The sequence below is a fragment of the Vanessa cardui genome, chromosome 13, assembly GCF_905220365.1.
Source record: "Vanessa cardui chromosome 13, ilVanCard2.1, whole genome shotgun sequence".
NCBI classification, from domain to species: domain Eukaryota; kingdom Metazoa; phylum Arthropoda; class Insecta; order Lepidoptera; family Nymphalidae; genus Vanessa; species Vanessa cardui.
In genome coordinates this window covers 11,472,181-11,596,942 of record NC_061135.1, presented here as the reverse complement: position 1 = coordinate 11,596,942, position 124,762 = coordinate 11,472,181, and the positions used below count along the sequence as shown (strand labels likewise).

Here is a 124,762-nt window from a genome sequence, read left to right as displayed (position 1 = left end):
AAAAGTTCTGGGTATGGTGAGTAGCAAGACGGCTGGCAGGAGCTGGATGCGAGTATCCCAAGAACTGGAGATGCCTATGCTCAACACTGAACGAGAATGGGCTGATTGATTTAGTAGTCCAGGGTAATTACAGGCACATGGGACATAATATCTTAGCTTGCGATGTTTCATTGATGAGCTGACTTCCAGGCTTCGCTTTATTTAATATAGTTTATTAAATAAAATTTTTAAAGTCCTTGTAAAAGCCCACTTGAATAAAGCCTACTTTGATTTAGATTTTTAGTAAATTAAGGAATCGTTAATATTTCTTACAGTGCCCATGTCTATATGCGTCAATATATGCGGCGGTGTTGACCACTATCCGTAGGGTAAACTAAACATATACAAACCTTAAACATTTTCCCTGTTAAATTTAGCCGAATTCGCTATACATAGCCTCTATCGAAACTATTTAACTAAAGCGCTTTTTTGTTTTATCGGACAAGGGATGGAGTTGATAATATTTCGTAAAATTGATTCATCAAAACAAAAAATCGGGTAACAATCTCAGGGACGTACATTCTGCGGGATATGGAAGGGCATTTAATGGGTCTACATATATTGTTAAAAGACAAATTTTCTTCGCTAAAATTCAAGCATCATCTGTACCATAGCTTGAAACAGCCCTGATTAGAATATGTTATAAAAGCACGTCACTGCAACAAGGAGTAGTGTTCCCACAGTTCGTTAACTAATTCTTGCGACACCAGGCTACAAGAAACAAAACTAATGACGTCGGCAACCCGAGTACTCGAAGCAAAAACAATGACTTATAAGCGATAGCGGTTATTTGATATTGAGCATAACATCAATTTTTAAGAAGATAATGGTTTGTCAATATTATTGAGAACTCAGCATACTTTAGGTAATTGTTTTACATAAAATAATTTCATTAATTAGTTGTCAATTTTTCGTTATGTACTATTCTACGATAAAAAATCACATGAATGCCGGATTTAATTGCTAAACCATTGATTATTATTATGAATGAAAGAGTAGATTATTGAGTTCACAAAAACATCTAATACACAATATGATTACTTGATCATTCCGTCAAAGATCATGAGTCATAAGTTATCTGGACACGATAGTCCACATAACTAATGTTTAACTAACTTTAATAATATTGCACCACTTTTAACCCTCCGCATATAAGGATGGTAGGATATAGGTACGCCCCATACGAAACGCCCATGCTTAATTTAATATTTTCAGGTTATTTTGATATTTATGCACTCATTTTTCGTAATTGAGGGGGTAGCTACATACAAAAAAAATAGATAAGGCATTCATATTGATCATTTGCTATCGTACAACAAAACGTGCCCTTCTTTGGCAATTATAAAAATAACTTAAAAGTACTCCCCACTTAATTAACCCTATACTACTATACTAAAATACAATACAATCTACAATTGCCGATTTACTACCAGGCGATGTCATTAGCCTTTTTCATTTTTTACACAAAAAATAGATGTATTTAATATATTAAATACAAACAATATAATAATACTTATTATATACAAATACTTATTATATTACCTTACAATACTTATAAGCCAAAAGTATAATGAAAGTAAATAAACTATGGATGAAAAAGAAATCAATTCCCCTAATATAGTAATGGACATTTAAAAACTAAATAAATTAAAAAAAACGCTACAAGTTTAACTCTTACTTTGTTATATAATTTATGGTTTGAAGCTAGAAGGGAGACGCGGCAATTAGCCGTCTTAACGAACGCTTGAAATAAATATCATTCCCTGATTAATATTGAACATTGATAAATATGTTGATATTATTTAAAATGACAGTAATTCATGGTCAGAAGCGGGCTGATTGGTTACATTTTAAGAAAAACTGTTCTCAAAATGTATAAAACAACAAAGTAAATTTTAGAAATTCGTTTAACTTCCTATATAATTTAATATGTGGATCTGTTGTTGTTACAAATTAAAGTTTCCCATTTGAAAAATTTTTTGGGGCTTATTGGTTTTTTCTTCTTAGCCTTCTTAGTTTTCGATCTATCGATTTCATCAGTAACATATTACAAAAAAGTAATACATTACAAAATGTCTATAAAACGTTTCTCGTGGTAGTTTTACTGCTTCGTATCTTACATATTACGCCAACAGTAAATATTTATTTCACTGCAAATGCAGATGTTTAGTAATGATTACAGTAAAACTGCCCCGATGCAAGTATGTCAAAGAGATAATCCTCTTGATTTCTGTTGTATTTTGGCATTTCCCCAACAAAATCTTGGATATGCGGACTTTAAAATGCAGGCCCATTAGGCACTCGGCCCCTCGAGAAATCTTTAGGAGCCAAAATTGACTGCACTACCGCAACCTGCTCTTAACGAATATTTCGCGTGAGGCGAACCGTATACTGACGAGCTAAATTAGCCAAATATGTGACTGAAGAATACTTTTGGCCCCAATTGCAATTATATCAAAAAAATTAAGTATTTGAAATAACAACTAATAAATGGTGTCAATTTAGGAAAAGTTAAAATATCACGGTCACTATATCGCTATTATTATAAATATTATTATCAATAAAGTTTATTAAAAAAAAATCATTAAACTACTTTCGATTTCATTTAATTATTTTTTTTAAAGATATAATATCGCTATTTTTTAACTTTACGTGAATATGTCCTTAAGCAAGAAAAATAAAATACAAAGCAGAGCTTAGACAGCGTGGGACCACCGACTTCGTTCTGAGAATTCTTAAATCCGAATCAACCTCAGGCCAGACGACATTAGTACTCGCCCGAAAATCCGATGACGCTGTAAAGGTCAGTAGGGCCAACAGCAATACTTCACACATAAAAAAAAGCGTGGAAACACTCTCCGTCGGAATCTCGTGCGGAGCGGACGTCTTTGTATTTGTACTTTGTATTAGAATAATTATTGTTTGGTTGAAGTAATTGGAATATTAAATCATTATTTATAGTAAACGTTGATAAATTATATTTCTTTTTATTTTAAAAACTCAACCCGCTTCTGATTGCTAATACTATAGTATATTTACTAGTATATTTTGAACCGAACAAAAACCCTGAAAGAATTTTTCAGAAAGAGCTAAGTCACAAACACTGATTCACCAATCGCACCAAACAACATTTTGATCGCCGTAATTTAGATTCAAACATTTCATCATCAAGTTATGCGAGTGCTAAATTTAATAATGTACAGGAAACCGGACACAAAATAAACACTATACGTTAATTTTCCAAACTATTAATAATATTTATTTTTGATAAATTGTATATTGCTCCATAAAACTATTGTTTACGGTACATTAAAATGTATACTAAAGTTTTATTTAATATTATTTCGTAGAGTCCGACCGAACTAGTTTTCCGGCCGAAACCGAATATTCGGCCGTGACTTCAGTTTCGGCTGAAACCGAAACCGAAGCTCAGGTGGTCAAATATAAAAAATCCATTAAATGCTGAAATTTGGTATTTTAAAATCTTATGTCAAATTTTATCAATAGGCTATTTGACAATGCGAAAAATAAATTGTGAATTATTGTAATCAGTGTATATTATGAGTTTAAAAATGGTTATTTACTAACGAAAGTTGAAAATAACACTTAATTTGTTTAAAATTCCATAAATAAAAATACATTTTTTCAAACGTTTGTAACCTGATATAAACGCTCCTGATTGGCCGGATTTGTGATTAAGTCACTTTCTTGTTAACATTGCTTTTCTACTATATGTACCACAGATAAATACAGGAAAGTGACGTCACCGACCCCATTGCAGCACCATATTGTCCAAGTAGCGTTTTCGCGCGTTATTTAAATATGGAATTTTTAATATGATATTTTTCGGCAAAAATGTACTAGAAATAAAAAAAATCAACTTTTACTGGGTTCCTTAACTTCTACTAAATAATATAAAATGGATTTTAAAAACTAGTCAAATAGCCTATATTTTGATGTGCTTTTGATGTATAGATAACTGATACTTTTGTCGAAGTACTGCCATATTCGATTTTTTTCTCTTTACGACATTTTACTGTAAACAAAATAAAAACCGTAATAATGAACGATTACAACAAAAATGCATCAATAGGTCATCGGAATGAAAAACAAATCTTGAAATAAGTTTACCTATACAACGTGACGTAATAAACGGCGCGCGACAATCACCGACCAGAGCCGCCAGCGGCCGCTAAAGCGTTGCCGCGAGAAACGAAGTTAGGCGAGCGTGCACGACAACTTCCGAAATCAGTTTCGGTTTCGAAAATCTTCTAAGTAACATAAATAAAATTGTATAAACTACATCTATTTAAAAATCTGTCAACTGTAAGACATTTTTAAATGGCGAAACAGTAGACAGCATGACAAAACATAATTTGTCGGATTCACTTTAAATAACTATATTAGTAATAAGTAAGTAGACTCAGTACTGCAGCAATGGCGGTCATAAAATTTAGAGTATTAGCTGATGTGGATAGGTTATGTATTTAAAAGAGAAAGTAACATTTCAATATGTCAACTTAAACGCTTTCTGGCATCCTGTTGTAAAACGGAGCAAAGAGTCTCTCTCATAATTTTAAAAACTAAGGAAGTATCATTAGCAAATAATGATATATTATGGTTGTTCTCTACAAAACAAGGAAATCATATATATATATGTATATATAAGAAATAGAAAGTTAAAGAATTGATCCCTTATCGACTGAAACCCTAGGAGACTTTTTCCTTTAATGTGAACTCTATGAACGGTATTATCAAGCGAAGAAGTCAAAAGGTCGAACGTTTCTGATTCCATTGTTATAAAGTTTCTGATCAGAGTTTCACGTTGAACACGATCAGTTTTTTAGCAAGTCAAAGAAAATGCACCAAAATATTCAACAAATGCCAATTACATTATTATTAACCTGTAATTATATCGAATTTTATTGTTTAGTCTTGTAATATATTCTGTGTCCTATTAGAAAATTGGCTTGTAAATTAGCAGATTATATTTCAGTGGCCACCAAATGGGTAGTCTCTACATTATAAAAAGGCTATATTATGTGTATGTTCCACAAAGTTGTGTATCATCACTTCACACCATCTGCTTCTTATGAATCAAGCAAATCAGAAATATTGAGTTATATGCAGACGAAAGCACCGTAGACGCACACAACAGCGCCATTCTTAAGGCAATTTCTGTCTTTTAAAATCATTGCGTCGAACCAATTTGCGTCGGCGGTTATTCCAGACAAATTTGAATCGAGACAAAATGGAATCCTCCACAAAAAGAGCCAAGAAATTTCTTAGGAGCGGAAACGCACCTGTAAGCCATCGGTAGTGGTCACTTTTGGTCATGTAAGCCTACTGCTGGTTTGCACATAAACTATAAACAAAACCTGACAAAGAATGACCGGATCTATGCTATTCTGCCTGAAACGCGGATTGATTTGCTGAAAATTTAAATTTCAATCAATTTAATCAACTACAATTTATTAGGGTACAACAACAGCCTCTAAATTTCCCACATATGGGCTAAGGCCTTCTATCCATTTGAGGAGGACGTTTGGAACATATTCCACCACGCTATTCCAATGCGTGTAAGTGGAATACACATGTGGCAGAATTTCTATGAAATTAGACACGTGCAGGTTTCCTCACGATGTTTTCCTTCACCGCCGAGCACGAGATGAATTATAAATACTAATTAAGATCATTAATATTCAGAAGTGCTTGCCTGGGATCGAACCCACAATCATCGGTTAAGATGCACACGTGCTAATCACTGGTCCCTATTAGGATAAGATGTTCTAATTTTGTATCAATACTGAAAGATTATGAATAACTAAACCAAAGGGAAATAAAAAGCTGTAAGGGGCACTTTTTTTAAATAAAACAATAATACACATTGCAAAACGTTTCCTTTTATTCTCTCCATAATTTTTCCGTAGGATCTAACGAAGAAAGTAATTTTTAAGTCGTGGCAACTTCTTTAATTTTGCTTACGGAATAACATTTCCATAAGCAAAATTTATCCATTAAAACTCTTATGCACAAATTATTTGATTCGTAGAAAAGAAACTACATATTTAATTTTGTCATATACTAAAAAAACTCATAGTAATTGGCTTATGGCCCGGTTACTCTACATGAAGAATTATCATTGCACATCAGTTACCAATTGCTTTTTTTTTGTTACGAATAAAATGCTTTAAAGTTGCTTTCGTGTAAATGAGATTTTGATATTTACGAAAAGCTTTTATAGGGACAATTCAGAACTATGCCTCGTTGAGAATATGTCATACATAACAAAACTAATCGCTTTTGGAATATAGTAACTGGACATTATAAAACTTCCATACCTATTGTTGCCTTGCTTCTCCTTTATTTTATTACACTTTTGCGTAATTAACAGCCTTAATATAGTTATTCAAACATAAGTTAATTAGACACTGTTTCCTCTCTTTCTGTCACTATTGGTTTGATATTCTAAAGAAAGAGACAATGGTATTGTTTCACTAATCATCTCCACAAAACCATGAGTGGGCAAAACCGTAAATTGTTAAAAAATTTAAACGAAAATGTACATATTTATTGACGTTTGAATTAATCACTACAGTTACTAAATTTTACATTAATTATAAAAGTAAAATTTCTGTTTGAAAAATAACAATCGAACATTACTTTATAGTACATTTATTATATGTACACTAAGTTATAAAAAAAGCTTAGGTTTAATTATAAAGCAATAATAATATAGATAGATAAAGACAATATCATACAATTTTACATTCATTTTATTTTTATTTGAATCTATAAGTTTAAGGAACTTATATATTGAGAAAATCTTAGATATATCATTTGACTTTTTATTACATATGTTTTTTTATTATCTTTTTTTTATAATGGTTAACCGTAGTTTTTTTACCATGACCATTAATTTTAAAGTTATGAAATATATGATTTATTTGCTTGTACAAAAAATTCATTGCTCTTAAAAATTAATACACAATTACAAATCATTTTTCTGTGTCATGAAATACAATATTTTTTCCATTACAATTTTTATAAACATTTTTTTTTTATATTACAAGAAATGTTGCCATATAAGTAAATCAATCTCTATGTTAATCGAAGGTTACAAAATATGCCAACCGCCTAGAATGATTTTGAAGATATTAAAATCAAAATCAAAATGCTTTTAATGTATCCAGTAGACTGATAACCGTTTCCCACAAACAACAATGCGGAAAATATTATTTAAATACAATTTCAATTATAAACTGTCAAACATATGAACGGTTAGTATAAAATATTTTTTTTTTTAATTAGTAATATTTGATGCATGGTGTAATTCCATTAAACTTAAATTTGGCCAATTTTATTAAAAACGCCCTTCTTATTTCGACAGTTTATAAAGATAAATTTGTTATAAAATAACGGTTATTTTTCGATTTTTTAAAAATAATTCTACATTTATTGACAACATTTATAGCGTATACTCTTCGTTAATATTTGGAAACCAAATAAGCAACGTAGTCTTTGATAAATATTTTGACATAAGATTTCTGTACTGATATCAAAGTCTAATAATACAACACCAAGGGAACCTTTGTCTTATTTTGCAATTATTCCTAATATTTATAAAAAAAAAATCACGTCATTTATGCGCTTTATAAATCAGTGCGGAACGAGTAGTTTCGCTAAACAGTCCGGTAGTAAATTTTTGTTTTCTCCAAAACAAATACGCACAGAGACAGCGACAAATATCTTGCACTTAATTTTGTTTACTTATAAAACATCCAAATGACAATAGATGATTAAAACAAAACACTGCTTACAAGACAACATTTCTTAATTTATATACTTTTTCAGGAGTGTTAATTTTAAACGCCTTATAGTTAATCTTCAAATGCTTGCTTATTCTGTCCAAATTGTTCAAATGCTTAATAATGCTATCATTTTCACCCGCAATAATATTTTCTTTTTTATCTAAAGTGACGATTGAAGGATGTAAATTTTTGTATACATTTTAGTTTTTTTTTTTTATAATTTCTTGTGCATATAGCCCTACGCCTAGGTTATTTTGCATATCATATTATTTATATTCCAGATGAAATTACGATCAATTTAGAGTAACAGACATTTTTAACTAATTAGAAATAAAACTCGAATTTTTAATTTAAATTTATGATAAGTTTAATACAAGCACTATTTCTGTCTTATGATTTAAAAGTCATCTTAAAATTTGAACAGTTATTGGGAATACCTATTTAACATGTTTGAAAATATATATAATGCCATGTACAAACGCCTTACATTTAAAGCTGTGTAGGAAAATCGTAAGTATATCACATAATTATGTATTATATTTTATTTATAAGCTGTACCTATAAAACTAAAAACTATAATTATAGTTTATTTTTTTAATAATCGCGATACCAAAGCAATCGGATGGTACAATATGAACGGACTTAAATTAATATATTAAAAAAAAAAATAACTTCTTCACAATAAAACCTCGGGCACATAACCTTACAATTAAAAGGTATGTTTGTTTTAATAATCGAAAGTCTTGAATTGATTTAAAAAAAAAAAAAAAAACATATATTTCCTTGTGCGGAAATTATACAAAACGCATACGAGAAATGGAAAATGAGGTTTTTTTTAGTAATATTTAAAGAGGTATGTATTCTCTGATTTGCTGAAGCGTCTCCTTGTCCGTCGATTGCAGTAACCGTTCGAAAGTTTCGGGTCCCACTTGACTCTTTAGTGTTTCTAGCTGAAATGTTTAAAGTATTTGCCACGATTAGTCCAATACGTATGTAACTATTATAATTTTAATTCGATATTTGATATTTAAAGATTATAAATATGAACAGGACACGACTAAAAGTAGAGTAGTACATCAATAATGAATATACTATACTACTGAAATAATTTTTCGGCTTAATCGTTGAATTACCAAAGGAATTAGGTGGAGTACTGGACATATTATTAGTAGAAAGTATACATAGTATTGCCAGAAAGATGACTTCTGGCTAATCTGACGGGCCACGCGTCGGGTGGTGCCATACTCCACAGTCTATATAGAGACAGAAGGGACTACAAAAACCAGCTGAAACTAATTGTGTACTTCATTTATACTATTGATGAAAATACCTTACTGTGCAGGCCTGCATGGACACCCACTCATTCACTACTGTACTATTTCAAAAAAAAATATTTTATCATTTAGTAGCGAAGAACGAGAGTGAGCTAGTATTTTAATATATATATACGCATAAAATAGTTCAGCAGCCCACAGTCCCCGTCTACAGGCGAAGTTGAACATCTAGCAGTGGGAAGAGCGATCGAAATGAATCCAAGGCCACAGGGGAAGGTGAGCATCTAGCAGTGGGAAGAACGATCGAAATTAATATGAGAAATAGTGACCTGATGGTGAGTGACGGCGCGCAGGTCCAAAGCGCGCGCGGGGTGCGCGGCCGCGAACCGCCGCCGCCGCTGCTCGTGCGCCGAGCGCGCGCCCTCCTCGCCCTCGCCCGCGCCCGCCCCCGCTCCCGCTCCCGCGCCCGCGCCCTCCCAGCGCGCCGCGCCGCCACGCCCCTCCAGCGGCGACGCGGGCCGCGAGCCCGGCGGCGACACCAGCGCACTGCAACCGACGATTATTAAGAATCCGATTTTTATAATAAATATCAAAAATCCAATTTTTTCTATATATCCGATATATATCCAGCCCAATCGAAGCGAATTTCATTTTGTAATCACTTCAAAATGTGAAAAAAATTTGTAAAATAATACAAGTGCCGAAATAACATTTTTTGAGTAAAAAAAAAAGTAACGAATGAGTTAGTGTCTAACTATTTGAGAAAGAAATTTTTAATTAACACCTAAGAAATAAGTACTTATTATTATTATAATGTTCTTTGTTGCCAGGTTTATATATATCAAAATAAAAATCAATTTATATATATCATGGTGTATATCCAGATGTGTAACATTAACTAACTCTTGAGAGCATTTGTACCGGATTAGTCCGGAGTTTATACGAGAATTTTAAAGAGATTGTAAACAAAATATTTGTGTCACTTGAACAAAAATATTGTACAAAAGTTTAGTGTTTTTGATGGAATTATTGAAAAAAAAATTATGAAATCCAATCATTACTGACCCTCAACAAATTATAAGTTAATATATTAACGTTTTCATAAATTTCAATTCAATGTAGATTGTTCAAATGTTTGTTTTTTTTTATATTAACCTGATTTAGTCATTTTATTTTCTATACATATGAAAGTAAAAGCCCTAGGAAAAATAAGGAATAAACAATATTATAGCATCACAATATCAATTGGTTTGGCTATAGTAATGATGCTATTTTGATGAAAAGCTACAATTAAATAGGCGAATAAAAAAAATATGACAACTTTAAGTATCATCAAATTATTTAAATCACATTTATATGTAATAATTATAAAATAAACTTTCAATAAAATTTTAATAAGATTTATAAATAGAGATAGTCTTTAAAATGACCACTCGTTACGGAAGGGTTATTTGCAGAAACCGATATTATTTTCTAAAAGTACTAGGCTCTTAAACAACTTGAGAACGATTTTTCCGTGTACTTGAATATCAGTTATCATTTAAAATGTTGATTTTAAAACCACTTACTCGACATAATTCCCTGATTCTTCCATCTTCATGACGTCATTGAGAACTTCAGTCAGATTCAACAAAATGGCGGGAAAGCGTTCGAGAACTGTCGCATTCTGTGTCGTGAGGAGCGCTGCCAAGCCCAACCCTAGTAACACGACCAATAATAACTTAAACATTGCCTTATAACAACCACCTACAGAGGATTCCGCATCGATTGGTCAAAGTCACAAACCTCAGTAGCTTTTTTCAGTGATAGACGCCTAAGGAAAAACGTATGTATAAGTCACTGTGAGATTACAAAATTCGTTAGATTACAATCTATCTCGTCAGATTGCAACCTGTAGAAATATTGTGAACCGTGAAAATTGCAATCTAACGTACTCTTCTCTCTTCTCTACCATTGTGTAATCTATCCAAGTTAACCTTGAAATATGTCATAGAAACTGTTAGATTGCAATCTGACCCACGTCAAATTGTCAACTGTCGAAAGCTCTTGCTGATTGGTCGGTCAAATTTTGTAATATTACGGCGACATAAATACGTATATATATATATATGTAGATTATTGTCTATATAAATTTTTTAAAAATCCGTTCCATCCATAGTACATACAACAGGTTTATTACTTATTTTAATTTAGCAATACAAAAAATATATATAAATAAATAAATAAATATTGGACAACATCACATACATTACTCTAATCTCAATGTAAGTAGCTAAAGTGGGTAAACACCAGTGGGTGTTATGTACAATCAGAACTAACGATGGTAACACAAACATCCACACCTAAGACAACATAGAACACCATAGAATTAATAATAATATTGAATGCCGACATATTCCTGTATCCATGGTAAATTTAGATTATCTTTACTCCTTCTTTGAATAGAATACGCTGTATGTTATTATAAGAGTCGAGATGGCCCAGTGGTTAGAACGCGTGCATCTTAACCGATGTTTGCGGGTTCAAACCCAGGCAAGCACTGCTGTTTCATGTGCTTAATTTGTCTTTATAATTCATCTCGTGCTCGGCGGAAGGAAAACATCGTAAGGAAACCTGCATGTGACAAATTTCATAGAAATTCTGCCACATGTGTATTCCACCAACCGGCATTGGAACAGCGTGTTTGAATATGTTCCAAAAACCTTCTCCTCAAAGGGAGAGGAGGCCTTTAGCCCAGCAGTGGGAATTTACAGGCTGTTGTTGTTGTTACCAGGAGATCATAGAGGGCGGAGAGCGCGTGCGGCGCGTAGGGCGCGAACTGCTCAAGCTGTTGTTGTATGTTATTATGTGTGGCAGGAACTCACCGACGACCTTCCACCTCTCAACCTGCGTCACAAGATTCATCTTCTCGGTCCACACGTGTAGCACTCTGCTGAGCACCTTCGCGGGATCCGAGTCGTACTCGACGAGGCAGGCGGACGCCTCCTGTATCGCCTTGTAGAACAGCTCCGTGGACAGCAGTATCACGCGCGACAGCAGGCACAGCTTCACCGACAGGACCATTGGCAAGTCGTCGCCCTCCAGGAGACAGCTGGGACAAACAAACGCATCCAAGGTTAAATTTTAATTTTGAATATTTATAATAAGTATATTACAACACAAATTAGATGTAGCATCGGAAAATGCAATGGAATGAAAATAAAACCGATTACTGCCGATTTACACAACCAATAGAAATAGCTCACTAACGCGCTATTCGACGCTATTCGTCGCTATAGATTCACGCGTCAGAGAAAGCGAGTGCATGTAAATCGACGCGTCAAATTGACGAATATATTAGGTCATATGATATTATAAGTTATTACGTTTGTGCAAAGATGATATTCGCGCGATGATACTATACGTATAGTACGACACAACTTAGGTGTCGCATCGGGAAAATTCGTAAAAACGATTACATCCGCATTGAGTACGCTATCCCAAATTATCAATATTTATTTTTCACGCGAATATGATCTTTGCACAAACGTAATAACTTGTAATATCATATGACCTACTATATTCGTCATTTTGACACGTCGATTTACATGGACTGGCTTTCTCTGACACGAGAATCTATAGCGACAAATAGCGTCGAATGGCGCGATAAAGAGCTATTTCTATTGGTCATGTAAATTGGCAGTAATCGGTTTTATTTTCATTTCATTGCTTTTTCCGATGCTACATCTAATTTGTGTCGTACAATATTTTTCTTTTAGATAAACGTAAATGAAAATGTCAATACCATTTTATATAAATAAAAAAACAGGCAAAAGGAACGTTTATGGGCATGATTTGTCAAAACGGTAAGAGCGGCGGAGGTAAATCAGTATTTAAGAGAAGTTTTGGAAAGTCACATGGTATCTTACAAGGACTCATGGGCGAAAATCTTACCCTAACGCATGATAATCAACAAACACACGGCACTGTATAAGTTCGACAGTTATTGAGATGAGTTTAGGTAAGGTAACGCGACACGTTCCTAAAGCCCATTGAGCACGTTTGGGAGAACTTAAGAAAAGCTGTATATGCAAGTAATCCTGTGCTCACAACGGTTACAGCACTAAGAACGCCATAGTGAATTGCAAAGATGAGACCAATACTCCAAAAGACCGTTTGTAACACACGAATAAGGTCTATAACAATTCTATAAGTACAATTAAGTTTTTAGTTATCCGAATTGTAAATGGTAGATTATATTGAGATGGATTTATATACAGGACCAAGCTGCTAAACCTGTACGATGTCATATGGATTCATCAAAACTTTATTATGCACATGGATAACACACCTTATTTACAAAAAAAAATAAAGCGTTTTTTAATTGTTAAACCGATTTTTCAATTAAATGATTTAATTATGCTTAATTTATATTTTTGTACCTCACACGTGCAAAGGAATAACATCCCGCCATCGACTGTCCCTCTAAAGTGAGTAACACAAACCACTCACTGTATGACCCTGAGGAGCGTGGGCCAGACGACCTTGACCCCCAGGAAGGCGTTCCGCTCGGGGAAGCCAACGCTGACGCAGATCTCGGCCATCTTGAGCACGGTGATGACTCCCTCCGTGCGCATGTCGCTGAGCATGTCGTCCAGCAGGCACATGCACTTGGCGCCGGCGTCCGTGAAGAACTCCTCCGGGCACAGCAGCGCGTACGCCTGCATGATGTACACCACTATCCGCAGGTGCTCCGTCGACTGCTCTGTGCGACGGACGACGGACATTCCAAATTCAAATTTTACAACATTGCCAGTTTTACTATTAATTTTGAGAAGTGATTCCTATCGAGACTAGTACAATAAAATTTTACAACTGTCATAATTATTAATATCAAGACTAACTAAAATTTGGAAAAAACATTTTCCTTAGTTGACTTATTTATTTTCAGCAGTTTTTTTGGTAGTTTCGCAAAGTTTTAATTTAAATATTTTAGTTATGTATAGTACGACACAACTTAGATGTCGCATCGGCAAAATTCGTATACCAAATTATCAATATTTATTTCTCATGCGAATATGATCTTTGCACAAACGTAATAACTTGTAATATCATATCACCTAATATATTCGTCAATTTGACACATCGATTTACATGCACTTGCTTTCTCTGACGCGCGAATCTATAGCGACGAATAGCGTCGAATGGCGCGATAGGGAGCTATTTCTATTGGTTGTATAAATCGGCAGTTATCGGTTTTAATTTAATTCCATTGCATTTTCCGATGCTACATTTAATTTGTGTCCTACTATACTCAATGTTCGATCAAACATATTTTAGGAAAAACTTTGTCTCTACTGTGATAATCGTCTTTCATGTTTCCAAAGCATTATCAACCGGCGACCGAGCCTACATCCCGGTGTGGGGTCGTGTGTGCGGCGTGGCTCACCCAGTATGGGGTAGAGGTTGTGCGCCAGCTGCAGCAGTGCAGGGTCTGCGCTGGCCGACGTCTCCAGCACGGCGAGCCACAGCTCCAGCGCGTCTTCGAGCAGGTACACGTGCGCCGGCTCGCTCAGCTTCGTGGACTCGTTGATCACGTTCAGCACCCACGGACGCACGTTGGGCGCGCACTCGCCCAGCGCCTGCGCACGCACAACATACTTGTTACGAGCCAATTGCGAGAGAGAGCTCTGTAGTAATCGAGTGTGCGGAGAGCTTCAAATTTACAGTGCTAATATTAATTGATACTCAATAATTAGAGCAGAGATGGCCCAGTGGTTAGAACGCGTTCATCTTAACCGATGATTGCGGGTTCAAACCCAGGCAAGCACCGCTGTTTCATGTGCTTAATTTGTCTTTATAATTCATCTCGTGCTCAGCGGTGAAGGAAATCATCGTGAGGAAACCTGCATGTGACAAATTTCATAGAAATTCTGCCACATGTGCATTCCACCAACCCGCATTGGAACAGCGTGGTGGAATATGTTCTAAGCCTTCACCTTAAAGGGAGAGGAGGCCTTTAGCCCAGCAGTGGGAATTTACAGGCTGTTGTTGTTGTTATTCCTAGTCAGATATTAATCACATACAAATCAATTATCGGTCGCCGATTCGATTCCGCTCCATCGGATTGCGGATGCTCAATCGGAGCCTAAGTATTTAAGCCATTCGAAGTTAAAAAATAAGAATATAATAAGTGTCGGTTGTCATGTGTCAGGCAAAAAGAGTATCCTATGTCCTCTCCTGGAGCTCCAGCTTCATACCAAATTTCGTCAAATTCGGCTCAGCGGTCGTAAAAGAGTGACAGACAGACAGAGTGGGTTGCGAGTGTCGTCGTGGTCACCTTGACGAGGTGAACGAGCGCGGCGAGCGTGGCGGCTCGCAGCATGTGTCATGTGTCCGGTAAAAAGAGTATCCTATGTACTCTTCTGGAGCTCCAGCTTTAATACCTTAGCTTAATAACTTTCATCAATTTCGGCTGAGCGGTTTGGTCGTAAAAGAGCGACAGAGACAGAGAGTCAGACAGACAGAGTGGGTTGGAAGTGTCGTCGTGGTCACCTTGACGAGGTGCACGAGCGCGGCGAGCGCGGCGGCGCGCAGCATGTGGTGGTGCTGCGCGTGCGTGCAGAGCGCGGGCAGCACGGCGAACAGCGCGCCCGCGCCGCCGCCGCGCGCCACCGCCCAGCCGCAGCGCTCCGTCACGAACGACACCACGTGCAGCACGTGCATCTTCGTCTCGCATTCCTCGCACTCCACCTGCGCACGACCGCACGCTTTGATTATCGCAGTACTAAACCTAAACAAAAATAAACACTTCCCTATCCTCCCAAATATGTAGTGGTGTATGTTTTAAAATTATACATATACTTTTAATTCATTTCAATATTGGACCAATTGTGTTCTTGTTTAGCAAAGTAGCGGGCACGAGTGTCATAGGTACCAGATGCCAAGATTTGATTTGAAGTGACAATATTTCTCTCCTCCAAGTCCTGTCTATGGGTTGTGATGACCACTCAGCATGAAATGGGCCCATTTTTCGTGCATTTATATAATTTATAATTTTTTATAAATTAGATTAAAGGATGTAAAATTCCCGTTAAAATTCTGCTAAAAATTGCAATAGTATTTATTCGCAGCATAATTGGCTTACTTATATAATTCTTCCATGGTGTATCTACAATGCCGTTAAGTACTTAAACTCAATTATGAACTAAGAAACTTATCAATGATAAGACCAAATTTTTTGAGACATCAAAAAACCGCGTTTATATATCGATAGTTTTTTTTGTTAATATACCACCAAAAGTTGAAAATCAATCAGATGTCAGCTAACGGAATTTTTTTATAGCACGGCAGAATTCCTCCAATTTAATAAATGGAAAAAACCTGTACTCGGCATAGAATCGATAAAGAGTCGAGATGGCCCAGTGGTTAGAACGCGTGCATCTTAACCGATGATTGCGGGTTCAAACGCAGGCAAGCACCGCTGATTCATGTGCTTAATTTGTCCATATAATTCACTCGTGCTCAGCGGTGAAGGAAAACATCGTGAGGAAACGTGCATGTGACAAATTTCATAGAAATTCTGCCACATGTGAATTCCTCCAACGCGCATTGGAACAGCGTGGTGGAATATGTTGCAAACCTTCTCCTCAAAGGGAGAGGAGGCCTTTAAATTCCCACTGCTGGGCAGTTGGAATTTACAGGCTGTTGTTGTTGTTGTTGTTACCAGGAGATCATAGAGGGCGGAGAGCGCGTGCGGCGCGTAGGGCGCGATTCTCAAAGGGAGAGGAGGCCTTTAGCCCAGCAGTGGGAATTTACAGGCTGTTGTTGTTGTTGTTGTTACCAGGAGATCATAGAGGGCGGAGAGCGCGTGCGGCGCGTAGGGCGCGAACTGCTCGACGTTGAAGTTGAAGTCGTCGATGGTGCTGCGCAGCGCCTCGGCGGCGGCCAGCTTCACGGCGGGGTCCTCGCCCGCGCGCGCCAGCGGCTCCAGCAGCGCCGCGTACATGGCCGGCCGGAGCGCCTGCGACGCGCGCACGCCGCACCACTGCCCTGCAAGGGGGGCACGACTTTAGTAGTAATCCCTTATAAATTCATTATTTCAATCAAAATCAAAAATCAAATTTCTTGGTGGTTGGGCTTTGTGCAAGCCCGTCTGGGTAGGTACCACCCACTCATCAGTTATTCTACCGCCAAACAACAGTACTCAGTATTGTTGTGTTCCGGTCTGAAGGGTGAGTGAGCCAGTGTAACTACAGGCACAAGGGACATAACATCTTAGTTCCCAAGGTTGGTGGCACGTTGACGATATAAGGAATAGTTAATAATTCTTACAGCGTTAATGTCTATGGGCGATGGTGACCACTTACCATCAGGTGGCCCATATGCTCGTCCGCCAACCTATACCATAAAAAAAAAAAAATCAATATCAAAATAAACTTTATTCAAGTAGGCTTTTATAAGCACTTTTGAATCGTCATTTTACAATTAAGTGAAGCTACCACCGGTTCGGAAAGTAGATTCTACCGAGAAGAACCGGCAAGAAACTCAGTAGTTACTCTTTTTTAACATTTAAAAAATACAACGTCATGTTTTATTAAATACAATTATTTAAATTAATGTATCCTGCTTGGAAGTCAACAGGTATGAAATGAAAAACATTACCAACTATCTTTGCCATAAGAAAATAAATAAAGATCTGTTTAAATTACGATGTTCAGTTTGTGGAGATTCAGGGATATTTTTGTTTTAAAAACAATTTTTGTGAACATATTTCGAGATTCGAGAGCCAAGTGGTTAGAACCCGTGCATCTTAACCGATGATTGTGGGTTCAAATCCAGACAAGCACCGCTAAATATTTTGTGTTTATAATTTATCTCATGCTCGGCGTTGAAGGAAAACATCGTGAGGAAAGCTGCATGTGTCTAATTTCGTAGAAATTCTGCCACATGTGTATTCCACCAAAACGCATTGGAACAGCGTGGCGGAATATGTTATATTTAAGGGGAGAGGAGACCTTAGCCCAGCAGTGGGAAATTTACATCCTGTTGTCGTTGTTTGTCATTTAACTTGTGATTCAATTTAGACGATACTGAAACTTAATTGACATAATTTTAAATTTAATTTAATAATGTCAAATGACTGTTTTGAAACTTTACACTTTGTTAAAAAATAATAAATATGAGACAACATCACATAAATTACCCTGATCCCAATGTAAGTAGCTGTGTTATGGAAAATCAGAAGTAACGACGGTACCACAAACACCTAGACCCAAGACAACGTAGAAAATTACTGATAATCTACATCGACTCGGCCGGGAATCGAACCCGGGACCTCAGGTGCAAAAACCAGTGTACTCACCACTCGACCACGGAGGTCGTCAATGAAATGAAAAACATATGTTAAGTTACCACATGCCAAAAAGATTATAGTACTTACCAATCAGCTGACATACTCTTCTTCTTATTATTCTGTAGTTATTATCTTTAATTTTAAGCTCTTGGCTTAAAACATTCGTGAACCACTCGTCAAAGTCAACCTGGGAAAATAATGCAATATTAATTATTAATACAAACTCATTCTGTACATTATTTATAGCCATAAATTAGTAGTATGTTTCATAGTAGTATTGTGAGGTGGTAGAAGTTTGTGCGAGCCTATTTAGATAGTTATCAACTCTTCAGATACACAACATGCAATTATTACTATGTTATTATAGTTATTATTATAAGTTATTTATAGTTTTGCGTATTGTGTTCCAATTTGACAGTTGAGTAAGTAGTACTACAGGCACAAAGGACTTAACATCTTAGCTCCCTAGGTCGGTGACTCATTGGTGACAATTTACCATCAGGTGGCCCATATGCTCACATGTCTACAAATACTATAAAAAAAAGTACAAGTGTAATGAATCAGTGAGTTTGATAATGGGTATTTATTTTTCATATACAAAACAATAACTTAATATTATTTGCCGAGGCTTAAACCTCCACATTTTTTATAATACAAATCATACCAAGAAATATATTCATTTCATACATGGAAGTTGATAATCTTGAAATGGTTACGGCTACTTCCCTAACCTTCTTCCACCCTAAAACTTTACTCCCAAACCTTCTCCAGCGAGCAAACGATTTTTTTTAAACTATTTTATACTTGTCTTAGATAACATAGACAATTCATAGACAATTATCTGAAAATGATTGTCTATGATAGTGGGACACTAACATCATCATACAGGTCGAAGGCTGCAAGTCCAACAGCATTATAAATGGCATCTTTTTTCAAAATGGCAGGTAAGTCATCCGGCAACACTTGAGTCTCCTGCAGCGAAGCGAGAAGACGAACCAGCTCTGGTGCGAGAATTGTTCGGAACTCGTGGAACAATTCCATAAAGACTGCTTCTGTACATGGCTGCGGAATGAAATAATTTTTTAAGAAATATAACATCAAACGGTAGCCAATTTCGGAGACTAGCTATCACATAAGGTTATAATAATAAACAAGTGAATGCACAAACATAAGTGAGAAGGGAGAAATCAAACTCCAGATTGACAAGCTCCATGAGATTTTAATGTGTTTTGCGAAACTTCGAGCTTTAGGGAACATTAATCTGGCAATGTACATTTTAAAATTGATTATATATACCCTCAAGCTATATTTCCAGGATTCTCCGGCCTCGTCGGTGGCAAAGCTCTCGGGCTCAGCGTCCCACAGCGCGAGGTCGTCTCCACTCAGTAGGAAGTAATGTGTCACGAGATGGCGGCACATGTGGCACACTGTGTTCTGGTCCAAAACCTCCGTCTTCATCTGATGAGCTTGGAGCGTCACTGTAAGAAAACCAGACATTGCGATTTGATTGGTCATTCATGATATATCATTGTCGTCGAGTCGAGATGGCCCAGTGGTTGAAACGCGTGCATCTTAACCGATGATTGCGGGTTCAAAGCCAGGCAAGCACCGCTGTTTCATGTGCTTAATTTGTCTTTATAATTCATCTCGTGCTCAGCGGTGAAGGAAAACATCGTGAGGAAACCTGCATGTGACAAATTTCATAGAAATTCTGCCACATGTGCATTCCACCAACCCGCATTGGAACAGCGTGGTGGAATATGTTCCAAACCTTCTCCTCAAAGGGAGAGGAGGCCTTTAGCCCAGCAGTGGGAATTTACAGGCTGTTGTTGTTGATATATCATTTATTTGAGATATTCAAATACATGAAAAAAGGCTTCACGCTTTAACGGACCGCTCGTTTCACATCCTAAATCCACCTAATTTTTTTCATCTGTCTGATTATGCTAGAGTTTTTAGGTGCTTGATTCATACATATGATTTATAAAAAAATCTCTTTACTTAATATAGTTAGACTTAAATTTTGAAGTCCTATTAAAAGCTTGTGATATGATCTAAAGCTTAATACAGTTTCAATTTTAGATCCTACTTATCTCCAGAGTGAATCTTAGACACAGGTCTTTCTTAAGTTACTCTCATAGGACCCCAAACTTTCTCTACAAAAGTTTAAATAAACATCAGATACTTACAAGGCTCCTTTACTGGTTCAGTTCCTTTAGGAAGCTTATATTCGACGCATTGCAATATCCCTTTAAATATGTTAAGACATTGTATTGTAAATCGTTCATATGTTAGAGACATGCCTTGTTCGGTGAAACAGTAGTATAGAGCAAATTCCAATGAAGGTCGAATGAGAGGAATATAGGAAAAGGGCTGATAAAACAAGACTCCAAGTGCCACCTTTGTCAGGTGTATTATAAACTTTTCGCATAACTCTAAAGGATATATCCCACGGCCTTTTAGCAGTTTTCCTGTAAAAAAAGAAGTTATCATCTTGATATTTTCTCTTTTAAAAGCACCAAAACATTGAAAAAGTTACAACATATGTAGATAACTTAAGTTTACTGAGTAAATTATAGATGTATTTAATAACTTACTGCATTCCAAGCTTGTCTTAGCCCTGTCAAACACAACATTGAGAAAAGCAATGGCGTCCTGACTCTCATGTGGTTTTTTGAAACCAAAAACTGTTAACTTTCGCAAAATTCGCAAACACAATAGTGCCTTTTCCAAATGCTCCGTTATCAACTCTGTAGCCGCTCCTTCTTGTATATGGCGGAGAAACAATTCTGTGTTCTCGTGCCAGAGATTGAGTATGAAGGAGTAAACTGATACAGTCAGTTCCTAAAAAGATGTGTTACTTTAATAATTGTCTTTGAATTTAAATTCATAATTTCTGCTATTTAGCCATCTGGATATTTACTACAGAAATAGCTATTCTTTCACCAAAAACTAAAGAATATTTTGGCTTGCTGTCAATTTGTAGAAAGTCATTTTTATCATCCTTACCTCATTGCATTCATGCATGAAGAGGGATTGGAATGCCAAATATCTCTTACAATGTCAATATTATTTGCCAATATACATTTCTCTATTATTTCAAAAACATAGAAATTATCACATCATTTTGATTCATTTTATATATAGGCGGAAGTTACAATCTTACCTGAAATGTTCTCTTGTCTTCAATAAGTCTCTTTGAGGCCAGAGCTTTTACAACATGATGAAATATAAGCAATGACCTTTGTTGCATCAGTGGCTGTAGTGCTTTCATTGCTCCTATCAAGTCTGGTAGCAGGTTAGGCCAGTTTGTGGGACAATCAAATCTATAAAATTCACATACTCATAGTATTTTGTTTTAAATACAAACAAGAACACACAATATTAAAAGTCTGAAAATTTCCAAACTGTTGGGCCAAGGCCTCCTCTCTCCTTGAAGATTAGGTTTAGTGCATATTTCATCTCGCTGCTCCAATACAGGTTAGTGTATACACATGTGGCAGAATTTTGTTGAAATTAGTCATGCACACATGCAGATTTCCTCACAATATATTTAGTCACCACCGAGCATGAGAAAATTATAAACAATAATTAAGAGATCGAAAATTGAGTTGTGCTAGCCTTGGGTTTGAACCTGCAATCATCGGTTAAGATGCACGCATTTTAGCTATTGGGCCATCTCAACTCTCCGCTTCTGTTTTATATACATAAATATTAAATCAGTTATGGTTTGTATATTTATAAAACTAACCTAGCAATTTTAGCAATTAAAACAGCTTGTTGTGTTGCAATTTGTGAGACAGGCTCATTTAAAATTGGACTAGTGAGCAGTCCTTGCCGAAGTTTGTGTTTCTCTTCATCTGTAATTGCATTTGGAGCATTCCGCCGCCAATAACGATCCACTCCATTCTTGAAACACATTACAGCCAGCCATCTGACGTTTATATCAATTGAATGATTTGATAGAACATTCTAGAAAAATAATACATATAAGATATATATTTTTATGTAAAAAGTATATTCTTAATTTTGTAAGGCTTAAAAATTAATAAATGTGAAAATAACTTGAATATTGAGTAAGCTTCAACCCCTAGATTGTACATAAGCTTCTTCATTATTAATTTGCCCTTAGATGGAATAAAATTTGGGGACAAAGGTTGACAAAGGTTTGAGTGTAAGTTAAATAAATTTAATACAAATACACACAATAAAGCTACAGATTCAGATAATATCCTAAGATTAGATCTAATTAATGCTTTAAATTTCAATATTAATTGTATATTGGTAAGTAGTGGATATATAATATGCTTAAAATAATTGAAAAACCAATAATGTGGATACATAATTGTGTCTAAAAAGGAGGAATAAGAGCATTGCCATGAATTGCATTGGAGGCATTAAAAATTTAAATTTAAATTTAAGGTAAATTAAAATTAAAGCACTTCATAAAAATAAATAAATGTGTTGTGTGTAACAAGCATTATACCTACTTATTGATAGTCAAATTAAAACTACCACAGGTTTGACAACAATATACCACGACCTGAGAAAAACCTCAGCTGCTTTTAATTAATATTACTTTTTGACTCCTACTTTTTAAATTATTTCCACAGAAATTCACAATTATTCTAAATTATATTATATGCAACATACTTTTCTTTAGTTAAAATAACTCTTAATTTATTTTTCCAAGATGAAACTTTACCAATAGCACAGAATAAAATCCTGGTTCTATTTCCCATTCTTGAAGCTTCTTCTCTGCAGGCTTCAGAACTTCCGCTTCTTGGCTGGTGGCTCGGTTAAGTGTATCTAGCACTAATGCATAGATATTTGGATCCATGTTTTAAGTTACCTTTGGAAATATATTTTGTAAAATAAGAAAAAATTTTTGATGTAATCATTAAAAATCTATAATATCTATGGTATTATTTTATAAAAATGTTGGTATGGAGTTAATATTTCTTGATACATAAAATATTGGAACATTAAAATCTTATGATAATGAATTTGAGATTAATGATGTCTTTAAAGATCAATTTAGAATAATGGTCTTAGGCTACAAAGAAAAATTCAAATAATATTTTTTATCTCCTCCTAACCATTTTTTATGAAGGCTTTGTTATTATATATTTCTAATAGATACATTTAGCAAGAGATTTTTAACAAAAAAAATCACATGATTAAAAAATAAATTAATTATAATTCAAAAGCGAAAAACAATTACTCTTTTGTTAAAATATATATTTTTGTAAAATATTAATATTTTTTTTTCGTATAGATTTTGAAAGTCTTACCTTACAATTAATATGGACGATTGCATAAAAAAAAACTTCTGCCACCGGCATTTACGTTTTACTAATTTACCAATAAAAAGGATATATGTATAGATTTTGACCTGGTATTTATTCGGAAAACTATTCTGAGTAACTATATAAAGTAAACTAACATATACTCACTTTTGACGGGCAAAAGACATCAGATAAAACATAACCTTATACTATTTACATATAACAGTCATTATAATAACTTATTATATACAAAGTACAGCCAAATGTATAAGGTTAAAAGAAATTTTAAAATGATTTACATCTGCTAAACATAACCCAAAAGTATTTAATTTTACAATAATATTAATTAGTGTTCTGCAAAAACACCAGATATTCGAAAAATTTTAGACTTCTGACAGTGACAAACTGTCATCTCACATCTGCAAAATCAGCGAAGTATCATAGACAACTTTGCTCGTTTCAATGCAAAATAAAAAGACACGTTGTTTGTAACTTTGTATCAATATTGCGCTAAATAACACATTGTACTAATTTTTAATTATTTATATTTCTTAATTTTTTTAAGTAATATGAATTGTTATAATAAACAATTCATATTACTTAAAAAAAGTACATAATTACACTAAAATCAATCTGTTTAATTTTGCTGTTTTATTTATATATTATATTTAGTTTTATTTATATAATATTTAAGAAAAATTGCGGAAAAATGTTTGTAAAAAATCAAATTATTAATTCTGGAAATATTCAACTGTGTCATATGAGATAAGAAAATTAATAGAATGAATAAATCAAATGTAAACTTTCGAGCAATAAGTTATAATTTTTAGAAGTTATTTAGTAGTCATGATTATATTTAGGTTTAAGTTAATAAATAAAGAATGATTCAAATTATTTCATATTTCATTTTATTTCTTAACTTTACATAAATGACTTTATCGCGTTATAAAAGGTAAAAAAAATACAGCGTTTTTTTTATTTTTGGTTTTATCTTTAATAGCTTATAATAATTATTTTATTCGCGATTTTATCCTTATACCGTTTGGTACACAAGTATATTCATTTATATTATAACAAACTAACTTTAACTAAGTATTATAAGCAACGGGTACTGAAGCTATTGCTACTGGTATGTCTACGACCAGGGGTAAATAAAATAAAAAAGATACTTTTACCTGAAAATGAAAAAAAACTATATATATTTTATTCAATGGATATAAAATATTATTTTAGTGTAAATTTTCAAAATTGCAATAACTTACTCTTAAAGAATATGAAATTGAAACCATAAGGTCGTCCATACGAATAGTAGAAGGCATAACGTCTTGAGGAATTTCCATATCAAAGCAGCAACTTTGTGAAACAACATGTAACACATTGTCGTAACCCGATTTACATAACGTTTTCTCAGCAGTATTATAACCAGAAGAAACGTTGTATTCCATTTTCTGAAAGTTTAATTTATATTAATAGACGCACTCTTTTTTAAATAATTGTGTAGATATTTTAATTAATTATAGAACTTACTTTTATTAGATATACCTTTATTTTTCTTACTTTAATTTGTGGTTCATTTGATAAAATAGCTTCAAATGGTATTAACTGTCTAGCAGCAAATGCCTTGTAAGTTTTAAAAAGCATGGAAAAATTTCCGTATTTACCAACTTTTTTTATCATTTCGTAAGACACAGGTGCCTAAAATAAGCATATTTTAGTATCGATGCGTTTATGACCGTGATAACTTCAATATAAAGCTTGTTCTCTAAAAAACTGCATTACATATTGTAATGTAATTCGTGATAATTTAAGAAATACAATTATAATTAAAAAAGAATAATACTTTAATTTAGTTAAAATTTAACGAAAACTTGTCCTTAGTGAGTATCAACGTATTTGTTTGAATTTTATTATTACGATTTTGAGAGCGGGCAGCTTGTATTTTTTGTAAATGATTATTACCTTGTATTCATCAAAATTATTCAAGTCAACTTTGTTAGTTACTGTTAGTGTACAAACTGTTTTGAAAAAAGATTTACAGCTTATTTTGATTTTATAATATACTTTTGCTATTGAGTCTTCGTAACTGGAAGGCAGATCGGGTGGTAAGAAGAAATTAAATGGACGCGTAAATATTCCTGATTCTATTATTGTTCCTAAAAAAGAAAGTAAAACAACTTAAGTCCCCTTTAAATAAATTTAAGAAGATTACACATTTGATTATTCGTCCTTTTTCTTGTAATATAGTTCACTGTACCATACAACGAATGAACTGAAGTTTAACTGTTTTGTTTAGGTAGTTTATAGAATTTTATTTAAAACACACAAAATATAACATCAAATTTTTTGGATAAACATAAGGTTAGGCAATGATGTTGTAGTAAACAGATATGTTATTAACGCGCAAAAAGTGAAGACTAGAAAACTTCCTAATTGTGTCGTCTGCCTTTAGTCGTTTTACGTAGTAATACGTTATAATACAACATAATTACGTAGTAATACGTTTTGCGTAATTAAAACATCTAGTTATCCCTTATACTTATTGTTTTTATTAAGCTATCCTATTTACTTTTAACGAAATGTAAAAATAAACTAAAGTAAACGGTCCCCGGCGCGGCACACTTTTTTCTGTTGTTTAGTATGGATCACAGAATACTTTTACTCCTACCGGAGGTATGGATATAACATATCTGTTTATTAGAATATCATTGAGGTTAGGTAATAAAATGAAAGTAATAAACATACGAAAACAATCATATAAAACGGCGGGATTTGCTTTTATTATTTACTTTTATTTTAAATTAGCATATAAATTTTCAATACAAATTAACCTACCTACAGATAAAACAACTACATTTAATCAGCTTTTTTAAAACTAAGAAAAAATCAACTGGCTGTAATGGAAAATATAAGCATGAATTTAGTGATTTGCGTTAATAAAGATATAAGATATGTTTTTATTTTTCGCGAGGTTAAAAGTAAAATGCAAAAAAGCCTAAGGTAACTGTACTTGATCGTACTTAGATTTTTATTTAGTTGTATTCATTTAAGTCAAGTCAGAGTCGATTTGACACGATATGTTAACTTCTTGCATGCGTTACTGAAAATACATTTATATAATTACGAACGCATTATTACGCAGAGATGGACGGTAATAAGAGGAAAAGTATCTTTGAAATTGAAAAACAGATAAACTGATTACGATAACGATTTCCTGATTGAAAGCTGCCTACATTTAAAATTCATAATGTCTGTATTATTAGAATAAACTCTTCTAAAACAACTCACCCTTTAGATCCCCGAAAACATCAACAGTAACACTAAAAACTTCCCTCTTTTCAGAATATTTTCTTATAAATGGTGCTGTTGGTGAAGATCTGGTCCAGCTTGCTTTACTGATACCTTTTACTTTAAAATCGATTTCTAAAAAAATGTTTTACTTGAGTTGTCTCATAAATTTAGTATTTTGCCTCTACACTTTAATTAATAAAAAAATCTAAATCTAAAGTCATAGTAGTGACGAGTCCGAGGGACGTCATTGGGGGAATAAAAACACTTGAAGGGTGAAAGTGACGACCATCTCATTAAAGACATGCGATTATTATTAAAAAATAATTTAAGCGAACTTTTAAGCTCTTACAAAATTAACTTGAGGAATACAAAAATATTAAAAAAGAAATGTACCGCGTCAAGATACATATTTATTTTAGAAGGTGATAGCACTCACGTTTTACTTCAAAATCTTCTCTAACATCTAAAATAACGAAACCAGTCACAATATCATTTGTATAAAAAACTCCGCCGGAAGGATTATGGAGCGCAATTTTACAAGTATCCCAAACCATTATTCATTAAAATATTTATTTGCGAGTCTTAGCACTTCTATTAGGTAGTTGTATTAATAACACTATTATTTTTTATTATTAATTAGTATATAGTAGTAATAATATATAGAGCAACTTTCATGTTATCTATATCTACAAAACGGATAGATAATTATACGTCAAAGATAACCGATAAGATTAGTACCTAAATAGTTTATTATGGTTCAAACAAATATTTATAAAGATTTTACAAACGAGAATGTATACAATGGTATACCACCATAATTGTAAAAATATTATATAGATTTTTTAACTGTTATATGTTAATTTTCTATTTCTTGGAATCTATAGTTTATTTTTAAAATGGTTTTTTATATGGTAACATTGTTCCGTTGCCATTTTGTATTAAAAAACGTAAACTGAATATGTTTTAAGAACTTTTAAAACTTTAATATAACTTTTAAAGAAAATAAATATGATGTAAATTTTTAGTAATATTTTATATCATTTTTGAATAAAATACTTTTAACTTTTTCAATACTAGTTATATTTTTTATTACAGATCGTCAGTTGACTATTTCCTTCTTCCATGACTTATTTGAGAAAGCGGATGTGGTTGGTCCGCCATAATCATTCGTGTGGGTCTGTGCTTGTGTGGTTTGGGTGTCTTACCGGTGCCAACCATTATTTTTAATTAGTAATAAGTTATGCGTATGAATCCAGACATGGACGATGATGAGAAGGGGTATGTACATTTTAAATAATTTTGGTAAACACCAAGTCTGTTTTAAGTGTCTTAACTATAATAGGTCAAACTGCATGTTCGCTTGGTGTGTCGCATTTCACGACTTGCCATCAAGACCGTGTTGTAGTTTTTATGAGTTGATTTTCATTTTATTTGAAAACTGTTTTAATGATGATTCTAGGATCACTTGTAAAATTCGCATAGTAGACATGGTAACAGTTCAGTACGCTTAATTAGCCTTTTACCGGCGAGCGGCCACCGACCCCAAGCCTTGCCGTGCGACTTGCGTGTGCCGATCATGGCAGCTTTACTTTCCCATTGTACCTAATGCCATATTTTAGCGATATATACTTATAATCAGTAATTATTTGCATACACTTGTTTATATAATCTTCTCTTAAAAAAATAAAGTATGCGGAAACGTCGCAATATGTAATGTTAACCTTAATGTGACTAATTGTGGCTTTCTCTTATCAGTACTTTGTAGTAATGTAAAATTAATTGCGTACAATTTTACTTAAAATTCGTATAATTTACATTAATGTGGATTTCGGACTTGTTAATGAGGTTAATAGAACGGCGTTGAAAATGCCGCGTAGCTCAATCTTGTGAGCGAATATACTAAAACATGCTGATTCATTTGCATACGGTTAGTTTTGCCGATACGATTTTTCCCAATTTCGCATATGGTTAAGTCTTCTGCATATGTTTATTTCAAGTCACATTCTTTTAGTTGTGAGATGTTTTATCGGTAGTCATTGACGCGTCGGCGCCCTACAATATATGAACTCAATTGACGCAATCGTGGCATTCAACTTTTCGACATTACTTTTTGTTATCAACTATTTTTTTATATAACGCAAAATCAACTGTTGTTAAATATAACCTACAAAATTAGTTCTAACATAACTACTCGGTTTCAAAACTTAGGGGAAGAGTCAGCCAAAAAGTATTATGAGAATTTTATTGACTTAATTTTGTAAGTGAATGGTACTTTCACCACAGCACATGTTGTATTGAAATGATTTTGTGCCCATGATCTTTTTAATCAATGATAAATGACTAGAATTATTGGATATTTTTTTAATTAAAAAATGCTTCACTTTTATAATTATTATACTTGAAGTTACAATAAAATATTACTTTGTCCTGAAAGTGGTCTCTTATCTGAGTTATACCTAGTGTTTGTACATTGAAGAGATAATACCCAATGACCAATTATTTAGGTCAAATAAAAGAAAAATTATATATCTAGTTATTTAATTTATTTCAAATCTACATATTCTAAAGGAAATTAACAGTTTTATTTTTGAGGTTGGAACATGTATGAGGCGCTATTAATATGTTGAGGTTAAATGGTAAAGTTTTCCTTGATGCTTTAACTTTTTTTTCTGCATGAACTACATTAAATGAGAAAATTTTAAATTGTATTTGAACAAAAATCAATTGGTATTATTGTAAAAAAATGCTTATTATATTAAAGTAAGGCATATCACATGTGGATTTACACACTAGTTTAAATATGATTTATGACACTATTTTATGTATATATTAGTCTTGTGGAAACCTATCTCGCTGAACAGAACTTACAAATTACTTACCATCAACACCAATATGAGTAAGTATAATAGAGAAGGGCAAATGAGTTAATGACATGCACAAGAGACATAACATCTTGGATGTTTCATTCACCTGATTAATTTATGCTCCTAATGTCAGTCTGGGTGTACTGTTCACCAACTAGTTACTACACTAACATAATCGATGATACACAGTCGAAGACAAATTTTATAATACACAGTTATAATAATAATCCAATCTAAGAAGTTATTTCATGCTATATGCAATCAGTCCATCTGTAGCTTATGACACTTGCATTTTTATTAAAACTAAATATGACCGGCTACAATATGAGTGGCTTCATAAATAGTTTTGTTAATAAATCATAAAAATATGTTAAATCATAGGCTTGAACTATTATCTAGATGATGAAATAAGTCCTACTGAATTTGATAATGTTATAAAAAAACTGCTCTTCAAAAGTTACTAATAATTCTCAAGGTTTTTAAAGATCCTTAACATCAATTAAACAAGTTAGTTTTTGTTGGACTTTCCTGAGCTTAATAATATAAGAAAATTTAGATTAAATGTACCACACAAATAATAATAATGTTTTCAATGGTTAATTCCATGTAATAAACCTAACGTTTTTATATCTTATCATTTCATATTAGTCAGTTGTATTTTGTTATCAACTTTAATAAAATAAAACTTGAAGGTTTGAAACATTTGTATTCGTAATGATTAAATATTATTTTGATATATCACCAGTGATGATCATTAACATGTGATTATTATTTGTATACAGAAAACTGTTTGTTGGTGGTCTGTCATGGGAAACGTCCCAAGAGAACTTGCAGCGGTATTTCTCCCGTTATGGTGACGTCATCGACTGCGTCGTCATGAAGAACAGCGAGTCGGGTCGCTCGAGGGGTTTCGGCTTCGTTACGTTCGCTGAACCGGCTTTGGTTAACGTCGTTCTGCAGAATGGACCCCATCAATTGGATGGCAGGTTAGTAAACTTTTTTTTTTAATAGGTCTAAGTTTTAAAGTGGTCGTTATATGGTTTTAAACGGTCTTCTGAAACAATGTAATTCCACTTTTAATTTTTATTATTTGATTCCTTACTGATAGGTAAGTATACTTGTAAAAAATCAATGCCGTGAATATGGCGCTATCTAGCATATCATTATTTTAGTTACAAGACGAACTAAATATTATTACTTATACCATTCAAAAATAATCAATGTGATTATAATTAAATTTATTATTTTTGGATGTCATCTTGTCAGGCATCAGACATGGAAAATGATCTTCTGGGTGTTTTATTGGCGACTAACTGCAAAATGGTAATTGATTTGCAATGATGTGTGTACAGATAATTCCGCGAGAAAATATTTTTAAGGATATGTGTAATATGTATCCATAAATTGACGACCTCTGTGGTCGAGTGGTATGTACACCGGTTTTCATGGGTACGCCATTCCGAGGTGTCCTGGGTTCGATTCCTGGCAGAGTCAATGTAGATTATCATTAGTTTTCTATGTTATCTTGGTTCTGGGTGCTAGTGGTACCGTCGTTGCTTCTGATTTTCCATAACACAAGTGCTTCTTACATTGGGATCAGAGCAATGTATGTGATGTTGTCTCATATTTATTTATTTATTATTTATAAATCATAATTCCGCTATTAGGACCGTCACAGTCGGACTTTAATCCATTTCATGTGGTTGGTTAACTTTATTAGAAAGATGCGGGGTGTTTGTAACTCAAACGTCGATAGGCGTGCGCCACACCTTGTGAACATAAAATAACACGCCTATCGGTGTTTACGGCATTTATAAAACACGAATTTATTTAAAATCACATGTAGTGCGTCAAAATCACATGAAAACAAAACAGCGTGCGTAGTGCTGAATGGATTAAAGTGTTTTTAAAGAGTGCATGTGAAAAAGGGCGTGTGGTGCGTGGATGAAACGAATAACAATATTTAAAACATTAGTATGTTTTTTTCTAAATCGTGGAAAATAAAACTTTATAACAATAACGATTAATATACGAATCGTTTAAATTAGCATTATGTATGTCAATTTTTATTTTTTACATAGAGCTGTTTTTATTCGTCTTTGAATTTAAGTAGGCGGATAGGAAAAGACGTCACCTGATGCTTTAGTGATAACCACCGCTCATAGACATTGCCGTTATAAAGTTTAACTATTCCTTAGATGTCACCGTTGTGACATCGACCTTGAGAACTTGATGTTGTATCCGCTTTGCCTGTAGTTACACTGGTTCACTCACCATTCAAACTAGAACACAACAGTAATAAGTAGCTGTTAGGCGATAGGACGAATATCTTCTACAAGGTATAGTTTATCCGAAGTTACAGACCAGCTTATCAGAAAAAAACTATGTCCTTATAAACTATGAACTATACTGGATCGTATGTTGTATTTAAAATGAATAATGCTTTATTTAAATAATTGTACACTTTTAACACGAGGCGTTTTTTTTTATTTTGATACAATATAAATTAATTTAGTTGTTTTGTAAAACGATAATTATTATTTTTAACAGGATATAAACAATGTGTATTTTAATTACTAGGAATTATGTTATTTTCCCTAGAATGATTCGAAATGAACATGTCCACTAAGATTACAAGACAAATAAGTTCACTTACTCTAAAGTAGAGATTTTTAGTTAATTTAATGTATATCTTCATTATATTCCTTTGTTAAAAAATCTTATTTAAATTGTTTAATTATTTTAATCCCTCGTGACATTAGTTATTTTAAACCTGACATATTTTAACCATACATTTCTGTAAAGCTGTTGATTACCAATGAATCACAAAACATATCAAGCTTATTTAAGATCAGGCAAGTACATTTAAATAAAACTAGTTATTACGGATTTTAATCGCGTATATTAATTATTTTGGACATCCCGACGTTTCGAGCACTTTACAGCGTTCGCGGTCATGGGTAGACTGTCTATCCGGCAAGTATATTTGGGATATGAAAGTCTTAACTTTTTTTTTGTCAATTATCAATATTGTAACGTAAAACCAGTTTGATTATTTGTCCTTTAAAGTTGTATTGATAATCATATCTATTCGAATTTAGAATCCATATATAAGTCATTAATATTACGATTCCCGTATCAAATGTAATTAGTTAATATGGTAATTGTATGTAGGCCTAAATGAGCCTAAAACACTGCAATCCTAATTTACCTGGACAAAGTCTACTCGTTGATCTAGTATACACATCCATTAAAATAATTGTATTAAATGTTAACTGATTGATATGGATAGTATGGGTACTTTTTAAGCATGTAAGATATAATTGACCCAATTTAGAGAAAACCTTAGTGCACCCAAGAGACATTCAGCTACACGATATCTTAAGCCTCGCCTCATTATTCCTGTTTGAATCAAATAAATTACTAAAATTTTTCTTTGGATGGTTTTCCTCATTTGCCCACAAATACTGTTAAGTGTTATTTTTTTATTTGTACTATAATTGTTGTATAAATTCCATATAAATATATTACAGCAACGTGCTTAATGGTTATACTAAATTATTTATTGAGTTATGTAAACCAGTTTTGTGACAATTAGCTTGCATTTTATTCAGACAAGGAGAAAATTGAATATGAAATCGGTGGTGGGTAGTGCAATAACATACGCATAATATTATTAGCAACAAATTATCCAAAATAAGATATAGCATGTCCTTTACAGGAAGATTAAAAATGGAGCTGATTATCTTACAATTAATTAGTTGGAAAAAAATATTATTTTTTCCCTTTTTAAATTTTAGGATTTATGATAACACTTCTTATATTGGCACAGACCGATATCACCGTTAAACCGATACTAACTCGACTTATTTAGTTTAACGTTGCATTAAATATAGATTACCTTAATGCAAATATCTAACAATAGCTGTTACTTTGTTACGAGCTAGTAACACTGTCGTGCGTATAATGTGACCCGGTTGTTGGCAAATAACGCTTACATTTATATACTTATTTGAACCACATGAGCAAACGTACGTGTAACATAATAATGTCGATATATATTTTTTGTATGTATTAAAATTAAATATTAACCTTATATCGAATACATACTTCCTGTTTTTCATGTGGTAGGTGAATAGTTCGTTTTAATTATGTTAACAACGAAATGATGGTAGGAAACCTTGCACTGCAAAAACTTGTGTTTTGTATGTGGTTTGAATCCGGCTGTCACATCTACACTCTCTTTTCAATAAATATTTCAAACAACGGAATTTAGCAGTAAATTTTTCAGTATCAATGTCACCCCATTTTTCATGGCTACTTGATAATCAAGAATCCATGGTATAAACGGTATAAAAATATATAATTTACTTCGTCATTTACGGAACTAATTTGATTTTTTATCGTGGCATAACATTTCATAAATACCAGAATCATATCATGGAAATTAAATTTTAATAATTTTCAATTATTTAATCGTGTGTTTAAACAACGTTTTTAGTCAACGAATACTCCATACTTTTAATTATAATATTTTCTTAATAAATGGCGTACAAACTAAATTGTATTTTATCGAAATTGGTTCGCGGAAATTCGATTCTCAACCGGTATAAACGAAATAACACCTTTGTTAAGAATGTGCCACGTATGCACATAATTACACAAGAAATACATTTTAATAATATAAATTGCCACATCCAGGCAGTACCTTCAACTATGCATGTTGTAGGCACGTTCAGATGTTTGTGGAAAATTAAATGCAAACTAAGCATATGCTTGTTGTCATCTTAAGCAATATAGTTTACAAAGTTTGCTACATTAGAATTAATTATAAATTTTATGTCATGGCATTTTGTGACAACAACTAATCGATTATATTTTTAGTCGAATGTTATATATAAGCGAATTATATCAAAAGTAAACAAAATTTTTATTATATTATTGTTTGAGGTTCTTGTTGTTCCAAAACTGTTTTTAAAAATCTTTGTTTGTCGGATCATAGCATGATCATAGATATAACTGTACAGTGTTAAATCTTAAATAAAAATTATCAATGAAATAATAAAAATATTTTCAATTAATCATTTCAATAAAAAAAAAAAACCATAATTTTGCATGTTGTTTCATTTCTGTCCAAGAACACTATTCTTTCCACAACATTTACATATTGTGCTGATATTGCATTTGTAAAAGGATATCGTAAATGTTAGTTGCATGCATTCCAACTTCCAAGCCTTCTCGAAAAGAGATCATGCTAGTGAAAGTAATTTCAGAATGGGAAAGTTGCCTCTCTTAAGACCTTAGAATGTTACAAAAATAAATCGTATGTTTTATTGTTGCTGAACTTGTTGTATATAACACTATCCGTTGGTAATACTATACATCGATTGGAGTATAGTAATATACCTAGATATGGTTATTATCTGATTTGAGAAACTTTTAAAGGAACAGATGTTTCTTTTTAGAATTTCTGAAGCAAGTATTGCGGATTGGGAAATAAATCGCAATATACATACAGTATATAAACTTATAATTGGTTAATGTTTCCTGGAAGTACTTCAAAATAATGTATATTTCTGTACAGTACTTACCTATTAATATTTTTTATAACACAAGGTGAAGTGAATATTAAAAGAAGTGAACCTTTTAAATGTCATCAATTTTTATAAGATTTAAAATTCACAGAATACTACCCAAGCGCGTCGGTTTAAAAACACAATTAACATTCTATTTTTAAACATCTCAAATATATATTTAAAGGAAAAATGTAATGTTAAAAAGTTGTTCCGTCCAACAAAGAAAACTTTACTCCGCCGGTAGCGGATAATAAAATTTGAAATTAAGTTTTAAGCCATAAAATTAATCAAATATTAAAATTATTGAAAAAAAAAGTACCAATGTAAAGTTACGTTATCAGTTATATATTTTCGTGAGGAATGTTTCATACGTTAAAAACCATACAAACATGCATTTTGAAACACCCCTTTCATTGTTCTAGAACAATCGATCCGAAGCCTTGCAATCCCCGAACTTTGCAAAAACCAAAACGGGGCGGTGGCTACCCTAAGGTTTTCCTCGGCGGTCTGCCCTCTAACATCACCGAGACCGACCTGCGTGTGTTTTTCGGCCGCTATGGGAAAGTCATGGAGGTCGTCATTATGTATGACCAGGAGAAAAAGAAGTCTCGAGGTAAGAGTTTTATTAATATTAACATTAAAAATGTAAACAAGAGAAAATATACTAAGTTTCTCTATGTGCTATATTTTTAAATTTACAATTCTTACCAAAAGTGTACAACAGCTATTTAAAGCAATCATTATTATAATTTTTACCTAAATGACAATAAATATTATAAATGCAACTTGACGAGGACAAACAAAGCTACAATGATGACTTTATAAACATAAAATAAATACTATCCACATCTAGGCAGTGCCTTCAACTTAACCTGTTGACGGTATGTTCAGATGTTTGTGGAAAATAGAATGCAAATCAGCATATACTTGTTGCCTCAAATTGGCGAGTGAGTCTACAAAGTTTGCAACAATCATTCATTTTAGTATATGCAATAATATTATAACAGTTGAACAGGAAAGTGTAGGTGTACAATGTATCAACTTTTCAGGCTTCGGATTCCTGTCGTTTGAAGACGAGATCTCTGTGGAAAGGGTGACCCAGGAACACTTTATCAACCTCAACGGGAAACAAGTAATTTACACTTAAATTGTTAGCTTAGAATATATTTTGCTTAATATTATTTTCATTGACCGTGAATATTTCATCTGTTCATGATCCACATTCAGGCAGTTTCTTCTAACTATCTTTTGGTTGAAACATTCCAATGTTTGTGGGACAGAAAATAGCAAATTTGCATGTTAGCCCTGCTTTTATGAGCATGTGTGTATAATAATTTGCTACATTTTTTTTTGCAATTTGTGTTTTGTAATTCCTTAACAGTCTTATTATACAGTTGACTATCTCATTTGACTTGATAACAACTGTCACACTGGAGTATAATAGCACCGATGTATAAGTGGTTCATTAATCTATATCCCATGCTAATTAGATGAGAGCTAAATTAGATGCAATTAGATTTTGAATCTGTTCCCAAAACCACTTGTGTTTTTGTAGCCAATCGCTTATATATTTTAACAATGATTTAATACTTTTGAGAAAATAAATAGAATTGGTTTACAAGAAGATAATACAAATTTTATCCGATAATCAGGTGGAGATCAAGCGCGCGGAACCACGCGACGGGTCTGGTAAGCTGGGCTCGGGTGGTGGCGGCATGGGCGGCGCGGGCATGGGCGGAGCGCCCGGAGACGCGCCCGCCGCCGGCCAGTGGGGACCGCCGCAGGCCGCGCCCATGAACATCATCCAGGGGCACAACGGACAGATGGGAGGACCTCCCATCAACATGCCCATGGCTGGTCCCAATATCATGCAAGGGTAACTAACAATCTGGCATTATCAAATCCACATCCAGGCAGTGCCTTCAGCTCAACCTGTTGTAGGTACGTTCAGATGTTTGTGGAAAATTAAAAGCAAATCAGCATATACTTTTTGCCTCAAATGGGCAAGTGAGTCTACAAAGTTTGCAACAGATAAATTTAATTTAAGTATGTGCTACTCTGACTTAGACCTTTACACTGAAGCAAGTCATTCCTTTAGATTTCTGTTAGTTGAAGATAATATCACTCTAGGAAAACCTTTAAATTTTAATTAAATGAAGATCACTTCTTGATCCTCAGTTACTTTATCTTTTTAACGCACCGCACCCACACCTCGCTCGAGTCACCGCAGTCAGTATGCTAAGACGTGCACGTGTCGTGGACAGGTACCAGGGCTGGGGCACGTCGGCCGGGCAGACGTCGTACGCGGGCTACGGCGCGGCCGGCGGCGCGGGCGGGCCCGGCAACTACCAGGGCTGGGGCGCGCCGCCCGCCCCGCAGGCGCCGCCGCACGCGCCCGCCTGGCCCGCCACCAACAACTACACGCAACACGCGCAGCCGCCCGCGCAGGGCTACGGCAGCTACGGTACGCCCAACTTTATATTTGTATATCGCCTTTCCAAAAGAACAAGTTTGATAATTCTCTGATGACACCTAAGTTACACCTGACACTCTGAGTGACGTCCCACGCGATTGATCGTCGACGTTCGTACGATTCGTTTCCAAGTAAGTTTTAGGAAATTACCACTACCAGTTCGCTAAAGAAATGATCATACGTGCTATACATTTCGATATAATGTTACACGTTTATTTACACGACGAAGCCAGAACAATAGAGAAAAAAAATAAATGATTGTTTGTTTAACAGCAAACTACAGCTCTGCTCCCGCGGGCGCTTCCGCCGGAGGCAGCTGGACCAACTGGAGCATGCCCCAAAACTCCAACTCCACTGGCTCTGGTGAGTAAACGTGACATCATTCACTCGTAGGACAGAACTGTCGTTATTGCGAAATAACTGCGGGCCAAAATTATCAAACTTGTTCTTTAGCATTAATCTTAAGTTGAGCATGTCTAACCCATCCCCCCCCCCCGTGCGCAGGCTCGTACGTGCCGCTGTCGGAGGGCGGCGAGATGTACGGGCGCGGCGGCGGCGGCGCGGCGGGCGGCGCGGCGCCGGCGCTGGCGGGCGCGCTGTCGTCCGCCGCGCTGTCCAAGTCCTCCTCGGCGGACTACTCCACGTACCAGCAGTACCCGCCCGCCTACCAGCAGGACCAGGTACCGCACGCACACGACCCTCGACCCCTGTACTCCAACGAATCTGTCATTATGAACGCTTCCACTGCTATGGATTAGTTCTACAGATACAATATAAGGGGTTGTCCATTAATCACGTGATCTTTTTTTTTAGCATTTTTTAACCCCCCTCCCCCATTGGTGATACGTAGTGAGGTTTAAGACCACCCCCCCTCCCCCTTCTCAACATCACGTGTATTTTTAATACCTACAACGAATCTTAACAAAATCTGTCAAGATCACTACACGCCGCGCCGTGCCGCTTAATATTTGTATAAAAATCGCGCATTAGACGAAAAAATAAATACACGAGATATCTTACTACACCCCCCCTCCCCCTTGTGTTATTTTCGTGGTTTTTTATCAAACCCCCCCCCCCCCCTTTCAAGCCTCACGTGATTAATGGACAACCCCTAATGTGACGTGTTCTGGACTTTCGTAATCGCAGATTCGATGAACCGTGCCGTCGCTTATGTACTCAGTGCCCATGTACGCCGTTACGTAGTCGCACGCGTACACACTCTTTTTGGTGACGTAAGCAGGTTTATTATATCATTAAAACTCCGTCAGGCCGATGTCCTGTAATAATTAGAATAAAAAAAATATTTACACGTATATATTATTTCTGATTACGACACCAATTTCAAATAAATCCATTTTAGGTCATACCACTTTTATTAATGTGCTTTAGTAGTTTGATTTTTAGAATTTCAATTATGTGTTGTATTAAATGAAGGTGGTATCACCTAAACAATAAATATAATCTTGTTTCTTTTGCGATATTTGTATAAAAATTATTAAATTCTAATTTGTTGAGCTTAGGCTTATGAGTTATTAAATATTATTATTCGCAAATGAAATTATTTTAAGGATCAGTCATGAATACATAAATGACAAATTATCATATTTACATATAATTTTAACAATTTTAAATGACTTCAATAGTAACTGATTCTTTAAAAAAGATTTATAAGAAATACACAACATACGATATGATTGTAAGATCATTTATAATTTTATATGCTTTAAATTTTTAGACAAAAATGATATTACAATTTATTTTATATATTTCATAGTTAGCCTGGCATGAACCATTATATCCTTTGTCTTAGTTAGTTTTTTTTTAACCCTTGCTAAAATGGTTTTTGCCTAGGTTGTCTTTGCTTCTTTGAAGCATTTGGGTAATGGTTTTTTTTAGTTTAGATTTACATATTATTAAATACACTTTGTAAAATTTATTACAAATTTATTGATGGTATAAATAAATACAAAATGTATTTAATTATCTTATAATTGCTATCATGCTTTTCATTATCATCTAGTGCATTTCCAATCATACAAATATTTCATGTCATATTGTTTTCATTTTTCTTAACTCACTATAGAGAGCTACATAATAAAGTATTCGATATGAAATTACAAGTACATTTGGAAATCGTTTTGCCTCTCATTAAAAGGTAACGTGTTTGAAACGAGATCAATTGATAATTCATTAATAATTGTTTCAACACGGTACTTGTAAGTGGGTCACGGTGCTCCCAATGCATATACGACGTAACAGCTTGTCAATTTTAAGGCGATCTATATTTATCTCCATTTATGTTCGTATGCAAGTGCAAAAATACTGGATAGAAACTTGATTTACTCAATTTTTTTCACTAGATAAAATTATGTTGACTTGTTTCTTTTCGGTATTTTATTCGCAAACAATTACTTTGAAAAAGCTATATCTCGAATATTTTATTAATTGATTTGTTGTTTAGTATTTCTAAATGTATTCTCGATATAGCAAAATATTTGTTTAAACTGTTTATCATCAGTTTATAAACAAAAAGTACAGCCAAGTTGATTTTATAGATAATTAATAGTGTTATTTGCTCGTACCCTCGGGGCTTGCATCCTACCCACAATCCGACTATCCCCCGCTTTTTCTTTATTTTATCCTGCATCCATCTCCAAACTTGTTTGAAGTGGTTATTCGGTATGTACCGGTGATTGCATGACTGGATTACTCGATTGATTTACCCGACATAAGTTCGATTACAACAAACCCTAATGAATGAAAGAATGGTTTAACGAATGAACGACACGACTGATTCACTAGCAAAGTTCAATTTGGTTGTACTTGCCAGTTTGTTTGCGATTCATGAATGAATGCGCGATGGAGATGTGTCACAACGGTGAACGAGCGAAATTCAGCGAAAACATTGTTCGTCTTTGAATGCAAACAAACCTGAGACTGAGGCAAAATGCAGCATGAATATGATATAGAGCCCCATAGTTTGCCTCTCCTGCATCCGTGTGCTGTGTTCCAATATCTCGGCGCTTTTATCGTAACGCATACATCGGAGACATCGACACCCACTACTGCATGCTTTCAGTGGCAGACGAAATGTGCGATGTCTTTTTGATTTTCCGAGGCTATGCTGCGGTTCGTATTGTCTATATGATGCGGTCCTCTGATGCGAGCCGCTATCGAAGCGCCAGTTCAGAGTCGCACCGCTATCCATAGTGAAAAATCAAGAAGATTAATTGTTGTAATAAGTTTCGCTGAAGGTCTCTCATCACCACGACCCGCCCTCTCCCATTCCCTTTCCGCTCCTAACGTCATCGCCCTCGGGGATAATTCACACGCTTTCGCCCGATCCATCTTCACGCTCTGCTACTTACATAATCCGCTAAAGATCCAGGTTGGAGCATTGTGGCGAGTGGGACTTTATGTCTGTAATTCTTCTTTTCCAGTTGGTCGATCAGGGCCCACAAGAGTGGCTCCTCCACAAAGACAATTAGAGATATGGGTGGGTTCGGATGAGGGTATGTCGCGAAACTCTGGGGATTTCTCACTATGGACGGTTCGGTCATGCGACGATTACGCGGGCTCACCTTAAAGGCATCGCACCGCACTAGATTTTAAGCTTACCTTTAGATCCATTTATTGTTCATAATGCATTTTTTGTAGACGTGCGAGATGATTAAATCGCTTTGTTTCATCTCAATACTTGTAAAATTGGCATTTAAAGTACAAATTAGTAAAATTTGGATTTTTTCATATTGTTACAGGTTCATTAATAGATAATTTTAACGATAAATAATATTAAGAGCTGTACTTTAAGTGTTCAGAGATGAAATTCGAACTTCTGTTAATTGTAATCAGAGAGCATATATCGTCGATGCGCGTGCAATACCGCGAAAGAGCAGTTTGTTAATACCGCGTAACTGCTTTTGTACGATTTTACAGGAGGCGAAAAAAACTGGATATCTTAGTCATTTGCCTATATTTTACTGACTAAACTAAGTAGTAATTTTTTCGTGACTTACTCTGTAAAAAAATGACGTAAATTCAACCATAACTTGTTTAGATTCCGCGAAAAGTCACTTACGCGGTTTTGTAGCACTAAATATCAGAAAAATCTATTTATTATTAGCAAATACGCGGAGTTGAAATAAAAAATTTTATTGAAAGAATTAATTTATTACGACAAAATAACAAAAATAACTTCAAAAATATAAGTTTAGACTTCTTAAAAAAACTTATCTGATAAACAATTATTTTTACTACTTAAGTATATAATATCCATAATCAAATTATAAAGAAACCTTTTTTTATTATTATGTTCCAGAGTGAGATCGGTCCCTTCTCATGAAAATACAATACCCATTTTTACTATAATATATCCAAAAATCACTATCTTTGGAATGTCAAATCAATATTCTTTCTTAAAATTACAGCATAATTTTAAGTCAATACTTATTTTTTGAGATCTACTTAAACATCACTTTTTTGCCATTGCACTTATTCTTATCAACGCTAACTATTATACTTACACACTATAACAAAAATAAAGTAACAAAATAATCTGAAACTCAAATTGAAACTAGTAATGAATCACAACGTTTAGGATATTAGAAACATTATTTAAAAGGCAAGTTATCATAAAAGTTATGACAGTCTCTTGGTATGACACTCTTGAGCTCCTGCAGATGATGGTACTTTGTGGTGGTTATTGGTTGTCTAGATTGATAAAGTGAAGGCACACTATCTATTGAAAGTATTTTCTTTGGTCTTCTAGGCAAAGGCGTAAAGTTATGTGAGAAGTGGAGCTTATAGTCTATTGTACCATTTGGATTATACCTGAGTGCTCTTATGTCAACGACACAGTGATCACCCGCCCCACGACCAGGCCTGATTGATTCGTAAATCAGATAGTCTTTAAGACCGAAGTCTTTAAAAAAAGTAAAATCTGGTGTAATAACTTCATAAGGACTTGGTACTTTCCTTGCCTCTTTCGTAATAGTCGCATATTGAGAGGGTAAAAACACTTCTCTATTTTTCAATTTTCTCTCAATCACAGAGTGAACTGAGTCCACTTCCATCTGCGTGTGGCCTTTCTCCAAGTATTTCTGAGTTATCACTATGTTCTTGGCCATAGCTAAACGCAATAATGCATTCGATACAATATTGTTTCTATTTTGGGCGGTACAGCCATCTGTAAATATTACGACATCCTTGGGATCATCATCTATTAATTTTGTCAAATAGTCCACAAATAATGTAGCATAGGTAGTCGATTTTAAGTCGCATACCGTTTCGTCGAACCAGTAACACGTGACTCTATTATTCCCCAGGTTGTAGACTGTAAAGTTATGCACGGCTAGTTTTGTTTTAAAATATAGGGCACTGGCATTGAGGCAAGGACACAGTTTTACAGCCTGAAGATCTGCTGTTATTGCATGTATATTTCCTTTCTGTGCTGCTTCTTTGTCAGAACTTTTTTCAGCTCTGGCTAAGTCTTTTAGTTCAATATGTTTGGTATACTGCGCATCTGATATATTGCCTGCTTTGTGAGCGCAACACTGGTCGCATGCATCTTTTTTTGGTTGAAATATTGCGATATTCTCTTCAAATAAAGCACCTTCAAATACCTTTCTTGAAGCCACCGGTTCATTTCTTGAAACTGAGTAATCTACATAAAGACGATACAATTGCGACTTTGACTGTATGATGGGCTCCAAATATAATTTCGAGGAAGATTGTCTACAATAATGAGACGGCAGCTTCGGTAGAGCAATCAAATATTTTTTAGCTAAATCTTTTTTGGGTTCTTTGACAATTACTTCTCTTTGTTCAGGTTCAAATTCACTTTTATTCATCTTCTCTCCTAGCCAGTATCTAACGGTCCATTCTTTTATACCTAATGTTTCCAGAAATGTTTTTTGGCAAACTCTTTCCTTTTTATCATTCACCTTTAAAAAATATTTTTTGGTATCGCTTCGCCTTGAATTTGAGCCTTTAGTTTTCCTGGTGGTAGGAATCTGATCCACCATTGAAGATACGTACATTTTCTTTTCTTGCCAACTCATTTTCCAATAGGTTTTAAAAATTTCTGACCTGACTTCTTCTGTTAATTTCGAACAATACATAGCTTTTCCACTGAAACATCGCATTGACATACATATTGGACCCATTATTCGTGCTGGTTTAGGATTATTTTGTATAAATTTAAAGCCATCTTTTTTAAATCCGATGTACTCTTCTCCTAACATTCTCTGTCGCTTATTTTTCATCCTTTTCCAATTTTTTTGATCCCCTTTGCGCTTTTTTTTGTTTGTTTTCGACTTTTCTTCTATTTCCCTTTCAGGGAACCATTCCATATTTTCTGGCGATAAAGGCTTTAAATTTGTTATATCTGAGAGGGCGACATAAGAAGGATCTGCGACAGAATCGTCAGACGAAAAATCAAGTCCGTCATTGTGCTCTACTACATTAACATTCAATTCAAGAGGAGTAATTTTATTTTCTCTTTGTGTTGGTACAGTACTTAAAAGTGTTGTAAATGTATTAAATTCGGATGTTATATCGTGATTTTGTTCTTGCTGTAATATATTATCTGACGAAGGTTTTGAATCTGATTGCAATGGTGGTTGATTGTGGTCATTATGTTTTCTTATTATTTCCTCTTTCTTTTTCAGTAAAATGTTTCGCCTTTCTAACAGATCTTTCAATGAAATCACGTCGTCGGCAACATCAGCATTTTCAAAAGGAAAACTATGATTGTCTTGATTTTCCATTATTATTTGCACCTAAAAATAATTTTAGTATGTTAGTATGTAAGTATTGTAAATTTAGTATTGTAGAATAAAATACCGCGTAGATGAAAAATTTTATCAAATCATGAAGTTTTAAAACCGCGTAATTACAAGATGGAGGTTATGTTTGCTAGAATCATTAAAATAATTAAATAATTACACGAAGCTACATTACCTAAGCTTAAACTATTGATAAACATACACGTTAAACAATAAAAACATACTTACATGGGGGTTTTCCACGGTAAAACAGTCGTAATCGGGAACACGCCCTAACCGCGTTGTAACTTCTTCGCCGGTTCGGTAAATACGCGGACTTGCTGCCAACTTCAGACGCGCTGCTGTTCCGCGGTATTGTTGCGATGTCAAAATCAAGGTTCCTTATTGGCTAATTCAAAATGTGTCTAATCCACTACAAGCCAATACGCGTTATGAATCCATTGGCGAGATATTTCAATTTTGCGCCTTTTGCTGTTACGCGGTATTAACAAACTGCTCTTCAGCGGTATTGCACGCGCATCGACGATATGCAAAACTGTTCTGAATCATCATGGACGACGCTGAATGTGGCCAACGACATGCTCTCAGTTCATTAGTCACTTCCAAGTAGAAAATACAATCTGAATCCACATTGAGCGCCCCATGATCGCGCATGACGTGTCGACGCTAAAGCCATAGTTTTGTTTGTGTTTGATAAATTTCTATTTTTATACTCATTACATTACCCGTAATAGGCGAAGGTCTCAATCAGAATGGTGGCGTGAAGTTTGTAGGCGTTAGCTCGACACGTCAAGCGCACCGTAAACATGATTTTTCGTCTCATTATTAGCTCGTAATTGTTTCTACATATACAAAATATCGAAATATTAAAAATCTATTAAAATCTTTTTTGATTTTTTAAGCGATAATTAGACGAACTATCACTTAATACATACTCGTACATTAGATTGTCAACGCAAGTGGCCTAATTCAATAGAATGTAATCAATATTAAGCTGGTATATTATTGTTTCTGTTTAATACAATTATTTGTAGATAAAGCTTTACAGCTCATAATCATTTTGAGGCCACTGCGTAACGGTTATTTTGAATAGGCCCCTTTGCGCTAACGGTCCAATATTTAATCCGACGACCTTTAACCGGACGTCCTGCCTTGTATACTTCGTCTAGTATCTCGGCAGTGAAATATTACAAATACAATTGTAAAATACAAGGGGGTATCATGTAAATCCGAAGGGGTAGTGTCGCGCGAGTGGGGAGATTTGTAGGATTGTCAACAGTTCGATATTTAATCGAATCGCAACTTCCAATAAAAAAAATGTTTTTTTTTTTTTATATTTTTATTTTAATCTACATAACAATTAAATTTGATCTTTTTCATAATCGAATCATCTTTTACTTCGGACATTACATTTCGATGCGATACGTCCGGGACTAGTCGACAATCCTAGCGATACTAGACGGGGTATAGACGGCGGGGTCCGCTAACGTGTGCGGGACTGGCTAGGGCTCGTCGTACGGCGGCGGCGGGTCGCGCTACGGCGCGGGCGGCGAGTACCACTCGGGCGCCGCGCAGCCGCCAGGTGTGCACCCGCACCCGCACCACGCGCCCAAACACTTCACCGCCAACGAGTTTAACAAGGAGTGGCCCGCCGCCTAGTGCGCGCCTCGCCCGCGCCTCGCCCGCCTCCCCACACGCACGCCCCTCGCCCTCCCGCCGCCCGTCTCGCGCCTCCGCGCCTCCGCGCCTCCACTGACGGCGACACTTAACGATCCGTAACGATTGGTAACGCGAGAGCGCCGAAACGGACGGCCAAACAAACACGACACTAGCGACACTGTACCAGATTGTGGACCGACAAGCTCGACCCACGGTCGTAGATTTTATATGACACGGGATGTTCGTTTTTATAGATACTTTCGATGACTGCTTAGCACTTTTTGACGATAAATATACTTTATTGTAGTTTGAAAAAAAAAAATTAAAATAAAATCATGTTGCCTGTTAGTTACGAAACTCGAATGAAATGAAATATAAGAAGTTAAATTTTATAACAATGCAATATAATATTAAAATAATGATGATTGATAACTTTAGTAACGTGTTAAAACGTACCCAATTTTTAAGAAGTAATTTTAAAAAAAAATCCAACGACTGCATTAACACAAACCCACACGCGTACTTTAATTTTAGTCGTAATCAAATTAATTGTAATTAAACTAAATTTAGATAATGACAATGATCGTTCAGATGTGTTTACAAAGCAAGCGTAAGGTGGCAGGAAGTTGTTCTCGTTTTCCCTCCCTGAGTCTCGCGGCTCCGTGTCCGACGCACGCCGAGGTGTGCGTGTACGTCTCTGTACACAGAAGTTTCTTTATCTTTTTATTATTCTATTTTGGATGTGGGCTCCTTTTAACGTTTTATTTTACTTCGTACTTTGATAGCGTCAAAGAATTATCTTTTCGCGTTTATAAAATGATTTCTTTTAATAACACCACGTAATGTATCGATGGGATCTCGCTATTTCGTGTAGTGGTGATGTTACGAAGTGTAGATGTAAGCGCCACGAACGCTCCGCGCACAATTGACAGACACAATGTTAAAACAAGGCCAATTTAGGGAAAATTACCTAAACAACTTAACTTAAGCTAATGACTTGTATAAATATTTGGTATATATATCGATATGTATGTTTAATATTAGAATTTTGGTTATTTACCACCCACTAGACTTAGGAAAATGGTAGGGATGTAATGAAATAATTATGTGTTAATATTTAACAAAGCAAAGTATGACTGAACGTGATTTTAATATTTTTAATTTCCCGTTGTTAAAAAAAGGGGAGCAATTCTGTATAAATATTATTCGTAATTATAATTATTTTCTTATATGGATTTTAGTTTTTTATCGCAATTTTAAGTTTATATGGAACTTATACTTTAATGAATTTTTACCTGCCAAATTGTTATAACGAGCAAACGATAACGTATTTGTTAAGTGATAAAGCTCAAGCATTTAGGATATAGAGCAGTCGGCCTCGCCGGCGCCCTCCGCACCCTTCGCGCGGACTCTTGTACATACATATATATACTTACTTGTGTGTAAAACATAATTTTAATCGATTCTCTCGTCACATAGTTTTAAAGTTTTTAATTTATGTGATCGCCAAATATATTTAAAAGCTATATAGGGGTTATACGGCGGTGGCGGCCCCTCGCGCTCGCCCGCTCCCTCACAAAGTGAGTTATAATTTAAAGTAACATTTTTAGATTAAATTTAATGTTAGTCCTTTACTGTACTATATCGCTCAATCATTTGACCGATCGACTGATTAAAATTTTAGTGATAAGCTAAGTAATGTAATCGCGAGCGGGGCGGCGAGCGCGCTCGCGGGCCCGACCTGTTCCTTTAAGTTAATGGTAGATACGCGACGGCGCCACGCGCGGTCACATTTGTTATAAATGTTTTAATAGGAAAATTGTTGATAATTACATTGAATGCATAATTTGATAGTATAGGGTTATTTAAGATCGCACCGTAAGTAAAGTATAATTTATCTATGACTATGAGGAGTAATGTGAGACGTAAGCGTTTATAAGTGACGCGGTCCGGCGAAAGGTGCGGAGTCCCAAATTTAATGCTAAATCATAGAGAAAACGCCTTACATTGTGATGTTCATAGTTAAAGCGCATATTGGTACATTTCTTATAGCTCTATTATATTACACACGACTGAAACACATCATTATGTAGGAAGTTGAAACTTGTACCTTAAAACGATATATTGAAATATTATTAATAATTACTAAATGATGTCGGTGCCTATTTGCCCACTACTAGGTTACGTGTAGTTGTGCCCGTTTCTTACCGCTCCTTTACTCTTACCTGATCGTTCCTATGTAAGTTAGGTTTAATTTGTCTCGATTCATTCCTCAGTAACGATACGCGTCCTAATATACTGTCGCTGTAAGTCCTGTTTATAAGTTCGCTTAGACGGCACGTTCGAGTCGCTTTTATTTGGCATTTGTATCGTCGATCGACTAACCAGTAACCCGCTGCCCATCGCGCCGTCGCACCGTCGCGCGCCCGCCCGGCGCCCGCCCGGCGCCGGCGCTCGGCCGCGACTCTGCGACGTGTCGTGTCCGCATTTCGGTTCTAATTTACTTACTGTAGGTTTAATATACAACCACCGATGAAGTGATGACATTGTTCACGTCTGTTTAATGTTAGGAAATGATGCCTTACAAAAAGTTAAGTGAATATAGAGATGATTTATATTATGTTAATTTCAGTGATATTAAATTAGCACTAAGGTGTCTTTTTAGATACGGGCTCGGTACCCGGACTCACAAACCTTCGGAACAATTTGTAAGAAGTTAGTTTGTAATTAACCATCGTGGCAATCTTCTAAGTAACATAAAGAGTATAATTTATTTAAATAAAGTATAATATGTATTAGAAATTTTAGATTTACTCAACATTAAACTTAGTGCAAATTATTGTGAGAAATCAATTGAGACTATTTATATGGGTTTTTAATTATTATTATATAGGAGAAGAGCATAAAATATTGGATGAATTTATTAATTAAAAATAGTTAGCAAAATACAATACGGTAAGACTCGTTAGAGGCTCGTCTGTCAAATGTGTTCCGCGGGCGTGACGCGGCGCGCTCATCTCGGGCACTTGCATCCGTTGCATTTTAATATTACACTGAGTAATATCGACATAAGATATACACTGTATCTTAATAATAATGTTTATGGAATAATATTTTAATCATGGCTTAACTGTAGTACTGTTGTGTAGTTAACCTTTCGACTCTTGTTTGTATTACTTTATATAATATAGTGTACGCGGTTTTTTATATGTGTATGTTTATTCAAGTAGTAACATGTTTGTGTAAAAGTGTATTTTGGTATAATAATTATGATATCTCGCGCGCGCGGTTTTGTCTGTGTAGTGCCGCGCGGGCGCTTGCATAAATAAACTTATGATCGTAATTGACTAATTATATTATATGAGACCCCTAGTGTTAACGTTAGATTAGCAGGACTCTTTTTAAGTTTATTTTCTACTCGTCTAAAAGAATTGCATTTAGTCAAAGGCATCGGCAGCTAACAGTCGATTCTTACTATAGTCGGTTCTAAAGTTATTTTTAAAACAATGCAGGTATTATTAATATAAAATCCTCGTATTTATACTAGATTTATATACTATAAATGTAATTATTGAACACACTATCGTAAAATAAATTGCACGGGCTTTACAGTTAATTATAACATTAATTATTATAAAACTTAGGGCAAGTTGTTATTTATTTCTGTTTTAATTAAAATTTTGATGTTGATTATTTTTTAAAATATTTTTTTTTTCATTATAGTGGATAAAGTACATAATTCTCGATCGATTAGATTACAAAATTATTAGGTGAACTATCGACTGATGTACAATATTTAAAGTAATGGTTACTTACGGCAATATATAAGTTTTACTTTACGCGGCTCCACTACGGGGCGCTGTATTTATACTGTATTAATTTCGTATAAAATGTAATTAATTGGAAGCGTCGACCGCGACCGAGCCACATATTAAGCATGTTACGATTGTAAGACTATTATCTAGATTTGTTGTAACTCGTAATGTTGTAACTCGTATGTACCACTAGCCCTAAGCCCGGCGGGCGCGCGCGCGCCGCGCCGTCGCGCCGCCCCGGCGCCGCCGCGCGCGCGCGCCCGCGACTATTATATAAAAAGGAAAATTATGATAGACTTACACGTGCGTCCTTGTTGTTTCTTTTTTAACGATTACCTAATGATAATTAGTTAATTACGGTTTTAATAATTAATTTTAACCGAAGCACTAAAATATTAAGACGAGAAGCTTGTACGCGATAAAACATTCGATGTAACGATTCGAAGTGCTATCACAGAAAATAACACTTAAGGTTTTTCGAAGTAGAAATTATGCATTATTCATATTAGGTATTTTGGGTATATATTAGTTAGTTTTAACTGGTAACATAAGTATGTAGTTTGTAATGTAATGAAAAAATAAACAGTTTGTCGTAGTTTCCTATTATTAAGCTTCTTCTATCTTAATGGTTTAAGTAATACTACTGGTTGAATAATTTAAAAAATATTAATATTACCACTGCAAATATTTGAGATATCTTATGATGAAATATATATCTACTTTAAGGACATTATAAAACGTAGATAATTAAAAGAAATCAAAAATTTCAAAATATATCTGGCATTTTTAATGGTTGCCCCTCCACCCCATAGATTAGTCACCCTTAGGCTAGGAAAATAAGTTATCATAATTTTTGTTTTTATATCGCATCCAAATTCATCCGGATCCTAGAGTTTCATAATAGTCTTACACTACTAATACAAGACAAGGAACAAAGAAACGATATCGGTCCGTTTCAATTAATTATGTTGAATATATCACACTACTCAACTATTCTGTACATGCACTAACATATAACTCACGCGGTAAAGTATTTGCAATATTACTAATATTCTTCATTTTTTTCATTTCTTACCCTTAACTTTTTTATCTTGAAATAATTGTTCTTAAAAATAAGAATCTTTATGATTGCGATATACATTTGACCAAATCATATCCAATTTCGAACTATTATTAGTGATTAGATGAAAATTATGACCAATTTTATGCATCGCAAATATAAAGTATTCTTGTAGGTTCCAAATTATAATTTGAGAAAGTAATTAAATTCGAAATGGTGGAATTCATGATGATTTTACATGGATTTATTTTAGTTTAAAAAAAGTAGTCTTAACTAACGATTGGCAGAGGGAGATGGAGTAACAGCCGGAAGTTCTAAGTTCGTCAACATGCCCGCTCTGAATGATGCGATCGGAACGCCGGCACAGGTTTTGAGATATTTCTGTCATGAATAGAATGAAACACGTTATCCTTAGTAGCAATCAACATACATAATATACCAACGCTTATTATACTCATAGGTGAATAGTGTGCAGCGAACATTAAGTAGTAAAAAAATCAATTCATCATTATAAGAAGTCATTCAATTTGTAATAATCGAATCATTAAATGGCAAATATATAATAATATCCCGATTTACATAGAAATAGAACATAATTTAAATATTAGTATGATATTATAAAAATCAAAACTCATCAGGTCCCAATGATGTTCTGCCCCGGTATGGTGTCGCCACAGCCCTCTTTCTGTAACATATCGGATATGTCCGCTACGGCATCAGGTCCTTACGAAAAGTCGAAAATTACGTGCATATAATATACTTAGAATATAAACAGTAGAGCTAGTCAGTTGTCAACTTTATTTTTATTGGGTAAATCTATAACGCATTAAAAATAATTAGATTTTTTTGGGTATAACACATCTTTGATATTGGTAACTTATACTTAATGATAGCATCAGCTAATTCGGTTTAGAATTGTTTTCATTATACCAACATTTAATATACACACTAACATTAAATGAAGTCTTTATGTCATTTTAAGTAGTTTAGAAGTACAATAAGCAGAGTCGAGTTAGAAAAATTAAATATTATTCATGATACAATATCCCTAAGTAATAGTAATCATTAATGCGTTATTTAATTATTTTTTTTATCAACAATAAGTATAATATGCCAATGTCAGTCTATAATTCTCTGGTGTTTGGAGAACGGTGCGTGGTGCGGTAAGTGTTTTATTTATTTTTATGGAACAAAATTCAAGTAACGTATCGATAGTAGTGAGCTTTAAAACATTGCTGAGAGTATTCGGAATAAATATTCAGAATGTTAACTCAGATGTACGCGTAGGTGATGATTACGAATACACGGGCGGCTCCGGAGATGGTTACCAGAGATCGTCGAAACGCAGCCACCACGGCACATCGAGCAGTGGCAGCGCATCAGCGTCATCTTACCATCCCTATCGGCGTTAACGAGTGACTGCACCGATCATACTAGCCTGGTACCTGCACTCAATATTCAGTGTGTCTGAATGTCTGTTTAGAAATGCAAAAGTAATATATTGTTTTCGATCCCTCGTTCCTGTCTATATGAATAATTAAATATGAATTATAGTCTTAGAAATATTTTTATCTAGCAAAGTTAAGGTTACATATCTTAACGACATATCTATTTATATCAAACATCTGTTCGATCGCTATCTAAGCAGACAAATAGGACCGAAGTTCGTCAAACCCTTTTAAGAGGGAGTTTTGTTTTAATATACTTGTAAAATATAATACCTCTACTATAAATACAATCAGCAAATAGTTTGTAAATGATATAAACGGAATTTGTCTATAATAAGTATTCATGTCTAGGTTTTGAAAAGTAATTCTACTAAAATTGTAGTCCATAGTTAATGTAAAACCACAGAAGTTTCTGATAAATTCATCGTAATTTTTTAGATAAGTTTTGTTTATTTGTACGATAGTTCGGACTCGAAATGTTAAAATTTAAGAATTTGAATTATATCTCTGATTAGTATAAGTTGCATGAATGAACTATTTTTTGAAACTTTAAAGCAATAGAATTGTTAATCAAATGACTGAATAAGATATTATTTTAGGCCATTATGATTCGTGACATAAGTTCCTCGTGTATGCAAATAATAACTATATTTTAATGTTTTCGTTCGTTTGAAATTGACTACTTGTTTTTTTTTTTTTGTATAATTCTTTATTTTTTTCTCAACCATTCCGATGGTTAAAGATTTATAAATATAAGGCCGTGTATTTTCAAAGTTTGTGTAGATTTTAAGAAAGCATTAAGAATCATGTCCAAGCTAATGTTAATTTAGAAAAAGTAATTTTACAAAATTCTAAAAGCCTATTTATATTCTACAAAATATTCAGTTGGAGTATATTCGATTAGTTTTTTCGAAATATATGATGTATATTAGAGTAGTTAAAATATTTTCCGATAATATAAGATTTAATGAAGGCATTTAATGACACCGAAGTATACATATCAAGATCATTATGTATAATTTCCATTATTGTATTTGGATGAGTGCGTTTGAAAGATTAGTTGGTTGTTTCAATAATACAATATTGAAAGGCAATTTGTTCGACCGAACTGTCTGATAGGCACGCGATGAAATATATTGGTTTGATTTCTTTTATATAAACGGTTTCCTGTTTCTGATTCCAAATCGAAACAAAACATTTAACTGTTTCAGTATGACACCTGTATTTTTGTTCACTTTAATAAAAATACTTATAATTTTAAGTTTTATTTAAATTCACGTACAAGACTGGCTTTAAAAATTCCTGAATAAGACATTTAATTTTTCATTATCGATTATGAATAATTTCTAACCTATGATACAATTAACATAAATGCGATAAATATTACTTTTATAATGATATATTTAGTTTTTGAGAAGTTTTACAATACAGCTTGTGAATATTATGTTAAATAAAATAATGTACTAAAAATAATTGAAAGCGGGGTAAGTACAATGAAAAAGTAGATCAGAGAATAATCAATGTAATAAATTATATTTTAGCTATAGCGTTGTATTGTATAATAGAATAGTTTGTACATTTTAATATTATATTAACATCGGTTAAAATTTTAAACACCTAGACATAAACAAATATACGACAAGAGTTAGAAATTATTCTAGATTAAATCTTATTTTACGTCTTAAATTAAGAGGTCTTAAATATTTACACAGATAAAATATTGTTGCATATCTGGACCAATAGACATTACATTGAGCCATCTATAACTAATAGGTAATTCTCCTACGCCTAAGTTTTTTACTTTTAATGTTTTTTGGGATAATTTTAGAATTTACGGGAAATCATTATGTAGACATTTAATATAATAAATTGTGTAAAGTTAACTTTTAACTTATTTCTTTATGCTTAAGACTTCGCTACATTAATATTTAATTCAATTACCATTAATATCAATGGACAGATAAACAGTGCGAGACAAAATAACTAAAATTTCTATTCTTATACGTTCATGCTGGTCATCGCGATGCATAAATTCTATTTTTTTTTATTGCTCCTAAAAGTATATGACTTGTGAATATCATTAAACTGTATATCTATAAGTTATATAATAGGGAGTACTATTTAATAATTTCTGGTAAGGCACAAGGACATAATAAGCACGTTTTCATGATTGTTTCAGACCAAACATGTAGGACAATTTATAAAGTTTTCGCAAAGTATACTTTATTAAAAAATACAACAAGTTAGTTTGGAATTCATAATTGCTCGTCGAAAGAAATAGCTTATAAATTGGCTTTATTTCTTTTTTTATTTATATATAATCTGAATTGCAGAATGTGCAGAATTCATATTTAAGAATCTTTTTCTTTTTAATCAATTTCATTATAAAACATCAACTGCTGTAATTTAGAGAAAGTTAAGGACTTGAGATGTCAATTGACAGTCGCAAAATTTCATTTTACCGTAGGTAACTAGGTAGGTACGTATTTTTTTATTTAATAAATTTCATATGGAATTTTATTCAAAATTGATTTAAACCAATAGAGAAATATCGACTGCGTCCCGCTTTCAGAGGTTAAAATTGCGAATTTGAAATGTCATTAAAATTGTCAACTTCATTTAACTCGAAACATTACCATATAAAAAAATGACAGTTATTTTAGCTAGTCATAGGAACATACACTCGAAAAACTAACAGATATTGATTAATTATAATATTCAGATTATAAAATCATGGAGATGGTGCTTTTGGCAGAAAGATTGTGCTGCTCAAAAATTGAATTTAGTGGTTTGTGTATGAAAGTCCTACATAATTTTTTATTCTACTTCTATTCATTGATATTGTGAATTCTAATTCATAAGTAGCGGATCACATTTGAAATAATATAAAAATTATAAATAATTTAGATTAATAAGAATAAAATCTTACTTATAACTGTTGTTTAAAAACAACAGTTATAAGTAAGATTTTATTCTTCCATTCTCGTATTCGCTGTGTATGTGTTTGCGTATCAAACTCCATTTGCTCCTACAAAAAATACATTATTCGAACACAAAACCTCGCTTTAACCCAACGGTGTGACCAGAATATATCAACACACGTTCTATTGATTATGTGATTTTATATAGCGTCGTGTTAAGTAAAGGAATGATTTCATAAAAGTGACTGCAAATTTGAAGTGAGGATATAATTAATAGCTATTTTTTAATGATGATATGACACGGTTTGTTGGGCCAGATCCTAGTTATTAGTATTGTGTTGTTATTCAGTTAATATACTTTGTTGCCTGAAGAACAAGATCCATAAAAATGTGCTCCAACCGCCCTGACATACACCACTAATTAGTACACTTATGGAACCCTGAGTAATAAAAAAAATATATACGAGTTATGATAAAATTTTAAACCAATTTACTAAAATATTTCAATTTGAAGTACAGGTACTTATTTCACGACATTTCCTACAACGTGTATATATTGTAAAAGAGATTCGTAAAGAGACTGGGAGAAATTAATAATCCGAAACCAACGGGAATTACGATGAAGATCTGGTACAGAATTTGATCAACCAGAACTCAAATGAGTAGGTATGTTCTATTTGAAAAGCAAGTAATTTTAAATTTTGGCTTTGAATCGTGGTACAATTTAAAATCGCAATATGTTTACAGTTACATAATAGAATAGTAAATTGTAACATGTCGTGAAATCGAGAAGTATATATTCTATATTCTCTGAATAAAAGAAGTAAAATTAATGACATTTATCAGTAATTATTTGAAGCTTTGGATTAAAATTTGTAAGATCTTCGCAAGATGGTGGCGGTGGGTATTGGTCGCTTGGAATCGGAAACGTCTGCTGGTCAGGTGTCTACGGAGCGTCTTCGCGAGCAATTGACGCAGTCGCACGGCTGCGGCGCTCGATCTGGAGTCGCGTGCGCCTGCGACGCACGGTAGCAAAGCTCGCGGTATCTCGCACAGCCTGTTTTGATTTGAATTTATAAAAACAGATTATTTGATTTAATTGCTTGTTTTTTATTGTTATAATAAGGTTTTAGTTTCGTATCTCTCATAACACAACACACTCATACGTATTTACCGCTAGGACATCTGGGACATGAGGTTTACCTTATTAAGTAAAATTAAGTACAGGACTATAATTATGACGAGTAGGTACTGAACATTTAATAGGTAATACCTGTAGGCGGTAGAGCTAGGCGTGTGTCTGCGGCGAAGCCTCGCTGCGCAAGTCTATCAAGGAGAGTGGTCGCTGACCATCACCTCTCGCTGTTGCCTTCTCCTTTATGCCGTAAACACATTATTTTATTTTTCACAAAATAGAATATGTAAGTATATACGTTTAGTAACAGTAATGTGCAAGGCGAAGGAAATCAATTTAGATTAATATCTATAGGTACAATCTAATAGCTAATCATTCAATGAGACACTTACGTTTTAAGGAAAAAAGAACTGAATTTCTTACTAAGTTCGCATTTTAAGATACATTATTATATACATTTTGAAAGGTACCATCTTGGAGGCATATTCTATTTAATATAACCTCCTTCTTGAAGGCGGTTAAAAATAAGAGTCCCCATTTGATGTCGGTTCTCAATCGTCGAAGATATAACTCCATGTACAAAAAAAATCAATATGGAATAATATTGAGATATGAAATAAAATCTTATTTTTATTTGAACTTTGAAGTCACTGTTTTTTAGGTAATAATTGTTTTTAAGGAATTCTAAACAACTCTTCATAATTTCCACTCCAATTAAGGATTTAGTGTACTATGATTGGGGACGAGAATAGCCCCCGGGATCATTTCTATTGATTTTGCGACTTAACACTGCTAGGTAACCCGAGAGTGTGTACTGATGGTCTATTAACGCTTGTGGCATATTGCCAGTCATGAATAGCTATTATCTGGGAAAGAAAACGAAATAAATATAAGTTAATAATAGAAATAAGCAGTGGCGTATTTATCGTAGGGCCTGGTGGTGGAGTGCACCAAGGCCCCGGAGTTCAGGGGGCCCTCTAAGCTAAACCTTAAGTATCTATGGCTAGAAAAACATGATCCTGCGCATTAGGTTTCTTATTTGGTATCTATAATTTTAAAGGCTAATTATTAGTTAAAGAGAGGGTGAGGGCCCGATTCTTCTTCTATGCACCGGGGCCCTTCCTCACCTAGCTACACAACCGGAAACAAGTTGTCATAACGATAAAAGGAATGAAAAAATGCCCAGTACATTTCACTAGGTAGACTTACTCAATCGTGTAGATAGTAAATACGTAAAATTTAGGTATAAAATAATAATACCTTCATTAGCAGCAGGAGAATGGCCGCCGGACTTATCTTCGTGACGAGGGGACGTTGAACCGTCAGAGTGCTCCTGAAAATACATTCCTCCGGTGATTATTTAATTTAAATTACATTACTTACCCTTTGTCTTGTAAGTATGATATGAAATCAAAATTATTTCTCTGCGTAAAGTCAGAATGTCTAATAAATTAAGGTTTCCTTATGGTGTTAAGTAACCTAAAATTAATGAATAAGTACTTTAATAGCAAAGTTGGAGCTTAAAAGTTACTAACGTTCAGATGACGGTTTTATGTCAATCTACTTTGTCAAACGTTCTTCGGGTGCGTAGCGATACGAGGTGCTTGTATCTATATGCCATTTTTAATGGACTGTGATGAGCATCAAGCATAATTATTATTATATAGAAGTGGAGGCTAGTGAGATGTAAATTAATCGTTTGTATGCATGATATTAATGCCAAATAATTGTGTGTGTGTACCCACGCAACATAAGAATATAGAGACGAGCATAATTAAACTATAATATCCGTGGTTTTTCTCTGAAATAAATACAACAAAATAATATTTAGCGTTAATAACGACTCGTGTTATCAATTTTAAATAATATTATAAATGCATTTGTTAATATTATCGTCTTTACTTAGTATCCGTGTATGTAGGTCCATATGTATGCTTATCTTTAAAATTACGCAACCGATTTTGATGCGGTTTTTTTTATTAGACAGATTGATTCGAGATGAAGGATTTTGTAATACATGTACACTATAATACATTTAGGAATACATGGACACTATAATAAAGACTTTAGAATTTTTAAATGTAATAGCGTAAATAAACAATTTCTGTTGTATGTTTAGTATCAGTATTGCACACGAGTGAAGCCGGGGCGGGTCACCACTTAAGTAGGGGAAGGTTGCTTAAGTTGTACCACAGCCTAAGTCGTACCCCGGCAATATCTCGTCTGATCATTATGAATATCGCCATTTTGTATTGTCAATATTAACTTTTCAGTCAAGTGAGCAAACGTAAACACATAGATAGCCGGCTACCTTCGTGAAGCAAAAATTCTTAAAAAAATAAGATTATTATACAATTTTCATTAAATTTTTTGACTCATTAGTAAGCTTTTTGTGACAGAATTATGATATTGACATTTTTTCATTATTTACATTAATTTGTAACACTTATTTGGAAATTGTTTAGGCGTATTGAAACGGTCGAACTTTCTGAGGTTATGTCAGCGTTATAGTTTTAAACTTACAAGTCAACACAGACAGTCTTTAGTCGTACCGGTATGACTTGGGTATTAAGATAATTTTTGTACAACTTAAGTTCTTATTTATCAAGTAAATAATAAATATGGTGAGGCATAAAAAAGAAGAAAACCTAAACTAGATTTAAAAAGAGCCAAAACAGAAAATGGAATAAATGAAATAAGAAAAAAAAGAGTACAGGAGAAATATGTAAGAAAAACAAAAGAATAAAAGAAGAAACAAAAAAAATCGTGGTTATGTTGACTATGTACGGAAGATCTTTAAAAAACATGATATAATGTACAAAATGTAGAGGTTGGATAGATGATATATGTGCTGACGTTGAATGCAAAATAAAAATTATTTGTGACATCTGTGTTCAATAATGTTTTTATTAAGCATTACATTGTTTTTAACAGATTTTTTTTTTTGTTTTAGTTTCAACTTTACACCTAACAAATCAAAAATATTGATCACAAATTAAATTATTTGTAGATTTGTAAGTGTTTTTCTTTACACTTTTTAATAGGTGGTACGATTAAAGCAACTAGGAGCCTTAATCGTACCTAAGGTATGTTTTTAAAAAACGTTAAATACTTATTTACATTAAAGAAATTAAAGTTTTGATGGTTAATAAATAAAAGCCAATTAAATAAATTATAAGTATAAATAGAAGATTTTGTTTTATTTTAATCGCAGTGAATATTACAGTGTACTTAATTTCCTTAAGGGTTACGACTTAAGCAACCTTACCCTATTATTATACGGCCAACACGAACGATTATATGTAGGTAGGTAGTTCAGGTTATGTTGATATGCATTTAACTAAATTGTAGTGGGTAATTCAATAACAAGTAACTTGCATTCAATGTTAAAATAGGTCAAAAGCAATTCAGTAGCCTCACTAACTAGTTTACGCTATTATTTATTGAATTTATTCCCTGAAGGGTTGAGTCGTCGATCGCTTAACGAAGTAACAAATGCAATAATGCCAAGCTTTCACAGGCACGGGAAATTGATACTGATGAAGGGAAATTGACGTGGCATGGACACGGAGCAAGAATATCGACCGACCGACCGACCGACGTGTGCAAACGCGAGCCATTCATAATAGTGACCAAAATTAACTATATCATAGCTAAAAATTAAATGTACCGTACCAAGAATTCAATTATAAAGGTATGTTAATGAAACACACTTAAATCTATATACGAATACCTTGATCATAATAAAAATGTGATAACTTTTTTTTGGCCACCTTATCGTAAGTGGCCATCTCAGTCCATAGGCATTAGTGGTGAGATATGTGTACCTATGGATTAACCATTCCTTACATCGCCAATGTGTGAAGGACAAGCTGTACGAATGATTTCATTTATTAGTTGACAAAATCAAAAATATTATTAATTTTTCATGTAAAAATGAATACTTTGTCAGAAACTTGGTCTGGCAAGCACCACTGAATATTCAAGTGCTTAATTTGTGTTTATAATATATCTTGTGCTCAGAGGCGAAGGAAAACATCGTAAGGACACCTGCACGTTATTAATTTCATAGAAATTCTGCCACATCTGTATTGCACCAACCCACATTGGAACAGCGTGGTAGAATATGTTCCGAACCTTCTCTTTAAAGCGAGAGGAGGCCTTAACCCAAAATTCGGAAATTTACAGGCTGTTGTTGTTGTTGTTGTTGTAGTAAGTAATAGTCACTGATTCTATCAAAACACTCAATGTTACAGTAAATATTGGTACATAACTAAAGTTCATATATATGATACATTTAATCATTTATTTAGTATGGAAATCAAAACTTTCCTTAAATATTAATTCAAAGCAGATTTTATCCGAGAATGTTCCGACGACACTGTGCAATGTATTACACAAACCAATTGACATCGATTCGGCAAACGAGATACAGATTTGTTCAATCTCGTTTACAAATACTGTTAACTCGTCATTTGATGTTTGTCCGGCATTCGAGCTCGTGTAGGAAATTGGATATAATTGAACCATGTATAAGGATAGATTCCATATGGTATTTGTACAAATAAAATGGGAGTGTGTATTTGTAAGATTTAAATAATCATTTTTTACTAAATGCATATGTATGTATATTATATGTATGTATGCACGGTACATATACCAAAATAACATTTTTACAATTTTTATTTCTCTGTCTGTCTGTTTGTTCCGGCTTTTCTCTGGAACGGTTTTACCGATTTTAACGAAATTTTCAGATAGTTAATGTAATAAAGATTAGCTTAGCCTAAATAATTTTAGTATAATATGTAAGATAATAATAAAGGCATGTTGCAAAGTCCAAATACTGTCCGGTATCGCGGCAATCCTTGCAAATACCACCATTACGCCGTTATGTGGTTGCCTCCCACCAACGACTTACTATTACAAAAGCTGCCTAGTTTAGAATGAATAAGTTATAATAACATCTGAAACTAAAGAAAAACTTCTTTGTTAAATTCAAACTCGTACGAAATCAGACAGCTACTTTTAAATATGTTTATTCGTAAGTCATAGAATTACAGTTTCAGTCTGAGAAATTTAATTGTAGAATTATTTTTTTAATAATTTAAGGTATTTTACTAAAGAATGTTTCAAGGAAAATCCATCGCTACTAATTAATTTTAAATAATTAAACGAAGCCCAAATTTAACTTCAATAGAAATTTTACGAAAAAACCCTTTACATTTTTAAATAAGCAATCTTTGAACATCATCTCTGCCTGAGTTCTAAGTCGTTGGGTTAAACCAATTAATTTTTTTTAAAAGGTCCTAAGAACGATAAGCATTTATTATCCATACTATTAACACGTCACAAAATTTTCACCATTTATTTTATAACCAATGCGCAACCAACCTTGTTCTTGTAGTAGGTAGTTACCCTTTTCAGCCTTCAAACACAACAATAAATCCTTAAATATAACAATAATAAGTATTGCTGCTTGACGGTAGAATATATACCAGAGATGTTATTGAGCTCAGAAACCGTAACCGAAACTAACGTATATATACTGTCACAGAAATCGATAAAAATTGTATATTATACAGGGCCTTCCATCGATTCCATTTGTGTCATGCGAGCGGCTACATCTGTCACGAGATTTAAATCCCCTAATGTTTGGCCTTTTCCTTCGATATCTTAATAACGGCGATGGATGCAGACAATTTAAATGACCCTAGAATTTCGTTTTCTAGAATTCTAAGTAGGTAACATCCAAAATATGGCTTTTGTCGGTTCATTTGCCTTCCAAATGTATGTAATGTACTGGACTATCGATGATCGGTGACCCAATATTAAATAATGGCTAAGAAATAAAGTCAAGTTCATATCTTATATTTCTTTCTTTTACAAGTTCTAAATAATACAATATTTGTAACTGTTTCAGTTCATCTGAAACAACCGAATAATTCGAAATACTTTCGTATTCGTAACCTTTTCTGAAACCTGTAAAATATTAATCAAATATCCGTAGAAATTCTTACCCAGATCCGAAGTTACCTGTCCGAAACATTTCTGGTATTTGCCAAGTGAATGTGTCATGATGATGGATGGAAGTATCTACCTATACGACCTTGCACAAAGCCCTCCCACTAAGAACTAATAGTACTTACTATATTTATTTCAGGATATTCATTGTAGTAGTATATTGTAAGAAACCCGGAATAGTGTTGCAAATTAAAAAAAACATTTCAATAATCCTAACGCTAAGTACATTAACCTAAATAGAAACCTCTTTGTTTTAATTTTTTTTATAATCATTATATGAACGATAAATAATGTAAACTATGATTAGTTAAATATTAAATTCAGTTGATCTGAATATTTGGAAATAACAATAGTATTTTAGGTCAGTACTCATACTTTTGTTTGATCCACGTAATTGAACGCGTTAATTAGCTCATTTGGAAATGTACACAATAGCAGCAGGGAAATTCATATGCCAGAATTGATTGAAAGAGCTCTTAAGGATACTAAAATGTATGTCAAAATTTAAGCCACAAATGATGCTTAATATGTTTGAATTGGTGTGACTTTGGTTTTTAATTCATATCTATTCTATTACTGTAGCTGAAGAGTTAATGTGATTGCGTTAAAAAAATCTATTCTATAAAAAAAGTAGTTATGTATGAAATAACCCATAGCTTAGTTAAAATGTGCGTGAACCTAAAATATAAATAGTTTTGCAATGTCATATATATTTTACATATATAAAGAAAACTTTGAATTTATTCGAAATATAAAATATTCTTACTTGATGATGATCGAGGTTGGTGGTGGCTGTCAACAAATCCAGTATAGCTGAGAAGGAACCTCGGGCCGCTCGTCTAAATCCCTCCGGAGGGGACTCCGCTGCGCCTCCCGCTACGCTCAAGGGCGATTGAGACCACTGGCAAGCAAGAATAATATGAAACAATATATAATACCTTAGTTTTTACAGCAGAGAGGCATTGATTTTGTTAGCGAATACTTGTTGAGCGTGTTGACACAATTATGCATAGATCTGTTCACTCACGATGGCGTACCTCTTAGTTTAATTATCGTGCATTATCGAACATAATCTTATTTGTTATTTAGTGATCTCACACACACTAAGACAAAACGTAAAGACATGCGTCACTCGTCCAATGGTCACGGATAACATTGCGTGGTGGGGCGCGCCTTCGTGAAAATACATCTCTAAGTGGTAACTTTTAATAAATCTTTTAACTGATTATTATTTCTTTATTTGCCAAGACAAAGAAACACATTATACAACACAATAATCAGTGGTGTAGCTATTGTAGGGCAGGAGGTGCAGTGTACTAGGGCCCCGCAGTTTAGGGGCCCTCTAAACCAAACCTTAAGCTTCTGAAGCTAGAAAAACACGACTGCGCACTAGATTTCTTATTTGGTATCTATAATTTTAAAGGGTAATTATTAGTTAAAGAGGGATGGAAAAGAGGGGGTGAGGGTCCGATACTTTTTCTATGCACCGGGGCCCTTCCTCACCTAGTTACGCCACTGACGACAATATTATCCATTTTAGTCTTTAGCGACAGAGGACTATGACGTCACTATATTATGTTAGAATTAAAAGAAAAGAATTATAAGTATTACGTTGGGGAAAAAGTCTTTTCGCATATAGTATGTATGAACTTGTAATAAAATCTCTTTGGCTATACCATTTGTATCTGGCTGGTTTTGGTAAAATTAAAAAGTTTTAATTTTAAAGAAGGCACTTCCAAATTCAAATTAGTAATTTGTGGGATTTTCATTTGTTTTTGTTGTTGTTAAAATGAGTGAATCTAAAGAAGAAATTCGATACATTTTAAAATTTTACTATAAAAAAGGTAAAAATGCAACTCAAGCCGCGAAAAAAAATTGTGATGTTTATGGACCTAATGCAGTATCTGTCAGAGTAGCGCAAGTTTGGTTTAAGCGTTTTCAAGCCGGAAATTTTGATATCAAAGATGCATCTCGCTCTGGTCGCCCTGTTACGGACAAAGTTGATGCCATTTTTGAAAAAGTGGAGCAAGATCGGCATATTAGTAGTTACGATGTAGCTGAAGAATTGGCAATTGACCACAAAACGGGTTTGACTCATTTGAATAAAGCTGGATACACAAAAAAGTCACTGAAAGAAACCTAATGAACCGTGTACTCATTTGTGATTCTTTATTACGACGTAATGAAACCGAACCATTTTTGAAGAAGCTGATAACTGGTGATGAAAAGTGGATCACATACGACAAGAACGTGCGAAAAAGGTCGTGGTCAAAGGCCGGTCAAGTTAACTCGCAACAAGGTAATGCTGTGTGTATGGTGGGATTGGAAGGGCATCATTCATTATGAGCTGTTACCGCCCGGCAGGACCATCGATTCAGAACTGTATTGCGAACAATTGATGAGATTGAAGCAAGAAATTGAGAGAAAGCGGCCAGAATTGATCAACAGAAGGGGTGTGGTTTTTCACCATGACAACGCTAGACCTCACACATCTTTAGCCACTCAACAAAAATTACGAGAGTTTGGCTGGGAGGTATTAATGCATCCGCCGTATAGTCCTGACCTTGCACCTTCAGATTTTCATCTGTTTCGGTCTCTGCAGAATTCCTTAGGCAGTGTCAGGTTAACATCACGAGAGGACTGCCAAAACCACTTGTCGCAGTTTTTCGATCAGAAGCCCCAAAATTTTTACAGCAATGGGATCATGTCACTACCAACAAGATGGCAAAAAGTTATGGAACAAACTGGCACCTACATACTTTAGTCAAATGTAAATAAACTATAAAAAAATCTTTTTGAGTTTTCATATAAAATACGAAGAAACTTTTTCCCCAACCTATTATTACTATTTGGCTTTAACTTATTTATTATCAAAAATAGTTAGGTAAACTTAAAAACGGGACATCTCATGGTCCATAGAAATTAGCGCTTTGAGAAGTATTAATCAACCCCTACACGACAACTATGAAATCTACGTGGCAACTAAGATATTATGACCTTAGTGCATGTGGTTACACTAACTCACCTTGTAAAGCATTTATGCGGGAAGTAAGTATAAATTAGTGGGTGGTACCTACAGGCTTGCACGAAGACCTGCTACCAAGTAGGTAATTATGAGTTAAATTGACGATCGGAAACAACTAGATATAATAATAGCAAAATTTTGAGTTAAATAGTAATAAATTATTATTTCATTAGATTTTGCTTAATTAATACACATCTTGTATTGAGAGCGAAGATGACCCCGAGGATCGAAAACGTGGATTTTAACCGAAGGTACCGGATTAAATCTGTGTAGTTCCAAATTCTAAAACAACCCTTTGTGACTTTCTAGGCTACTTAAGTTCATGCTACGGCCAATTATCTAAGCTGAAACGTTTAATGTGGATGTAACCACGCATATACTTATGCTTAAAACACATTAAAATTTATTTTAAACTTAACTCATTGGGAAAAGTTTATACCTCCGGCAGTTATAAACACTTCCCAATAAAATAAGTTTTAGATATTTACAGTAAAAGGAGTAGGTTAAACTTATTACAAGTTTGGATAATGATGCTTTGCTGGAAATTCATAAGGAAACTGTTCGTTCACACGAAACTCGTTAACCGTCTTTACTTTGTACGAAGTCGTAGTTCAACGTTTCAACGTCTGACACGACTTTATAACTTATTTGAAAAGTTTGGTCCTCACTGGCCATGAGAAAATGATTTTTTTAATGAAAATACTTTAAAAACAAACGCATACCTAATTTTGCGCAAGTGTGTGTTAATCGTACACATTATTTTTCACATTTTATAAAATCTTTGAGTTTTTATATAAATCACTAATAAACGTACATATAAGCTAGCTATATAATATAGGTTTGTTAGTTAGCTTTAAAATAATCGTTGCTTCTAATGCTTATTTTTATTTAGTTATTTATATCAAATACGTTAATATTTCCGTTTGGTAAAGAACGCTTCATCAATTAATTATCATTTATAAAATTAGTACACGACGATGAGAAAACTTCTACTCTTTTTTAAGAATATTCGAATGTAGATTAATGACAAGTCAAAAAAAACTATTGATACCTATTATGTATGTGTTTATGTGTTACGATTACGTAGTATGAAATAACACATCATGTCAAACTAAAAATCAATAAGGCTTTTTTATATTAGGTTGGTGAAAAAGTCTTTTCGCATATAGTATGTATGAACTTGTAATAAAATCTCTTTGGCTATACCATTTGTATCTGGCTGGTTTTGGTATCATTAAAAAGTTTTAATTTTAAAGAAGGCACTTCCAAATTCAAATTAGGAATTTGTGTGATTTTCATTTGTTTTTGTTGTTGTTAAAATGAGTGAATCTAAAGAAGAAATTCGATACATTTTAAAATTTTACTATAAAAAAGGTAAAAATGCAACTCAAGCCGCGAAAAAAATTTGTGATGTTTATGGACCTAATGCAGTATCTGTGAGAGTAGCGCAAGTTTGGTTTGAGCGTTTTCAAGCCGGAAATTTTGATATCAAAGATGCATCTCGCTCTGGTCGCCCTGTTACGGACAAAATTGATGCCATTTTGAAAAAGTAGAGCAAGATCGGCATATTAGTAGTTACGATGTAGCTGAAGAACTGGCAATTGACCACAAAACGGTTTTGACTCATTTGAATAAAGCTGGGTACACAAAAAGCTTGATATATGGGTGCCTTATGAACTCACTGAAAGAAACCTAATGAACCGTGTACTCATTTGTGATTCTTTATTACGACGTAATGAAACCGAACCATTTTTGAAGAAGCTGATAACTGGTAATGAAAAGTGGATCACATACGACAAGAACGTGCGAAAAAGTTCGTGGTCAAAGGCCGGTCAAGCTTCACAGACTGTGGCAAAACCCGGATTAACTCGCAACAAGGTAATGCTGTGTGTATGGTGGGATTGGAAGGGCATCATTCATTATGAGCTGTTACCGCCCGGCAGGACCATCGATTCAGAACTGTATTGCGAACAATTGATGAGATTGAAGCAAGAAATTGAGAGAAAGCGGCCAGAATTGATCAACAGAAGGGGTGTGGTTTTTCACCATGACAACGCTAGACCTCACACATCTTTAGCCACTCAACAAAAATTACGAGAGTTTGGCTGAGAGGTATTAATGCATCCGCCGTATAGTCCGGACCTTGCACCTTCAGATTTTCATCTGTTTCGGTCTCTGCAGAATTCCTTAGGCAGTGTCAGGTTAACATCACGAGAGGACTGCCAAAACCACTTGTCGCAGTTTTTCGATCAGAAGCCCCAAAATTTTTACAGCAATGGGATCATGATCATGACCAACAAGATGGCAAAAAGTTATGGAACAAAATGGCACCTACATACTTTAGTCAAATGTAAATAAACTATAAAAAAAACTTTTTGAATTTTCATATAAAATACGAAGAAACTTTTTCCCCAACCTATTATAAATAATAATTTTTGTTCACGATGAATAAATAAATAATAAAATTTAAAGTAATTTTAATCGCAATCAAAACGCGAATCAAAACGCGCGCAAGTTTCTACTCATTTGTATTATGCAACAGATGTCGAGCTACCAGGCGAGTAGCGCAGCGCGGGAGTCTTCAATAATTCAACAGCGAGTCTGTGAGCGGCAAGACTCGGAATCTCGCGGCGGATTATTATTTCATGGTATGTTCTGTTTTTCTTTAACCTTTCGCTCCTTTGTTTGGGTATGAATTATTGATATGTTCAGTAAAATATTGAAAAGCTAAAATGATTACATTAATTTAATTTCAATTATTTATTATACATAATACAAATATTATTCAAATAGGGATATTCAAATTAAGCGAGTAAAATAAGTATTTATGGTTTAGATTAGTTTAGTTTTTAAATAGATGATGATTCTCGAGACAATTTCGATTCCGCTACTTTCATTCAAAATTAGATTATGAATATTGCTTGTTCTACGAGTAAAATAAACAATTTTGAATACGTCAAGCTTAACATTTTCCTCTAGTTTAACCGGTGACAGGAGTATTGTCCTAAATTCAAATAATTCTTTACTATCAGTCGCCCGCAGCTGTTTAAGGGCGCTGGTTGCCATGTGGTAGGCAAAAAGTTCAAGTTTGCTTCATACCAAATTTCATTAAAATTCGGTTGAGCGGTTTGGTCGTGAAAGAGCAACAGACAGATAGACATAAATGTCACTTGTGTGATTTAAAACGTCATGACAAAAACTTTTTATTTCTCATAAAATAATTAGTAAAGTAAAGTAACAGCCTGTATATTTCCCACTGCTGAGATAAGGCCTCCTCTTCCATTAAGGAGAGGCTTTGGAACATATTTCACCACGCTGTTCCAATGCGGGCTGGTGGAATGCACATGTGGCAGAATTTTGGTGAAATTAGACACATGCAGGTTTCCTCACGATGTTTTGCTTCACCGTTGAGCGCGAGATAAATTATAAACACAAATTAACCACATATATATAGTTGTGCTTGCCTGGGTTTGAACCCGCAATCATCGGTTAACATGCACGCGTTCTAACCGCTGGGCCATTTTAATTCTTCCATAAAATAATAACTTAATAAATTATCTAATTTTCAATTTTAGATGTAAAAATTTAACAATTATATAACGTAACTCGTTAATTAATTAACCTTACAAAAAAAACTTGAAGATCAAAATTGTTTCAAAATGTTTGTTTAAAACTCAACTTTTAATCAAATCGATAACTTGGTGATGATCTAATATTAACTTAAGTGCTATGTAATATATTATTATGATGTTGTTTTGATTGAATTCGCGGAAGTTATTATAGCGTATTAATCCCTTACCCATAATCCGATGGGATTGTACTCTGACACGACCAGAAATAGATTAGACACAGTAAAGCTGTATAGGGTTTCCGATTGACACTTCTATTTTTAATTTTATGATTTTATTTAAAAGCTATGCGGACGGGCAAATAGGCTATGGTAACTGGTCACCACCACCTCTACATCACATAAAAGCGCCACCAATCTTGGGCGCTAATATCTTGTGCCTGTAGTTACATTTGCTTACTCACCCTTAAAACGGAAACTTATTAATAATATAGTATTTCTGTTTGGCGGTAGGATATTTTGTGCGTGGGAGATGAGATTGCACAAAGCTTGACCACCAAGTAAACTAAATACCTAATTCCTCTACACGTTACAGGATTGAAAACTAAGACTTTCTACTTACAAGCTGATCAATAGAGCAAAATGCTGTTATGTTGTTTTAAAAAAAGAAATAATTAATCTTTACTAATATTATACATGTGAAAGTGACTCTGTCTGTCTGCCTGTCTAACGCTCTTGCACTACCGAACCAATGAACCGAATTTGATGAAATTTGTTATGAAGTAAAGAACTGCAAGGAAGGACATAGGCTACTTTTTTGCCTAACACGTGACCACCAACCCCTACGCGAGCGCAGCCGCGGGTACGCGAAATTAGTATTTAATATTGAAATAAAACTAGTTTTAACGGATTTAAATTGCGTATATTAATTATTTTTATAGCACTTTACAGCGTTCGTGGTCACGGGCAGACGGAGGTGACATTTGTCTATTTGAAGTACAAAAGAAATATTATTTACAACTACCGCCAACGATTTCTTAATTGGTATCTTGAGTAACGTTCCGGTTGCATGCAGAAGGCACTACCTGTATCTTTAGGTCTTGCAGTCTGTTGGATTTGGGATTTTAAATTTTTAATAAGTGGATCCCAGCTGTTAGAAAGTCTCCAACCATATTCTCTATTGAAGTTCGGATGTTTTTGAATTTCAATAGTCTCGCGTATCATTCATCAGTTTCATTTCAATGTGTAATAATCGACAATAGTATTTAATAATTTGATGTTCATAGGTTTTAAAGATTCCATTTATTCCTTTTTGTACAGTGGAAATTGAATTTTGTTTGGAAATAAACTCATCAATTTATCACTGTGATTGAATTACGGACTCGAATTTCTTGAATGCGAAATGATAATTTGTAACAAAAAGGCAAGACGTAACCAAAATAAGATTATACTCCACCGTGACATTGTGATAACAATCAGGGTTAACGTAAAACAAAAACCTTTTTAGCGTTCAAAATTGAATATATATTTTGGAGAAAAGCCTTTTACGCGTTTTATTTTAAGGTCAAATTGAGGTTTGTGGAAATAAGGTTAAATTCGAAATGTGACACGAGTAATTGATATATAAGTATTAAATTAGTTGTTGCCCGCATCTTCACTCGCGTTCAAGGGCTGGCCGTAAGGTGTTGTGTTGTAGGTATGAAAAGTAGGTAGGTAAGTGAAGTAGTATGTTCTTCATTGGAGTTCTGTTTCTGTTCTATTGTTTCATAATAAATTGCACCAAATTTGGTGTAGTGGTTCAGCACTGAAAAAGCAATACAGACATACAGACGTACATACAGGCAGGGTTATTTTTTTTAATATTAAGTAATAATCAATAAACGACGAAACAACTGCGTTTTAATAAAAAACGGAAAACAGACCGAATCCATATTTCTGACCTTCAGAAATAATCAATTTGCACACACTATTCATTCAAATTTAGTCTCTTAGGTACTGAATTTCCAAAATTCTCTAACAGCTCTCTATAACTCATCGAAAGGAGTCTAAAAACCGATCACATATAATACGAAATTTCATAAAAACTTTCGCCGCCAATTTAACCCCTCTAGGAATTAATGCTAACAAAAATCTTCCTTAGTCCTCAACTACGTCCATCCTGTTAGGTCGACTTGTTTAAGTTATAGGTTGCATGTCAGTCAGCCATTTTAAAATTTGATTACGTACTTGCTTACATGACCAACGACACGAAAATAAATTAAAAAGTTTAGATTGGATTTCGAATTGCCTTTTCGTAGCTTACCTGACAGCATGCCTTGATATATCGGAATTAATAATTTTTACGTGAGTCGAATTTTTACAAAATAACGTACATATTACTTAATAATGAGATCTATGTAGTTAATAATAATAATTTATAAATGATACGCTACATTGTCAGAGCCGGATCACAAATTATTACTTATTTCACCAAAATATTGGTGTCATATGCCTATATATGTATGCATATAATGTTCGTTTTGTAACGTATAATATGTAAAGATCTTGTTATTATTTGAACCAATTTAAAATTTAATATAATTTCTTTAATCATACTGTCCCAAAATGGCAAAATGTTTATGTAAACAAATTTAATTCCAGGTTTCATATTTTTTGTACGACTTGAACCGCAGCGGCGCGGGCGTTGTACTGCGCTGTTATCGGTGTATTTTTGTTTTGTTTTGCATTCGTGGGTTGCATTTATGGAGGCTTAACTTCACATGCATGAGTCACGCGGCGGACTGAGTAATACAACGGTAATTTCGCTAATCTCTCATATGGGGATATAGCTCAGTGGTAGAGCATTCGACTGCAGATCGAATGGTCCCCGGTTCAAACCCGGGTGTCCCCTTATAACTCTTTGCTTTTTGGTTTAAAATTATTTTTAATATGAATATGTACCAGTTATTTTCATGTAACCATACAACAAAAGTCAAATGATCTGTCATCGGGGCTTATATAATACTTTGAGATATATGTGCAAATGCATCTTACTTGATCGGTCAGAGCTGGGTCCGCTCCGTGCGCTAAGAGCAGCTCCACTATGTCTGTTGCGTCCGCCGCACACGCCGCGTGGAGTGCTGACGAGCCCACCTTCCAAATTAGCATAGGAAATAAAACAAGCTGCACGCTTAAAACCACCTACATATATGTTACTGACACATATTTATTCATAATTTATACGGCATAATCTCTTAGGCAAAGTAATTTATAAAGCCCATTTTTATTATACATGAGTATTTCTATTTAATTTAAGCGAAATAATAACAGCGTGTGTAAGTGAGCCTTATGTTCATTTAATGACTGTAATGATGTTGGGTCATTTTAACATCACAGATGTTCAGTGGTCATATCGTACCTTATTTGTTACAGTAACTTCTGAGGGCAACGTCGCTATCTATTTTTTTGTGCAAAGGCGAAAAACTGCGCCTATAGTGTTATTATTTACCACCATTTCTACACCGTTAATGGCTTGATTAAAAACGAAATCGCCTCATACTTTAAAAAGGAACTGATGCAAGTTTTAAATAAGTTAAATAAGGCTTTTAATATATGTAGTGAATTTTGTTATATTATTAAGTTGTCATGCGCTTAAAATTTGAAAATTATAAACAGAGAATGTCCCTTGCAACTAGCTAATTAGTTAAATATGTTTCTTACGTTATTTTGAAGATGCACGTCGGCCCCAAAGGCAAGCAGATGCTCCACGATACCGCGACAACCTTGGGCACATGCCATTTGTAGAGCAGTAACCCCGTTCTAATTTACAAAGATATTTTATAATTATTTTTAAACATATTTGTAATTGCATAAATTGCTCTTTCAAATGTTGATTGAAACTAGGATATATAAATGTTAATAATACATGTAAGTACTTATAATAAAAAAACAAACAATATTTTTTTTTATAAGAATATACTTTAGACGCCGTCTTACTACAATTTTTAAACTAGGGAAATAGAAACAATAGAAGATTATTCAAATATAGCTATTGAAATATTTTACACCAGGCTAGCATAAACTTACATTATCTGTGGCATTTACGTTGCATCCGGTATCAAGGAGAACTCTTACTAGCTCCGTATGGCGATGTACGGCCGCTTGGTGAAGTGGTGTACGCCCGGAATTGTCTCGGGCTTCCCGCGATGCACCTTTAGTTACCAGGAGTGTAGCAGTACTGCAGTGACCACCTTCGCAGGCGAGATGAAGGGCAGTTCGGCCTACCTGTTTATTTTTTATATTAATACATACGTCTCAATTTTATAATAAAATGTTTGACTTTATACCTATTAAAAAAAACTATAAGTAAACCACAGAATTAAAAAAAAATTAAATAATATGTTAATAAGTAAAATAATCTATGAAATATTGTTTTAAAAGAGTTCAATTAAAACTTTACTTATTTAATAAAGGCACTATTATTTCAACAAAAGAAAGCAATTTTCAAGTAAATGTCAATTCAATAAATAAGCACTTAAAACAATGAATAGGTAGGCGGGTCAGATTATATATTAATGTTCCGTTCTGAAATCGACAGATACAATATGCAATGGAAGAAGGCGAGCCGCCATGTTTATTGGAAAACTGTTATAGCAAGTTACGTTCGCTTTAATCCAACTATAGTCTGACTTATGGTTACCTGGTAGAAATAGTTTTTGTTTTCTAGTTTAAATAGTTTTATAACCTTTTTATATATTTTTATATAAAAATATTTGCCGTTATCAGATAGATAGATACAAGAGAGGGTTCCACTTACCTCAGATCAAATATAAATGACATTTAATTTTATTAAAAGAATTCAGTTAATAATGGTTTGAAACTGGAGATGGTCATTGGTTAAAAAAAATATCCATTCGTCCAATTTATCCATTGTATTAAAGCATTTTTTTTATAACAAAATGGTCACATATATACAGCCTGTATATACATACATATATAGCAACAAATCTACAATTGAAAGGAAAAACGCTAATGCGCAAAAAGTCGTAATGTTATATTTGTATTATATAAAAAATAGGTATATAATGAGAGTTTGTTGTTTAATATTCGAGTCTTGTTACCAATTTGCCCAAAGCTATTTCTTGTTTATTTGTTATTTCTTCATCTTAACATCTTAAAAATAAATATCTAACTACTCATTATTCATAGCCTTAAACCAATTGTATTGACCAAGGATCTCGTTTTTAATCTATTTCGAACAGAGCTACTCATCTCAGCTGTTTATCTGTATTTTTTACGTAGTCATTGTTTGGGCATAACTAACTCGTTTATAGACAAAATTGATAAAATAATATTTGTACGTAAGACGTTAGTTTTATTGATCCCCATTTTAATTTCATAAAGAACAAATGATAAGTTTCGGATACAGAAAACGGAACTCTTGAATAAATGCCAACAAATCAAACCTGCTCGACGCTATATTTATTATTGATGCTATAAAAGTCGTGTATTTATTGTTGAAAATAAATTATAATGATCGGAAATCAAAGTACTGTGATGCTCACGTTTTATGCCTCAATCATTATTTGGACGCACAATTTAAATTACTTTAAATATTTGACGTATCAACTGACGGAGATAACACATGTATATGACGGCGCATGGTGCGCCATCTTGGTGAGGGTAGCGAGGCAGCTATCTTGAATGCAGTTACATTCAAGATTTCCCGCTCACCACGTATAGTACGCAACAAATTAGATGTGGCATCGGAAAGTGCAATGGAATTAAAATAAAACCGATTACTGCCGATTTACACAGCCAATAGAAATAGCTCCCTATCGCGCCATTCGACGCTATTAATTTGTGTCGTACTATACATGTAAATCGACGTGTCAAATTGACGAATATATTAGGTCATATGACATTACAAGTTATTACGTTTGTGCAGAGATTATATTCGCATGAGAAATAAATATTGATAATTTGGGATTGCGTACTCAATTTGGATGTGATCGGTTTTACGAATTTCGCCGATGCTACATCTAAGTTGTGTCGTACTGTAACTATGCGACGAATCGCTAATCGCTAATCGCTAATTTCCAACAGTCTGTATTTTGAAATAGATTCAATGTTTATATGTGTTTGTGATATTTTAACACAAAGATATTTATAAATACTGTGAAATTATCTGTGATTGATTTACTTAATTACAACTTTACTGAATTTGTGAACAATACTTTGAATATATGCCCACTTATAATTAATTACTCTGATATTGGCATTGTCTATATTATATATATATTAAAAAAAGATATATATATCAATAACATTAAAATCTTTTTCTCAGTTCTTCAAGATGTTGATCTTTTTTACACGCAACTGTTAGACTGATTAGAACTGACTCCAATGCAACTGATGTTACGTGGTAATGGAGTCCAAACGCGATAACAGCTAATACAGTCAGGACGAATATCGTGCACGCCATGCCGGCCCTTGAAATGCCTCACGCCCCGTTTTAAGGAAACCAGGTTAGAAAAAGAGAGGAACACGTATGCTGGTATATAATTCAATTTTTTGGCGGTGCGATACAGAATAAGTAGTTTCCATAACAGCCTTAATCCAATGGATAGTAATCGCTTGAATTTAACTGAAAAAAAATGGTGACTTTATCATCTTTTCTCGATTTATTTTTAATGTTTTTTTTTATATTATTTTATGCATTGACAAGCAAGTTGGCTAAGCAAGTTTATACAATTCGTTTCTTATAAAGCCTTTGTCGTAATACTGAATATCGTTAAGAGATTTGAAAGTAGGATTTATATGTCAATGCCTTAATTAATCACATGGTATGAAATCTCTGAAATTAGAAATTAAAAAATCACAGTACAGTTATAGTAACTCACAATTTCTTCATAACACTTTTAAATTTGGATGACCCAATATTCTAACGATCATAGTATCTGAAAATAGATCCATTGATAAATTATCCACTTTTCTATATTCATACTTTTCTATATTATATCTCTGTAATTACTATTTAATCTTAATTTCAAAATATTTTAAAGTGTATTGCGCTTTCCCTGAAGAAAAAATAATTAAATCCTATTGAAATTGTTTATCTACTACCTATTATACTAAATCAAGAATTGTTTTTTTACGTAGAACTCTAGCTAGTTTTTCATTTGACTTGACAGTTTTCAGTAAAAAAGTAGAACAATTTTGTAATCATCAAGTAATTTGGCATTTGACCTGCAGCGATGAAGATGTTCAGAACTCAATTCGCCCGAGGCAAGGCCACTTTTATAAAACTATTGTTTATATTCTTAATTGAAATACAAACGATTCTTTTCATGACTTACATAATCGAGAAAAATATGCTAAAGAAAATATTTTAAAAGTCAATGACAAACGAAATTTTATCCTCAATTTTTAAATAATAAAGTACCTAATTATAAGTTCTTGTTAATATCCCAATAAATTTGCTTCATTTTATTTATTTGGGATCCTATATTATCATCACACGAATGGTAGGAATATTTGTGTCTGATGAATGGGATACAATTAAAATAACAATATTTATTCTTACGAAACTCATGGGTTAATATGGCGTGGCTTTAGTGGCTAAAACACTTAAATTTAATTGAACAGTATTCAAACAATATGAATACAATAATATGCTAAGATATTCTATGTTAAATAGAAGAACCATTTGGTTCTCTCAGAAAAAGGACCAAACCCAATTTGGTTTTCATGATTATCTTAAAAGCCGGAAAAGGGTATTCGTGGAGTCCTAAGTCACCATTATTTTTTCTTAATAATACATTGGTTTAAAAACAAAGCGTTTCTATACAAGTTGTTTTAATTTTACCTTATTAACGGCGTCTATGTAGGCGCCTTTCTCCAGCAATAGTTCCACGACGGCAGTGTAGCCCGCGCGTGCTGCGAGCGCGAGAGGTGCGTCTCCCGCCATGTCACATCCTTGTATCTTAGCGCCGAGGGTTATTCCGTAAGCTGCTACTTCTTTAGATCCACGAGCACACGCGCATTGTAGAATGTCATTGTTTTTCTATCACAAAAACATTTGTAATTTTAATATATTTTCTCTAAAGTAAATAAAAGTTTTAATATCTAGCATTCATAAAGAGATCTACATATATTATTGGTATAAATTTATACCAACAATATTGCCCATCATTAATAATTAAGTAGACTTATTGCCTGTATATTGCAATATTAATTAATTAAAAACTTACTATTAACAAAAGCTATCAAAATGTCTCGATCTAAATTAGATTTTATTTAGTATTAAATACATGATCATATACAGCGTCGATTAATAACGTAAAAGGGTCATAAAACGGAGCAGTAAATAAATTAATGAAGCGCGACGTATTTCGTTATACTCATGAAGAAGTTGTGTTCAAAATGTATCTCTGAATATGTATAACTGAATTATCTTTACTAATCGTTTCATTACACAAATAAAACATAAATTACAAAAGTATTATTAAATAGTCTTTAGGAAAGTCGTGTAAAACCTATGAAAAAGGTTTGTTAGTTGTTTGTTTGATTGTCTGTAAGATCTCTTAAATAAAATAAATCTTTAGAATTTATTTTATTCAAAGTACTAGGATAGCATACCTTGTTAGTAGCTGCAAGACAAGCGCCTGCTTTGACGAGAGTTTGCACAGCGTTGAGATGTCCGTGCCACGCTGCCATTAACAGTGGTCTCATTCCAAACTGTGTGAATAAAACAAAACACCACATCATTCTTGTTAATTATGAATAACAAAAGTGAAAATTTATTGATAATATTGGTTCATTAATCAGATATAATATATACTTACTTACGATTATCATTACTTTATGTTTGAAAATATCTTATTGGCGTTATAAAATATTTCTCATAACTCAATAAACTCCAATATACGCATTAAATGAATAGATATCTACGCATATATATTTTGATTTCACTTTAATTACTGCTCTTGCTATGAGAGCCGAGATGGCCCAGTGCTAAGGATAAATGTTATCGATGATTGCGGGTTCAAACCCAGGCAAGCAGCACAGAATTTTCTTGTGCTTAATTTGTGTTTGTAATTCATACAAAATTACAGTTCATTTATAATCTCGCGAGATTATAATGCAACGTAATTATAGAAAGATTGTGAAACGTATTGTACTTGTTCCTAATTAATCTATAATTTTTCCATAGATGTTATTATAATCTATCGTATATAACGTAACCTAGAATTTAACTGTAAATATATTCATATATTTTAGTTACCTTGTCTACAGCTTCAATGTCGCATTTTGCTTCTATAAGCAAGTTTATTATTTCTGTGTTGCCTCTGCTCGCTGCCCAGTGGATGGGCGCTCGGCCGTACTAGAAAATAATAATCACACATAGGTATGTACTACGTACATACATAAAATTATTAATATTCATGAAACGAGTTGAAATAAATACAGATTAAAAATTGGAAAATGTTTAGCTTCATAAAATAATAACTGCCTTCGAATGTGTGCGATTTAAAAAATAGAACGATGTTTTCAATGAATAATTTGAAGTTATAGTATGTCTAAAGTATATTCATATATATTTTTAATTTTTGTTGTTGCTAATTAAAATACTACGAGGGAAATATATTATTTTTCAAATGCTTTATACTTAACAAGTTTAAACATAGATTATTCGCTTGCGGTTTCTACTTTGGTTTTTAAGAAGCTGGAACATATACCTAAACTTGTAGGCGGCTTCGCACGCATTTTAGAATTTGGTCAGGTGTTAAGGATAAAAAGTAATTTATGACCTTCTCTGAAGGTTCAAGCTTGCTTTAAATTAAATTTCTTCATATTTGTGAGGTTTCTTTATGAAAGAGCAACAGATAAGCTGACAGACAGACATTCAAGAGTTATTTTGCATTTATAAGATTAGCTTTAATCTATGTTTAGGTAAATGAAAAATATGCAAGAACATACATAGTTCGTTAATCCGTTTTAATTACATGAATATTGTAAAATCAATTTAAATGAAACTCTTAAGAGAAAAATTTAAAGGAAATCACATCTGCTACAAGAAGCTAAACTTTTGAATGAAATCTTTTACATTCGAACGTCTCTAAAATGTTACAGTTCAACGAATATGCAGTCATGTCTATCGATTCAAAATAAAAAGGTCTTCCTAAGGAAGTCGAGAATACATAGAGGTAGCCTATTATCAAATCAAACGCTCGATTTTCCAGCAGTTTCTTGGAAATAATATTCAAATTGATTTGTATATATTTTTTTATGTAATCTTTTGAAATAATTATGTTTAATGTTGTGCATACGAAGAAACGTAACAGATTATATTGGACAGTAGACACAATAATTCTCTTGTTATCTAAAGTTTGATATTTTGGAAAATTTTCTGTAAGATTCAAAGTAATGATTTCAAAAGATTACATAATTAGGGTCAATTTTTATCTTATTTGATACTACTAATCCTGTCTTAATAATATTATGAATGCGAAAGTTTGTGAGAATGGATGTATGTATGAATGTTTGTTACTATTTCACAAAAAAACTGCTGAACGGATTTCAATGAAAATTTATAAATAGTTTATACATCAGAATAGCTACAAGGACTACAATTTATAATGATTTTATGTAATTTAATCACAATCTATGCATATCAAATAACAAGCCCTGACTGATTGATTCATCATCGCCGAGCGTTAACTATTAAAGTTGGGCCTTGAAAATTGGTAAGTAGAATGTATTTATTGAGTAGGCACCTAAAAAAGGAATTTTGGAAATTTACCCCTAAGGGGGTGAAATAAGGATTGAAATTTCGTATGGTAGTCCGTCATTTTTTTAAGTTAGAAACATGAATTTTTTTTTGGAATACTGATTAAAAATAAGTCGATACCTATTTCAGCGTTTTTGGATATTCTATCCCTAAAGGGGCGAAATAGAAGTTGAAATTTCGTATATATGTTAGTCTTGAGATCCGTCATTTTTAAGTTAGAAGATTATCGTGCCAAAAATGTTACTGAGTGATTAAAGACCTCCATATGCAATGGCACCAGACTAATAGTTACGGCACTTCGTCAGAATGTCATGGGGGCTACAGTTGTCACTTGATGATGGATGGATAGATGAGAAATAATGTCATATATATTTTAAGTTAAACAGAGAACAGTTTGCGCTTAAAGTCAATTAACAAAGCTCACGGTGAAATCGTTAAAATGGACTGCATGGAATTGAATAAACCATAAGGGTTCTTTACAAAGAGGTCTTAAATTAACGTAATATTTTAAATTAGTCTCTAAAGTTATTTACAACTACATTATACGCGAGCAAAGCCGCGGGCTACAGCTAGTATAAAGATACATATCAAATACAAGTGCGAAACCAGGTCGGGTCGCTAGTATCTTTACATAGTATAAAAAAAAGTCGATTTGTCTGTCCCTATGTCCCTTTGTACGCTTTAATCTATAAAACTACGCAACTGATTTTGATGCGGTTTTCTTTAATAGATAAAGTGTTTTGAGAGGAAGGTTTTAGTATAATACATAGACAACATAGTTAAGTAACAGTGATAATTTTAGAAGTTTGCAATGTTATGTCGTTAATAAACAAATTTGTAGTATATTAAGCACGGTGGAGTGACGATATACGCAAGGCGGCAGACAGGAACTGGATGCGAGTAGCCGGAGAAAGACCACAGTGGCGTGCACTTGGAGAGGCTTATGTCCAGCAGTGGACAAAAACGGGCTGATGATGATGATGTAGTATATTAAGTATCAGTATTGCACCCGTGTGAACCCGGGGCGGGTCGCTAGTTATGCTATAAATAAGTAAAGACAAAACAATTCTCTTCCTTTTTCTCGTCCGCTTATCAAACAATGTTCTTTTGTTCTGGTAGACATTGATGAGCGTTATCATTGAAATTATTTTGTAATAAGAGTAGAAATTTTCCTGAAAATTTTCAACAATAGCGATAGTCAATTAAGCGAACAGTAATTTACTTTTTTTGGTAATTGATTGGTCAAAATATTTGTTTTGAACTATTTTGGCCCTCTTTTAATTGCCGCCAGATGTAGCTGACCCTGGCAGATTTGTAGACTGTACGTACTGTACAATAAATATACAATCCATTTCATTATCATTTGTATAATTTATAAAACAAACGACAACATCGCTTCAAGTTTTATCACTCCAACGAAAAAGTATTACTGTACTCGTATCGTTTTATTAAAATATTTTTTTAATGGAAATGCATTAAGTCTGTATTGAAACTTTTTTCGTGATAATTCCTTGACTGGAATATCAAAACTATAGATACGTATTGTAGTGTTACATTGTTCCTGCAATTGACATCTGTGGGTCTTCGTAAAGCCTCCCTGACTGCTTCTGGTTCATTCTTGATCACCGCCTCGTGTAAAAGGAGATCGTTCTGTTGAACCCTGGACCGGCCTTCCGACATCATCTGTAACAAATAGAATTGCAGCACTGATTAGAAAGTAAATAAATAAATATTGGAAAACATTATATACATTACTCTGATCCCAATGTTAAAGCACTTGTGTTATGGATAATCAGAAGTAACGGCGGTACCACAAATACCCAGACTCGAAGAAAACAAATCAACTTTTTCTACATCGACTCGGCCGGGATCAAACCCGGGACGGAGTGGCGTACCCATGAAAACCGATGTACACACTACTCGACTCAAAAATTCTTCAAAATATTAATAAAATAAATAAATAATAATTTAATATAAAATATGATACACCTCAGTAGTCAAAACTCGTGAAAGGCAATTTTTAATTTATCTTGGAGTTCTGTAAGAGTTTTTGAATTCACATTCAGAACTCTCAAACAAGAGAAATTAATTGTATTTTAAAAAACTAATTTCATTTATTGTTTGACTACGGGCTAAGCGGGTTTGCTCAATGTAAATTAAGTTTAGGTTACTACTTTTTAATTGATTACAGTATCTCAATACATTATATACTAATAATATAGCTTCAGATACATTTTAAATCCTGACCCGAGCTTGATTTGAAGTACATTTTTCTATAATTAGTAGTCAATGTCAGATTAGCCAGATAATAGAAGTAGCACTCGGCCTCGGAAATGAAGAGGCGTCGCGCCTTGAAGAAAAATCTAAAAATTCAGTTTAATATAATTGTGTACACTACCTTCTCGGTCTTGTGGAAGTGCAGATACCGAGCCACTGGGTTCAAACTTTAGGTCGGGCCGATAAAATGTTATGGAGATTCCAAAAAAATCTCAGTAACTCCGAGCTGAGTTGAAAGTCTGTACATTTAGTATATAAAGACGTTAGTCGATCGTTTTAACACTATACGGTAAAGTTGCATTTGCCATCTGATTGGATTATAAAAGTCATATAAGGGCTTGGCAATTCCTAACTCTTATACCTTTGTTTTCACACAAACTTGTGCACCGATATATATCCTGTGCACTTGGCTAGTCTTCCTTGAGGCCACCTTAGCCATAATTGGTCTTGATGACAAATTAATTTAGGCTTTAATATAAATATAGTATTTGTGATAATTTAATCATTTACATGTCGCATAATTATATAGTAGGTATTTAAATAAAAGTAATGAAGTACATAACGATTTTCTTGTCAGATCTGTTCAGTAGAATCTGCCGCGATGTTACCTCAAAACTAACCTCCACACTTTGCCTGTAACGTCTCTTTGATAAACTACATTCATAATTTAAGTTCATACTTTCAATTTTGAAAACTTGAGGCCAAATCAAATTTCATATTTTATTAATACAAACTGTTCCGGTTCTCAATCTTTCAACGTCTTCAATCAATCAACATTTGGCTCCAAAACTTCTTTGGCAAAGAAAAGGTTGCTTACCTTCGATTAAAGTTTGGCAATATCGAAACTTTGTATAGTTGGTCATTTTTATTAATAAGACCAAAAATTTATATGTTTAATATTATAACTAAAATTAAATGTGCATTGTTAAAATAAATTTAAAAAAATTAAGACGATTTAACAATTTATGTTCTACTTCTACGTTTCTATACGTGTCGTTTGGGTGATGATACATCTTTAATGCAAAAATATCTTGTTAAAAAATTGTCTCATATTGAACGTTAACTTCTTCAACATTGTGTAATGTTAAAAAAAAAAACAATAAAAAATCTACTAAAAATAATTAATATAGGACAACCCTTGCATTTTAAAAAGTGTAAAATTTATAATTTTTTTTTCGGCAAAGTGTTCCGAACCAGTAGCTTAACTAGTAAAATAACGATTCAAAAGTCCTGTGAGAGCATTCTTGGATGAAGTACGTAGTATTTTAAGTTGCTATGCAATTATACAGCAACAAACGTAGCTACAAGAAGTACTTGAGAAAAGAGATCGGGAGCTTTATTGAGCACAGCTTGTAGGGTTTTTGTGAAATTGTTAAACGATTTGAATACGAGGATCGCAAACACATAATATTCTAATGTCGACAATAACTGTCTTACTTACAAACCTTACCTATCAGTTGAACACTGATCTCTCCCGTCTCAATGATGAAACATTGATTGATTGATAGAATCAGTGAAAAACATTGTACGTACACGAGAAGTAAGGATAAACTTATAACGTTAAGTTTCCGACTCCGCAAAGTCAATAAATCGGTTTTGGGACAAGGTATCCGTCTCTATAATAAAATGTCGCGGGTATTTTCAACTTAGTGATTCATACATTTATAAAAATTACAAAGTTTCTTGCCGGTTCCTCTCGGTAGAATCTACATTCCGACAGTTTTTAAAATGACGATTCAAAAGTGCTTGTAAAAGTCAAGTTATATAGCATATATTTTGATTTGACATTCAATAAATAAAATTTTAACAAAAAGAAAAATCGACTTCAAACAAAACACTATTTTAAAACAAATAAAATTGTACTAAAAAGTAATAAAAATAATTGCATATTTAACATATTTTTGAGAGTCCTCCTAGGTAAAATGAAATGAAAAATATTAGACTACTTAAAAGTCGATTTACGATTATATAATGTAGTTATAGTTATAGGTCCACCCTCGAATGAGCTGTAATCGACCTCAGTAAAAAAACTTTGCAAAAGAGCTATTCGTATGTGATGTCGTAAATCATATGACATCACATCATATACATAAAATTTGATTAAAGACAGTAAGAAATTCTGCCCCGAATCGCACCCTAACTGTAAGCCGTTTAGGAGTTCTGTCAATACATAGCATAAAACAAAGTCGCTTTCTCTGTCCCTATATCTTTAAAACTACGCAACGGATTTTGATGCGGTTTTTTTTAATAGATAGTGTAATTCAAGGGAAAGGTCTGGGTATATAATAAATGAACAATATAGTAAAGAAACACTGACAATTTTAGAAGTTTGCAATGTGATGTCGTAAATAAACAAATTCATTAGTATATTTAGTATCAGTATTGCACCCGTTAGAAGTCGGGGCGGGTCGCTAGTTGATTATAATATTCGATTATGACAATTACATGAACATAACAACGTTCCGAAAGGTGATTCAAATATCCAAGTAACCCATAAATAAAAGATTCGACCGAGTATTGCTAACGTGCTCCTCAGAATTGCTCCGTTCCCTCCCGTTCCCTTAATTTGTCATGGATCTTGTGCTCAGAACCTTACCAAACTTTCACCAAACTACCCTTAAAGTATATCCTTTATAATAAAAAAGAATCATCAAAATTGGTTTACGTGATTTTGAGTTATTCACCTATTTGTCGCGCATATACATAATGCAAATTTAAGACTTATGTCGTTTTCATACGGATACCATCATCGGAAAAAAAAATGGAACCCCGCGGGAAGCACTACCTTTCAAACAAAAAAAAATTATCAAAATCGGTCCACCCAGTAAAAAGTTATGAGGTAACAAACATAAAAAAAATACAGACGAATTGATAACCTCCTCCTTTTTGAAGTCGGTTGAAAATAAGACAAGGCATTGATTATTTGTAGCATTACTTGGGAGTAGAGTTTTGTGAAAGCTGTTCTGGGTAAGCACACACTCATCAGATATTCCATCGCTAGTATTGTAATGTTTCAGTGAGCCAGTGTACTGTACGTACTCCCAAGATTGGCGGCGCATTGGTAATCTAAGGAATAAGTTATATTTCTTTATTTCTTATTTCGCAAAAGTTGTGGGATGGCCTACGTTCTGTCGGGAAGAACCATAATCGTTGAAACTAATATCCAATGCTTTGGTATCCCAAAGAGCCGAGATGGCCCAATGGTTAGAACGCGTGCATCTTAACCGATAAATGCAGATTCAAACCCAGGCACGCACCGCTGAATATTTACGTGCTTTATTGGTCTTTATAATTCATGTCGTGCTCGGCGGTGAAGGAAAACATCGCGAGGACACTGCCACATGTGTATTCCAACAACCCGCATTGGAACAGCCTGGTGGAATATGTTGCAAAGCTTCTCCTCAAAGGGAGATGGGGCCTTAGCTCAACAGTGGAAATTATACAGGCCGTTATTGTTGTTGTTGGGTAGTACACATTTAGTGTTGTGAAAAATCCTACCAATAAGCAGTTAAGGCTATTTTCAGTTCTGATTTTGATTGAAATATTGGCTTTAGGATCATTTAGCCGCATCGTCTGAAAATAGCTTAAGTACCTTTTATGACAGTGTGTGAAAGGCCTCTTATGATAAAACTAATCTTTAACCGAGTTCTAACTTAGGCGCCAGTTTGGCGTCCTACTTACGAAATCCTTTGAAATGTTGCTTTGTCGTTCCGTAAACTCAAGGTTTTTTTTCACGGGAGGTTAATGACATATACCTAAGTTTTTCATTTTAAATGTAAAAAAATATTGTTTGTCATTAAGTCTACATGATATTTTTAAGGCTCCAGTAAAAGTTTCATTAAGTAGCCTATTGTTCTTTTACTTCATAGTTAATCTTAAAAGTCATTTTTGAAATAAGTCATCTAGTTATAGTACCTGGTACCACTTACCACCTGGTGGTCTATTGCCTCGTCTGCTAACCCTGGTAAAAATATATTGGAAGTAGCTCCTATAATATTTATCGTATAGGAAACATATAGAATGTAATAACTTATCTTTAGTAACTTTTGTATCTAATTTGATTTGTAATTGTGTGAAATGATTGTTTTTGTGCCGTAATTATTAAGATTTATTTAGATCTACTAATCAAATCTTATAAGCTCTGTATGCCGAAAAGGCTTCAAAATTTGTAAAAGACGAATCGTAGATATTAAAGAATTCGTTTGAGATGCTGCAAGCAAGCGTGTTTGTTCTCTAAACTCTCTAGAAAATGACGACACTATTGTTCGTCTAGTAATGTCTTAACTATTTATTTATTTTTACATACAGAGAAATACTGTAAGTATGTAATACGACTATGTAGTCGCTTGATTTTTTATATATTCTACGAAAAAGATTAATTTGAACATCTTCACGTCTTTTCTTTTTAAAGTAAAAGTAAAAAAAGTAACAGCCTGTAAATTTCCCATTCCTGGGCTAAGGCTTCCTCTCTCATTAAGGAGAGAGTTTGGAACATGTTCCACCACGCTGTTCCAATGTGGGTTGGTGTAATGCACATGTGGCACAATTTCAATGAAACTAGATACATGCAGATTTCCTCACGAGGTTTTCCTTTAATGCCGAGCACGAGATTAATTATAAACACAAATTAGGCACATGTATATAGTAGTGCTTGCCTGGGTTTGAACCCGAAATCATCGGTTAAGATGCACGCGTACTAAACACTGGGCCATCTCGGCTTTTCTTTTAAACATTGTATATCTGAAGGATACAATAGTGTTGATAAATACATTTCGATAAAATTAGAGCGATTTGTAGGTTCAGGTTTTTGGAATACAACTTAATTTGGTCAAAAGTCATGTACGCCGATATATTTATTATGTATTTGATTTTATAGCTAAATCTATGTTTATTGAGACAAAAAAGTACCAGGGAAATATAAGGTGGTAGAAGACTCAAGATTTATAGGCCAGCTGTTAAGGCCGGCGTCCAATATCGAGTGCACTTAACCATTTTGATTTGATTAGCTAGTCCTAGGGTATCATGTGTGCGAAATAGTATACTTAAATTAATGAACGAAGCGCTGCAAAATCAGGATATATTGACAGGAATAATTTTATACAATCAACTGTAATGGATTATAAATTAATTATATTGTTATGTATAGATAAATTAGCGTAATAATATTTATACGATAGCGTAACAATACTTCTTTTAATATATATTTTCTCTAATTCGGATATATTTGTAATGGCAAACGCAAATAAGGGTTATAAAGTTTTTGTATTAATAAAGACAGATGACAAGAAGTATGTAAAAGTTTAGTAAGAAAATTACTTAAAGTTTATCAAATTACTTTTTTTTCCACTTGCTGTCGAAACGCTTGGCCCTTGGAGTAGTGGTGCAAAAAGCTTCATCAAAAGTATAACACCTCGCCTCATTGCCTCCACAGGAGGGCTGGTTCGTTTATGGCCCAGAGCAGCAGAATGCTAGCAGAAATGCTGCTAGCATTCTTGCCACCTTTCCATGCGGTCAAGATTTATACAGTAACTAGTTTTAGTTCATATTTGTATATATTTAAGCATTTAATGTTATTAATACTTATGTTAATAAATGATATATATGTATAGATAAATTAGCGTCATAATATTGTACACAATGCAAAAGAAACAATACTTCTTTTCATATATAATTTCTCTAATAGTATATTTGTAATGGCATATACAAATAAGGGTTATAAAGTTTTTGTATAAATAAAATATGACATGAAGTATGTAATTCTTTATTTCATAGAAAATGAGAGATCAATACAATGAATTGAGAAAATCAACATATTCAATACTTCATGTAAAAACAGAGTTTGTTTTCACAGAGGGGAGAATATCAATATTTGTTTTGACGAGGATCCTGTCGATGCAAGCGAGGCCACGCATGATTGATCTCAACACGGTACAGTAAGTACATTCGCGATTTCGTTTCGGATTCATGCAAATATTATGAGTACATTCGAAAGATTGGTAAGCAAAATATTATTTTATTGACATTGTTTTTTATTAAATCAGACGACCTCCTTTCGTCTAAAGGCCACTCGCAAGAGGAGTTACAGCAAATAAACAACATGGAAATTGGTCGAGACCCTAAATAAATAGTATACGGTATTCGTTATGTATTTTCTTAAAATGGCGTTTTGAACGGCAATGATGTCGGATCTTATTATGATAAATGGTAGGCAGACCTGCATATAAATCAACTGGTAGTAAGTGATCACAATGTTGTACCGCTGGCTCACTTACCGTTTGGCAGTAAAATATCTGATAGGTAGGTAGGACGTATCTAGAATACCACATGCCGAATTTTCCTATCACCAAGTGTTATAAATAAAGGTATATTAATTAAGAACTGTTTGTAATTCATAATATATTATAATGATCTATTAGCAAAAGAATTAATAACATTAAATACTTAAATATATATACAAATATGAACTAAAACTGTATAAATCTTGACCGCAAGGAATGGTGGCAAGAATGCCAGCAGCATATCCCCGTTGACTCGTAATTCCGATCCTCTGGGCAAGAAACGAACCAGCCCTCCTGTCACTAGTGGAGGCAATGAGGCGAGGTGTTATACTTTTGATGAAGCTTTTTGCACCACTACTAGCATAGAATGGTATATGTAAATCTAACCTCCTTTGAAATCCTCCAATTGAAAAAGGTCATATAGGTACGTGTGCAGTTGGTCTAGATATATGGCTGCAGATCCCAGTGCCTGAGCTTAAACCACAGGTAAGGGTAAAAAAGTTAATGAATTATTCTATCAAAAAAATATTATCACTAACAGCACGACCAGTATTGGATTTGCCATCACATCGGATTATCAGAGTGGAGAGTGTGTTTGTGCATAAAATTTGTGCAGTAATATATTTGAGTTTGCCAGAAATCGGCAAGAAATATATAGTTACATGAGCTATTAAAAAATACTTCACTTATAATGTAAATGGAACTCCTAAAATATTGTTTACGACCATAATTTGTGCGAGTTCTGAATTACCTTATAAAATTATATTTCTAGTTTTTTACTTACTTTACTTTACTTAGTTCTTAATCATCACTTCCAGTAACCCGTATTAGCCCATAGCAGCATTATAAGAAAAAAAAGATGTCAAGTAACAGCTTTAAATTGCTTCAATTTTGAAACAATTTTATGTTTTTTATGGTTTCCAATTGATTACTTTACTTTTCGTTATATATTTATGTAGTTGCATTATTAGTATAAAAGTAATTTAAAAATTTTAATTAATTCACTCAAACAAAAAATCAAATTTAGGTTAATTAATTCGTTTATAAAAAATATTTTATTGATATAAATTCAATAGCTTCACATTATTGTAAATAAGTTCCAAGAAATAACATGAAACAGAGAATAACAAAGATCTTTTAGTATGAAATGTTATTATTTTAAAAGCTCAGAAGACGAAACTCGTATCCGTTTCGCGGAGATCGTAATTTGATCTTTCTCGTATCTAAAATATTTTCTTAACAATAAAATAATGTTTGCAACTGAAGTTTTTCATTAAACAACGATTTTATTGCGGATTAATTATTTGTTTATCAATGAAAAAGTCAATAATGTTAAAATTTAAATCACAATTCACAATACTGCTTGGTAAATATGGGATATTAAAATAACGCTAATAAAAATATAGGTCTTAAAATTAATTCATCCTCTTGCCCTTATCCCAATTTTATTTGGGGTCAGCGCAGTATGTTTTCTCCTTCCATACTTCTCTGTCGAACGTAAAATGTATCATTCTTTATAACCATATCGTCTTTCACACAATCCATCCATCGTTTGTTTGATCGTCCTAAGTGGCAGACGACTTTATCCTTGCACATCCATGCTTAAGGCTTTTGTTACAATATGTTCCTCATTCCTCCGCAAAACATGCCCATACCCTAATAATTGCACATAACTTCTCAGCAATCGGTGTCATTTTCAAACTTCCTCTTACTCTAATTATATAAATAAAAAAAATATAATTCATTAACTTTTAATTACTAAACTCGATAAAGGTACTGTTTTTGAATCAGAAAGTTTTCACTGAAACTTTGCGTATAGAAACTACACAAAGCCACGTAGTCATGACCCAAGAAGTTTTACTTCAAAACTATTGCAATATTTATCAAGATTATACAACTTATGCGTTTACATTCGTGTTTAACGTCGGGTTTTATTAAATATTTATCTTTTCGATAAACTCTGTAGTTGCATGCACATATTTTTCGTTTGAGAAATCTTTACTTGCCTTGTTAGATTTGAATCTCTCCATGCATCCATAAGATTTTACTAAAAATAGAAGCAAGTAATTTTCCGAGGTGGAATAACATTGAAAGTATAAGTGTATGTAAAAAAGTAAAGTAACAGCCTATACATTTCCCACTGCTGAGATAAGGCCTCATCTTCCATTAAGGAGAGGGTTTGGAACGTATTCTAATGCGGGTTGGTGGAATATGCATGTGGCAGAATTTCGATGAAATTAGACACATGCAGGTTTCCTCACGATGTTTTCCTTCAACGCCGAGCACGAGATGAATTATAAACACAAATTAAGCACATATATGTATAATTGTGCATGCCTGGGTTTGAACCCGCATTCATCGGTTAAGATGCACGCGTTCTAACCAATGGGCCATCTCAGCTCTATGTGTATGTAATACTTGTTTTGTTACTAACCTAACCAGACTGAAAAATTGTTTAATTAATTTGGAAAATAAATAGATGGTGATGAAAATGAAATAGGTTTTTTTTCAAAAAATATTGTAGTTATGTTCATTCCATTAACAGTTGTAATTTAATCACTTCAGTTTAAAAAGTGCGGAGATTATTGTGTTAAATAAAAATACATTTACTTATCTTAAGTAAATCTATTTCTAAGATTACTCGTCTCCGTTTCTTTGACTAATTCTGTTGGATTTTACGTTTTCTAAAAAATTAAGTCTTTTGAAACAGTAAGTATTTCAAAACGAACCTTTACGTTACATTTGAATTAAATCACATTCCTTACACTCTACGAGTATATAAAAGTATGATACATTAATAGGTTTTATTTTTTTTACCAATATAAAGAAGCATTTAAAACGTAAGAATATTTTATAAATGTTCATTAATTTTTATTACGGAAAAAACTAGTTCATAACAGTGTTAACAATCGAAATGAAAAGTTAAATAAATATAATTCAGTGGAATTGATTAACTGCTAGCCGAAGATCGTGTTATCATCAGTTATTCAAAAACAAAGAGAGCTTAACCCACGTAGCAAATTGAATATTTCCAAATACACAAAAAAAAAACACTTGGATATGTTTACTTGGTTCGAATCTTCCGGGTTCCGCTTCAACATTTACTTATTAATCAACTGCGCTAACTTCGCTCTTCTTAAAATTTATCAAATTATAAAACTTGCCTTTATTGGCTTCTCTTAAACTTAAACGAGCGAACTTTGTTCAAATAGTGTCGAGTTGAAGTGAGAAGCCGTAATCGTACTTCAAATGGTTTTTGAAAATGTTTATAATATGATACATAGATATACAAGATAGGGATATACAATATTGTTTTTAAATTTTCATTCACCATGTCTACAACAACAACAAACAACAACAACCTGTAAATTCCCACTTCTGGGCTAAAGGCCTCCTCTCCCTTTGAGGAGAAGGTTTGGAACATATTCCACCACGCTGTTCCTATGCGGGTTGGTGGAATACACATGTGGCAGAATTTCTATGAAATTTGTCACATGCACGTTTCCTCACGATGTTTTCCTTCACCGCTGAGCACGAGATGAATTAGAAAGACAAATTAAACACAAGAAACAGCGTTGCTTGCCTGGGTTTGAACCCGCAATCATCGGTTAAGATGCACGCATTCTAACCACTGGGCCATCTCGACTCCATGTCTACAGATAACTCAAATATCCTATGAGCGCTTATTCCAATTACCGCTTCACAGTATCTGTTATTTTTTAAGCCTGTGTGCGTACTGCGTATACAAGCACAACTACTACAGTAAATCCAATCGATATAAAAGCATCGTTATACTATTACCTTATTTATCGCATATATATTTTTCATTGGTTTTATTTTCAGTTAGAAAATAAAATGACATACGACTCATAACAAATTACTGAAATAATAACAATATATTATAGACCGTAGTATTATTAGTCACCCGCGGTTTGGTTCGCGTTTTAGTGTGCTGGTTATCATGTGTTTGGAAATAAAGTAGCCTATGTTTATTCTTGGAGTTCAAGTTTGCTTCATACCAAATTTCATTAAATTCGGTTCAGCGGCTTGGTCGTGAAAGAGTGACAGACAGATAGAGAGATAGAGAGTTACTTTCACATATATAATAATATAAAATAGATAAGTTTATTTGTCTTTATTATTTCTTCTAATATTTTGAAATTATTTTAGTAAATAATACATAATTATTTCATCAATAACCAAGACAGTACAATAATATCTCAAAGGTTAACTTCCTCCTTTGACTCCCGTGCCAGAAGAAGTCGCTCTTCCTTAACTCCTTAGTTATTCTACCGCCAAATAACAGTACTTAGTATAGTTGTGTTCCGGCTAGAAGGGTGAGTGAGCCAGTGTAACTATAGGCACAAGGGACATAACATCTTAGTTCCCAAGGTTGGTGGCACATTGACGATGTAAATAGTTAATATTTCTTACAGCGTCATTGTCTATGGGTGATAGTGACCACTTACCATCAGATGGCCTATTTGCTCGTCCGCCAATCTATACCATAAATAAAAATAAAAATAAAAAAAAACACTCATACTTTAATTCAAAGTTATAAGATGAAACAAGCTAAGAATTACAAAAATATATATAATAGTTAAAGGTAGAACGCGTAATTACCATTATTAGTGTATATATTGATTGTGTAGTAAAAGTGTGAAAATACTGAGTAATATATTAAAATCGTTTTTCACTCACAGTATGTATTCGTAAAAACGGTGCTTACGATTTATTGAGTAAGCCTTATTTTATTAGCTCCACTCGATCTCAGTTCGCACGGGTAAATTGTGATTTTTTTCTCGATTGCCAATAATATCGAATTGCAAAGTGTAAATTGTTAATAAATTTTAAAAAGGATATTGATATACTGAGATAAACTCGAATTACATTGAAACTTTTTGCTACGGTAAACATTTTAGAGACTTAGAATTGTTTAAACAAAGTTATTATGTATGTATGTAGTATGTATCGCTTCACTAGACAAAACACCAGCACAAACAATTTTGACTATTACTTGTCATCTGATGCTTCGCTTATGTTTAAAGGTATCGTCGTCACGTGTTACTTATAGCTAATATCCTTGCTTACAGTTCAAGGTTATATCACACCAAATTTCATCAAATTCGGTTTTGTAGTTTGGTCGAGAAAGCGTTACAAACAACGAGACTCAGAGTTAGTCACGCATTTATAATATTAACATCGATATATTTGTCCTGAAACTATTCAAACATTTAGGTACAAAAAATTTGCATCCTGTAATCAACAAAACCCACTGCTGACCTATGGCCTCTGCTCTCCATTTGAGGAGAAGAATAGGAGGTCCATTGTAGTGTAGTGGACATTTAAACTAAAATAATTTAAAATTTCCAAATTAATATATAGAAATATAATAATTATAGTAGAGTATATTCTACTTAAAGTATAGTATTATAAAATGCATGATGTTAAGTAAATCAGTACGTATAAACTAAGGATCATGACACTTTTATGCATTCTATCTCCTATCGGATCTAGTTTTATTCTAGACTATAACCCTGGCGAGATAAAAAATATTACTGCTATACGACTTCAAGACAATAATATTGTTTTTTAGGTAATCAATGCTAAGGTCAAATTTACTCAGATTTTAAAAATAAAATACGACTTGCTTTCAAGTTTTAATTAGTAGTGGCTTTTGTAAATCTGTGTGGGTAGGTACCAATCATTTTTCAGGTTTTACCACCAAACAGCAATACTTGGAATCGTTGAGTTCCGGTTTGAAGGGTGAGTACACCAGTGTTACTACAGGCAAGAGGGACATGAAATCTTAGTTCATAAGCTTGGTAGCCCATTAGCGTTGTAACGAACGATTAATATTTTTAACAACACCAATGTCTATGGACAGTGATGACCACTACACAATAGGTGGCACATTTGACGATAACGAACCTACCCGCTACATTAAATAAAAAAAATATGGGCACCTGAATTTTTTTCAGCTACAAAATATAGCGTTAGTTAAGATTTTTTTCTTTGCTTAGTTAAGATATTTAGGTCTCGATTTTCAAGTGGTTTTTAGTGGTTCTCATTTTGTTGGTCGAATTACTAAGTAGAGTGCATTCATTTTTCATAATATTTTGTAAGTTTAATTGATAGTTACTATGGAAAATATTTTTTAACTCATTAACTAAGTTTGCGTTGTGGTCTGATATTATATAATTTTATTTATGTTAATACATTTTCATTTCAATTTTTTATTTTCATCATCACGGTCAAAATTTCCGGATTATAATTTTAATTATTATTTATTATTTTTTTGTGGTTACTCTGTTTGGTTGCGAAAACTTTATTATTGTTAGTTGCCTTCCCTGTTACTTTAAGGAACACAACTTGCCTTTACATTTTATCTTCGTAATATTTTGCTTCTGTATTCGAACGAGCTATTCATGATTTTACGACTACTCTATTACGGATCACTATTGTTACGTTTGTAGTCATCACCTTGATAGTAATAAATGTGAAGTTTATTCTTAAGATAAGTACAGTAAATGATGAAATATATATTGATACTTGATTACTTGTGCACTGTACTGATATTGTAAATATTCAAGGTATTATGTGCGCTTATTCGACTTTATTTTTCTACCGTTTTGTAAATTTGGTATTTATTTAAATGTAATTCTTTTGACAAAATTTTGTACAGATTACATTATTTTTTTTAGTCTAGATTCGAGATATTCAATGTACATAATGAAACCTGTCTTTCTGTGTACGTTGTCATACGATCGTTACAGACTTTTTAATCCGAGAGAGACTATAAAGTTCAAATTGAGTACTCATATATGCAGTTGACCCAAGGTAAAACAGGTAAAAGCGTTTTGTGAATTAAAAAAAATACGAATTTTAAAGCTTTCTTTTTAGTAACGAATATAGAAAATTCAAATAAAATGGATTCTTCGTATTACGTATTAAACTAACGTCTTGTTGAGAAAAACATAAGCAAAATTACATAATAATATAAATGAATAAATAAAATTTTGTTTGTTTAGGAAAAACACTAAGCTCCATTCTAATCCTCGTAATTCCCACTTTAATAATTATATTTAATTTATTAATTAAATGATTCGTTAACGTTTTTTGAAATAGTCTATGAAAGTTATGTAATTTAAAACTTAGTTAACCTTTTTTAACTGAAATTTCAATTTAAAATTAAATTTCTCTTATACGACCTCTTTAGTGCTCCATGGTAATATTCCACTTATATTAAGTTACCCTTTGACTGGCTGAGCTGACAGTAGTGTTACTAGTGGAAGTGTAGGCCTTAGACTTACATGAATATCGATCTTGAGATATTTCGAAAATATAATTATAAATATAATAATATTACTGCACATTTGTTTTAATTAGGTATTTACTCTTCTTGCAGCATACGACACTCATAGTAGTAGGAAATATTTAGTACGTTTATTAGTTATTATATCGGGTTCACCTCATATTACTGTATCTTAACATATATTTTTCCAACAGGAAGAGATTGTCTGCACTGCGGGCGCTAGGTAGAAAGGCTTGCGAATTCGCAGAAAAGAAGACTGGGAAGAAGGTGTCTACGCTATGCGTGTCTTCTCAGTACCCCGGAAAATTCTATAGCTTGGATTCCCGAATAAGTTTGTCAACTGACGGGGCTTCAAGGAAACAAGCAATCCCGTGACGCCCCCGAAAATAAGGATTGGGTAGCGCTGCTTTTTAATAGGTGTTCCGGCACATGCTTTCCGAGGCGGGGTATTCGCGTATCGTCACGGTTGTATGCGTGGGTATTGCAGTATACTAGGACACGCTATGTATTTTGGGTATTTACAGTTGCACTTGCACCCCCACTTCACCTGGGGGAAATATATCGACAATTCGCCTATTTTACGTAGGCACGGTCATCTTGGCTTTGTTGTCTTGTTGTTGTTGTTTCAGTCATGTCAGACGATATAGGACGAATATATTAACGTATGTCATCATCATCATCATCAACAGCCTATTTTTGTCCACTGTTGGACATAGGCCTCTCCCAGTGCACGCCACTGTGGTCTTTCTCCGGCTACTCGCATCCAGCTCCTGCCTGCCGCCTTGCGTATATCGTCACTCCACCGTGCCTGAGGACGTCCTACACTACGTTTGCCGAGACGCGGTCTCCACTCTAGAACACGTTTTCCCCAACGGTTGTCGGTTCTACGACAAATATGACCAGCCCACTGCCACTTCAGCTTACTAATCCGGTGGGCTATGTCGATGACTTTGGTTCTTTGACGGATAACCTCATTTCTGATGCGATCCCTCAAAGAAACGCCGAGCATAGCCCTTTCCATAGCACGCTGAGCGACTTTAAGTTGGTGGACCAGCCTTGTCGTGAGTGTCCACGTTTCGGCTCCGTATGTCATGACGGGTAGGACGCACTGATTGAAGACTTTCGTCTTAAGGCACTGTGGGATCGACGATGTTAGGATTCGACGTAACTTCCCAAACGCTGCCCAACCCAGCTGAATTCTTCTATTCACCTCGTCCTCAAGGTTGTTTCTACCTAATCGCAGAGTCTGCCCGAGGTAGACATATTTTTGAACAACTTCGAGAACGGTACCGTGTATCGTAGTCGGTTCCGGTAGAACATGTTCATTGAACATGACCTTGGTTTTATCCAAGTTCATCCGTAGGCCGATACGCATAGAAGAATCAGCCAGCTCGTTCAGCATTTGTTGTAGGTCCTGCAGCGTTTCTGCCACGATGACGATGTCGTCTGCGAATCTCAAGTGAGAGATGTATTCGCCATTGATGTTAATGCCACGTCCTTTCCAGTTCAGCGTCTTGAACATATCCTCCATTGCATTAGTGAACAATTTGGGGGAAATAACGTCCCCTTGTCTCACTCCTCGATGCAATGGTATGGGATTTGTTTGCTGATTTTGTACTCGGACGGACATGGTGGCAGCTTCGTAGAGACATCTCATCACTTGGATGTATCGCCAATCAACTTGGCAACGCTGCAGGGACTCCAGAACAGCCCAGATTTCAACCGAGTCAAAGGCCTTCTCATAGTCCACGAATGCAAGACACAGGGGCCGATTATACTCATGGGACTTCTGTATAATCTGCCGCACTGTATGGATGTGGTCTATGGTGCCGTATCCGGTCCGAAACCCGGCCTGCTCCGGGGGTTGGAATTCGTCGAATCTTCGCGCAAGACGGTTCGTGATCACTCTTGAAAACAGCTTATAGACATGGCTCAGTAGGGATATGGGACGATAGTTCTTCAGCAGGGTTTTGTCTCCCTTTTTGAAGAACAGGACGACCACACTCCTACTCCACGCCTCCGGAGTTCTCCCTTCGAAGAGGACAGAGTTAAAAAGCGTCTGAAGTTCCCTAAGTACCGGTTTACCTCCCGCTTTTAATAGCTCTGTGGTAACGCCGTCCTCTCCAGGGGCTTTTCCATTTTTAAGCTGTCCAAGAGCAGTCTCGATTTCGCCAATACTGACTTCAGGCAGGTCTTCGGAGAAATGGCGTGTTAATGTAGCTCTAGGATCCTCATTTTCGGGATCAGGTCGAGATGCATGCGATGCGTATAACCGGCCGTAGAAGTCCTCTACTTCCGAAAGTACTGCCGGCTTAGAAGAAACGACTTCTCCACTTGCTGTGGTCAACTTCGTCAGGTGGCTCCTTCCAAGAGATTGTACGAACACCTTAGACCCCCGATTCTGCTCAATAGCTCTTTTTATTGCAAGAGTATTGGAGCACCGGAGGTCGTGTCGTACGCGCCTGCTGATCTCTTGGTTTAATTGCCGTTTCTCTGACGAAGTGACAGGTGGGTTTTCACGTCGTTTCTTCATGAGCCCCAAAGTCTCTTCCGAAAGGTTCGACTTCCTGCCCTTACGCTGCATGCCACAATATCTCGTGCCTTCTTCCCTGAGAATTCGAACTACATTTTCGAGGTTCTGGTTTACGTCCGTTGTGGTTTCCACGGCAGCGAATCGGTTCTCCAGGATTGACTGGAATGTTTCAGATCCCGCAATGGTTTGGAGCAGCTTTGGTCGGAGCGTGGACTTCATCAGACGGGCGCGCTCGGCCTTAAAATTGATATTCAGAGAGCCTCGGAGGAGTCGGTGATCACTACCGGTATTGAACCTGTTAATCACTGAGACGTCTCTGAATATATGCCTCTTGTCCGTCATTATGAAGTCGATCTCGTTTTTCGTCATAGTGTCGGGGCTTTGCCACGTCCACTTCCTTTGCGGCTGCTTCTTGAAGAAGGAGTTCATCAAGAAGAGCCCCTCCCGTTCGAGGAAGTTGACAAGCATTTGCCCCCTATGATTCCTGCTTCCAAGTCCATGGGGTCCTACTACCGATTCGCTGCAGTTCTGTACTCCCACTTTAGCGTTGAAGTCCCCCATGACAACGTTGTAGTGGGTTTTCGTGGTGAAGTGGAGGGCCCTCGATATGTCATCGAATAATTCTTCCACTTCATCGTCCGAGTGTGTCGAGGTCGGTGCGTACGCTTGCACCACCTTGAGGCTGTACCTCTCGGTGAGCTTTATAATGAGGTACGCTACCCTGTTCGACACACTGGAGATTTCCACCACGTTGTCAACTAGGGACTTATTTACCAGAAACCCAACGCCACCTTGGGATTGTTGGTCACCCTCTCGGAAGTACATTAGGTGGCCTGATTCGAGGGTTACGGTGTCCTCTCCCTCTCTACGGACTTCACATAGCCCTAATATGTGCCACCTAATTTTCCCAAGTTCTACCTCAAGTTGCGCTAGATGCGAGTCAAGCCGTAGCGTGCGTCCGTTGTACGTCGCAAGGGTCAGTCGGTTGTGGTGGCCTCCCGTAGCCCGGTGATTCTTAGCACCCCCCGTCCCGCCGTTACCATCGTCGCCACCATGACGAGGAATAGCGGGGCTGCCGGGAACTGGGGGCCGTGGCTTGCGTGTGTGCTGTATGTGGAGGTTGTGCCCATAATCGCCACGCTGGGCAGGCGGGTTGGCGATCGCAGGGCGTAGCTTCTCGCACCGGTGACGCTGCTGCTCGTCACCGGCCTGTGGTATTTAGCTACGCCTATTATGTTTATGGTTATACCGCCATCAGTCGGTCGCCAGAGCCTCGTTTGCTGGTCGGCAGGATGCACCACGGGCAGGTGAGGTTGGCTTGGGGCACTAAGGTGTAGTTTGCGCCCCCTTACATCCCATTAATGTATGTAAAGAGTGCTTATCTATACACATAATAAAATTGGAGTGTCTGTTTGTAATATTAAAATAGCCATTTTTTACTTAATGCATATGTATGTATAGACTGTACATATACCAAAATAACATTTTTTACAGCTTTTGTCTGTGTGTGACATAATAAGGAGTAACTTAGGCTACTTTTTTTTTGTAAAATTCTTGATTAGGAATTGTTACTGTAAAACTGATAATAATCGGATATTTATTTTTTTTTCAAACCAACCCATTTGATCAATTCCGCACACGTCACGAGCAAAAAGTATTTGACATGCAAATGAAGCGAGCAAAACCGTTTTTATGGTAACGAAGAATTAATTACCCTCCTCAACCCTACTTTGCTTGGCCTATAAATGCACACTTGCTTTCATATTATTGTGAATGCTTTCATTTAAAGATTTGTATTAGGCCATAAGGTTGTTAGACGTAGTTTTTGTTATATTTTTACTTTTTATTTATATTTTTTGTTGCTATTTTCCGACATGTTGAAGATTTTATGATGAAAGCGTGGAGTTAATACCCGTTGTCTTCCAGGCAGGATATATTACATACATATGTAATTGTATTTAACTAATATGACTGTATTTTTTAAATGTTGAAAAAGAGTAACTACTGAGTTTCTTGCCGGTTCTTTTTCATTCTTTCCGGTCCGGAAAGTAAATTCTATGCTTCACTTAATTGTTAAATGACAATTCAAAAGTGTTTGTAAAAGCATACTTGAATAAAGTCTACTTTGATTTTGATTTTGAATAGCGTTCTATTTCAACTTATTTATACCTTAATAAATTATATATCTAAAACTTCCATGCGAATCCTTTTGTCTATTAGTGAAAACCACATTAAAACCAGTTCAGTAGTTGTGGAGTTTATGGAGTACTTTTTATAATATGTAGTGATTAATAAAATATTATCTTGAAATTAAAGTGAAGTATTACACACTCGATACCACTCAGTATGTTATAATTAAAATAAGTTTTTGTAAAATAATAATTATAATAATTTTTCATATCAAATTTTAACATGATCTGTGTTGCAAAACATCAATGCATGCTTTTAATTATTGTCAGTTTTACGTATAGATATTAACTTGCTCTCCGAAAGTGGGTTAATTTACAATGACAATGCCCCCAGTGAAACGAATTTCTGTGTGATTGATATGAATATCTACAATATACGCGCTCATTCCAAACATGAATTGATTTTCCAGTGATCATTAAATATATCTCAACGGTATACTGTATCGAAAATAAAATAAAACGTGAATAGTTAATACTTCACTCAAAGTTTTAGAAGTCGCGGCTAATTTGTGTTGAATAAACGTGATTTCGTATGCGTAGGACGGAATATTAGATCATATTTAATATTAACAAAGGCTTACGCCGGCCAAGTTCACAGGAATAGAAGTATCTGTGTTGCCTTCACTTTTTAAAATCTCTTATTACGAATTTCTTAAACAGGTTTAGATTAATAAATGAAAGTATTATATATATATATATTTCATGACCGTTTTTTTATGTTATAAGTTGGCGCACGAGCGTAAGGGCCACCTGATGGTAAGTGGTCATCGCCCATAGACAAAGACGCTATAAGAAGATTAACCATCGCTTACATCGCCAATGTGCCACCAACTTTGGGAATTAAGATGTTGTATCCCTTGTGCCTGTAGTTACACTGGCTCACTCATTACTGACTCACCACTGAGTACTGTGTTTGACGGTAGAATATATGATGTGTGGATGGTACTCACCCAGTCGGGCTTGCACAGAACTTTACCACCAAGTAAATCGTTTTCTTTTATTCATCTAAGTTGATAAGATAATGCGCACTTTGTTCTTTACGTAAAAACATAACTCTCCTTACGACATATATCCACTGTCAAGCAATAGATTTCAGAATTGAAATTTGTTCACTCATAATAACAAAACGAAATACTAGAAAAACATAACCACTGAAAATGACACCTGATCGTCTTTTATTTTAAAAAAGAACAGATCTTACAATAAAATTATCAAATAAGTACATTAGTAATATGTACTGTACTTTATATACATACATATGTAGTTAAACCAGTTCGTGACTCGTGGAATTCTCTGTATTAAGTAAAGAGTAGTGCTATAGCAACGAAAACTTTCAGGAACCTACATTTGTAATACGATATAACAAACGTTTATCGTCTCTATTACTGAGTTTTCAACTGTATTGGACCGAAGTTCTTCCACGTGGCTTAAAGTGAAGTGTAAGAGTGAACTGGTAGAATTGTTCCAAAAGGTAAAATCGTTATGCTCAGAGATGGCCCAGTGGATGGATCGCGATCACCTTAACCGATGATTGCGGGTTAAAACCCAGGCAAGACTGAACTGAATATTCATGTGCTTAATTTGTGATGAAGGAAAACATCGTGAAGAAACCGGCATGTGTTTAGTTTCATAGAAATTCCGCCATGTGTATTTCACCAATCTGCATTGGAACAGCGTGTTGGAATATGTTCCAAACCTTCTCCTCAACAGGGAGAGGAGGCTTTAGCCCAGCAGTGGGAAATTTACAGGCTGTTATTGTTGTTGTAGTTATGCTCCATACAGGCGATTTACCCTCTCTTTCTCTTGTAGTGTCTCTATCTATGTACACGGTATTCTAAAATATATATTAAAACTTATTTCATAATTTTAATTCGCAAGGTACATAATAAAGTTACAAAATGTAAGTTTAACGTTAGAACCAATACATATTTTGGCACAACTATAATTTATCATCCATTGAAATGAGATTATCCCGGGTATAAATAACAACAGTTTCAAAATTCTTTATCTTTGTAAATAAAGCTGTGGGTTGAGTTCAAATTATCTTTATCATATAATATCATGTCAAAGACTTACTTACTATGAATCGCTCGAAGCCACCATTGTATGTTGTACCAAAAACATTTCTTTAAAAAAAAATATTAATATAAAGATAAAAATATATCAGCCAATAAAACCCTAAAGTATATCTATCAAAAAACAATACGAGAATACTTTAACAAATATGTTTTTTACAAATTACCTTTTACACAATAATATACTGGATCAATCAAGGGGCTCGCATCGCTTCTTTCTTTTGATTGTTGGGGCAAGGGCACCGTGGCTGACACCGGCTCCAAATATACCAATAACTATAACTACATGATATAATCGTTAATCGACTTTTAAGTAGTCTAATATTTTTCATTTCATTTAACTTAGGAAGACTCTAAAAAATATGTTGAATACGCAATTATTTTTATGACTTTTTCGTGCATATTCATTTGTTTTAAAATTGTGTTTTGTTTGAAGTCGGTTTTCTTTTTGTTAAAATTTTATTTATATTAGCTCCACTCGATCTCAGTTCGCACGGGTAAATTGTGATTTTTTTCTCGATTGCCAATAATATCGAATTGCAAAGTGTAAATTGTTAATAAATTTTAAAATGGATATTGATATACTGAGATAAACTCGAATTACATTGAAACTTTTTGCTACGGTAAACATTTTAGAGACTTAGAATTGTTTAAACAAAGTTATTATGTATGTATGTAGTATGTATCGCTTCACTAGACAAAACACCAGCACAAACAATTTTGACTATTACTTGTCATCTGATGCTTCGCTTATGTTTAAAGGTATCGTCGTCACGTGTTACTTATAGCTAATATCCTTGCTTACAGTTCAAGGTTATATCACACCAAATTTCATCAAATTCGGTTTTGTAGTTTGGTCGAGAAAGCGTTACAAACAACGAGACTCAGAGTTAGTCACGCATTTATAATATTAACATCGATATATTTGTCCTGAAACTATTCAAACATTTAGGTACAAAAAATTTGCATCCTGTAATCAACAAAACCCACTGCTGACCTATGGCCTTTGCTCTCCATTTGAGGAGAAGAATAGGAGGTCCATTGTAGTGTAGTGGACATTTAAACTAAAATAATTTAAAATTTCCAAATTAATATATAGAAATATAATTATTAGTAGAGTATATTCTACTTAAAGTATAGTATTATAAAATGCATGATGTTAAGTAAATCAGTACGTATAAACTAAGGATCATGACACTTTTATGCATTCTATCTCCTATCGGATCTAGTTTTATTCTAGACTATAACCCTGGCGAGATAAAAAGTATTACTGCTATACGACTTCAAGACAATAATATTGTTTTTTAGGTAATCAATGCTAAGGTCAAATTTACTCAGATTTTAAAAATAAAATACGACTTGCTTTCAAGTTTTAATTAGTAGTGGCTTTTGTAAATCTGTGTGGGTAGGTACCAATCATTTTTCAGGTTTTACCACCAAACAGCAATACTTGAAATCGTTGAGTTCCGGTTTGAAGGGTGAGTAAACCAGTGTTACTACAGGCAAGAGGGATATGAAATCTTAGTTCATAAGCTTGGTAGCCCATTAGCGTTGTAACGAACGATTAATATTTTTAACAACACCAATGTCTATGGACAGTGATGACCACTACACAATAGGTGGCACATTTGACGATAACCCGCTACATTAAATAAAAAAATATGGGCACCTGAATTTTTTTCAGCTACAAAATATAGCGTTAGTTAAGATTTTTTTCTTTGCTTAGTTAAGATATTTAGGTCTCGATTTTCAAGTGGTTTTTAGTGGTTCTTATTTTGTTGGTCGACTTACTAAGGAGAATGCATTCATCTTTTATAATATTTTGTAGGTTTAATTGATAGCTACTATGGAAAATATTTTTTAACTCGTTAACTAAGTTTGCGTTTTTGAGCAGAATGTGGTCTGATTTTATATAAGTTTATTTTATATGTGAATATATTTTTATTTCCATTTTTTATTTTCATCATCACAATCAAAATTTCCGAATTATATTTTTAATTATTATATATTATTTTTTGTGGTTACTCTGTTTGGTTGCGAAAACTTTATTGTTGTGTGCTAGTTACCTTCCCTGTTACTTTAAGGAACACAACTGGCCTTTACATTTTATCTTCGTAATATTTTGCTTCTGAATTCGATCGAGCTTTTCATGATTTTACGACAACTCTATTACGGATCACTATTGTTACGTTGTAGTCACTCTTGTCACCTTGATAGTAATAAATGTGAAGTTTATTCTTAAGATAAGTACAGGAAATTATGAAATATATATTGATACTTTTGCACTGTACTGATATTGTAAATATTCAAGGTATTATGTACGCTCATTTTTCTACCGTTTTGTAAATTTGTTATTTATTTAAATGTTTTGACAAAATTTTGTATAGATTACATTATTTTTTTAATGTAGATTCGAGATATTCAATGTACAAAATTAAACCTGTCTTTCTGTGTACGTTGTCATACGATCGTTACAGACTTTTTAATCCGAGAGAGACTATAAAGTTCAAATTGAGTACTCATATATGCAGTTGACCCAATTACAGGTAAAAGCGTTTTGTGAATTAAAAACATACGATTTTTAAAGCTTTCTTTTTAGTAACGAATATAGAAAATTCAAATAAAATGGATTCTTCGTATTACGTATTAAACTAACGTCTTGTCGAGAAAAACATAAGCAAAATTACATAATAATATAAATGAATAAATAAATATTAATTTGTTTAGGAAAAACACTCAGCTCCATTCTAATCCTCGTAATTCCCACTTTAATAATTATATTTAATTTATTAATTAAATGATTCGTTAACGTTTTTTTAAATAGTTTATAAAAGTTATGTAATTTAAAACTTAGTTAACCTTTTTTAACCGAAATTTCAATTTAAAATTAAATTTCTCTTATACGACCTCTTTAGTGCTCCATGGTTATATTCCAATTATTAAGTTACCCTTTGACTGGCTGAGCTGATAGTAGTGTTACTAGTGGAAGTGTGGGCCTTAGACTTACATGAATATCGATCATGAGATATTTCGAAAATATATTACTGCACATTTGTTTTAATTAGGTATTTGCTCTTCTTGCAGCATACGACACTCATAGTAGTAGGAAATACTTAGTACATTTATTAGTAATATCGGGTTCACCTCATATTACTGTATCTTAACATATATTTTTCCAACAGGAAGAGATTGTCTGCACTGCGGGCGCTAGGTAGAAAGGCTTGCGAATTCGCAGAAAAGAAGACTGGGAAGAAGGTGTCTACGCTATGCGTGTCTTCTCAGTACCCCGGAAAATTCTATAGCTTGGATTCCCGAATAAGTTTGTCAACTGACGGGGCTTCAAGGAAACAAGCAATCCCGTGACGCCCCCGAAAATAAGGATTGGGTAGCGCTGCTTTTTAATAGGTGTTCCGGCACATGCTTTCCGAGGCGGGGTATTCGCGTATCGTCACGGTTGTATGCGTGGGTATTGCAGTATACTAGGACACGCTATGTATTTTGGGTATTTACAGTTGCACTTGCACCCCCACTTCACCTGGGGGAAATATATCGACAATTCGCCTATTTTACGTAGGCACGGTCATCTTGGCTTTGTTGTCTTGTTGTTGTTGTTTCAGTCATGTCAGACGATATAGGACGAATATATTAATGTATGTAAAGAGTGCTTATCTATACACATAATAAAATTGGAGTGTCTGTTTGTAATATTAAAATAGTCATTTTTTACTTAATGCATATGTATGTATAGACTGTACATATACCAAAATAACATTTTTTACAGCTTTTGTCGGTGTGTGACATAATAAGGAGTAACTTAGGCTACTTTTTTTTTGTAAAATTCAAAACGCGTACAAGGTAGCTAGTCTCTTATAAAATTCTTGATTAGGAATTGTTACTGTAAAACTGATAATAATCGGATATTAATTTTTTTTTCAAACCAACCCATTTGATCAATTCCGCACACGTCACGAGCAAAAAGTATTTGACATGCAAATGAAGCGAGCAAAACCGTTTTTATGGTAACGAAGAATTAATTACCCTCCTCAACCCTACTTTGCTTGGCCTATAAATGCACACTTGCTTTCATATTATTGTGAATGCTTTCATTTAAAGATTTGTATTATTAGATTTGGTTGTTAGACGTAGTTTTTGTTATATTTTTACTTTTTATTTATATTTTTGTTGCTATTTTCCGACATGTTGAAGATTTTATGATAAAAGCGTGGAGTTAATACCCGTTGTCTTCCAGGCAGGATATATTACATACATATGTAATTGTATTTAACTAATATGACTGTATTTTTTAAATGTTGAAAAAGAGTAACTACTGAGTTTCTTGCCGGTTCTTTTTATATAGAATTTACTTTCCGGTCCGGAAAGTAAATTCTATGCTTCACTTAATTGTTAAATGACAATTCAAAAGTGCTTGTAAAAGCATACTTGAATAAAGTCTACATTGATTTTGAATAGCGTTCTATTTCAACTTATTTATACCTTAATAAATTATATATCTAAAACTTCCATACGAATCCTTTTGTCTATTAGTGAAAACCACATTAAAACCAGTTCAGTAGTTGTGGAGTTTATGGAGTACTTTTTATAATATGTAGTGATTAATAAAATATTATCTTGAAATTAAAGTGAAGTATTACACACTCGATACCACTCAGTGTGTTATAATTAAAATAAGTTTTTGTAAAATAATAATTATAATAATTTTTCATATCAAATTTTAACATGATCTGTGTTGCAAAACATCATTGCATGCTTTTAATTATTGTCAGTTTTACGTATAGATATTAACTTGCTCTCCGAAAGTGGGTTAATTTACAATGACAATGCCCCCAGTGAAACGAATTTCTGTGTGATTGATATGAATATCTACAATATACGCGCTCATTCCAAACATGAATTGATTTGCCAGTGATCACTCAACGGTATACTGTATCGAAAATAAAATAAAACGTGAATAGTTAATACTTCACTCAAAGTTTTAGAGGTCGCGGCTAATTTGTGTTGAATAAACGTGATTTCGTATGCGTAGGACGGAATATTAGATCATATTTAATATTAACAAAGGCTTATGGCCGGCCAAGTTCACAGGAATAGAAGTATCTGTGTTGCCTTCACTTTTTAAATCTCTTATTACGAATTCCTCAAACAGATTTAACTTATTTGGAGAGCAAGAGCGTTAGGTATTTTCATGATCGTTTTTTATGTTATAGGTTGGCGGACGAGCATATGGGTCATCTGATGGTAAGTGGTCATCACCCATAGACAAAGACACTATAATAAGATTAACCATCGCTTACATCGCCAATGTGCCACCAACCTTGAGAACTAAGATGTTGTATCCATTGTGCCTGTAGTTACACTGGCTCACTCATTACTGACTTACCACTGAGTACTGTGTTCGGCGGTAGAATATCTGATGAGTGGGTGGTACTTACCCAGGCGGGCTTGCACGAAGCCCTACCAACAAGTAAACCGTTGTCTTTTATTCATCTAAGTTGATAAGATAATGCGCACTTTGTTCTTTACATAAAAATATAACTCTCCTTACATATTATATATCCATTGTCAAGCAATAGATTTAAGAATTGAAATTTGTTCACTCATAATAACAAAACGAAATACTAGAAAAACATAACCACTGAAAATGACACCTGATCGTCTTTTATTTTAAAAAAGAACAGATCTTACAATAAAATTATCAAATAAGTACATTAGTAATATGTATTGTACTTTATATACATACATATGTAGTTAAACCAGTTCGTGACTCGTGGAATTCTCTGTATTAAGTAAAGAGTAGTGCTATAGCAACGAAAACTTTTAGGAACCTACATTTGTAATACGATATAACAAACGTTTATCGTCTCTATTACTGAGTTTTCAACTGTATTGGACCGAAGTTCTTCCACGTGGCTTAAAGTGAAGTGTAAGAGTGAACTGGTAGAATTGTTCCAAAAGGTAAAATCGTTATGCTCAGAGATGGCCCAGTGGATGGATCGCGATCACCTTAACCGATGATTGCGGGTTCAAACCCAGGCAAGCACCACTGAATATTCATGTGCTCAATTTGTGTTGAAGAAAACTCGAAGCCACCATTGTATGTTGTATCAAAAACATTTCTTTCAAAAAAAAATACAGATGAATTGATAACCTCCTCCTTTTTGAAGCTGTTTGAAAATATTACTTGTACACAACTAAATGGATATCAAATGAATATCGATATTATTGGATAGTATTTTAGATAAAAGTCTTGTATTGTATTATTATGAGTACAAATAGAAAATAAGGTGCCTCGAAAGACTCCTAATATTCGTCCAATCAGGTTTAAAGCTTGTGCTAGTAGTGGGGACGACAACTGGCCAATGGCACAGGATAGAAATATGCGCTATTAATGCTCCTTAGTTAAGTAGCTATTAATAAAATAAATGATACTGAAAATCCTTACATGAATTCAAAGCTATTTTATTTTTCTTTGATATTTGTTATTTTATTTACAAATAAGTTAGTTTATAAAGGTCTCAAAAGCACAAATGGATCATGTTCGGGACAATAGTGTGAATGTACCAGGAGAGCAGAACAATAGAGTAGCGTTAGTTGAAGGGTCACGATGTCTAGCCGGGGGCCGGGTATCGAGGGCAAAGGTGCTTTAGTTATTTACTTTGAAACTCGCTGTTAAAGGACGTATTATTGACAAAGTGACTTGGCACTGTAATTTAATGTGCGGCTATTTATTACATTCAAAATGAGTCAATTTATTCATTTCTGGGCATGTTTACGCCTACAATAAAAATACAGACGAATTGATAACCTCCTCCTTTTTGAAGTCGGTTGAAAATTCTATTTTGGTCAATTTTTTTTCTACATCTTATTTAATGAAAAGAATGTTTAAAAATATAATTATTAAAAAAATATCTGACAGTTTTTTATATGCTTTTCGTTTCCCTAGTCTCAGGTATTTATTGCTGGCAAAAAAATCTGTCTAAATCTCATTGTATTTGATAAGTAACTGTTAAATTAAATAATATGACAGAGAATTATCTCTGTCATATTATTTAATTTAACAGTGTTATGTAGAACAGGTTGTCAGTACGTGTATTAACACGTACTGACATACTGTTCTACATAACGTGTAATGGAATTCAAAATTACTTGAATTAAATGTATTTTACCAGAGGATTTATATTGATATAACCTGCGGCTTTACCTGCGCGAAATTTACAAAAATTACCTATATCACACAAACTGTCACCCTTCTTTTAACTCCAAAAAAATGTAGCCTTTGTTCTTCCCTGAGACTCAAATTATCTCCATGCCAAATGTCATCTACATCCACTTTAGCGTAAGAGATAACAATCAAAGTGAGGATAAATAGGCTCATAGAAGCACTTTTGAATAGCTATATTGCGTTGAAATGTTGAGCTATCATCACTTCTAAAAGTAGATTCTATTGAAAAGAACCTGCAATAAACTTTGTAGTTTTTTATTAGTAAAGTATAATTAAATTTATATGCGTATATTTAGCTTAGAGTTCAATAAATATTCAGACCACGCTTTTTTACTTTTATTGTAACTTGGTAGTAGTAGTAGTAAGTATTGGGTAATATGCCTTATTTATTATTATTTTTTATATAAGTTGTAAAAAATGCTAGCATTCTTGCCACCATTCCACGCGGTCAAGATTTATACAGAAACTAGTTTTATTTCATATTTGTATATTATTAAGCATTTAATGTTATTACTTCTTATGTTAGTAAATTATAAGTTTTAAATAGACCAAGTTTGAAATAACTATGAAATCTTATTATGGAAACAAATGCCGTGCCCAGGAAGGATGTATTAACTCTGCGAAGCCGGAAACTAGGTGTTATTAGTTTACCTTTCCTCGTGTCTGTACAATGATTGGCACGGTTTCTTAAAAAATCAAATCAAATCAATGTTATTCAAGTAAACTTCAAACAACAAAAGCAGCATCCCGATCCCGATGGCTATATTCAGGCGTTTTAGTCTAAAAAGTACTCTTTTAATGAATAATACGATATAAATTTATTAATTTAGTCTTAATAAACTTTTTAAATCTAGAAGAAATAAAGTTCTATATTATTTATTCTATTAAATATGTTAGTTAATGTCACTATGGTCTGTAATTGATAAATCACTTCCAATATTTCTTTATTTATTAGTAACAATATACACAATAATATTAAATAATTATAAATATTATTACGTTGGTTCTAATTATATAATATTTATATTAATTAAACAAAACCATAAATTAGAATTAATACGATTCAATTTATATATTATCTAACGCAAATTAAACTATATTAATTGAATATAATATAAACTACATCAATATATGTAGTATTACATATATGTTTTAATCACAAGACAGACTCGGTCTACAAAGATTTTATATCGAACTTGACTAATCGCAAACGATCTTCGATAGATAACTTTGTTGAACTCAATTAGAAAAATGTCAAATTTTACTCAAATATATAAAAAGCAAAATCCACCCTTATCACTAATAGCGATCTCTTAAAGGCAACCTCAGGCGTAATAAGATTAATCTCAAAGAAGGTCAGTGCAAATATATTATGTAAGACGTTATATATTTAAGATTTTTACGAAGAGTTTCTTAGTGTGAAATTAATTATATATACATTGTATTTAGTTACATTAAAAAATATTTTTTGTTAATACACATATGATATATACTATGAATCTCTTAATAACACACTAATTAAATTGAAATAAAATGAAAATACATTTAATTATTGGCAATATTGTAATTTTTTTCCCTTAGAATTTTTTAGACTCTTTTTTAATTAATATTTACTTATCACTTATGTTACTAATGATATAAGGCCTCTTTGATGTATGATTTTATCAATAGGCCGTTAAAAATCACCAAAAAACAGAGGAGACTAATCTCTAGAGTTTAATAACCTAAAATTCATCTGTCTAGACAATATATTAAAATAGTCAGACCATTTCTACATATGTTTGATATAGTATGTTTTGCTCGCGATTAAATCTCTTCTCGGAGGCCCATCCATCACGATCTTTGATATAATAGCGACCTTGGCTTCGGTCACAACTAAAATATGATCATCATTATTTACAACAACAACAGCCTGTAAATTCCCACTGCTGGGCTAAAGGCCTCCTCTCCCTTTTCGAGGAGAAGGTATGGAACATATTCCACCACGCTGTTCTAATGCGAGTTGGTGAAATACACATGTGGCAGAATTTCTATGAAATTTGTCACATGCAGGTTTCCTCGCGATGTTTTCCTTCACCGCTGAGCACGAGATGAATTATAAAGACAAATTAAGCACATGAATCAGCGATGCTTGCCTGGGTTTGAACCCGCAATCATGGGTTAAGATGCACGCGTTCTAACCACTGGGCCATCTCGACTCATCATTATTTAGTTATCCCTTTTATTTGGAGTCGGCAGCAGTAGCGTAGCTAGGTGAGGAAGGGCCCCGGTGCATAGAAAAAGAATCAGCCCCTCACCTCCTCTTTCCCATTCCTCTTTTACTAATAATTACCCTTTAAAGTTATAGATACCAAATAAGAAATCCTGTGCGCATGGTCGTGATCTTCTAGCTATAGAAGCTTAAGGTTTAGATTAGAGGGCCCGTTGAACTCCGGGGCCCTGGTACATTGCACCTACTGGCCCTATGATAGCTACGCCACTGGTCGGCAGAATGTTTACATTGCATAAAAGGATTAAGCTAAACTATTGAAGGTGCTGCCCGCTTGAGGACGATGAATTATTCTGTTAGCGGATTGGTATTTTGAATTTCGATGCGCTAATGAAAACAATCTTGAACTGTGTGGCTGGATCTATTATATTCTGATGATACTCAAACTTGTGAGTCAGAATTTAATTTTATAGACAAATACAATGGTGCTTCTGATCATGATTTAATGTTGTTAATTTTTAGTGTAAAATATTTGAATAAACTTCCGAATAGCTATGATAGGACTATTTAAGAATCACCGTTCATTGTACGAGGCCACTAATACATATATATATGTATATATATGGTTGAATAATTAATGCTTCTGCTCGCATTCTTTTTGCTGTTTCACGCGGTCATGATTTGTATCGAACCAAATTAGAATTCTTACTTGTGTATACTTAAGTCCTTAATTTAAATAATAAATTAATATTTATTTTGTAGTTTTGTATGATTGTAAAGCTAAAAGCCATCTCATGTGCTTAATTTGTGTTTATAATTTATCTCGTGCTCGGTGGTGAAGGAAAACGTCGTGACGAAACCTGCATGTGTCTTATTTCATCGAAATTCTGCCATATGTGCATTCCACCAACCCGCATTGGAACAGCGTGGTGGAATATGTTCTAAACCCTCTCCTTAATGGAAAAGAAGGCCTTATCGCAGCAGAGGGAAATTTACAGGCTGTTACTTTACTTACTTTAGGATTTGTGTTTTTCTTATATATGTCAAAATAAAATGTATTCATCAGCTTGTGTAATAGCGGACCATAAACAAGATCGTAGACGCCTTAACGGCCCGGACGTCTGGAAAGTAATAAAACAATATTAATGGTGCCCTCACTTGTTAACGCTTCACGGTAAATACAATAATATATGTATGTCGACGCCAGTTGATGGGATGGGGGCATATACGACGTGCAAGTTGAATAGAGAAGCTCCCTCAATAACAGTTGCGTCTACAAAGGCTATTATTGTTTCCGTTTGCAAAATTTTAAATTAAAATAGTTTGATATATTGCGGGATTGACTAACGAATGGTAAGTGGTCAACCCGGTATTGGTAATGTGAGAAATATTGCCCATTTGTTACATTGCCATTGCCCCATCGACTTACGACCTAGGATATACGATGTTACGCCCTTAATGCCTGCAAATGCTGATTCAGGCACTATTCTTACTGGAACACTAGATGTGTTATTAGGTATCGTTTGCTTGGTGGTAAGATTTGTGATGAGTGGACTATTCAATCTAACAAAGGTAACATTTATTAACATTAGTGGGTCTCCTGAAAACTTCGCAATTATTCGAAAGATTTTCGGAACCTATTTTGTTTTGATTTCATTTCATTATAAATTGCAAGTTACTCATTTACATTTGAAAATATTGTGACCTTATTTCATTGAAATTTTTAACGTCAAAAATTTTAAATTATTTCAGTTAGAATTGGAGTTTGTCGACAGCAATTTACTTTAATTTTGTTTTATCTTTTCCTTTTATTTTCTTATACAGCTCTAGTAGAGTACTTCTCTCTAAACGGTCAGTAACTTTCTTCTGCTATCTAAAATGAATTCTTTTTTAAAACGTAATAATTTAGTCAATTTCAATCAAAAATTTACTTTAATTTTCTTGACATCTACGGCTTTTCATAATAAGACTATAAGCGATTTGTTATGTGTAGATTTCGTCTCAAAAAACTGGGACAAAATTGGTTTACGCTATTAATATATAAGATTACCTGAAAATGGGCACGTTGGCAACGAAAACTAGCTTACTACTGTCAGGGAAATTGACTGATTCAATTTGAAACATAAACTTTCGAGAAAGACTAAAAAAGCAACTATTTTGTAGTCTACGATATTTCCAAATAAAATTGACGTATTGCAATTGAGACGCGTTGGTGTTATTACTAAGCAATTAACATAATAGATAATCCTGACAATTGGATACACCGACAGTAAGTGTTGTGGAAACCACAAATACACGACCATATACCTATACTATGCCAACACATACTATTGACCTCATACCTCGTGGTGTAATAGATTGATTGCTTTCCATAAAACCCGTTTATGTTTTTGCACCTATTAGGTGCGTTATATAATAATTGGTTTGATATAATATGATGATATTGGTTTACAGATTTTTATAAAAATAACTTTATTATAAAATACGTAGCTGGTTAGTAAAGTATTGGACATTGGCGCCACAACATTCCTTACATCGCCAATGCGCCGCCAAACTTTCTAACTAAGTTTACGTCTCCTGTACTTGTTTTGTACTGGCTCACTCACCTCTCAAAGGGGATAACAACAATACCAAGTATTGCTGTTTTGCGGCTATAGGATGTGTTGTCTTGTTGGATGGTATCTTCCTAGACGGGCTTTAACGAGGCCTTACCACACAGTAGAGAGTATGATTATACTTTTATATAAAGTAACGTGTGTAGCATATTAGTTTTTCAATTCTATTTTACACATCAGTGAAGATTGATTTACAAAAGATATAACTGTAGCAAGAAATATACTTATAATAAATAATTATTATAAATAGCAATATGTTACGAGTGTAACATTAGCCTTCAATACGGTGTTATGACATTTGATTCTAGATCATAATTTATATCAGATTATTATTGCATATTATGAATATAGCAGGAGCTATTGAATTTACTTTGTTATATACAATTATTATTCTAATTAATTGATAAATAATTTGTAAAACTGTAATTAATATTATTTTATATGGCATAGCATTTAATACTGGCATGTAACACTATTTCTTATTTTAAGTATGATTGAGCTGTCATTATAAAACAATTGGATGATAGTGGGGATTCTAACAAAAGATAGAGACACTGAAGCATCATTGTAAAACGACAATATTATTTTAGCCATCCTGAACTACTGAAATTACAAGTATATGAAGCAGTGGAATTTTTAAATATTTGTTTCTGCTCCCTAATATTAGGTTCTATATAGTTAGTTACTACATAATATATAGTTCATTTATTGAGACAGACTTCATAACATTACACGGTCCACGGAGGCGGAACGGAAACGCTTTACGCGAGAGAAGCCAGGATAATAATAAAATGTTATTACCTTTTTTACATATTTATTAAACTTGAAAGTATAATAAGTATACAGGGAGGATACTATAATTAACATCTTTCTGTATTCAGTAACAAGTCGATGACTAATTAAAGTTTCTCGGTGAGTAAACGAGCCGAGAAGTTGCCTCGACGTATTATTAGAAACACTTTGTGCGATGATCGAGAGTCAGCGCTTTTATAGATAAATAATGCATCTTTTATCATCAATCAATAAGACTTTCTCACTAGTTTTCTTAACAAATAATATGTTTTTATAAAAACAATGGATCTGATATCGTCTTACATATTCTGCTTTTTAAAGTATTTAATATTATTTATTAAGGAAAATGTTAATAACAATTAATAAAAACGACAATCAACCCCAAGATTATGATCAAATCGATTCGTAGATTAATTTTTTTGATCATACTATACCCCATAGCACAAAAAAGCCAAAACTTTATCTTTTAAAAAGCAGCGAGCTTATCTCAAACGCCTTTCCGCACCTCGATAAACAATATAGCTATAATTGTTTTACATAATACAACATTTGCTTAAATGTTCTCATAAATAAATGTTTATAGACAATAATCGTCTAAACATTTCACAAGTCATTTATTTTAATAATAGTAGCAAAGAACCAAATTAATAAAGAAATTATAAACATTCCTATTTACCCCTCCCTTTAAGCTTATCCTGGTCTAGGGTTCAGGATCGATCATGCGACTTCTTACTTCGCTAAGCGTCTCTTAAACCATTACACTAATGATGCTTTTAATTCTCAAAATCTATATTTTTCAACGGCTAAAACAAACGAACATCTGTTTAATCTTTTAAATAATACAGTAAAGCGTTTTATTCTGAATAAAATGTGAAATCAAAGCAATTGAAAAATATTTTACACAGATATTTAAATTTAATTGAATTGTGACTGCAATAGCAACCCTTAACGAAACATAATATTATACAGTAATTGAGTCCCGTTCAGTGAAGTTTTTATTGTTATAATGAGTTTTTTACTGGCTAACTAATAGAAAGAAAGAATATTTAACATAATATTTTATGTTTATAATTAAGTTAAGTAGCTGTTGTATATTGTTCCTTAAATAAATATAAAAACTTTTTCGTCCTAATCTGAATTCAAGATAACAAAACATACGGAAAAATGGGCATCCTAATTGCAAGCACTTCCTTACTCGGCTAATGAGCCGGCCTCCATGAGATTAAAGTGTTATGCCCTTTGTTCCTGTAATTACATTGAATCACTCGCCCTGTAGGTACGTTTGAAAATTCATAAATTAGTCGTAATTACTCACTAAAAGTTTATAATTTTATATAGGAAACAATCGTTGATTTTCATGCAGGATATGCAATAATATTACCAACAAAAAAGAGTTACTATGGAAATAATAATATTATGGTAATAATTTTGATTTAATTGTAATATAAACGTAAATAGATTATATTCAAATATGATTTCATTGTTGATTCTTAAACACTAGCACAGATCCCAACGAGCTAACACTTACTTTACCGATAGATTTCACTTTTATCATATTATATGTAAATTAACTTTAGGAGCGCCAACGAGCAAATGAGCTAGTTGATGGTAAGTGGTCACGTTCGCCCATAAGCACTGGCGCCGTAAGTCATGTAAATAACTTCTTTCATCATTAATGCGCACTTAACTAGTGCATCAAAAATGTACTCTTAACGAGACTGGTTCATTCGAGATTTAACGGAGGTACTGCAGCGTAAAATACTGCTGTTTCGTGGTAGAATAACTAACGAGGTGGTACTGTTGTTCTTCTGACCTGTATAATGCCTCAGTTAAATTCCGAACACAATATGACTTACATCAGATCTGATTCTTATCTTACATATCATCTATTATTATCATTTGTTTTATTAAGGATTCTTATTTTATTAAGAATTTATATTTATATCTATATTAAATAATCTGAAGTCTTAAAACCAACTGCCCTCAAAGCTAAATCGCGCTGGGTGAAGCCACAAGAAACAGATAGTAATTTAATATCTTTAACGTAATAGTTACATCATTCTCAAGATTGTTCCTTAAAAGGGTTCCCCGAAATCCTATCAAATTATTTTATGATAAAGAGAAAATTGATAAGAATTTTTCAGCATTAATGAAATTCAAACCTGTCGTTCGCGTTCAGGCAACACGTTAACACTTTTAGCGCAGACAAAACTAGGACAACCTATATTCTGGCTGATTATTTTTAAATTTTACCGTTCCGTCTTCCCACGGGTATATTCTATAGTTTGAGTAATTAAACAAGCAATTACAATAATTACTGGTCATTAACGCTCTATATTTACCAGAAATAAAACAGATATTAAAAAAAAACAAGAATACTAATTACTATAAACATGCTTTTGCATTGATAATAAATATCGTGAAAGCAGTGTATCTAAGAAGACCAAAATCTTTTCTGCCTGGCATTTCTTAATCCCAGCCGTTACCAGAGACTGCCTTCCGACTATGTTTACTCCGCTTTGCTCGGTCTTAAGTGTCTAAGAAGACCAACTATTAGCTAAAAAAACAAATAATAGTCGAACATGTACAATCATATAAATTAAAGTGTGAGAACAATATTTACAGTACACAAAAAAATGCTTAATTTGCATCGATAAGAATATTTTATGGAGCGGCACGATTTCATTTTATTAGCCCGTGACAAACACGTGAAAACCTTGCACTTGGCAAGAATCTGTTTGAAAACATTATATATAATATATTTGAGGTTAATAATTTGTACTACGTTATGTAAATGGTAATGTAAATTACTGAAAAAAATTAAAATTATTTGTGTATAATGTTAAGTTGTCAGTTATAAGCTGTTGATACCAAATGTAAACATTTTATTTACTAAACATAATCCATATAATATATCAGTTATCTGAAATACGATTATCTCTGGCTCAATGCCGGGAACGAAACACATGGCTTTGATATCGAAGAGATCCGCGTACAATGTGATACCACACGTTTAATATCATTGAAAGAGATAGTCAAAGAATGCTTTGAAAGGAATAAATAAATTACAAAGAAAGAGATTACAACTTGTAATACAAATATAACCGATATCGTGCTTATGATGTAAAGTAAAAATATCATTACTATTACATTACATTCATATACCATTGTAATTAACTAATATGTTTGTATTTTTTAAATGTTATGTTATGTTCTCGGTAGAATCTAATTTCCGAACCGGTGGTAGCTTCACTTAATTGTTAAATGATAATTCAAAAGTGTTTGGAAAAGCCCACTTGAATAAAGTTTGTTTTGATTTTTATTTATGAAACAAAGTCGCTTTCTTTGTCCCTGTATCTCTGTGTATGCTTAAATCTTTAAAATTACGGAACGGATTTTGATGCGGTCTTTTTTGATAGGTAGAGTAATTCGATAAGAAGGTTTTTCTATATAATACATGGACAATATAGTGAAGAAACACTGATACTTTTAGAAGTTTGTAATGTGATGTCGCAAAATAAATAAAGTCTATGGTATATTTAGCATCAGCATTACACGCGTGTGAAGCCGGGGCGGGTCTCTAGTAAAATTAAATGATGAATAAAATCATTATTAAAACATCGTTAATATCAGCTATCCGTTATAATTAGAGAATAATCCTGAGACACTTTATTACATATAATTAACAGTCTGTAAATCAGTCACAACGCTAACGCCTTCTCCATTTAAGCAGAAGGTTTCAGCTTTTTCCATCACGCTGATCCATTGCGAGTTCATAAATAAGTGGAAGATTTTAATTTATTGCTGAGCACGAGATAAATTGGTAAATTATAAATGCTATTTTACAAACATAACATAATGTAAATTAATATTTACAACATATAATCTGTATAACGATCAATCTCGTAATTATCCACAGAATATAAAGCAAAGTCACTTCCCGCTGCCTGACGTTTAGATCTTTTAAAATCAGCAAACGTTATTTTAATACGGTTTTCATCGTTGAACAGTGATTCAAGAGGAAGTTTTTATGTAAAATTTATGCATTGTATAGCAGAGAAAAGCCGAGAATTTTTCTTGTTATTTAAAAGATGTACATAATATTATATATAATACTCTTATAAAATATACCGTTATTTAGTCGAGTCGGTTATGGAGAATTTATTTTTGCATACGTATAAAACTTGTCTCATATAAGATGTTTCCGTTGCGTTCCTTCAAATATTACATCTCCGAAGTAACTTAAAATTACTTAGATTTGATTCCTAATATTTCGATTATTTATTTGAACGTGACATGAAATTCTCCCAATATATTTGTAATGTTAGTAACGGCATAGTTCATTTGAAGCTGTTATTATCTTGATTGTATGAGAGATTTAATGCGAGCAATAGAGCAAATGAATAAGCATATTTTTAATATTAGAAAGTTATGTCAATCGATGAAATTATCCCTGCATTTAAAATTTCAAGAAAACTAAAAGCATATTTATCTTTTTATCCATAGATCGATAAGATTATTTGCAATACTTGGTAGGAAATCTTCCTTAATGACCTTAATCGATGTATAATCTCTACCGCTTAATGAGTTGTTGGGAGAGCTCTCCAGTGGATCTGCTGACGAAACAGGCGCGTGATTAGGCTTGTTAGTGTGTATATATTACTTAGACTAACTGTACAAAATAACTCATAGTAACAAATTGACTCATCTGTGGGTTGATAACAATGAGCGGCGAGTAAAACCACTTTAATCTAATAACAACCTTATATCTCATTCGCTGATCAGGGATTTAAGGAATATCAATAACAATAGGTAGAAATAGAAGTCAAATCTACCCACTATATGCGCAAATAGTCAAATGGGCTATGTTTTTATCTGAATGTATTATAAACTCCACCCAAATATTTTGACAAGGTATTTCGTTAATTTTTTTTTTCAATATAAATATATTAGTAGCAATTTGTACCTTCTAATTTTCGACGGTATATTTCACGAAATTAGAAATAGTGTATCAATATTCCACACATAATCTAATTCTGATCGAAAGTCAGGAAAATTAAGTATATAATATTTTATACTCATAATATAATGATCTACCGATTACAAAACGCCCCGATAATAAATTAAAAAAAAAACGAATTTTTTAGACATTTTAGTTCTTATAATTAATATTTCGTAATTTATTAGAAAAATAATTGAATACATGAGTAACATAATATATCAGTAATTGATACATGCTTAACATGCAAACATTAAATTAAAAATTCATACCTTCGAAAACGTGTACCTCAGTATAATATGGAACTTTAGGGAATTTAAACTGCGATCACTATTATTATTATTTAACAATTGTAGCTAACATGTTACTTGTTAAGCAATTTAATCTATACCGAAAAGTTGAAATATTTAATAGTAGCGTGTTCAGGGAGGAGGTCGTAGCAACACGCGCGCTACGGCGTAGCTCGCGACGGACTGGGGCGGGAGACGAGACCTGTAGCTCTGCGGTTGCAACTGGTAATCTTCATTTAGTCGAATCGTGTAATTATCTCGTTCTGCATATATTTATTGCTGCATTTAGCAGAATTATTCTAATATTACAAGGTAATATTAGAATAATTATGCGAAGATACATTAGCGAAGATACATTAAAACTGTATGAAGTTGTTTAATTATCGTTATTAATTAAGGAAAAATGATATTATAACATTCCATATATAAATTAAATAAGAACGCGTATTATTTTATTAGTATTTTTTTTACGAAATAAAAATAAAAATAACTAAATATTGCTTAAGAATAAACTCTAATTATGTTTAAATAAAATCAACGTTATAGATTTATTTTTGTGTGTTTAATGCGAGAAAATAACAACAATCCTTGACCTCAGTATACTCGACTATGTAATAGGCCGCTTGAATCATTTAACACTTGCAAGTTGATGTAAAGTGGCGTCATTCAAGTCAGAAACTGTTGCTGAGCGATACTTTAACGAATAAGTTAATTATGACTAACAAGAATATTAGTCATTTCAGAAGTAGGTACTTTATTCCTAAATTTGTACAGAAAATCAATTCAATATTTTAATAAGTGCAAATAAGTCTTCTTGCCTTCCTGTTCTAAAAAGCCTTTGAATTGTGTCCGACGTCTCAAGTTCTTATCCGTGTTTTTGTCAAATATGCAAACTATTCAACCCACTGTTATTGATCAGGAGATAAATCGTTTAAGCGTCATCGTAATCTTAAAACTTTAATCTTACCCAAAAGACTTTTTCCAAAATAAAATAGGTAAATACTCATCAAATTTAACTGAAATAGCAAAACCATGGAGTATCTTAAATGAATTTGATAAGGAAGTTATTTATTTTATTCAAATCACTAATTTCAAAATACCATTAGGCTTTCATTATAATCTGCAAATGATCTTGGTTTTTTCTTTGTATATCGTCCACTTCACTCGTTGTTCATTCACTAACGCTTGAGACATTCAGCGCTGCAGTCGCTCGCATTTAACGTGAAATGTTTGCACACCTTTTATTTATTCTTTTTGTTTCTTTGTACTTGAAACCCTTGACCTATTAACATTCGACTATAGCTGTATTCAAAGATTTGTCGTTTCCATCATCAGTATATAATAACTATGTACGTTTTTTAAATTTGTATTCGAATATGAGATGGGCATTACTACTCAATACTTGCTTCGCTTCTTTGGTCATGTGGCTAGGCAAGAGGACAGTCTGGGAAAACGTATAATGGTTGGACACGTGGAGGGAAAGAAAAGTAGAGGAAGAACGCCGTCCCGGTGAATGGACACAGTCAATGCGTCTACAGGATGCAGTGCCCAGGTTTGCTTACGAATGATGCGATGGTGGTGCAAAGTGCAGAGAAGAGCCACCCGCATGGTGGTTACGACCCTCAGTAATGAGGAAACGATTTGAAAGAAGAATAAGATGAGGTGGGTGAGCCAAAGATCCATTACCGATTGATACTATAAATAATACAAAGCATATTATGCATCGTCATTACGTTTCCAAAAGTAGGAACTAAGGTGAAACATCTCGTAATTACCTTGGCACACTTACCCTTTAAACCAGCACACGGAAACAATAAGTAATTCTGCATAACGATGGAACAAGCTATGAGCATTGATACCGAAATGGGAAATACGAGAATTGAACTTATGTATAACAATTGTCGTATCAATTATTGTAAAACATAATATTCTTTCCGGCCTTCCCTCATCTGGATACCTTTATTATAGTTAAATATATTACTGGTTTTTATTGATGTATATATTAATGATTCGGGTTTTATATTATCATATTATTGTTTACTGTATGGATGTCATAACCCAATTCAAAGCTATATATTGATGTTATATGAGGCGATGACGTCAGAGGATTGTTGGCACCGTATTATGAAATACAGCATTTTGTCAGTATTTGATTAATGGTACTTTATATGAACGGTGAGTTCGAGTGGATAGATCTTTACTGAAGATTAATTTAATCTTTTGTTAAAATTCGTAAAGGCCCTGAGTTATTCTTAATTAGTATTTTCTATTGATCTTCTGCACGGCATTGAAACGTAAGAAATTCTGCATGTTTTGGATGAAATTCTGTCGTATGTGTATCAACCTCTACTGGAGTAGAGTGATTGAATAAGGACTTATGCTTAATTATAATGAGACTGAATGCCTATCCGTGCGATAATAATACTTTATTACTTTTACAGTTTCTGTAGTTATAGCTTTAGCTTACATTTCATCCAGTAATTTGTAACGTATATTGTTTGCTAAATTCTTCTAATACATGGTTAAAAATAATTTGGTTTATTAATCATAATTTCTACGGGATTTTTTGTATTAAGTACCTATAAATATTTTTTTGCGATTCGACGAATGTTCCTAGCATTCTTGCTACGCAGTCAATTTTAAAAATAGTTACAGTGTAAATACACTGTAACTATTTTGAATTCATATTTGTATATATATATATGATGCAAATAATTCTAGTGTTATTCATAGCTTACGAGATATTACAAAATATTTCAAGAAATCTATACATATAAAAATGAGTTGCTGTTCGTTAGTCTCGCTAAAACTCGAGAACGGCTGGACCGATTTGGCTAAATTTGGTCTTGAATTATTGTTAGAAGTCCAGGGAAGGTTTAGAAGGTATGAAAGTATGATAAAAATGCTAGGAATATAATAAAAAAAAACATCTTTGTTTTTCCTTAGAAATAGATTTATTAGAGAATTACCATTGATTTTCTATGATTATCGATGTTAGACAATGAAACATTGATGTTTTAAAATTGATTTTGCATTATTTATAACATCGCTAAGTCTATTTTTCGAATCTATTTCTACTAGAATAAGTCGCATTTTTCGATGTCACTTTATAACTCAAGAACGGGCTCACCTATTCAAACTAAATTTTCAGGGTTTGTTTGAACTATTTAGTAGATGGTTTATGTGAAGTTTGCTCAAAATCGGTCGAGTGGTTCTTCATTTATCACATTTTTTGTAAGAAATGAATTCAAAAAATGGCGGGTCATTTTGTTATTGGAGATTTTTCAGACGAGGAATTGTGCTGTTAAATTTAAAGTAAGTATTAATTAAAAATGAGTACACTCATCCACCAGTTTCAATAGGTAATACGTCTTATTTCAATTTATTATTTAAAAGTGCAGTGTTTGCATTTATTTTCATGTCTAAATATACAATTTTTATTCGTATCGATTGATGGTTCGTCCACAAGCACAAAATTATATCTCCAGATGTGGTAAACAGTATCATCAGTACATCGTTGATACGTATGCTAAAATAGAAACTGAACGTTTTAATTTTTTTCGTTTCAACCGAGCAAAATTAAGATCCGAAGAATATATTCAATTGCAAGATGCGATAGCGAATGATGGTAATTCAAATGACATCGGGCAATTGACTATATTGCCATCTTCGTTTATTGGTTGTCCACGGCATATGAGCGAATATGCACAAGACGCAATTTCTTATGTACGAAAAATGGTTGACCGGATCTATTTATTACAGTTACACCTAATCCGCTGTGGGATGATATTTAAA

The 124,762-nt window shown here is 33.6% G+C and overlaps 5 protein-coding genes and 1 non-coding gene across 14 annotated transcripts; 2 read left to right on the top strand and 4 right to left on the bottom strand.

Moving 5' to 3' along the window:
- Positions 1-5,922: 5,922 nt before the first annotated feature.
- LOC124534585 (importin-11) lies at positions 5,923-24,172 on the bottom strand. Its single transcript, XM_047110504.1, has 17 exons — positions 23,915-24,172; positions 23,164-23,310; positions 22,210-22,430; positions 21,625-21,784; positions 21,056-21,302; positions 20,648-20,929; positions 19,755-19,936; positions 19,335-19,520; positions 18,546-18,645; positions 16,947-17,155; positions 15,659-15,856; positions 14,553-14,745; positions 13,616-13,868; positions 11,989-12,215; positions 10,693-10,822; positions 9,454-9,670; positions 5,923-8,800 (listed from the first exon to the last, which is right to left on the bottom strand). Exons 2-17 carry the CDS (start codon positions 23,296-23,298, stop codon positions 8,696-8,698), a joined length of 3,045 nt encoding a protein of 1,014 aa, XP_046966460.1. The 5' UTR covers positions 23,299-23,310; positions 23,915-24,172; the 3' UTR covers positions 5,923-8,695.
- A 420-nt stretch (positions 24,173-24,592) lies between these two features.
- Positions 24,593-27,704, bottom strand: LOC124534719. Its single transcript, XM_047110706.1, has 6 exons — positions 27,471-27,704; positions 27,032-27,166; positions 25,706-25,899; positions 25,274-25,441; positions 25,009-25,194; positions 24,593-24,921 (listed from the first exon to the last, which is right to left on the bottom strand). Exons 1-6 carry the CDS (start codon positions 27,586-27,588, stop codon positions 24,835-24,837), a joined length of 888 nt encoding a protein of 295 aa, XP_046966662.1. The 5' UTR covers positions 27,589-27,704; the 3' UTR covers positions 24,593-24,834.
- Positions 27,705-28,153: 449 nt separating this feature from the next.
- LOC124534752 (heterogeneous nuclear ribonucleoprotein 27C) lies at positions 28,154-53,975 on the top strand. Of its 9 annotated transcripts, none has more exons than XR_006966756.1 (11): positions 28,154-28,312; positions 30,681-30,884; positions 35,897-36,087; positions 36,524-36,606; positions 37,127-37,350; positions 37,739-37,938; positions 38,221-38,310; positions 38,452-38,499; positions 38,553-38,627; positions 41,706-41,806; positions 45,258-46,064. XR_006966756.1 is itself a non-coding variant. In XM_047110760.1 (11 exons), exons 1-11 carry the CDS (start codon positions 28,275-28,277, stop codon positions 52,676-52,678), a joined length of 1,353 nt encoding a protein of 450 aa, XP_046966716.1. In that variant the 5' UTR covers positions 28,154-28,274; the 3' UTR covers positions 52,679-53,975. The 9 variants fall into 9 exon arrangements, 7 of the variants coding, with proteins under 7 accessions (XP_046966716.1, XP_046966714.1, XP_046966718.1 ...); XM_047110760.1 differs by lacking the exons at positions 41,706-41,806; positions 45,258-46,064 and adding exons at positions 46,239-46,314; positions 52,554-53,975 and having other exon boundaries at positions 38,452-38,497; positions 38,552-38,627; XR_006966755.1 differs by having other exon boundaries at positions 38,452-38,627.
- LOC124534751 lies at positions 42,320-45,255 on the bottom strand. Its single transcript, XM_047110757.1, has 2 exons — positions 44,961-45,255; positions 42,320-44,726 (listed from the first exon to the last, which is right to left on the bottom strand). The coding sequence occupies exon 2, from the start codon at positions 44,712-44,714 to the stop codon at positions 42,558-42,560; it is 2,157 nt and encodes a 718-aa protein (XP_046966713.1). The 5' UTR covers positions 44,715-44,726; positions 44,961-45,255; the 3' UTR covers positions 42,320-42,557.
- Positions 53,976-55,666: 1,691 nt separating the features above from the next.
- Positions 55,667-121,133, bottom strand: LOC124534763 (ankyrin repeat domain-containing protein 29-like). The gene is made up of 12 exons (XM_047110775.1): positions 120,950-121,133; positions 81,710-81,838; positions 78,650-78,748; positions 78,004-78,102; positions 77,231-77,428; positions 73,450-73,647; positions 73,084-73,182; positions 72,418-72,516; positions 63,558-63,692; positions 58,031-58,103; positions 56,909-57,010; positions 55,667-56,692 (listed from the first exon to the last, which is right to left on the bottom strand). The coding sequence occupies exons 2-11, from the start codon at positions 81,836-81,838 to the stop codon at positions 56,988-56,990; spliced, it is 1,152 nt and encodes a 383-aa protein (XP_046966731.1). The 5' UTR covers positions 120,950-121,133; the 3' UTR covers positions 55,667-56,692; positions 56,909-56,987.
- Positions 72,203-72,274, top strand: Trnac-gca. Its single transcript has one exon. It is a non-coding gene; the product is annotated as a tRNA-Cys (tRNA).
- Positions 121,134-124,762: the final 3,629 nt, after the last annotated feature.

Bases quoted from the DNA above. Each gene is read 5' to 3' on its own strand.
- LOC124534752 (XM_047110758.1), top strand. From the start codon at position 28,275: ATGCGTATGAATCCAGACATGGACGATGATGAGAAGGG. The intron at 37,351-37,738 runs GTAACTAACAAT...TGTCGTGGACAG, and splicing joins GGTCCCAATATCATGCAAGG to GTACCAGGGCTGGGGCACGT. The intron at 46,315-52,553 runs GTGTGCACCCGC...ATGTACGCGTAG, and splicing joins GGGCGCCGCGCAGCCGCCAG to GTGATGATTACGAATACACG.
- LOC124534719 (XM_047110706.1), bottom strand. From the start codon at position 27,588: ATGGTTTGGGATACTTGTAAAATTGCGCTCCATAATCCTTCCGGCGGA. The intron at 27,167-27,470 runs GTGAGTGCTATC...ACATTTTTTTAG, and splicing joins AGAAGATTTTGAAGTAAAAC to AAATCGATTTTAAAGTAAAA. The intron at 25,195-25,273 runs GTAAGTTCTATA...TTAAACTTTCAG, and splicing joins TAAAGGTATATCTAATAAAA to AAAATGGAATACAACGTTTC.
- LOC124534585 (XM_047110504.1), bottom strand. From the start codon at position 23,298: ATGGATCCAAATATCTATGCATTAGTGCTAGATACACTTAACCGAGCC. The intron at 20,930-21,055 runs GTAAGTTATTAA...CTTTTTTTACAG, and splicing joins TAAGACAAGCTTGGAATGCA to GAAAACTGCTAAAAGGCCGT. The intron at 10,823-11,988 runs GTGAGTTCCTGC...TCGTGTTACTAG, and splicing joins TGAGAGGTGGAAGGTCGTCG to GGTTGGGCTTGGCAGCGCTC.
- LOC124534763 (XM_047110775.1), bottom strand. From the start codon at position 81,838: ATGATGTCGGAAGGCCGGTCCAGGGTTCAACAGAACGATCTCCTTTTA. The intron at 77,429-78,003 runs GTATGCTATCCT...TTTTTGTGATAG, and splicing joins GTCTTGCAGCTACTAACAAG to AAAAACAATGACATTCTACA. The intron at 72,517-73,083 runs GTAAGAAACATA...CTAATTTGGAAG, and splicing joins ACGTGCATCTTCAAAATAAC to GTGGGCTCGTCAGCACTCCA.
- LOC124534751 (XM_047110757.1), bottom strand. From the start codon at position 44,714: ATGGAAAATCAAGACAATCATAGTTTTCCTTTTGAAAATGCTGATGTT.